The 144,179-nt window shown below is 42.0% G+C and overlaps 4 protein-coding genes and 1 non-coding gene across 7 annotated transcripts in view; 4 read left to right on the plus strand and 1 right to left on the minus strand.

Annotated features, from left to right (window-relative positions):
- Nucleotides 1-25,618, minus strand: part of LOC113017146 (F-box/WD repeat-containing protein 7-like) — a 46,845-nt gene extending 21,227 nt beyond the window's left edge. Inside the window, exons 1-3 of one of the 2 annotated variants that reach the window (XM_080298676.1) lie at nt 25,363-25,618; nt 23,722-23,776; nt 19,802-20,389 (exon numbers count right to left, since the gene is read on the minus strand). In XM_080298676.1, coding sequence (XP_080154802.1) covers nt 19,802-20,341 — 540 coding nt within the window. In that variant the 5' untranslated portion in view covers nt 20,342-20,389; nt 23,722-23,776; nt 25,363-25,618. The remainder of the gene's footprint in view (nt 1-19,801; nt 20,390-23,721; nt 23,777-25,362) is intronic. The other variant, XM_026160303.2, reaches the window with a different exon arrangement.
- A 1,231-nt stretch (nt 25,619-26,849) lies between these two features.
- Nucleotides 26,850-26,921, plus strand: trnap-ugg (transfer RNA proline (anticodon UGG)). Its single transcript has one exon. It is a non-coding gene; the product is annotated as a tRNA-Pro (tRNA).
- A 12,167-nt stretch (nt 26,922-39,088) lies between these two features.
- On the plus strand, nt 39,089-43,478 carry LOC113017182 (tripartite motif-containing protein 16-like). The gene has a single exon (XM_080298677.1). It carries the CDS (start codon nt 41,326-41,328, stop codon nt 43,000-43,002), a length of 1,677 nt encoding a protein of 558 aa, XP_080154803.1. The 5' UTR covers nt 39,089-41,325; the 3' UTR covers nt 43,003-43,478.
- Nucleotides 43,479-48,787: 5,309 nt separating this feature from the next.
- Nucleotides 48,788-120,617, plus strand: LOC113017181 (NLR family CARD domain-containing protein 3-like). 2 transcript variants are annotated; one of them, XM_080298674.1, is made up of 12 exons: nt 48,788-49,547; nt 53,136-53,273; nt 53,358-53,459; nt 53,586-53,627; nt 55,635-55,713; nt 57,474-57,699; nt 57,860-59,663; nt 60,470-60,622; nt 61,773-61,946; nt 62,648-62,821; nt 118,206-118,252; nt 118,423-120,617. In XM_080298674.1, exons 2-12 carry the CDS (start codon nt 53,185-53,187, stop codon nt 118,965-118,967), a joined length of 3,435 nt encoding a protein of 1,144 aa, XP_080154800.1. In that variant the 5' UTR covers nt 48,788-49,547; nt 53,136-53,184; the 3' UTR covers nt 118,968-120,617. The 2 variants fall into 2 exon arrangements, with proteins under 2 accessions (XP_080154800.1, XP_080154801.1); XM_080298675.1 differs by lacking the exons at nt 48,788-49,547; nt 53,136-53,273 and adding an exon at nt 54,338-54,383 and having other exon boundaries at nt 53,443-53,459.
- A 19,961-nt stretch (nt 120,618-140,578) lies between these two features.
- The window catches only part of LOC113017183 (tripartite motif-containing protein 16-like), a 5,365-nt gene continuing 1,764 nt past the window's right edge, over nt 140,579-144,179 (plus strand). Inside the window, exon 1 of the mRNA XM_080298679.1 lies at nt 140,579-144,179. This exon is cut by the window's right edge and continues 1,764 nt beyond it. Within this exon, the coding sequence (XP_080154805.1) occupies nt 141,247-142,920 (1,674 nt within the window). The 5' untranslated portion in view covers nt 140,579-141,246 and the 3' untranslated portion in view covers nt 142,921-144,179.

The following is a 144,179-nucleotide window of genomic DNA, read 5'->3' on the forward strand; positions in this document are numbered from 1 at the left end:
CATAAGCATATTAGCAAATTAGATGTTTAATAGGTCAGGCCAGTAAAATTATTGGCTCATTTAAAATAACACTTGAAATTGTTTCCCTTTCGTCAAGTGTCAAAAAAAGTATCTTGTGAAACTGTTTTTTGAGCCGTCCGTTCATAAAACTGACATCTCGACAAAACCATGAATCGGTTTGTTTCCACGTCTCAAAGCAAAGCAGCTGAAGTAAACCAGTCTAAAAATATATATCTACACGCTTACAGGAAGTAGCACTAAAAAACAAATACCCAGACTTTTTCTCACAATTTAAAACGTTTTTCATTACTTCACAGAACACTTTCAAGCTTCAGCGTTGGTGTTTTTGGCTGCTGCCATTTTGACTTTTTTGGACCAACTACCTGTTTGTGGTAAACAGAGGGTTTAAACAGTAGGTGGGTGGGGCTTCTGAGGCGCCCATATTAGGGACATCCCCTCTCTGCTGCCATGTCCCAATCACCTCATGAAATAAACTACTGTCGCTGTCTTTGTGAGTTGGAAATCCGACTTGAGATGGGGTTCAAGACTCAAATTCTGACTGGGAACTTTGAAATTCTGGCTACAACTTATTCAGGAACGTGTCATAAGACATCATATGGATCCAAAATGTGAAGCGTGAGCTTTCGGCTCACACGGATCCCTGTCACCCATCACTGTAACAGCAAAGCACAAAAGAGAACTGTGTCTGGACCAAAGCTGAAAGCCGACCACTGTAAACATTGTGACGTTACTGTGAAAGAACGGCCACACAGGCAACAGGAATAAATGTGACATGCTTTCACATAAACAAACACACACACCCACATATGGGCACAGCAGGGGGTTGGAGGTTGCAGCTTTCTCACAGCTGATTGACCTGAAGGTCGAGTGACACTCCCACAGGCGCGCACACACACGCAAGCGCACACAAACACACATTAGGCAGCTCTGGGAGTTGGTGGAGGTTAATTTGGGAGGTCAAGCCTTTCACTCACTGCCTGCAGAGACAAAACATCCAACACCTTCCCCCTCGCTTACCTGTAGAGCTTTTTTTTCTTGCCTTATCTTCCCCTTTCTGGATCTCTCTTCCTTTGTTACCCTGCTGGCCTGAGACGCTATGTTTTTTCCCTTCTCGTCTTATCTCGATTACATGCGAGCGCACGGAGGAAGTTGCTGTATAAACTTGGCATCCAGAAAAATGGAAACACCTGTAAATCCAACAAAGCAGCCCTGCAGCCGGTCAAACTGCATCAGTGCTGAGGTGGTTACGTACACTCTGTTCAGTCTCAGAGGAGTTTGTGATGCTGTTGTCTTGGCTGTATCACAGACAGAGAGAGGAAAAGCTGTATATTAAAAACACCTGAATGTATAACCCATACGAGCCTGATTAACACGTGAGGCGGGATACGCTCGGTCTTTTTTAATTGCATTTACAGACCGGATCCAGATATAATGTTGGCGCCTGTTAGTTTGCTCTGAGCTTAATCAAAGACAAACTTTCCAAACAATGCTAAACAGATCATCAGTGCATGCTCAGTATTCCAGCTTGTGGCCCGTCTCCTGCTACTTTAATCTACAAAGGTTGCCACTGCATTCCTGATTGCGTCCAGAGAGACCATTTCTTCTAAAAGTACAGTTTATTTTAAAAAAAGAGGCACTGAGCTGTTTTTACTTGTGATTTTTGGACTAAAAACAGGAGGACTTAATGGGAAACCGGCTGAGTTCTCAGAACTTCTCTCTCAGAACATGTACTGCATTTAGTAACTGATGCTGCTGCTTATAAGCGACGACTGAAACCAAATGCTGTGCCGGCAATTTTGTCCAATAATGACTCTGAAAGCTCCCGGATAGTGAGTGAAAATTGCTTTGAGTAACATGAAAAACGAGCGATACAAGACATCCTTCTGCTGGTCCGTGAACTCTCTGCTCCGAAAGCCAACCAGAGGTCGTGACCTTTGTCAAACAGGAAGCGATAACCTGCCAGGTTTAGTCAGCTCAGCAGTCTGAGTGCCCAGTGTTTCCGACTCACACCGATGCAGACGCAGAGGATGGAGGTGTTCACCAAGCGAGTAATTATGGACCATCTCTGCACGTGAACGAGGGCTAAATGTCATCTCCTAACTCACCCCACGAGAAACCACTCATTTTTCCCACACTACATTTGCAGTATGTCATATCCAGCCATGGAACAGCGCCACCCTGAGACTATAAAAACTTTACAAGTTACAGCACCTTAGAAGTACATGAGGCGGCCGCTTCATTTTTTCCCAGCTTTTTTTGAGCACTTATAACTTCTTAAATACAGGACATTGAAACTTGAAAGTCCGTTTTCAGACCCCCCCCCCCCCCCACACACACACACACACACACACACACACATTTAACCTCTTAAAACTCCAAACAAACCAACTCGCTGTGCTACAATATGACTCTGAAATCTCATTATTGTTGCATGGCCAACTTTGAGCATGACTTTCAATTATGGCAAAATTTTGAAGCACTACTAAAACATTTTAAAAGAACAGCTGAGATGTTGCGTGACATCAACACAAACACTGAAGTTAGTGTTGAATACTGTGAAGGATTGGACTGATTTTATACACACTTTAATACTTTATCCCCAAACAGACTCTTCACACGCTTCTATCACAGCAGCTGTCATTTACCTGACCTGCTCTGACCCCGCCTCCTGGCTACAGCCATCCTGATCACCTTAATCATCAGGACCCCGGATGATCTTTAACCTCTGGACCTGCTAATCTATAAACCTCTCTTTCTCTCTGTCATCACATCACTTATTGGTCAATCCTCCTCCCTTCATCTCTTCTTGCTGCTTTGAAGCCTCTCACTTCATTTCCTTTGTGTCGCAGCACTTCCTTCCTCCCACCTTTTCCTTCCATTATATCTGGGACCAATTCTTCTCTTTCTCCTCCTCCTTGTAGTTTCCATTTTGTCATAAATTTGAATTCAGCATCTCCCGCTGTCTGCTTCTAATTTACGTCTTTTTCATCCCTCCACTGCTCTGTTTTCTCCACAGAAACATGCTCGACATGTGTCACAAATTAATCCTGGAAGTTAAAAGCAAAACAGAAGGAGTGCATGAAGACGTAGGTGGAAAATACAATGTTTGGGTGTTTTAGAAGCATCCCCATGTCAGTGGTAGGGTTTTAAAAGTATTTTCTGAACCGTGCATCAGCTGATTTGCATTTTTTTTGTATCACCTATAATTCAAAATAACTCCATCATCTAGATTTAAGTCTTATTGTTTTTCAAGTTTCTCCTGTGCACATGTTTATTCTGCAGATCCTTTGTAATGAATAGAAAGTTTCCCCATCTCAAATAAAAAACTACAGAAACTAAAATTTGCTCTCTGCTGAGAATTTACAAGAGAAGCCACTTTTGGAAAAGTGACGACTGAGAATATTAGATGCTCTCCTGCTCGATACAAATCTCTGAAAGCAAACCAAAAACACAAACCTGATCTCAGAGAGAGCTGACAATCGTTTTATTTTCCAGTAACTTTGCAACGAATCGATAACTTTACAACAGACGAGACTGCAGCGAGTCTCCAAAACCTGAAACAGTATGTACGGTATTATTTAGAGGCTCTAAGCAAAAGATCACTGGTTTGGTCCGAGGAGGAGACACAAATCCCTCTGGGGGTTTCATCAGGAAAAATTCTGCCACACGAAACACGAGCTACCCACTGTGGTGACATCGTGTGAATAAGTGAACAGCCAGTAGTTTAGGCATTTTCAATACAAGACTTTTTTTGTAACACATTTAAATTTCATGCAGCTTTCATTCATTTTTGAGAGTTTGTTTAGTTTAAGTTTTAGGATGTTAGTGACTAGATGGAGGGTGGTCTGTGGTCTCGTTCCCATTTGCCCATGTGTGTGCTGGATTTTTAGCAGCTACTGAAGTTTCAAAATAAGAGTAGGTTTTCGTAGCCTGGAGCTCAGATTACAGAGGGCTTGAAAGTGTCAGACACTTTTCTGATTGGCGACACCTTTCTGGAGAAGACTGAAGCAAGTCCAGCATGCTTCAAGCAGTGGAAAAAATAGTTATCAAACACAACACTGGCATTGTGATCATAAACAAGGCTTTAAGTGGGGATGATGGTATCATGTTTGTGCCAGTCTGCAATAGTTTTTGGCTACTCTGAGAGAAAGATTTTGGGTACGAACATCAAAGTTTCCAGTTTGCTGTAGTCCTCCAAAATGCACTGACTAAGGCCAAGTGGAGTAGTTCACATTGCTAGTTGTAATTCTACAGCATGTAGATGGTCTGCAAAGTCATGCTGGTCTGTTTACTCCAACAAGCAGTTTCAAACAAAACAAAACACACACAAAAAAATGGACGTATGAAGCCAACTATACTTGGGTGGTCTGAAGTCCTTTGTGTGAGAAACCCTGCATCTACAGCATTCAGATCCCAAGCTGTAAATCTTTAAACATCTGAAAGGACCATCATGAGTGACGAGAGGAAGACAAGTCCTGCAACAGATGGTCTGACCCCCACACAGAGCCCAGATCTTATCATCATGGAGTCGGTCTGTGATTACTTCAACTTAGACAAACAAAACTCTTTCGGATAGTACTGACCAATGTCCAAAAACACAGAGTGTCTTTATACAGGAAAAAGATCACCAGCTTACATCTCTTCTTCGTGTATTTTTCCCTCCACCCTGTTCATCCTTCAAAGCTCAGCCTCCCTCCCTCTCTGGTATGCAGACCCACAGAGTCTCTCGCTCTTATGACCTTGTAAAACCTGAAGCTTGTGTGAGTGTGTAAGTGTGTTCTGCATTAAAGCACACCCTTTCCCACACTCAAGGACTTTGAGTGCATGTAAATTTCCAGAAGCTACTCTCCACTCGGTCGTCCCGCTCGTTATGTAGCAGCAGAGCTTGGGAGACCCTGTTAAGGCTGATATGACGCTCAGCTGATAAAACAATGGATGGCATGTGTTCACAGAGGTGGCAGCAGTCCTTGTTGCAGGGAGAGTGCATGATAACCGCGCTGCTCTGTGGGGACTGGAGTATATCGTGGTATACGAGATAATCTTTGTTCTAGGGCTTAAATTTGGCCAATTTTATGGTCAAGGTTGTCTCGTTGGCGAGCTACAACCTCAGGTTGTTTCTGCTGAATGTTTTCCATCAGGTGCTTTGAGACGTTACAGAAGTTTAAACTGACATCTTGCCCTGACTGAGGGACGAATTGTTGATGCCCACCACTGTGAATGAGTCACATTTCTGACCTTATGTGGCACATTTAGGCTAGGCAATAACACCACCTAGAGTTTAATTATGTTTGCCTTTTGCATCTGCAAAGGGCACGATACAGCAAAAGTGACATCATATGTTGGTGCAAGCCGCACTTTGGTGTCATGTCAGACAGTTGTGCTGCCACTGAAGCCTCCTTGTAAAAGACAACCATATGAGCCTTCCACACCATAGCTGATGTGCGTTGTTCAGGAGAATATTTTAGTGTACACCCACGCCACACTGGTATTAATGGTACAGAGTTATGGTGGCAGGTTTCCGTGCAAAGTGACTAATGTGGTGGGTACAAATAGTTGGAGAATGTGTAGTGTTGAAGACAAAGCTCTTTACAGGAACTTATCCTTTCATACATGCTTGTAAAGGCAGGCACACCTGTGTGAATGGGAGTGAAAACACCTGAATACAAAGATTCAGAGGTGTCGCCCATTATTTTTGACAATGCAGTGTATTTAAAAGTATAAAGCCATTCTTCAGGTTGGTTTGGGACATACGTTGATATTTGCTCTGTGGTAAAATAGATGTGGACATGAAGACGGTTAGAAGTGGTCTTTACTGCAGCAATGCTTAAAGCTCAAAGGGGAACTCAGCCAAAGTTCAAATTCTGTATGGCTTAAGTTTTACAGGAGTTCCAGAATTTGAACCTCACAAATCTTCCTTATAATAAGCATTTGTCCTCCAGCTGTAGTGATGAATAAGTTGCAAAATGAAGAAACTTCATGTAGAGATGTTAATGTAAGGTTTTCATAACATACTGCTGCTGACAGTGATTGATTTTTAAAAAGAAAACGATGTATTCTCTTAAAAACGCATGCATTGTAATATTAGAAAGACTCCAAATCCAGCAGTCAGAATTACAGAGTCACTCTGTAGTTACTTCACCATCTCTGCACACTGGAAAAGTAAACGGTCAACTTCAATGGGCAGTCTAGTGAGGGATTATAATATTATTTTATGCCATGTTAGACCCTTAATTAAAGATTGTGAATTATTATGTAGTTTTAGTTTGCATTATTCTCCTGAATTAGAAGGTGATAACTATTGCATTTGTTAAACTGATTTGCATTACATTAGACTGCTGATTTATTGTGACTGAATGATATTGTTTTATGATGCATTATACTGCTGAGTTATAAGAAATACTGTTCGCAGAAAGTCATCGCCTTATTTGTCTGATTAGAAGAGAACAGAACATACTGGAGTTTTCTGCCCCATCTCAGCAGGAGCAGATAAACATGGAGCCAAGGTCGTAGCTTAGGCGCCGTGTGAGAGAAAGAATGTGAATGTTTAGGCTTTTATGATTAGGTGGGGGCCACTAGAGGCTATAAGAGGTTGATCAGTGCTCCACCATTTTGAGATCTGAGGCTGTCTGCGTACGGTGTCCATCTCCCACGCGTGTGATCATTAAAATCATCGTTTGACTCAACCTGGCCGGACCAGTGTTGTTATTGTGGTTTTTCCTCTTGTATCCATCCCCAGTATTTGAATCCGTAACAGTAGATAGAAAGCACTCTTCTCACACACACTAGGGGAACCTCACTTCCCACTATTAGTTCCTATCTTTTACAAAAGCGCCTGTTTATTTCCTTTGGCTCAATGACTTTGCAATCTAATAAAGCAGATTTTCATTTCTCATTGTGTTTTATGCACCAGCTCATCTCTCTGATAGTCCTACTGCCCACGAGGCCTGTAAGCCCAGATTACCAACTTTTTCCCCCAGCGCTTTGTCCAACATCTGTTTTAACTCTGTTACCTTAAGTTTATATACAGGAAATATTTTATTATAGTTAGGCTTCGATTTAGAGCTCTTTGCGTTCTCTTCTGTTAGCTCTCTCTTTTTATTTTTTAAATTTACCTTTAGGAGGCAATACAAATCAAATACATTTATTTTTTGTGCAAGGTTGATTTTGATTTTATCTGCTGTGACAATTTCTGATCTTAACCCAACTAGGTCAGAATCCACAGAAACTATTTACACACACACTGGTCTCCAAGCAGCTAGGGTTTGGAGCTATAGCTGGGGTCATCAGCAGTGACCTCACAGGGTTAAGCTCACCAAGTCAGTCTGAGTCACTCACACCAGTGAGGTTCGACTGTTATTAATCGGTCGAACCTCACCCAAAGGAAACCCCCCCCCAGAGGTTGCTTTAGGATGTTGTGGCCCAGGACTGGTTCTGGTCCTCGGGCCATGTTTTGCTCTGTGATGGCAGAGTTACACACTCCAGCCTCTGTAACCCTAAATTGGGTAAGAGGGAGGGATGAGTGTCAGGTACTTCCATTAAAAGCAGTAGGAACATATACTGTGAGGCACAAAGAGAGAGTTGGTACCTAATCTTGTTGAGACAGTGTTGGTGATGTGAGGAACAGGATTTTATTTCTCTTTTCCAGCATGAATATAAAGTAATGCAGGGCAACTCTCCAGAGACTCCGCTATCCATATTTAATGAACTGAATGCACAAATATCAGCTGAAATGAAGGTAAAAATTTTATAAAGCAAAAGAATTTGTCTTGTTCTTTTTTACTTTTTTTACACTTCTTCTATTTCTAAAGAAAAATCGTCAAACCAAACACGTTTTTTGTATGTTTGCGATCCTCAGAGCTAACGATTGTCAGACAGTGAGAAACACAGAGAAAACCACTTCAAAGAAACACACAGTCACACTTCAAAAAGGCAAAGGCAGATGTGGACGTACGTGTGTGTGTGCGCGTGCACGCACATGTCTGTTAGCAGGATTACCCTACGAGTGTGTGAGGAATCAATAAGGAGAGAGGGGGGGGAGGGGGGGAGGAGAGAGGATCAGAGGAATGTGTGAAAGATTGATTTTCAGCAGATGATGTTTCATCTCTTTCTCTCCGTAGATGGCTGCGTGTTAGAGTAGAAGAAGACCCTCACGCTCAGAGTTCATTTTAGCATCAATAATGCAGCTTAAACAACCAACAGTGAGCGCTTCAAAGGTCAGGAGGTCACCGGCCATAAAGCATGTGCAAAAATATCATAAATCATTCACCCCTCCAGGCTGCAGAGAGATTAAATGTATTTTAACACCTAACACCAGAGAGGCTGGTTTCCAGCATGATGCAGAGCATCTTCCAGAAATGATTCAGTTTCCATTGCAAACACATGCAGCAGATTGCAGCCAATCCCTGAGCTGCTGGAGGTTTCTTCCTGTGAAAATGAAGCTCCTCCTCTCACCCATCAACAAGTCCTGCTTACACTGAGATTGTCTGACTGTTGGGTTTCTCTCTCTACTATTGCAGTCTTTCCTTTACAATTAAAAAGCACCTTGCAACAAGACGAGTGCTGTTGTGAACCAGCACAGTGTAAATGAAATTAATTACAATTACAGATAGAGATGCAGCACGTGTAAAATTCTGGGCTGATATAGGAAAGTGCAAAATTAATATAATCAAAAACCTTAATATTGCCAGTATCAGTCAGCTTTGTTCAACTGTGATGTTTCCAGGGTGGAAGGATTAAATCTTTAATGACTTTTAAAAGTATTTCAGATTTGATCTAATGCACACAGCGTCAAAAGTATACCTACAGGATTAAATATAAACATACATTCACAGTTTTAAATAAGTGCTGCTGAACATTATCCAGTGTTTTAACTTGACTACACCAAGGCCTGTTTACCTCTCAACAGTGATCATGAATGACTACAACTGGTAGTTTCTCTTTGCTAGCATAAAATTAAATTTGACAGCACTGCATTGACTGCAATATTCCGAAAAATGGGAAACTTGAAGGAAGATCTAAGAAGGAGAATTGTAGACTTAAACAAGCTAGGAAGCTGTCACGGAGCCATTTCTTAATAACTGCTCATTCCAAGATCATCAGTTCAAACAATTGCACATAAGTTATTCGGATGTGTCACCACTTTCCAAAGGTCTTGAAGAAACATATATGTCCAAACTGTCACGTTCATGTTCAGGAACAACCAGCTGAGATGAGACAAAGATTTAGTTGTTTGGCCACAGTGACAATAGGTGTATTTGGAGGACCGTGTACCAACTGTCAAGCATGGTGGTGGTAGTGCAATGCATATTGCACAATGTGGATGGAAATATGAGAGAGAACTACCTTCAAACTCCTCACATGAAATCAATTTAGATTCAAACTTAAACACAGATCTTTGTCCCAACACAGCAATGATCCCAATACACACATCTGGGGTGGCTCTATCTCAAGAGGTACAACAAGTCATCCATTATTTGGAAAGTTGGTTGTTTGATCCCTGGCTGCTCCAGTCTGCATGCCAAAAGTATCTTTGGGGAAGAAACGAAAGGTTCATTAAAGTAAGAATGTGTGTCAGTATTAGATAGAAAGCACTTAGGCATAGAAAAAAAATGTATGAATGGGTGTGAGTGGGTGAAGGAGGTGATTTGTATGAAGTGCTTCGGGTGCTCCAGTAGAGTAGAACAGCGCTATATAAAGGACCAGTGCATTTACATCAGAACTGGTTTTAGAGTGGATAAAGCAGGCTAACACTAAGCATCTGAAAGTCCTCAGAATTTATAGACTATGCTTAAAAGACAGATCCATACCAAGGAAACAAACCAATTTAAATGAACTGTAGCAATTTTAATAGACAAAGATATTTCTTATGCTATCAAATAAACATTTACTAGCTTAAATTTAATAGCGCTCCCGTGTTCTTCACCATAAGCCATTAGCAACTGTTGTTTTCTTTCAACTTGCAGAGATATTTTAAGAGTCAAAAACAAGCTTGTGCAGCCACTGAACATAATGGTTGAGTAAGTTATTACAGCTTCGTCAGCCCTCAATTAAAAATTACTTCAACAATAAAATGCTACTGTAAAAATAGTCAATTACTAGGAACATCTACCGTGAGGAGAAATTGAGCTTAGCGAGCTAACAAGCTGCCGGGTCTGAAGACAGAAGTCATTTCCAGTGGGACACATTACAGAGGTGCAATGCAGCAAACAACAAGTGGTTTATAATGGAAGTAAACAATGCCACTGCACCGTGCAGAGAGTGTGTGCGCGCGCATGTGTGTGTTCATCTATAATGAATGCCGACAGTGTTGGAGGAATGTAAGGGAGTTAGTGCTCATGTATATTTTAATGAGTACCTGTGTGTGTGTGTGTGTGTGTGTGTGTGTGTGTGTGTGTGTGTGTGTGTGTGTGTGTGTGTGTGTGTGTGTGTGTGTCTCTAAGCTGCAATCGTTCCCAGGGGAGAAATAGAGATTCACCAGCACTAGCAATCAGGATAGGAGGATGGAAGGAAAAAAGGCACAAAGGAAAGAAAGAATTAAGATACACACTCAGAGGAAGAATAAAAAGCCCTGTTGATATGCTGGCCTTGTGTGTGATCAAGCATTAGCATGTAAAGAGGGTAATCCTAAAATCTAAGGAATATGCAGAGTTGCAATATTTCTTTAATACAATGATTAATTCTACCTGCTTGGTATGTGGCAACTATCACAGCAATACAAAAATTAAAATAAAAACTATGTTAAAGTTTGATAAAGAGCAAGTCCACTGGCAGGTACTGGATTCTGGTGCTCCTAAACCAGTGTCTACTTCCAGTTGGGCGACCCAAGAGAACCTCAGAGGAGACGAACCTGAGCTGGAAACTTTTGAACATGAAGGAGCATTAAGTTTACTCTGGGTGCAACTATACAGGGGAGTGTGCACAGGAAGAACCCCTGTCAATCAAATTCAGTGACTAGTAGTGATGACAGGGGTAATAATGGTTAGGAACACGAAATGGCCAGGTGCTAACCATTACAGGAAGTTAAGCAACAACAAGCAGTATTTAAAAACCATTGTCTATTTGTCTCAAACCTAAAATTAGGGACTTGGCAAAACAGCAAAAATGTTTCAAAAGGTACAGCTTTTACTTTTTCTGTATGGTGGGGTACCAGTCTGCAGGTCTGTGTGACTGCGCCCTTATTCACTTGACCACGACTGTCGCACATCAAAAATGGTGGATGAGTTAACACTGTATGGTTAATGGTCATTTTTTTTTTTTAAAGAGGCTTGAAACTTTGCAGTCTTTGCCTCAAAGCATTTTTCCCCACCCACTGCAGGTTGTTGCTCTAGCACCACCTTCACCGCTGCAGAGCTCTCCCACAGACTTCAGTGAAGGACTGTCAAACAGAATCCCTCTTCTTTTAGTCATCTGATTGAAGCCTGCAGCTCGATGACATCAGTCAGAAACATCATGTAGGTGTGTCTAAGAATAAGAAGAAATACTAGATGTGTGGGTGAAGACAGGCACTCAGAAAGAAAAACAGACTGGGGTGGGGGCGCGAGAACGACACAAGCCTCGAGGTTTTAGTGGCATTCTTCAGGTGTCACCTTACACACTGTAAAACACAGGGAATGGGAGAGAGAGGAGACAGGACAGCAGAGCACCTGTTCCTCGCTGTGCTCCCTCGCTCACACACACATGAATGAGGGTCAACGGAACACCGGCCCACCAATAAGAATACAGTTCTGTGGGGTTGCCATGGTAATGGTGCAGTTAGAGAAAGACATGAGTGGTTTAAAAAAATAAAATAAAAAAAAGAGGAAAAAAGGAGAAGGTCGATTTATACTTCAGCTACCACGTTTGAATACCTCACAGTTTTTACTGCACATTTTATATTTAGGCAAACGGGTTACAGCTATGTTATTACAGATTGGCACCTTTTATCCACTTAAATGACTAAAAAAAACAAACAAACAAAAAAAAAACATTACCATCACTATTTAAGTTTTATTTGCTCATGATTTACTAGAAGGTTTATTCCTGTGTGGGTACAACCACTTGTTATAAAAAGTTTTGAAGACAGTTTTCATCTAAACCACATGGCTTCAGTCAATCGTAGTGACTACGTAAGATCACGTGAATATAGGCTAAGACACAAGGCCTGGAGACTAGTCTGCAACCTTTGGGCAAAAACTGGTTGTGTGGGAAAAATAAGTATTCCGCATCTAGTTGGGAGCGTTGCGGAGGGTTGATGGCAGTTGCTAAAGGCCAAATCACACAGGTCTACAAATGTGTCAGTGACCTCTGACTTATGGGAACCATCTGTCACTGTGGGGTGGGAGGTGGGGGTGGACTTTTTTTTTTTTACACTACTGCTTGGCTAAATGTTGGCATGTGCTTGCAGACAAATGTGAAAAACTACAGACAACCAGTCATTTTTTTTTAGTTTTTGGTGCAACATCTTCTTTGCAAGCGATTTCATCCAGCCAGAGCCAGAAACCTCCAACAGCCACTGCCAAACAGTCCCTAGTAATCATGTCCAACGTTGACGCCAACTCTTGAGTTAGGTGTCCATAAAGTCACATAAAAACATATCTTACATACAATATAGTTGTGGCTTCCTGGTCTGGAAAATTAGCCAATGAATACCCTGAATGGCCTTGTAATAGCCCCTGTTCAGGGCCGGTGGGGGCAGCATCCCTCCAGTTGACAGTTTGATCAGCACCACACTATGTCCATCTTTTATATACAGTCACTGGAAAAAGGTAGAGTTAATGTTCATTCGAATTAGATCCATTGTTTAATCTCCCTAAAAAACCCACTGGTGAATTCTTACCCTGTTATGACTCCATATCAGCTCTAAATTGTGGTGGTAAGCCATAACCACACAGAAAGGAATTACATTTTGTTTTTTATTTTCTCTGTATGCAAAATTAAAAATGAAGATTACATCAAAACAATCAGCTCCTGCATTGAAACTACTGGCAGAAAATGGCCCTGGTGTACAAACATATTTGCATAAATCCTTGCTAAATTCCCACATCTGACAGCTTTGACAGGCTCACAGGAGAAAGTGTCAGTCTGACTGACTGACAAGAACGTTTGCTCCTCGTTTACACAAGAGAACTTGAAAAATCAGGGGGTTTAAAAACACTTATAGCCAATACAAGGTCTGGCTTCAAACCTAGCACTTTGGATGAACTTTCTCTCTCTGATAATGATTTCTGTCACTACGTACTAGAGCAAGGCGATATGGCCAAAAATATTTATCACGATATACATTTGAAAATGTGTGATAACGATATAACTGACGATATAATTGACGATATAATTGACACGAGACAAAATACTTACAGAATACAACTCCACAACTTTATTAGTGCAAAAAAACCCAAACAAACCCCCCAAAAGAACCAAAACATCAGTGTATTTTCACTTAAACAAGCAGCTGTTTTTTTAAGTGCATTAAAGTTATATAAAAATTTAACAGTGCAAATGCAAATTCCTTGCTGACAGTTTAACCAAAAGGTATTTCCAGTGGAATTGGCCGACATTTCCTCAGTATAACCATGTATAATATCCACAAAGAGGTTATACACACACACAATACGGTGATATTATGTTGAAGCACAGTACGTATCACTCCGCGAGACTCCTGCCTACGATAGCTGTAATGCTCCGACAATCCATCAAGCGGTGCGGGTTCGTAGCTTAGCAAAGTCGTACTGAAACATTTGACAGATTTTCGAGCACCATGTACCACATGAAATCGTTTCGAGGTCAGTAAACACAACCAGAATTCATACATAAGGAGCACCAGATTATAAGGGGCACTGTCGACTTTCAGAAAAATCAAAGGATTGATTTTAACCCTGGAGAACCAATGGGGCCAGAGCCGACCCCATTGGTTTTCTAGGGAAACCATGGGGTCAAATTTGACCCCATGGGTTCTCCAGGGTTAAGTGTGCCATATTTTCTGAAAAACACGGTAATAACGACGGCCCGCTAGCATGTGCTACCAAAAATAGTGCTTTGTTATGTATCTGATGGACGAAAGCCAAACCAGTTCCACACCACTGAAGTTGCAGCATTTTTACAAACCAATTTTGGTTCATCTGTTTCATTCAACGATCCGCTTTCGCGCTTCTTATTCTCCATCACTGCCCAACTTTTTCCACCATGTGCGTATGTAAACAAAGGCACTGCACATGCGCGTTTTACCCGTATTCTATCGCGATATTTCATTTTCTTATTGTTGCCCAACATTATACCTGTATTACCATGAATGGTGTGATATGGCCCAGCCCTACTACGTACTACAGTAAAGAAAAAGCTACAAGAAACAAAAACCATCATGACATCAGAGTTTCAATAAAGAAGATACCAGCTCTATATTAAAAGTTAGGCTGAGCAAAAACTGAGAAAGAAACAAACTGAATCTTTTTTTTTTTCCTCTTCCAAGACACCGGATATGAAAGAACTGAACTACATTTTTCAGTAGCTGTGTCAACGTGCCGCAGGGAGACTTTACTGTAACCGGAAGGTCACAGATTAAAGCCTCCGTCCTGCTGATGAGCAGAAGAGTCCAGGAATGCTGCAGCTCGAGGAATGTGTGTGTATGACACGCCGACTCGGCGTGGCCGGACCTGACTGGCTGGAATGTGACCGCATGCGCACACACACACACACACACACACACACACACACACACACACACACACACACACACACACACACACACAGAGCGTGGGTATGAGGGTGTGTTAAGGTGTGTATGAGCAAAAGGAAGAAAGACTTGGAAGGCAAACAGAAAGACCAACTAACAAATTATATGTTAGATGTTCCGTTTTGTAGGTTTGTGTACCTGTGGTAGAAATGCACCGTATTGAACGAACTAGACCAGATGATGTCATTGATGTTGGTGAAATTAAAATATACCGAGTGCATTTCTTAGGAAGGCACGAGTAGCATCCTCCAGGTCTGAAAAATGAAACCTGGAGATACAAAAAAATGCAGTACCTCTAATGTCCACTTGAGGCCCACTCCAAAAGTAAGCCAACTCTAATAGAGTCCTGTGTTAAAAATGTCCACAGTCTAGTAAAAATGGACTTTAGCCATCATGCCAAAAAGTTACCAGCTTAACATAATGGGCATGGCGTTTTTGATTGGCAGCTGTCCCAGCACTGCTGCTAGCTGTCAGCGAGGCTTCCCCTGCTTTCAAGTGCCTGAACTGGACACGTTTGTGATGTTGGTGCCTGCTGGAGTGAAATGATCTAAAAATAAAAAAAATAATAATAATTTTTTTTTACAATACATATTTTTTTAGTCTACACTGATTAGCAGCTGTCTAACTAACCTGTTGGTGGATAAAGTGCTATTTAACCCTCTTGAACATATGTGTTAATTTCTGGCTAAAAACCCCCTACAGCAACGTTTTGACAACCAAATTTATTCATTTATTTAGTTTTAGTCTGAAACCAATAAGCTGCATTGTATAAAAGAAGCACCCATCTATCATTTATAGACAGAAGAAAGCTGACTCTCTGCCAGTTCTGTGCTTTGAAGTGGCTTCCTTTCTCACTTTGTGATGGACAACACAGACTATTCACTGGAAAGTACGATTATGACGCATTCTCAGATAGGATGAATCATTCAGTCGGCTCAAGGTTGCATCTGAAGCGCTCGGTAGACGTCTCTCCTTGTACCAACAACTATTTTGTTCTGTGACGTCTACATCATGACAGAAAAATGGAAATTTCCTACATTTTGGCCCAGACATTAAAACGCGGCCTCCTCTAACAGTAATACGATTTGGTTCATCCCTCCTGAAACTCACACAAGAGACACCACGTTTCAGACCCTGTACGAGCAAAGGAAAGGAAAAGTGTGTGTTCGCATACCAGACATGCCGTTGCAGATCTAATGTGCCTCCACTCATGCCAGTCATCTGACCCTAGTGAGGTCAGTGTGTCTGTCATGTGTCTTTCACAGACATTTTGAGTGAATAAGAAACAGACCGAGTGTGTGTCAACAAGGTCACACTAAATCGGTTTAAAAACTAAGATAAAACCTCTTCACTGAGAATTAAAGTGTATTAATATAATTCCAGTACGTGTGTGTGTGTGTGTGTGTGTGTGTGTGTGTGTGTGTTTAATCCTGTATACGTGTAGTAGTCTAGAAAAAAAATGCTCTTAGATTACAGATCAGTGCCCTAGTTTTTCTGCCTGCTCCCTTACAAACACAAACATTTGTACATTGTGGGGACCCTCGCTGATATGGCCACTAACCATCACGCCTAAAAGCCTCGACTCAATTTTAAATTCAACCAAACCCACAGCATCTTTTAAGAAGTCAAATAGGCCCTTACAAAGACAGTCATGCATCGCCCATCAGCAAACTTGACTTAAAAGGAGAGAAAAAAAAAGAAAAAAAAAAGAACTGCTTTCACGTGTTTTGAACCGAATAAAAACCTAAATGTGCCCCCTAGAGGCCACAGAGAGAAATGCAAAACCAAACCATCAGTTGATCTTCGGGTGTCCCATCATCACACTAACAACTATACACTGTACTGGTTCTGCACCAGTATGACAGTGCATGTGTGTGTGTGCGTTAAGCCATCAGTTCCCATGGGACCAGACTTCATATCCCATGATCCCGCAGTTGTGAGAAGAATCTGAGGAATGTTGACTGCTGCACATTCCCACCCACACCTCCCTCTCGGTGTGTGCGTGCTGCGTGCCTATCTTTGTGATGACTAATTTAGTTTGAGTCCTTGGGATTGAGGACATCATTATCAGCTACGAGCATGATGGGATATCTGATGTTCTCACTGCTGCTAGACAGCACGTTTTTTCATTTTTGTATTCGAAACTAATTCATGACATGTGAGATTAAAACATGTGACTCAGGACAGGTTGACTTGATCAGCCTGAAGCTTTTGGCTGATGGCATATAAAAGGTGCTTGAAGCTACTGTGAGGTCACAGGCTGGTTTGTGGACTCTTGATTTGAACATTTTGGCAATCGAGATCAATTTTTAAAAATAAACTCATATTCTACTACTTTATAAATCACAAATATAAGCCACAGACTGAGATGCTTTACCATCTGCAGTATCGTCACTATTACAAACATGATCATAATTTACAACTCCGACTCCGACTCTTGACTTGGAGCCGAAACTCATCAGGAAAACATCACCAAGGTTGTGCATCCAAAGCTTCTTTCAACCATTATCTTTAGGGGTCGCCAAAGCAACCCACCTCACCCTATCCCAGCATCCTCCTCTGTCACACCAACCCTCTGCGTGTCATAATTCACTGCATGCATCCATCTTCTCTCTGGTCTTACACTTGGAAGTTCCATCGCGTTTTTGTTGTGTATCCAAATCATAGACCATAGCTAGTCTCGCTACCATCGTGTAAGCCTTCCCTTTCGCTCTCGCTGCGATCTTTCTCTCACAAATCACCCTGAAACCTGTCTCCATCATGCCTGCACTCTCCTCTTCACCTCTCTTTTGCACCAAATGCTATTGGATCGTTGACATCAGCTATTTCCCTGTTGTTCCCACATGTATTCTGTCTTGCTTCTACTCACTCTCCTTACCCTTCACTCCAGAGTTTACCTCGACCTCTAGGCTCAATTCGAAATGTCATCTGCCAACATCATAGTCCACGAAGACTCCTGTCTGATCTCATCTGTCACTCCTGCCGCACACCTCACCCCAGCCCCTGGCACCACACTTTCTCTGCCTGTTCTTCATGCAGCACTACAGTTCATCTGCTCTCTCTGACTCCACAAAGACACAGAAACTCCTTCTGACATTCTCATATATCAGCATGATGCCATAATGCTGCTCACAGATCATTATGGCATCATGCTGAGATTTGATTTAGTACGTACTTAATCTAGTATGTGCAAACAATCCCCGTAAGTCGAAAGCTCCACCTTCACACCGCTCTGAAAAGTTTCAGAAACTGTTTTTCTACTTCTCATTTACATAGTGTAAATAAAATGTGTATATGTGTAAACTTACACACACAAAGGGCATTTCAAACCCTTTGTGTATACACACACACACACACACACACACACACACACACACACACACACACACCTCTGCATCGGTGTTTCACTCACTACACATCTCTATCAGGTGTATTTCATTCACACTGAGGAGATGAAGTGTGCACTGGCGCCACCTGCTGGATAATTGCAGAAGAAGCAGGAACTCATAAGTATAAAAATATATTGGCAGCAGTAGAAGAAACACTTTTATAGTTTAAAAGTATAAATATACCAATCAGTAAATGGACTTCAAGAGAAAATAAAGATCCTACTGATTTATTCTGTTTGAATGAGACTATCCTCCACTGCTGTGGACCTACTGTGAACACAGTGTAATTACACATGATGTAACAGAACAGACAGAGCTCATTAAAGCGCCTCTCACATTTTAGGATATTTCACCATATTGGATTATACAAAAGCTGCAAGGTACAAATCGTAAGCAAATTGGGATATTTATCCATATATGCAAACTGTATGAACACTGACCTTTAGCCAATTACAGCAGCAGAATATGATGGGGCATCAAGGCATCTTCAAAAACACTTTAAATATCTGAATGAGGTTTTATACTGGACGACTGTTAAAATAGTTGAAATTTTTAAAATGTCGTTCTTTATCCCAACGTGTTCATGAATAATCCTTAAAGTGTTGTCTCTTTTTACAAATGTGTCAGGCTTTTCAATCATTTGTCAGAGTTTCTAAATTCTCCAGCTCTTTGTTTCCCCGAAGATCTAAAACTGAGGTGGTGAGTATTAGACTGACCCACAGAGGAGCCACTTTATGGGCAAACCTCCAGTCTCAAATAATGAGAATGATCCTTTAATCCAAATACTGAAAATATACATGATTAAGTTCTTCTTTGTATTCCCTTACCCCTGACTCCTAACCATTCACTGCCTCTCCCTGATCCTGGTTCTGTTGGAGGTTTCTTCCTGTTAAAAGGCAGTTCTTCCTTCCCACTCTCACCATGTGCAGGGGTGACCAAACATTATACTAAGAGCACCACTGGAAAATCACTCAGGGGTCCTTTTTTAAGCATAAGAATTATACTACTATGCTGCCACCATGAGATAAAAACAGAAATTACACACAATAGGGTGAATTACACTTTATTAAGCACGGTGGCACAGTGGTTAGCACTGTTGCCGCACAGCAAGAAGGTCCTGAGTTCAATTCCACCATCAGCCCCTTTTCTGTGTGGAGTTGGTGTGGGTTCTCCCTGGATTCGCCGGCTTCCTCCCACAGTCCAAACACATGCAGTTAGTGGGGATAGTTAATTGATTAATCTAAATTGCCCATAGGTGTGAATGTAAGTGCGAATGGTTGCCCTGCGACCGACTTGCAGCCTGTCCAGGGTGTACCTCGCCGCTCGCCCTATGACAGCTGGGATTGGCTCCAGCGTCCCCCGCGAAGGAGAAGCAGAAGCTGATGGATGGATGGATGGCTAATTATATTTATGGTGGCGAGCAATACACAATATATTTTGAATTAGGAACGACAGGTCATATAAAATCTGACCTAGAGTGATGATTGGCCACCCAGCTGGACTTTGGACAAGCCTGTCAAAGAGGGAATCTGAGTGTTTGGGTCCTCTTGCTAACAGTAGGGCAGGTGTGTCAAAATAAATCCCGCACATCACCTTTCTAGGGCGCATGACACACAAGTGCTTAATCAAACAGAAGCCTGAAAATGATCAAGTTTACTAAGATAAAAAAAAATACTGTGGGTCCTACCTTAAGTTGCAGATGAGCCTCAGGTGACGCCAGCTCCCCTTCCTCCTCTCTCTCCTCAGCATTTGCCGCCTCCTCCTCCTCATTTTCTTCTTCTGCCGCCTCCTCCTCTCCTTCCATCTCTCCATCCTCCTTCCCCTCCCCTCCACTCTCTGCCTGTCCATTATCCTCATTGGTTGGTTCAAACTGGGTGGTGCCAAAGGGCTCTGAAGGACAGGACTCATCCTCAACAGTTAGGATGGCGACTCTGACCTCCTCTTCATCCTCGCCCCCCCTTCCTTGATGAGGGGAGGAGATGAAGGGAAAAGAGGTGAAAGAGGAAGAGGCAGAGATTGGGGTGTGTCCATTAATCAGCTGACTTTGAGCTTCATCTCTGGGAGAAGCCTTCATCAATTCTGTTTCCTTTCCCTCATCTTCCTCCTCCATCTTTATCCCCGATTTAGGTTTAAGAGAACCATCCCTCTGTTCCCCTCTTTCTCTCGCCTGCTCATGTATCGTCTCCTCCTCTCCCTCCTCTCTCCTTTCTCGATGTCGTCCCTCCATCGATCGTCTACTCTTTCTTCTTAACCAGCACAGGAATGTAGAAGCATCCTGAAAAGATAACAGGGATCAAAACATCAACATCATCATCAACAAAAACCGCAGCACAAACCTCCACTGAGGCAGCTCATTGTCTGGGCAGGATTTACTTTGAAGGGAATATTGTCATTATCTATTTATTCATTTAAGTTTTTTTCCTTTTTAAACTATAAGAAGTTTGCACTTGTTCTTACTGCCCCACAAAGTGCAGGCTTTTAAAATCTAGCCTGTTTAAACCCATTTTAATGCACTTTTAGCTGTTTATGGCATTCTTATCGCATTGACTTTCAATCTATTGACCTTAAAGGAAAGATCAGAGGTCAAATGTAACAATACTTTATGTCTTTATATCGCACTTGCTATACATTGACCATACATACCAGACTACATAAGAATATTAGTTTTTAAGTTGTAAGCTTATTCTGTCCATTTTTCCATGAATAAAACATTAATGTAAGGTCACACAGAGTGGGAACGTATTTGGTTCTTTTAAATATCTTCTTAGAACATAAAAAACTGGAATGTGTGTAAAAATTGGATTATAGTTCTGCTTTTGCAGTATTTTTATGCTGCCAAAGTATAAATATCTGAGAACAAATGGGATTCAGTGTGTGCCCAATGGGAAAAAATAAAGCAGGAGGTTTTTATTTCATCAACCTATGCCAATTATTGTGTCTCATAAGCTAAAGACAGAAAGCATTTTAATGAATGACAAACAGCAGGTTTATTTATCTTCAAAACACAAAAGCATAAAAAAAACAAATTTTTTTTTTCAGTGGTTTCATATTGAAATTAGCTCATGGTCACATGTTTAAACAACACTTCAGTTTTGGTTTCCTTTCCTTCAGAATTCAGAACATTTGTCCATGCCTTATGTATTGATCACTTTAATAATAGTAATATCACTTTGTAACTTAGTTATATGAGTGCAGAATAGCATCACAAATTATGCTCTATCACACATACACTTTCCCAAAGGGACCATTGTATGGAGGTCAGAGACATCCAAGCGCTGCATGTCAGGAATTATTATTATTTTCACCATCATCACCATCATCATCATCATCTCGGAAAGAAGGGAGGCAACGGCTAAGTGAAAAACATAGTTGTAATTCTCTCGGAAGGGAAGGTTTTAAGGATGAGCTGAACTGAAGGTTCAGGCTCACATGATGTGTTGTGTTTTTGTCTGTGTATGTGGATAAAAGAGGTCAGAGCGGCGGCCCATCTTTAGAGACCACTTTGGCGTTTGACTAGAGATTTCACCATATTGCAATATGTAATTGAACCCACATCTAAAAGCTGCTAAGCAGGTGTTTGCAGTTTATTTTAAAACTCTCATGACAGATGTTTTTGTGATTGAGCCCCAGTGACCCAATCCTCTTACGTACATCCATGGCCAAAAACACAAATGAAAATAAAACACACGAGTAATCAATCATTAAAAACGTATGAACATCCATTCCTAAATACAGAAAAGTCCATGGAAGCACCAAAGTTCATCTCCTCTCTTTAGATCCTCAAAGAAAGAGAAATTCCTCCAGACCTTCTCTTTGCTTCATGAACACTCGAAGCAAACACTCATTTAATTTTTCCACCAAACAAACTTAAATCATGCCCCTTATATAACATTTGGTTTTAAAATATTTTTTTTCTTCAAACGGAACAAAAAAAAAACCAAACAAACACTTTTTTGACAAATTAAAAGCTCACTATAAGAATCTTTCTATTAAACAGTGAAAGAGTTTTCCTCTGCCATCCTCACCTCGAAATGTTATAAACCGTTCTTTGTTGAAAGCCCGCCACTAACATGAGATCTTGTTTTTCTCTAATCAGTGCCTCTAAAGTATGACGGGTGATCTATGCAGAGAGGAAACACCACAAAAGTGAGCTCTCAGCAGGAATAGAGACCAAAGAAACTAAAAACTAAAATGAACACTTTAACCTGTCCCCAACTTGATGACTTCTTTTTATTTCAATTTGACAAACTCTGCAGTGGCTCCGTAATTAGAAACACAAAGTCCAGCATGGAGCGGCTGAGTGAATGTGGTCTGGACTCTGGAGGAGAGTCACTAAAGCTGCTAACATGGTGTTTTTCTCCAGGACAGGCCTCGGTGTGAAAGTCTTCCTGCACTGAGGGCAGCTGTGGATTCCCTTCCTGTCCTCTTCATCAAAGTGGGTTTTAATACAGTTCCTGCAGTAGCTGTGTCCACAGGGAATAGTCACCGGATCCTTCAGTAGATCCAAACAGATGGAACAGTTTAATTCTTTTCTATACAATCAGAGCAGATTTATAAATGTTGAATTCAGTTTTTGTGTGATAAATTTTCAGTTTCAGTGTTTCGCTTTAGTAAAATTACCATGAGATCGCTTTCTACTTGTTAGAGATGCTGTTTTCTGCACTTTTTCCCTTTTAAGGCATAAACATTTTATCCCTTGTGGCCCATTTGGGTAGTGCTTTACTACATGTGAATGCTCTTAAGGAGTGGTATTAGATTGATGCACCTCCTTAGCAGATTTGTTTTAGAGGAATTTGCAGCCAGCTATTTTACCCTTTAATCTTTATTTATCTTCTAATATATCTCCTGTTCTTGATTGCATAGCCCACACCAAATCACCGTACCACATTCTCCTACACTATGCCATAACTATGTACCATCCATCTAAATGTAAATAAACTCCACTCTTACAATTTATTCCTGGATTTCAGCCTCTCCTTCTGACTGAGGATAACTATTGTAGCAAAATCCAGCACTGAACTGAATAACAGCATTCTGTACAAGAAGAGTTGTGTAAGAGCCAATTAGCACATGTGCAGAGCTACAGAAATCACCTGAAAACCTATGGAGAGAACTAAAGGTCAGAGTTCACAGAAGGGGCCCACAGAACCTTTGAAGTCTGTGTGGAAGGGCCAAAATCACACCAGCTGTATATAGTAACTATTTTTAGAAAATATGCGGACAGAGTGGAACTACAGAGTTTCAGGTAAAAGAGGGAGGAGTTATCAGGGTTTCAATTTTGAGCCATCTTTTAATATAGAAGAGCGCATTTAAAACACCAGTGAACACAATTCTTAGGCTGTAAATGTTAATTTCAAAGTAATGAACAAAATAGAAGTTAAATCACTATACTTACAATATTAAAAGGTCATTATGCAAAAGACAGGTTAAATAAATCAACACAGTAAATAAAGATTCAGTTAAACTCTATAGTGTAGTATGGTGTAATATGGTGTAAGGTAAAGATCGTACAATAATACAGAGAAAATAGAAATCCTCAACAATTAGATGACCTCCTATGAGCAAGCACTTTGACAGCAGTGGGATGGAAAAAAAAATCCCTTTTACCAGGAAGAAACCTCCAGCAGCAGCAGGCTCAGGGAGGGGCGGACATCTGTAGCAACTGGTTGGGGTGAGGGGAGGAAGACAGGGCAAAGACACGCAGTGGAAGAGAGCCAGAGATTAATAACTAATGATTAAATGCAGAGAGGTGTAAAAGACGTGTTAAAACAGGTGATTGAAAAAGAAACAGTGCATCATAGAAGCCCCAGCTTCAGGCCTTCACAACTAAGGGAGGATTCAGGGTTACACAATCCAGCCCTAGCTGTATGCTATGCCATATCTTCCTGCACTGAGGGCAGCTGTGGATTCCCTTCCTGTCCTCTTCATCCCAGAAACTTTTAATACAGTTCCTGCAGTAGCTGTGTCCACAGGCTGTAGTCACCGGATCCTTCAGTAGATCCAAACAGATGGAACAAGAGAAGGTTTCTCGGTCGAGCTGAACTTTCTGTGCCATTTCTCCTCTCAGTGTCAGTGACTGTGTGAGTTTCTCTGGGATCCAATGGAAAATATTTGTAATAGTTGTACAGGCTGGAGCTGCTATGTTTCAAGTAAAAGTGGGAGTTTTGTTAAAGGAGTGGTTTGAAGCATACACTGCATATTTAACCCTTGTTATACAAGAGAGCACCTTTAAAATGCTGGTCAGCACATTATGTACAGTATGAAAATTCTAATGAAATATGAGTGAAATCAGTCACATGTGCTTGTAACAACTGACATTTAATGGCACCAATCACAACAATCGCCCCCACAACAACACCCAAAGCCAAAATACACTGATTACTGTAGCTAAAGAAGATATTTAAAACTTTTAAACAACTTCTGCAACGAATCCAAACACTAAAACTACACCAACACTTGTGACAAAATAATGTCTTACATGAAGCACCTGCTACAAACAACAGCAGCTCCAGCGATCAGACAAACCAACATCAAGCATCAAGTCAATCTGGCTTCTGCAACTAAAATGACCACTACAACTTACAACAGCATCCAAAACATGGCAACCATCCGCAACTAAGAAGAACATCAAAACAATTAAGCAAAGCAAATCTTTAACCTCACAACTTCTGAGCCAATTAGTGAACCTACAGCACCAATTACAAAGCATATGGCACTCTGCAATCTATTTGTGTAATTTCACCAACACCAGCAATCAAATTCAGATCCTACAACAAAATCCCAGAATTATTCAAGACCTTTTCTGCTAAACACCAGAAACAAATTTCTTTCCATGTTGCACAAACACTTATTCGAACATCTATAAGTAAATATAATTTAAGATTTAAAGCATTTAATCCCAAATAAAGTCAAAGATAGAGTGTTGTGATGCACGCTCAATCGTCCAGCTGTCCATCTGGACGTAGCATTTCATCACTCATCCAAGTGACTTCTTCAGTCTCTGCTGACTCCAGGTTTCCGAACATTACCGTTCATACTTGTATAATGAGACTCAAATCCTGCCTGCAACAAGTGTGTGTTTTGATAACTACCCATATGATGTCGTACTTCAAACTGCCCGCAGCTAAAAAATATCGGGTATCTCTATAGTTAACATCGATATCTCCGTCACTTTTACAACCACCCTGTTTAGCCACTAAAAAAAATCAATACGACTATGTTAAAAGCTTTAAACCGAGACGGACTTACGTTTTGAGCTTTCCTCTCGCTCTTCGGACTTTAAAATTTAAAAACCGGCATTTTCTTCTTTGTTTATTCTTCACAGCAGCTTCAGCGTTTCCGCTCCAAACAAACACCTCGGCTCTGAAGATGTCTCCAGAGCGTTGAAATTACACACTTTCCGCTTCTACAAAACCTCAAACCTCAGAAAAACTAAACTTTATCCCGTTCTCCTGTCTCCCTTTTACGCATGAAGCTTTGTTTGGCGCGGTTTGATGACGTCAGGCGCCTGAATTACATAACGCTCCGCCATTGTCCAATCAAACGCCTCACAGCTTCCTCTGTGTGCTGACGTCTCGTTGTGAAAATCTGTTGTTTAGTTTACTGTGGAAAAACTAAATATCTGCAAACCTGCAGCTCTCAACCATTATAATAATGGTGGCATAACTTTTTAAAAATTACATTTAGTTATCTAATAATACACTAATACTAAATACTCTTATACCAAAGCCTGTTTATTTCAACCCACAAATGCATTTTCCTCACAGATGTGGCTCCATTTAAGGTTTCACAGAGGTGTACACAATGGTGTGAGGTTCATTGCCAAGAAGCACTGTTACAAAAAATAAATGACCAAACACAAATGTCCTGATTTTATAATATATATGAGACTGATATCAGGACCAGAGCAGATGGACTAGACGCCAAGCAACTTTGATGGGGTGAAATTAGACTGAGCTCACTTTATTTCATTACAAAAAAATGAAGAAAAACAGAGAGGAAGATTAATGCTTCCACCTTTACAGCCTGCACAACAAATTCAAGCATAAAGAACCTGTCTGAAACCACAACATGAACCTGTAATAACTGTACATGCAAAGTACACTCACTGCAAATTTGTTTTGCATGTCTCAAGTGAGAATTGGGATAACACATTTTTTTGTTTAGTTTTTTAACATACAGATTTAAATATTTGCTCCACGTCTGACAATGTTCATGTAAAGTTTCCTTCAGATTGGCCCACCATAATTGGTTGATTTGAGATTTACCTATTATATACATATATCCAAAGATGAAGGGTAAGGACCTTGTGTAATACAGCTAGCACCCCCATAGCAAATTGTAACATGTATATGGTAGGAAGCGAAGGCTGGGAGACTCTGTGATACAACTTGTACCACTAATCTTAACCTGATTTACAAAGAGGACCTTTCAAGTTAGCATATTTAAGAATATTCTATATTACAGCCTGCAAATCTAAATCTACACTGATGTTCTTCATTCTTGTATGTGACTGCATCTCCCCTCTCTCTCCACTCCACCTCCCAGTAACAACGTCCAGTCAGAATCTCTCCACACAGAACCTGCCAACATAAAGCAGCGGAGGACGGTGATTTCATTATTACTGTGTATGTGAAAGATTAGCTGCCAAACAGAACAACTTACAACAAATGAAAGCTAGTCAGCATAGTGACAAAATCACCGAACATCTGTGAGCTCTACGGGTGACCACGTGTGGCTCGTTGGTCTAGGGGTATGATTCTCGCTTTGGGTGCGAGAGGTCCCGGGTTCAAATCCCGGACGAGCCCGAATTGCTTTCGGATGCTTTATTTATGTCATAGTTATGGATGAAAATGTCTAATTTCAACTGAGGAATCCTTTAACATTTATATCATATTTAAGTTAAGCTTTTGCAAAGTTAACTTGTATAACTCAAACATTAATTAATTAACATAAATGATGTACTCAAAAAAACTCATTCAGTCATTAATTGACTAATAAGACATTCATTGGTGTGTCAGAAAGAAGATAAAGAGGTCATGATACACTTTAACTATACAACAAAAGTTCAAACTGTTCTGATAATGCGAGGACGTTGCTGTGACTTATACAGTGTCTGCTTATTTTTATCTCTTCTCTAAAAAGCATCAATAATATTAGCTTAAACCCCTTGAAATTATTAGCTAACTTTAACCTTCTGATCCACTAGTCTGCTGGTATATCGCGAGTCGCCAGCTGAGAAGCTGATGAACTTTATTATTTTTATTTTATTTTTTTAACGATTTTTGTTCCTATTCTGATCTAATTGGGCTTCAGTGTTTCGGTACAGCTGCAGATCCAGGTGACAGCAAATCAAAATGATGTCACCTGTGAGTGTCCAGCTATTGTTATACACCGATATGGATCAGTTCATGTTGTTTTTTTCCCCCACTGTAACATTTAACAAGGACTGAGAGAGGAGGACAGAGAGGGCGAGAGCAAAGAGAAACAGGTAAGAGTGGACATGTGGTCAAATTCACCTCAAATGATAAAGCTGTAGATTCTGTTAACCCACATTCAGTGATGATGATTTGACATAACTAAGCCGTGTGTTGTCCTGTTAACAATCACAAATCCCAAACTGCTCTTCTAATAATTATTATGAGATTATATTTTTGTCATTTACCAGCAAATACAATTCTAGTTTAGTGAGGAGGATGAAGAGAGAGAGGTTGTACAAGAACAGGAAGAACGAGGAGAAGATAGTGAAGTTAGCTGGAAAACTACAATTATTATTCACAAAGTAATTTTTCATGTTGGCATCTTGTACAGGTTGGTGGAGTGGCAGGGTGATGCTACTTTAAGTGTTTGACGATTTGACGGATATAACGAGACCCAAGGGAAGCGAAACTCAATACATTCACGTAGGACACAGGCCTTCAAAGTAAAACAGGAAATGTAACATAGATGCAGACTTGACAAGGGGAGACAGAGCAACTAAGAAACACAGAACAATAACAAGGAGACACAGAGGGCGGCTACTAAAAAATACTGAAGAGAATACAAGAAAGCCGAACTAAGACACTAGACTACTGGGGCAACAAAGAGAACTAAGATCGTAATACAAAAACTCAGAGACACAAGGAACTCAAAACACTGGGTCACCGACCCAGGACCGTGACACCGCCCGCCTCTGTCATCTTATCCTTTTTGACACAACGTGAGAAGGGTTGACTACATTTGCAAACAGTATTGTAAATAACCCTAAATACTTTTATTTAGTTCCTTGCACTTCATTTTGGCACTTATCGCTGTTTCCTATCACCAGCTTTGTGTTTGAGTTTAGAAGCTTTTATTTTGCAGGGACGATTTCCCGTGAAACACTGTCGGCGTAGTTTTAGCATCAGTCCCTTGGAGATTTCTTTTGTCATTAGCAGCCCCCTTGATAGAGGCACATGGTAGTTTCATGACGTAGATAAGGACATGTTTATATGTTTTGTGTGACAGAGGCTACATTTGTTAAATTTTATGTTGAATCCTATTTTATGATGTAAGGTTTATGATTGTTAAGAGTGTAGATTTTTAACTTACACGCTGTTTCTGTGTATAAATCCCCAGCTCCTATGGTGAGGTTAATGGTTTACTGCCATTAAGCCTTCAAAACCTAATGAGTAAAGTGTCATCCTTCATTTGGTGGTTCGCTACAAGTATATTCCATATTAACTACGCCCCCTGCCCCCCGGAAGCTGATCAGCTTCCGTTAGTTTGCTCCGTTTCGAGTAGTGATGGTAAATTTGATTCTTTTTACTGAATCGGATTTTAATGAGTCACTCACCAAAGTGAATCGGAAATTTTGAGTCATTTGATTCACTGAGTCAGTTGACCAGAGAGTGCAAAAAATTTACATTTTCACTGAAACTTAACTTGTTTCTCTTTTCATGTATATCCTACTGCTAAGATGAATGATAAAAAAACAAAACAACTATTTTATAGAGCAAAAAAAGAGCTAAAAAATTTCTAAAATTAAGCAATTTCCTATCAAAACTGCTTAATAAACATTTTGTTTATTTTTATTTTATTAGTATTTTCCTTAAATGTGTTAAATATATATTTTCTCAACTAAATGTCCACTGAGCTGTGAGCCAGGGGGCGGTAATGCGCCTTAACATTGGTTGCCAACCAAGCAGAAGAAGAAGCTGTGAGCCAGGAGGGAGGGGGTGATGAGTGAGTGATTCGTTCACATGATTCAGCACAGGAAGGAAGGGGGTGAGTAGTGTTACACCCCGGCCTAGGCAACCGGAGTGCAACACGGAAAAAAAAAAAGAAAAAAAAAAAAAAAAAAAAAAAAAACCACACACACACCACACACAAAAAACCCCACTAAAGCTCACCACCAAAATCCCGAAACGAAAGTATCGACAAATCTATTTACAAACTATTTATTTACAACAAAACACCAAACTATTTACAACACGGGGGAGATCGCGACCATGACACACTGAAACACAGGGTTTAAATACATAGAAGGAGCAATCAGGGAATGGACCACAGGAGGGAAACACAGCTGGGGCAAATTAGAACTGACGAGACAGGGAAAATGTAAACTGAACACACTAAGATAACACAGACTTTCAAAGTAAAGCAGGAAATACATAAGTCATGCAAAAACAAAACACTGACACACCGAAACGTAACATTTCCCCCTACCCAAAAATCAAACATGTAACCCCAAGTGAAAAGTTTGATTCAGACAAACGAAGGCTGAAACGAAGGCAGACGAAGCTGATGGAGGCTGGAGCGGTCCCACTGACCCTCCAGCAGACGACGAAGGCTGGAGCGGTCCCTCGGACCCTCCAGCGAAGGCGGATGAAGGCTGGAGCGGTCCCACGGACCCTCCAGCGACGACAAAGGCTGGGGCGGTCCCACGGACCCTCCCCCCAGCGAAGGCGGATGAAGGCAGACGAAGCTGATGGAGGCTGGAGCGGTCCCACGGACCCTCCAGCAGACGACGAAGGCTGGTGCGGTCCCCCGGACCCTCCAGCAGAGGCGGATGAAGGCTGGAGCGGTCCCTCGGACGCTCCAGCGAAGGCGGATGAGCAGCCCACCAGCTGCACACACGGACACGCAGCCCACCAGCTGCACACACGGACACGCAGCCCACCAGCTGCAGAAGGCTGGAGCGGTCCCTCGGATCCTCCAGCGAAGGCGGATGAAGGCTGGAGCGGTCCCCGGGCCCTCCAGCGAAGACAGACGGAGGCTGAAGCGGTCCTCGGACCCTCCAGCGAAGACAGACGGCTGAAGCGGTCCCTCCCTCGGACCCTCCAGCGACGGCGGACGGCTGAAGCGGTCCTCGGACCCCTCAGCGATTGGACGAGCCCCCATATGTTACACCCCGGCCTAGGCAACCGGCGTGCAACTCAGGAAAAATAGGAAAAAGGGAAAAAAAGGGCCCCCAAGCTCACTGCTCTTAGGGAGGGCGAACTCATAAAAAAAAAAAAACTAATACGAGCTACCACAAAAATAATCCCAAAACGAAAGTATCGACCACTATTGTCTTTAAAGCAAAATATGATATTTATTTACATCACAACACAAGGCGCCAAACTATTTAGAGAGGGGGGGGGGGGGGGGGGGAAATCGCGACCATGACATACAGAAACACCGGGCTTAAATACATAGAGGGAGCAATTAGGGAATGGACCACAGGAGGGAAACACAGCTGGGGCAAATTAGACCTGACGAGACAAGGAAACGTAAACTGAACACACCAAGATAACACAGACTTTCAAAGTAAAACAGGAAACACATAACAGTCACGCCAAACCAAAACGCCTAAAACAATACACTGCCAACGCCGAACCATAACATACCCCCCCACCCAAAAAAACAATCATTTAAAACATACAACCCCAACGAAAAATGTTCGTTCCATGTCCAGCCCATATGGCACCGGCCGCCGTCCCGCCGGCGACGCTGATGGCTGGACGGGTCCTCCAGTGGAAACGGAAAACTGGAGCGGGCCCTCGGATCCTCCAGCGAAGACAGACGAAAGTCTGGAGCGGTCCCACGGGTCCTCCAGCGAAGACAGACGAAAGTCTGGAGCGGTCCCACGGGTCCTCCAGCGAAGACAGACCAGCTGGACGAGCCCCCATATGTTACACCCCGGCCTAGGCAACCGGAGTGTAGTGATGGGACGTTCTGTATCGAGGCTTCGGAGCGTGTGTCGAGTAATGGAGGGGGCGTTTCCGCGAAGCGCGTATCGAGGCTTGCTTCATTTATGGGAGGAGCTGAAAATGATGACGTCCGAAGCCTCGCTGCCCGGCTGTACCACGTGACTGGTTCATGAAGTGGTTCGAACTTTGCCGCGAGATATGACAGCGATATAAACCCCTCAGACTTCATTCAAAATGTGGGTGTTTGATGGAGAGTTGTTAGTGAGAGTTTGGAGACCGTTTGGAGGTTTATGAGAGTGAGGAGAGAAAGTCAGGAGAGAATGGAGCCAGCTAAGAAGAGGAGGATGTCCTCCCCTGTGTGGGAACATTTTGATCTTATTCCTCCCAACAAGGTATGTAAATTTCTACAGAAGATGTATTTTCATAATACTGATGGTGCAATACAATTTATGTTAAGCGGCTTTACTTTTGTACAAGGTGAAGTGTTTGCTATGTGCCAGGGAGCTGGGATATAACAACAACACCTCATCCATGCTTAGGCACTGCAGAGCTTTGCATGAGAATAAGGGGAACAGCGATTGTGGAGCAAGACCAGGTGAGCCATCAAATGCAATGATAATATAGGATGCAGTAATGTTACTAAATGATATAACAATATTATACAACTGTTATAAGTTACGTGTGTGATATTTATATTTGTGCTTTATCTTTATTGTCTTTCCTCAGGAGAACAATCTCAAATAGATGAAGACCTGGTCAGCATGGTGATTGAGGACTCCCAGCCATTTAGCATTGTGGAGGACAAAGGATTCAAAAGATTTGTTAAATCATTAAATCCTAGCTATGTTCTCCCCACTAAAAAGGTCATAAAAGCAGTGAAAATTTAGTTTTTACAGAATAAAATGTGAACAGGCAGGACTGAGGCTCAAAGCCTCAGTGTGTAGCTGTCCATACCTCAACGTTACAAAAGCACAACTACTGTCCACACCCCAACCACACCTCACCTCACAGTAAATGATCATTTCCATTTCAAGCATTTCCAAATAATCATTTCCCATACTGCCACTATAAATATACACAGTATACTGCCATCACTACAATATACATGTTTTACACACTCCTTTTGTTGTTGACATTTACAGGCTGTGTGCAAAATGCCACACTCTTCAAATTCATGCCAGCTATTATTTTTACGTCCAGTAGGTGTCCTACTAGAGCAAATGAAGCTTCATGAAGCTTCGCGTTGGGGTGAACCAATTGGATGAAAAGCTTCAGTGCTTCATGGGGCTTCATCTGCCCATCACTAATGTATCTAGCTTATAATTAAAATTGTGGAGAAAAACACAACATCCAGTATCGTAACAAAAAATTTCTGCTCTGAACTGGAAGAAAAAAACCCTGAGTAGAAGCTCACATCAAGAAAATAGCTCCTCGGTTCACAGTAGCATCGCTCTGCTAACATGCTAACAGCACATTTAAGCTACTGTTACGTTTCGGTGTGTCAGTGTTTTGTTTTTGCATGACTTATGTATTTCCTGCTTTACTTTGAAAGTCTGTGTTATCTTAGTGTGTTCAGTTTACATTTTCCCTGTCTCGTCAGTTCTAATTTGCCCCAGCTGTGTTTCCCTCCTGTGGTCCATTCCCTAATTGCTCCTTCTATGTATTTAAACCCTGTGTTTCAGTGTGTCATGGTCGCGATCTCCCCCGTGTTGTAAATAGTTTGGTGTTTTGTTGTAAATAAATAGTTTGTTGTAAATAGATTTGTCGATACTTTCGTTTCGGGATTTTGGTGGTGAGCTTTAGTGGGGTTTTTTGTGTGTGTTTTTTTTTCTTTATTTTTACTTTTTTCGTGTTGCACTCCGGTAGTGATGGGCAGATGAAGCCCCATGAAGCACTGAAGCTTTTCATCCAATTGGTTCACCCCAACGCGAAGCTTCATGAAGCTTCATTTGCTCTAGCAGGACACCTACTGGACGTAAAAATAATAGCTGGCATGAATTTGAAGAGTGTGGCATTTTGCACACAGCCTGTAAATGTCAACAACAAAAGGAGTGTGTAAAACATGTATATTGTAGTGATGGCAGTATACTGTGTATATTTATAGTGGCAGTATGGGAAATGATTATTTGGAAATGCTTGAAATGGAAATGATCATTTACTGTGAGGTGAGGTGTGGTTGGGGTGTGGACAGTAGTTGTGCTTTTGTAACGTTGAGGTATGGACAGCTACACACTGAGGCTTTGAGCCTCAGTCCTGCCTGTTCACATTTTATTCTGTAAAAACTAAATTTTCACTGCTTTTATGACCTTTTTAGTGGGGAGAACATAGCTAGGATTTAATGATTTAACAAATCTTTTGAATCCTTTGTCCTCCACAATGCTAAATGGCTGGGAGTCCTCAATCACCATGCTGACCAGGTCTTCATCTATTTGAGATTGTTCTCCTGAGGAAAGACAATAAAGATAAAGCACAAATATAAATATCACACACGTAACTTATAACAGTTGTATAATATTGTTATATCATTTAGTAACATTACTGCATCCTATATTATCATGGCATTTGATGGCTCACCTGGTTCTTGCTCCACAATCGCTGTTCCCCTTATTCTCATGCAAAGCTCTGTAGTGCCTAAGCATGGATGAGGTGTTGTTGTTATATCCCAGCTCCCTGGCACATAGCAAACACTTCACCTTGTACAAAAGTAAAGCCGCTTAACATAAATTGTATTGCACCATCAGTATTATGAAAATACATCTTCTGTAGAAATTTACATACCTTGTTGGGAGGAATAAGATCAAAATGTTCCCACACAGGGGAGGACATCCTCCTCTTCTTAGCTGGCTCCATTCTCTCCTGACTTTCTCTCCTCACTCTCATAAACCTCCAAACGGTCTCCAAACTCTCACTAACCGCAACTCTCCATCAAACACCCACATTTTTGAATGAAGTCTGAGGGGTTTATATCGCTGTCATATCTCGCGGCAAAGTTCGAACCACTTCATGAACCAGTCACGTGGTACAGCCGGGCAGCGAGGCTTCGGACGTCATCATTTTCAGCTCCTCCCATAAATGAAGCAAGCCTCGATACGCGCTTCGCGGAAACGCCCCCTCCATTACTCGACACACGCTCCGAAGCCTCGATACAGAACGTCCCATCACTAAGATACATTGCTGCTAATAGCAACAGGGATGAGTCAGTGGGGCTTGTGAATCATGATTCATGAGTCAGTAAAGTGATTCTGGAGTATTGAACGATTCGTTCATGATTCGTGCAGCCTGTTGGTAAGTTGTGGAGGAGAAGTCCTCGCTCTTCTTTTTCTTTTGAACCTATAAAATTATAAAAGCATTTTAAAAAAAATAACTGACCTGTTTGTGATGTGTTCCTTGGCGTGTGCTAAAGAGATTGTTGTGCATGTTCACATTGTTTTTTGTTTGTTTTTTTACTGACGTGTAAGTTTAATCTGTTCAAACAAATCGTTGCGAAAGTAACCAGTGCAGCTCTTCAGAGACTTCAGCACTTCTAGCGTACAGGGGACGACAAGTAAGGACAGACATGGTGACAGTTCATATGTACCTAACATGTATGTAAGGTACATATGAACTGTCACCGTTATTAGGAAATCTCCTTGGGAAATCATAACATTTGATCAGAAATAAATAAAGAAGGAAAAAGGTGTTGGGAATGGTTTTCAGGGTGACGTGCAACCCTGTGCTCTCATGTAGTAGTATTATTTTTAAAAGAATAATTTAATGATTGTTTTGTCAAAGTGGTGAAAAAAGTGAGCAAATCCTTAAAAACTGACATTGTCCAAACATTTTAGGACCAAAGTACTAAAATTGAAAGCACTGAAGAAAAATCATACACAACATAGTACTTGTATATTGAATTTTATATCACCCTGATGCTGCATCAGATTTTATTTCCTTAATGCTGAGTGAATTTATAAGAAACGCTGTGATTTTAAAAGTGTGACCTTAGAGCCATCTGGTGGACCTTGAATGTACTGCAGATGGGATCTACAAGAAGTCACAAGATAAATTTAAAAATATATTTTAAGTGTTAGTTTAGTTTAAATTGACATTAAATATTACTCTACTACTACTACTACTAATTATAATAATAATATAAAATTAACTAGAATAAAATAAATAAGTTCCATGTTTCCAACCAATATGATTCTTATCTTGATGCATGCTCAATCCAGGTAAGTAAATCGCAAAAAGTTGATTCTGTTCATCTGGACGTGGCGTTTTCAGAGCTACAAAATTCTTGTTAAACACTTTTTTTTTTGCATAAACAAACAGGTCTTAGGGTCCAGAAGTTCTAATCATTGTCATTTGCATGTCTAGCTTAGTTTGCAATGTAGCGTTGTGGTACCTTGCTCATTCATAATGTTCAATAAAAACTTGATGTTGACCTACTGTTGTTTGTGCTCCCTTGTTTGGATATACAGGTTAAAGATGTGTGAAACCAACATGTGGTCATGTTTCTGAGCTGATGGGCATCATTCACTACAGAAATGCATGTTTAGACCAGAGATCAAACTAGTTTCACCAAAACAAAAGAAACTCACACAGTCACTGACACTGACAGGAAAAATGGCACATAAAACAGTTCAGCTGGACCAAGAAACCTTCTCTTGTTCCATCTGTTTGGATCTACTGAAGGATCCGGTGACTACAGCCTGTGGACACAGCTACTGCAAGAACTCAAGAAATAAAATGTTGCATTTACTCCACCCAGTTATGTCAACCGGTTCCACATAACTGGGTTAGTGAAATATAAAATGTATGATACACTTAATTTGAACAACAAATTTTAAGTACATCTGTCAAGTTTTGGCTAATTAAATGAAAATCACAAGAATGGTGTTGTATTAACTAAATATCATAATGTTGATCTAACTAACATGTTGACTTAAATTGACAACACTAAATAAAATCTACTCAACCAAAACAAGCCCTACCTACTCTATAAAATAAGATGTTGCATTTACTCCACCCAGTTATGTCAACCGGTTCCACACAACTGGGTTAGTGAAATCTAAAATGTATGACGCATTTAATTTGAACAACAAATTTTAAGTACATCTGATAAATTGACTAACCCTAAACGAGCTCTAATGAAACTATAGGATTAAATTACTTACTCTATTTAAAGTAAATTGAATAAATCAAACACAATTTTATTCAGTTAACCCAACTTTAATAACACTTGGTGTAAAATGTGCTGAAGCAAACTTTGAGCTGTTCAAAATTCTAGATCAATGCCTTTTTCCTAAACAAAAATATCTTCACATATATGCAAGTGCATATTAAGTTCAGGAAGACATAATACAGAATGTAAAAATCAAGTTATTAAAACTGGAAAGTGTTGTGATTCCAACATTTTTAACATGACTTAATTTAAACTTGCTTTGGGTACAATGGAAAACTCACAATTCAGTCCTATAAACAACAAGTAGAAATGATTTTTAGTGGCATTTTTGTCCATATTTAAAAAAACTTTCAGTTTTTCAAAACTTAAAATGAAGTCCAAACTTAGGAGCAGTCTTGTTCAATGTAGCTGGATGGTGGTAAAAGTTCAACATGAACAAAGCATGCCAAAAGGTAAGAGGCCTTGCAGAAGTTCTTGCGGAATTCAAACTGAACCGTTTATAAAGTGCAAGGAGATGGGTTTGAGAATCTTGTAACCAGTTCAGTGTCCTCTATAGTTCAGTGCAGGCGGCTTCACTCAAGCAGTTTGTTTTTCAGAACTTGCACCTTCATGGATAGGTTGTTCCCATCCAACTCCATCAGCACCTTCTGAAGAAATTCAAATATGTATTTCATGTGCTTTGGGTACCTCAGATTTAGACTGTAGATTAGTCCAAGCAGGAGGGCACACCCCTTTGCCACATCACTAAGAGCTTTCAGCACAGTGTATCCTTCTATGATGACACCAATGTCCTCAGGTGTATCTGCAGAGTCTGCTCCTTCATGTCTGACAACACAGACTCCTAAAGTCAGCTGCTCCGTTTCTCTTCTTGCACTAAGATCCACATCCTTAAAATGAAAACAAGGTGGGGGGGAAAAGCTAATTGCATATAGATACATATGAACAAATGAGCCCACCTTCAATTTACTATCCCAAATTAAAAAAAAAACAAACAAACAAACAAACTGATCTTTCCCCTTTTCTAACTTACCAAGAATTCCTTGAACAGGGGCCCGTTCTTCGTACCTCGCTAAGTAGGTTAGCCGGATTAGATTGTTGACGATTTCGCGTGATCCTGGATCAGTCGGTTCCCCGAAGCTCATCCGGGACTTGCTGTCATAGCAACAGAGCCGTAAGCGTAAACCTGCTCGGGAGCAGGTTTACTTTATGTAAACAGGATTAGATCGCGGCCACGCAGGTATGTCCGCTTCATTTATACGAAAGCAACAGCGATAAATAAATAACATCAATGTAACTGAAGATAATGCAGCACTTGATCCTTTTATTGATTTCACACAGATACATACAGGTCATTTCCTAAAAAAGGGAAATGTACTATTAACATCCTATTACATGTATTTGATTATTTCAGATGTAATTCATATTTCAGAGTAGTAATTGTAAATTACTTCGTGTAATCAAGATGAGAGACCACGGCTATAAAAGCCAAGGTGGATTTGGGAAGTCTGTCGCAGCCATGTCCTGTCCGTATACGCGAGCCACCCATTGCGGAAGGTGCAAGATTGATGAGGAGAGTCCTCAGAATCCAGCGTATATTGCGGGACAGACAGGATCCTTTAGCTCAGCGCGACAGTGTGCTCATAGAGAGATATCGATATTCCCGTGAGGGTATTATTTACTTAACCAACTTGTTGACGAGGGGGTGCAGGACCACCACCTGTCTTTTTTTGCTTTGCCCTTTTCTTGGTTGCTGTTATAAACAAACAAACAGATTATTTCAGGGTCTCTTTCCAAAAGACGAAAAGCAATATAAGTGATAAATATTACCATTCTATAGAATATTCTTATATTTCACTTTTACTTGTTCCCATGTTCTAGTGGGTCCTGTTGTGGCTCTAATGTGAAAGAGGATATAATATAACAATATAATATAATGTAATAAAATATTGGATAATATAGTGTGATATGATAAATCTACCCTACCGCCTACTGGTGTTGGCCAGAGGGGCCGATGGCGCGATATGGCAGCCTCGCTTCTGTCAGTCTGCCCCAGGGCAGCTGTGGCTACAACCGTAGCTGCCTCCACCAGTGTGTGAATGTGAGAGTGAATGAATAGTGGCATTTTAAAGCGCTTTGGGTGCCTTGAAAAGCGCTATATAAATCCAATATATTATTATTATTATTATTAAATTACTTACGAGTTTAATTTGTCAGCAACTTTCTGCCAGCCCTCTCTCCTTGCTTTTGCAGCCTTTGCAGTGTTCCCTTGCGTTCTGATTAAACTCTGAAACTCCTGAAATCCCTCACTCAGGAGTTCTTGCTCTGCTGCCGAAAAATACCGAGCCGAGCGCGCTCCTTCGACATTTTCGCCGACCAATCAGAGGGTTGCCGATCAATGTTTCTACTATCGATGCGTAGCCCCTTTTACGACACCCAGTGATGTCACATTACTGCGTCCAGCTGTAGTAATCGTCAACAGCAGGTGTGTTCGGGGAACCGGATTAGCGAGCTCACGGTTAGCGCGATGGTTTGGTCTTGGATGTGTCATTTGATCTTGGATGTAGTAAGCGACGTACGAAGAACGGGCCCCTGGTCATCTGGCTTTTTATTTAAGTAGACACAGATAGTTTTTAGAACGCATTCCCGTCGAGCATCAATGCTGATATTCTGGTGGGGATAAGAACTCAATGTGAGACAAGATTTTGGTTCTTTTCCACCTCTTCCCAAACCAAAGTCAAAAATATTAACAGATGACTGATTAGCGATGAGTAATTAAACAATGTTTGACAACTCACATTAGTGACATTCAGTGAGGTTAATGATTGGTTAGGCACTGACTCTTCTGAGTCAGATCAACAAATATATGAACACAAAACTAGAAGCTTTTCAATTTTGACAATACATGAAAGCTTTCACTTTTGCTTTAATCAATTCTAGACTGTTCAACAATATAATTATTAATTGTACCCCTAAAAATGTTAAAATGAAATAGAAGATTAGAACTCGGCAATATGGATTCAAAATCCTATCACAATATTTTCTGGTATTTATTACGATAACAAGAGTTACAATTAAAGATAACAGTAACCACAATCACATCTGAGCCACTTTTGTTGCATCTACTGACAGACAGAACTAGCTGACCAACTTAAAATGAAGGGGGGAACACACAAATTGTCACTTTGATAATCAATGGAACTGATACAAGGAGTTAAATGCATTACATATAGCTGTATTACACATAATGCTGCATTTTAATGACACAAGATAAATGCATGTCTTACACTTTAATCACTGATATTAACACTAAACCAGATATCAACACGGGGTAGAATTCCTTCAAACAATGTAGCAACTTATTTGATGCATGTTTCTAAAATACACTATACATATATTTCATTCTTCAAACGGATAGGATCGCTGGCGCTCCTGGTGGTCATTACTGACACCAGGGAGCATGCGCGGTAGATTTTGGGAGTAATTTTAAAGCTGCAGTTCTTAGTAGGCAAGTTGCAGCTTAACATGAATCGTAAAACATTTTGGGAAATTACACCGAAGTGGGCCCAATAATATTTGTTAAATGCCTGACTACTAACACCTGTGAGAGGCATACAAGCTAGAATGCTAAAAAAAAAATTACCAGACATCATTTGTTTTAAAATAAAACATACAGAAGTACTCCCGAAAATGTCGGATGTTTATCATTTAGTACACATTAACCAAATTTGTCATCCTTAAATGGTTGTACTTACCAAATAATCCTCAAATGGCAATGGATTTTATCCATGCTGATTGCATCAACATGATGCAAGTTTCGGTTGAAAATGGCGGTTGTTCAAACTTCCACACTGCACATGTGCAAACTGAGAAGTACGGAGAGCCTGTTAGGACAATCCTCTTCAAATTAAAGTGCTGTTCATTTTAAATGAACTTTTTACATTGGATTTAATGTACTGCATTTTGTTGTATTAAAATATTGTGTTATTAATTAAAATCAAAACAATATCCTTGTGTTTAGAGTTAAAAATCAATTGGTGACATTAATTTTAACATAAAACGTTTACATAATGCTAGCAACATCAGTGTATCATTTCTTAGAGTGTACAAGTCAAACACAACAAGGATTTAAATTCAAGACTGGAATGACAACACAATCAAAACAGGAATCAGAAATCTATCTGAACAATAATCAGAAACTAAAAACACTGTGACAAAAGAAACTGAAATTCAGCAACTCAGTTTAAAACCAGGGATCATGACAAAGTGTCCAATAAGGTGATGTTTTTGTTTCTCTGTTTCACTGCCTCACTCATTATCAGTAATATAATAAAAAATTTATTTTCATTGCTTTTTTCATAAAGCAAATCTCTGTATTGATTTTTATGTCTTACTTATATGTTTATTGATGTTTGAATCCTTTGATCATTTGATAGACTGTTAACTCCATTTTTTGACTTTGAAAAAAAAATTTCAGAAGAAAAATGTCCAAAAATCATTTGAAACACAGCTGATTACAAAACAAAACAAAAAAAATGTAAAAATGAAAAAGGAGTTGTTTCAAAAGAGAGACTCCAAGAAAAATTGACCCCCCCCCCCCACACACACACACAAAAACTCTGTTAATTATGCTCTGTACAGAAAAGGGTATAAAACACAGTGTCTACTTTAAAGGGCTCCTATTCCTGGAATCACTCACAACCTGACCACTCCTTCCTCTTCTAAACATAGAAACTACTCTTTGTGCATGCATTTCCTCATTCTCTCCTCTTACGTATATAGATATATATCTAAGGGCTGACAGGCTCCATTCACTGCAGACACACATTAAGTTCAGACCTCAGGCTAGTTTCATTTCTACAAAACAGAAACTGAAACCGTCACTGTTACTGGCACAGAGAAATGGCAGAAAAAGGAGTTCAGCTGGATCGAGAAACCTTTTGTTGTTCGATCTGTTTGGATCTACTGAAGGATCCGGTGACTACAACCTGTGGACACAGCTACTGCAGGAACTGTATTAAATCTCACTTTGATGAAGAGGACAGGAAGGGAATCCACAGCTGCCCTCAGTGCAGGAAGACTTTCACACCGAGGCCTGTCCTAGAAAAAAGCACCATGTTAGCAGCTTTAGTGGAGCAGCTGAAGAAGACTGGACTACAAGCTGCTCCAGCTGATCTCTGCTATGCTGGACCTGAAGATGTGGCCTGTGATGTCTGCACTGGGAGGAAGCTGAAAGCCATCAAGTCCTGTTTATCTTGTCCAGCCTCTTACTGTGAGAAACACCTCCAACCTCACTATGATGCAGCTCCATTAAAGAAACACAAGCTGGTGGCCCCCTCCAAGAAGCTCCAGGAGAACATCTGCTCTCGTCGTGATGAGGTGATGAAGATTTTCTGTCGTACTGATCAGCAGAGTATCAGTTATCTCTGCACAATGGATGAACATAAAGGCCATGAAACAGTCCCAGCTGCAGCAGAAAGGACTGAGAAGCAGAAGGAGCTCGAGGTGAGACGACTAAACATCCAGCAGAGAATCCAGGAGCGAGAGAAAGATGTGAAGCTGCTTCAACAGGAGGTGGAGGCCATCAATGGCTCTGCTGATAAAGCAGTGGAGGACAGTGAGAAGATGTTCACTGAGCTGATCCGTCTCCTCCAGAAAAGAAGCTCTGATGTGAAGCAGCAGGTCAGATCCCAGCAGGAAACTGAAGTGAGTCGAGTCAAAGAGCTTCAGGAGAAGCTGGAGCAGGAGATCGCTGAGCTGAAGAGGAAAGACGGCGAGCTGGAGCAGCTCTCACACACAGAGGATCACAACCAGTTTCTACACAACTACCCCTCACTGTCAGCACTCAGTGAGTCTACACACTCATCCAGCATCAATATTCGTCCTCTGAGCTACTTTGAGGATGTGACAGCAGCTGTGTCAGAGACCAGAGATAAACTACAGGACATTCTGAGAGAGGAATGGACAAACATCTCACTGACAGTCACTGAAGTGGATGTTTTACTGTCACCACCAGAGCCAAAGACCAGAGCTGGATTCTTAAAATATTCACAAGAAATCACACTGGATCCAAACACAGCAAACAGACAGCTTTTATTATCTGAGGGGAACAGAAAAGCTATGTATACCAAAGAAGAACAATCCTATTCTGATCATCCAGACAGATTTACTGGATGGCTTCAGATCCTGAGTAAAGAGAGTCTGACTGGACGTTATTACTGGGAGGTGGAGTGGAGAGGAAAAGGAGTTGAAGTAGCAGTCACATACAAGAATATCCGAAGAGTAGGAAAATCAGACTTGTGTTTTTTTGGATTCAATCAAAAATCGTGGTCACTGAAGTGTTATATCAACAAATATGAATTTTGGTACAACAAAATCCAAACTGTCCTCTCAGGTCCTCGGTCCTCCAGAGTAGGAGTGTACCTGGATCACAGAGCAGGTATTCTGTCTTTCTACAGCGTCTCTGAAACCATGACTCTCCTCCACAGAGTCCAGACCACATTCACTCAGCCGCTCTATGCTGGACTTTGGCTTTGTGAATCTGATGGCGTCTCTGCCGAGTTCATTAAACTTAAATAGACAGAAGTCATTGACAGAAAACTGGATAAATGTGTGTTTTAGTCTACAGTTTTTTTTCTCTGTAATCATTGTTACTGATCTTGCAGTTGCGCTTTTCTTCTTTGCATACCATACCATCACCTGTTAGTTAAACTTTTGTTGTCTAGTTAATGACTGACTTTATTTGGGTGGGACTTCATCTTGTGTTTGTTTAGCCATGTAAGGAAAACAAGGCTCCCATGTTTTATTCCGTCAGTGTATTCTTCCACTGCAAATGGTAAGTAATGTAAAAACACTGCTGCCACTTTTTTGGTTTCTTTGATGATTGATTAGACTTTTTCTTTAGTGCTGATATTACTGTGTTATTTGCAGCTTTAGGTGGTTTTAATCGTTAGCATAAGTTTGGCAGACATTCTTGCTTTCACCAATGTTCAAGAGTAACAGTCGCGAATTAATTGTCAGTATTATTGCTATGGAGAATAAAACATTAGAGCCTGTCTCTGGTTTACCTGATGATATTCTCATGAATGGGGCAGAGTATTAAGTATCACCTTAAAGCACTTGTTGCAGGCTGCTGAGCTTGCATCAGCATAGAGTATGCAACCAGAAGGCCTTCTCGGTCTTCGAAGGAGCCGGCCCACGCAGACCATGAAGGCCGGGTCTTCCAAAATGTGCGGCCTATGAATTGGGACATAGCTTTTGTGTGTGTGAGTTTGCATGTGTAAGAGAGATACTGAGAATTTAAAATATTATCTGTTAATGATGTAGTTGACATGATGTTGCATACTCTATGCTATTAATTTTAAAACTGAAGTGCTGCTAATTGAACAGTATGTGCTGTAATGCATTAATACAATGTACCAGAATAGAACAGAATGGAATAATACAGTGAACAGGAGCAATGAGAAGTATGCAATGTAATGATGAGCACTCCTAAAGATCTGCAGAAAGGTTCACAGAATCATTTTCCCGCTACAATCTGATATGTTTACATCTTTTGCTGTGAAGTACAGCCAGACTTTTGACCGCTTTGCCTTGGGCATTTTTAATCTGTAGCTCTGCTCTAAAAGAACTTACGTACCTGGGCCTGCTTACTACGCTTGCAAAGGTAAACTGATTGGCTAGAATCCAAAGTGTATGACATCTCAGGGAAAAAAAGCACCGAAATAAAGCACTGAAATGTGCGCTGCTTTTCGGTCTGGTTACTACCGTTTATGTCAGAACCGGTGCCATCATGGCACCGGATACCGGTACCCATCCGTACTCTTGACCTACTGATCTCCAAGGGCCTGAGCATTTGAAAGGTTACTGTGTCTGATGTGGGCGTGTCTGATCATTACTGTGTTTTCTTTGAAAGTAAAATTTCAGCCCACACAAATATATCAACAGCAGTGATCACAAAACGGTGTATAACTGAAAACGGTAGTGAGATTTTTAACCAGGTCTTCCCATTAACCTCTGACCTGTCCAGAGGGTCAGTCAATGAGCTCGTCAATAGCTTCAATGCTAACATGTTAAATGTAATGGACACTATTGCTCCCATTAAGGTGAAGGTTATCTCTGGAAGGAAAAAGTCTCCATGGAGAAACTCCACACTGGTGAAAAATGAAAAAAGAGAGTGTAGGAAAGCTGAGCGCAGATGGAGAAAAACAAACCTCCAGGTTCATTATGACATTTATAAAGAGAAACTTCACAATTATAATTTACAACTGAGGAGTGCAAGGAGGTCCTACTTCTCTGACATCATCACTAAAAACAGCCATAATGCTCGGGTCTTATTTTCTACAGTTGACAGGCTAACAAACCCTCCTGTGTCAGTGGCAGCTGAACTTCATTCAACCATGGCCTGCAATGACTTTGCCAAATTCTTCACAGACAAAATCAAAAAGATTAGACAAACAATTGGTACATCAACAGCAGATCCAGAATATGTACTGTGTCCACCAAAAAACTGTTTAAACACCATCAAATAGTTTCACCCTATTAACAGCAAAGACCTGGAGGAGATCTTTGGTAAACTGAACTCCTCCTCTTGCTGTTTAGATGTCCTGCCAACAAGTTTTTTCCAAAAAGGTCTCAAAGACTTTGGAATCAGACCTGTTACAGATCGTCAACATTTCTTTAATGTCAGGTGTGTTTTTAGAACAACTAAAAACTGTAATTAAACCTATACTGAAAAAGGACAATCTTGACATGACACAAATGAACAACTACAGGCCGATCTCAAATCTCCCAAAACAGTTCACACAATACACATCACAGCAAAAGCACCTCCCACCCAAATGGTTCTAAGACAAGGCACTATGAGTGTGTATGTGTAAACATGTGTATGCATGTGAGAATGTGTGTGTGTGTGTGTGTGTGTGAGTGTGTGAGAATGTGTGTCTCTTTGTGTGCGTGACTTCCAACTGTTTCTAACAACATCCTTAGTCATAAAATGGTAATCTCCCCCCACACCCAATATTCATTCAGAACTCTGCTGCTCGAGTCCAAAAAAGTGGACCACATCAGTCCAGCTCTGAGGTCTTTACACTGGCTGCCTGTCCGTCAGAGGATAGACTTTAAAGTTCTGAAATTTCCCCTTGTGGGACTAATAAAGGTATCTTATCTTATAAAGCTCTGAATGGTTTAGGATCAAAATACATCAGTGACCTCCTGACCCAGTATGAACCTTCCAGATCCCTCAGGTCATCTGGATCCGGTTTTTTAATCAGTTCCCAGAGTCAAAACCAGACATGGAGAAGCTGCATTCAGCTTTTATGCTCCATATATCTGGAACAAACTCCCAGAAAGCCTCAGATCAGCTAAAACACTCAGTTTATTTAAATCCAGGTTGAAGACTCACCTGTTCTCAGATGCATTTGAATAAAGGACACATTTGTCAGCTGCATTTGGAGGAGTCTACAGTTTTGGACAGCCTTCGTCACCTGGCTGTGATGTAATCGGCCTACAAATGCATCTTCAGGAAGATGCAGCCCATGGTTTTGGACATCCCCGTTATCTCTTGTTGATACTCATTCAGCACAATCTCCAGCAGGTGGAGGGTTGCGAGTTTAATGTTGATTACTGTTTCCTCTGACAGGTCTGATCCAGTTGGGTCTGCAGTGCAGCCTTGTGGAGTGGGGGAAGGAGTCGGCAGGGTCTGGATTAGCAGACCCTCTGCGAGGTCCCACAGTTGCGCTGCATCCTCTATAGGAATATTAGAAAACACCTTGTTTTTGACACTAAATTGTCAAAAACAAGGCGTTTTCTAATACCCTCGTATGCAGTGTTGTGTCTGTCCCTCTTGATGGCGTCATCAACCTGGCTAAACAGACAGTGCAAACCACTCCAGTTGCTCCCCTGTATAAAAAGGGGAGTCCTTAAACCATGTCGTGCGCTCTTCGAAGTTTTGGAGGGTAAGGATTTAACCTCCTGTTTTCAACCCCTCTGGTAGCTATAAGACTTTCCCTGTCATTACATACACTGAGAAAAATAAACGATCAGCCTAAACCCTGTAAAGCTCGGGGGCTGAGGAGCATATAGCATCTCTACAATACAATAGTGCAAAAGAGCTGGTGGGTGGTGGTGGCGGGGGGGTGATAAAAGCACATACATATTACTACTCATGTATGAGTACAAGGTAGGAAGGGGAGGCCGGGAGACTCTGTGATACAACCTATACCACTAATCTTAACCTTACGAAGAGGAACTTTCAAGTTAGAATCTATATTACATCCTGAATTGCCCGTGTGTAATAAATGATTATTACACCACGGTGTGTTTCACCTCTAGCATTCATTTCAAATCTACACTGATGTTCTTCATTCTCGTATGTGACTGCAACTTTAACCCCTCTCCCTCTCGACTCCACTTCCCAGTAACAACGTCTAGTCAGACTCTCTCTACTTAGAACCTGCCAACATAAAGCAGTGGAGGACGGTGATTTCATTATTACGGTGTATGTGAAAGATTAGCTTTCTGATATAAAGCCTGTTGGATTTTGTGCTAAATATCACCGTTTCCAACAAATCAAAGACAGTTAGTCAGCATAGTGACAAAGTAACCAAACATCTGCGAGCTCTTTGGGTGTAGGCAGGCCCAGGTTCAAATCCCGGACGAGTCCAGAGTGTTTCCGACACGACATTTTGATATGTTAGCAACAGCTTACACCATATCTCATTGTTATGAGATAAAAATACCTGATTTAAATTTAACATGGAACGTTTACCTACTTCAACTGTAGGTAAACGTTACATGTCATATGGTGATCTAGGAATCCTTTAACATAGATATTATATTTAAGTTAAATATTTGTAGAATAACTTGTACAACTCAAACATTATTTTTAATAGAAAAGATGTAGTCAAAAACAATCATTCAGTCATTGATTGACTAATAAGACTTTAGTTGTTACGGCAGAAAGAAGATTAGTGACACCAATTTAAAACACACTTTAACTGAAATTTAGCAAAAGTTCAAACTGTTCTGATAATGCGGGGACTTATAAAGTGTCTGCTTATTTGTATTTGTTCTCTAAATCATGTATAAAACTAGTAGATGGTGTATTTTAAAACCACTAGAAATGAATAGCTAACTTGAACCTATTGATCCACTAGTCTGCTGGTATATTGCGAGTCGCCAGCTGAGGAGATGATGCAATTTATTATTTTAGTTTGTTAAAGATTTCTCTTCCTATTCTGATGGAATTGGGCTTCAGTGTTTTTTTCCGGTATAGCTGCAGATCAAGGTGACAGCAAGTCAAAATGATGTTACCTGTGAGTGTCCAGCTGCAGACTGGGTTTGAATATTGTTATAAACAGATGTGGATCAGTTCATGTCTTTTATTCACTGTAAGATTTAACAAGGATTGAGAGAGGAGGACAAAGAGGAAGAGGTAAGAGTGGACGTGTGGAAAAATTCATCTCAAATGATAAAGCTGTAGATGCTGTTTTACCACATTCATTGATGATGATTTGACGTAACCGAGCAGTGTATTTTCCTGTTATCAATTATGCATCCCAACCTGCTCTTGTAATAATTATTATGAGATTATATTTCTGTCACTTTCCAGCAAATACAATTCTAGTTTAGTGAGCAGTTCAGTGAGAAAGACGGTTTTTCAAAACAGGAAGAACAAGGGATAAAACAGTGATGTTAGCGGAGCAAAGTGCGCCGACTTTGTTCAACATTACTTGGCAACAGGGAACGTGAGGCAAGTTGCACTGGTGCATTTGTGACAGCTTCACTTGAAATGCCTTCGCCGCATCATACATGCCATGTCCATGAACAGACAGATTTCCTTGCTGAGCTCAAAACCTCTGTTGAGAACTTTTCCCCAACTCAGCCAGCGGACGTCTGTATGATAAGGAATGTCGGCAAACTCTGAATCTATTTCCCACATAAAAGACTGAAATTGACGGTGATTTAAACTTTTAGCTCAGATAAAATGTACAGCCTGCGTCACGGTGATCATTACATGCTCCATTTTTAGGACTTTACCACACAGCGTCTCTTGGTGTGTGACGCAGTGATATGCTGTTAACTCACCGGTACAGTTCTCCTCCTGCATCTTTACTAGATCCTACATCCTGCACAACACCAGCGCTCCATCTGTTGTCCCAGGGGAGTTTCATGTCGGTTACACTTTGACATACGTTTTAAAAAATGTCTTTGCATTTGCAATGCAGACTACTTTGGGCCCAGAAGCAGAATTTGAAACGTCATCACTTAAAGACCGAATAGGCAGAATGCTACAGGTATAGCTCTAAAGAATGTAGCATCATGGACAGTGTAGTCTGTGCTGCATTGAGAATGGACTGCCATACCCGTTATGTGTCTGTGAGCAAGAGGAGGGAGAAAAAGGACGGTGGAAAAGTACGAGTTGTCATCGAGCAAAAATAAGAGCTGGAAGCATGTAAATATAATAATAACCACTGCAGCCAAGAAGAGAGCCTGACGAGCCCAGTTGTAAGTAAGCTATTAAGACTCGACTGTACACCGTGTTCGTGTTTTCCTCCGAAACAATAAGTTCCGTTGGAGCAGTCTTTCAACGCCTCTCTCTGTCTCTCGCAAGCAAAGTTGACCCACACAACAAAGTAAAGCTATTTTTTGGCTACGAGCCGACAGGGACCCCGCCGTATTAGTCAGAGGTCCCTTTACTATACAGGACCTTCAGTAACAGTAATAAATCACACAGCAATAGTACATTCGTGTAGTTGTAAAAAGCATGATAATATATTAAGTAATCCAGAGAAACATGCTGAACATTTGAAGCTTTTATATTCCAAGCAAAGTAAACAGTGTTTTAGAGACGATCTGTGATTAGTGTGTTCACACCTGCAGCTTCAACAAGGTTTCGTGTACTCACACGTCAGCATGCGAACTTTACTCTGACTAGATTTAGTCTGAGCAGTCAGACAACATATTTTTAAATGTTACAGCATCAACACACACAGAGTTTAGCCCCTCCCACCTGTCCTGCTTCAGGTGGAGTCCCACCTCCTTCCTGTAAGCAGCTCACCTGTGTGTCCCTGTTTAATGTCCAGGTGTGGAGCTTGTTGTTCGTGTCTCTGTGTGAAGAAACTGTAAGTTTTTTTTGTCTCCTCCTTTAACAGTTTGACTGTTTGTTTCTGCTCTGTGATGTTTGAACCAGATGTTCAGCTCTTACTTCAGGACAAACTTTGATCACTCTTTTTTTAAGACACTGGTTATCAGTAACTCTACACTGAAACATTTGTTACTGTGAACAACAGTTTAAATGGATCTGTATGAAACTTCAGATCCATTAGACAAATTAGTTTGTTGCTGAGAAGTGGACGTTCAGGTTTTACTGAATTTGTACTGGTTTTATTGTTGAAACAAGATGAAGTAAAGAAGCAGAATGTTTCAGTAAAAACATGAACAACAGAAGAAAATTCAAGAGGGATGTGACTTACATCATGCATGATGTGCAGAAAAGTATTTGGCAACTTTTCCATGTCTTTGTGTCGCTGTCGAGTTTACTTTGTACTTTCTCTTTTTGGATGAATCAGTGGATTTGAGTCTGAGTTTTCTTGTTTAGCATTTTAAGCTTTTAATCAATGATAGTTGGACAAGGTGTGGTCTCTTGCCTTTCTCTCCATTTTGACGTCCCACGTCAGATTTTTTGTAAAATGCTTTTACATTTCTTCCTTTTGAACAGTTTTCAAAGGCTCACTTGATGTTATTTGAGTCAGTTGAGTCCTTTATGTAAAGGTTAAGATCTATGTTGCATTCAATCACAATAGGAAATGCAATCAGAAGCACAAATAAACAAAAAATAAAAACTAATCAGTACTGATTATTAGTCTTTACACTGCATTCCAAATTATTATGCAAATGGTATTTTTCTCTGATTTTCCTAAATAGTGATTCAAATGACAGTCAACATAATTTTCGAATAGAATAGCCTCCCAGAGCTGCTGTTTGGATGTGAACTGCCTCCCACCTGTTTTGCTTGCTTGAATGCTCCAAAGGTTCTCAATAGAATTGAGGTTAGGGGAGAATGGGGGCCACACCATGAGTTTCTCTCCTTTTGTGCCGATAGCAGCCAATGATGCAGAGGTATTCCTTGCAGCTTGAGATGGTGCATCGTTTTGCATGAAGATGATTTTGTTGCGGACAGCACTGTTTTTCTTTTTGTACCATTGAAGAAAGTGGTCAGTCATACTTTGCAGAGGTCATTTTCACACTTTCAGGGACCCTAAAGGGGCCGATCAGCACTTTTCCCGTGATTCCGGCCCAAAGCATGACTCCACCATCTCCCTGCTGACGACGCAGCCTTGTTGGGACATCATGGCCGTCCACCAACCATCCACCACTGCATCCACCACTGCATCCATCTGGACCATCCAGGGTTGCACGGCACTCATCAGTGAAGAGGACTGTTTTGAAAATTAGTCTTCATGTAGTTCAGAACTACAACCATTTCTGCTTGTGAGCATTGGTTAGGGGTGGCCGAATAGAAGGTTTATGCACAACTGCAAGTCTCTGGAGGATCCTACAGCTTGACGTTTGCGGGGCTGCAGAGGCACCTGCAACTTAAAATATGTGTTTGCTGCTTTTTAATGGCCTTTTAGCAGCTGCTCTCTTAATCTGATGTATTTGCCCGGCAGAAACCTTCATCATTGTGATTTGATTTCAGTGATCCAAAGATCACCACCACCACAGTGTGTATGCATGTGAGAATGTGTGTGTGTGTGTGTGTGTGTGTGTGTGTGTGTGTGTGTGTGTGTGTGTGTGTGGCCACAGAATGTGTGTCTCTTTGTGTGCGTGACTTCCAACTGTTTCTAACACCACAATTCCATCCTTGAGTTTAATTGAAAAACAACTTATTTAATCTTTATGAAACTTAAATAAACACAATTTGTATAATAATTTGGGATCCGGTGTATGTATAAAAAACTCAGCGAAATGTTCAGGTGTGAAGATCTGAACCACTTTAACAAGGACTCCTATTTGTTGATGAAAAACAGAAGCACGTATTTAAAAACAGAAAGAACAGAGAAGAATAAAGTTGTAATAACCAAGTTAATGTTCACACTCAGACCCACATGTAGCGTGACACACTCAGGCATGAGGAAGTGTACAGTTAAAAACATTCCTCTGCTAACAGCTGATAATTTTGGCGTCACAGAAACTAATGGAGCTGAACTGACCTGACTGCATTTATAGAGCACTGTAATATTTCATAACTTTAAGGTTTTTAAAAAAGAACATTTCATTCTGATTGTAGCTCTGGATTTATTAAATTCTATAATTGTGATGTCTGCATGTGAATTATGTTCTATAACTAAAGGCTAAACTAATAATTTTGATGGTATCATTAAATCCTCTTGGACTATCTGTCTGTCAGCTCTCTGTTGGTGTAGCTGATGTGGAAATAGTTTTGTGATGGAAGATTTCTTTATTCTATGTAGTAATATGTATTTTACATTGGTAATAATAGTATCACTTTGTCACATAGTTATATGCATGTAGGATGTTATCTCAAGTGGGCCTTATGTTTATCACACCTTCACAGTGGGGTCATTGTATGTGGGTTACAGGCATATAGGCACCGCATAAGGGAGGTGCCGGTTGGTCGTAATTCTCCTTTGGGGGGAAGGGTTCGAGGATGAGCTGAACTGGGAGGTATAGAGCTACGTGATGTGCTGAGGAGTTTCCTTTGTCCATGAGTTTGGCCGGGTCATATGTAAGGCAGCGCCCATCTTTAGAGACCATTCTGGTTTGTGACCAGAGCCCTCTCTCCACATGCAGTGTGTATAATAAACTCTGCTTCAAAAAGATGCTTACCGGGTGTTTGCAGTTTATTTAAAATTTCCTCAACAGTTACCTTTTGTAGTTTGTGATCACAGTGATAAATGCGAGCAATGTAAAACAAATTGTAAAGAATTTGTTTGCTGTCGGTTCCAGATGTGTCCAAAATGTGATCACAGAGGTTCTCTGATGAGTTAGGAATGAGACTGTGTTGGCAGATCATCTCTAATCTTCTGTGCAATAAAAAATGATTTAACATCATCGTAGCCCAGATAGCTGACTCATCTGTTAAAGCTGTTCTTGTGTTTTTGGGTTCTTGATAAACAGCTTCCTTTCTGTTTTTAGTCATTCTATATCTATTATAGTGCTGGACCGAATCATTGAGTAATTTGATTACTGTGTGCCCATGTGTTAAATGATGTAAACGTGAGCATTTCACACACATTTGCAAGTAAAACAGAGCTACAATAAAAGTGTATTTAGGAGCAACCAATTAAAAAGTCTGACCACATTAAGGCTACACTATGGGGCGCCGTTTGTAAAGGGAAACGTGCTGAAATTAACATCAACATCTTTCCACATTTAGCTCAAAACCTTACAAAAACATGTTTTTTCGAGTCATTTTTTACAACATTTAGTAAAATATTTGTAACTTTTTATGTTACATTTATATTTATGTTACTTACTACTGTACAGTGCATCACTTCAGTAGTTTAGAGGACCAAGGCACGGCAAGACCAACATCAGGAACATCGGCAACTAAAAGAAATGTTACATCTCTTGTGTTTTGTGAAAATGAGAAAAGACAAGAAAAAACAAGTCACGCTAAACTTATACAATAGCATTAATAGTATTTCAGTTGATGTGCACATGAATGATTGGTGTTTCCTCTGCAGGTGAAGGTAGAAGGTTTGTGTGAGCTGACGTGGATGTGAATTCGGCAGCATGGATCCGTGTGAGGACAGAGAGGAGGGAGTCCCTCCCTCTAAAACCACTCTGTGTGGGGAACATGACAGCCAGACCAAAGCTCAGAGGTGAGATGACCATCTCTAACTGTCCATGACTCTTCTCCATGTCACAGCTCAGCACTCACATCACTGCTTCATCATTATTCACAGGAACCAGCCTGAACCTCCACCCAGCTGTGTGTCCTTAAAGACTGACGACTCTAATGAACGTTTCATTAATTTTAAAGTCCAGCAGGCATCTGCTGCAGAGAGGTGAGCTGTTAGTAACATGAAGTCTTTGAGAGCTGATTTAACTGCTTGATGTTGTTGGATATATGTTGTTGGCAAACAAGACTTTTATCTGAAATGACTTTTTTTTTTCTCTTTTAATCTCATCAGGACTGGATTTTATATTCCTGACGGAAACTTGGCTTCGACCCAGTGAGTTTTCTTCCTTCTCGGAACTTCCCGGATCACTGGTAGAGATGGAGGGCTAGCTTTGGTGTTTAAAAACAAATTTCGCTGTCGGCAACTGCCACCTTTTTTCTACCCCAGCTTTGAGGTGCAGTTTTTGGAACTGAACTCCACTCCCTCAGTCCTCTGAGCTGTGGTGTATCATCCACCAAAATGCATTAAGGATTTTAATCTTGATGTTGCAGACTTACTAGGGAATCTTATGCTAGGATATGACCGTGTTTTAATTGTTGTTGAGTTTAACATCCATGTACGCTGTGAGACTAGACCACTAGTAAAGGACTTCCTTCCCCTTATGGACACTTTAATCTTACTCAGTGGGTGTGATCCAACTCATGAAATGCCACACACTTGTTCAGGTGCTGTCAAACAGTCTGGATGTTTGTATTACAGAAATCAAGGACTGTGGGATATCAGATCATTTCCCAGTGATGTTTAATATCGCAGTGTGTAATGTGGAGTTGAACAGTGAGGGACCTGTGCGTCAGTTATGCATGATAAAGTCATTGACCGCTGCTCACTATTCTCTGCTTTTACTATCTGTATGATGTATGATGCCAACTGTAAATATCAACACTTCACTGAGTTCTTTTGGTTCCTCAGAGGCATCCGATGGAAGACAAAACACTGCTCAGTAGACCATTTAACCCTTTATTTCTCTTTCACATTACTTCTAGAATGGAGATGCGTCCTGCATGACACGTTGCCACGGATCTCAAAATGGTGCTGTGCCCCTAACAGTTTTATTCCAGACGCTCTCTCATTCTAGTCTAAACAACGGTGTCTCAGTAACCTTCCACTAGAGATGGTCCCCTCTTATCTACATTTTCCCACGCAAGTGTGAGCAAGAGTCTGCAGCTTTCTACTCTTGCAGCACACATGGTTTCATGCCTTTATTTTTCAGGGCTGTGTCCACTTAATACTGTACTTTATAACTTTATAACACTTATTATTAATAAAAAGCATAGTATTTTTGAGGCACTGCAAATTATTTAATCCCAACACAACTTTAGTTTGGAACTAGTGGTTGAAGAGCTAGCTAACTTTTTTTATTCAACATGTTCTGGCATGTTTGATTTTCTGTTGTTCTAGTCCAGCTGAACATAACATTCTTTTATCGAGACTTCAACACATTGTTGGTCTTAAAGGAGCCGTATTAAACAGGGTTTAAATTATAACTATCAGAGAGGTCCTTTTCTGTTGCTACTGAAGAATACTCCTCTTCCTCCGCCCCTATTTGTTGCGGTGTGCCACATGGGTCTGTTTTGGGCCCAACTCCCTTCTCCTTATACATCCTGCCTTTGGGATCTATTTTCAAGAAATACAACATTGCCTTTCACTGTTATATTGATGACATCCAAATTTACTTCCCCTTGATACTGGATGTCTCTGTCCCACTGCCACCTTTCCTTAACTGTCTACATGATGTTAAAGACTGAATTTTCTCACCCTAAACGAAAATAAGACCGAAGTTATTGTTTTATGAAGTCATGCCCCTTTGGATAAGTTAATGGATACTCTTGGGCCTCTTGCTTGTTATCACTCCCACACTGTAAGAAATCTCTGAGTGTTTTTAGATAGCTCTTTTAAATTAGAGAAGCAAGCGTCCACAGTTGTGAAAAACAGTTTTTTTGTCAGTTACATGAAATTGCCAAAGCGAAGCCTTATCTTCCTCCTAAAAATCTAAAAGAAAATTATTCATGCCTTCATCACCTCTAGACTGGACTGCTGCAATTCTCTCTGTTTAGGTATTCAACACTCCATCGCTTGCATTTAGTTCAAAATACTCATGCTGTATGTCTTCTAACAGGTTTAAGAATGTATGAAAGGTTTTCTCTGAAAAGGAGAAAAACGAACTAATCTGATTGTGAGCGCATGCTGCTCATAAACCCGTATTTAGCATTAATGGTGCAATCAAAGATGTGGTGGATCGGCATCCTGTACTTGGACTAATTCTTCATGATTTTTCCACAGAGTGGGCCAGAACAGCTCAGAGTTTCCCTGTGGTCAGTCTGCCCAGCAGCATGAAACACACCTGGACTCCATATTTATGGTCTGCACATGTTCAACAACTACTTTACTACTAAACAAAACATCTACATAATAATAATAATACTTATTATTATTATTATTATTGTTGTTGTTGTTATTATTATTATTATTATTATTGATGCAAATACAATGAATGAAAGTATAATGTATTGTCGAGAATGACACCCAGACTCTTAAAACGTGAGGAGGGGGAGACAGAGGAACAGTCACTGACTAAGGAAAAATTGTTTTGGATCGTGTTGATTTTATACTAATGAGGAGAACCTTAGTTTTGTCGCTATTTATTTTGAATAAATCTGAAGACAACCAGGATTTTGTTTTCGATATATAGTCAGTGAGTGAGGAGGGAGGCAAGGTAGATTTGTTGTTAAGCCGGATGTCATTTGTGTGTCAGTGGAAATTGTTGTTGTATTTATGAAAGATAGTACATGGAGAAGAAATGAATGATAAAATACCTCCAGTACTCCAGCTTCCTCCCACCGTCCAAAGACATGCAGATTGTCATTATGCAAATGTACTATTTATAAGATTGGGGAAACCTGCAGTCAGCTGAGACTGAAGAAGTCACTTGGATGAGTGACAAAATGTTTCTCCCACAAAACGCTACGTCCAGATGAACAGAATCAACTTTTGGAGACTGGATGATGTTGTTAAGCAATGAAAAGAGTGACTTGGTGTTACCTTCATTAGAAGAGATAATATGACAATAGTAACTGGGAAAGTTTGAGCGATGCTGTCATTATAATGTCGTTTATGATTTTTATACAAGTCCAGTTCTTTTGTAGAGCCTCTAAAGTTTGTGACAGTAATAGTCAAAGTTCAGGTGTAAACTCAGGGGGTAGAGGAAGAGGAGAAAACAGATCCTTTTTTTTTTCATGGAGTTCAGTGTTGTAGAGTGAAATCAGTTCTTCAATGGTGAATAAACTCTGAATGTCTATGAAAGAGTCAATGCTACTGGAGAGAGAATTATTAATAGAGAATTGTTAATAAAGAGAGTTTCATAGGTAAGCGGGGTTACACCAGAGCAGCAAATCAGGTTTCAAATGTTTCCTTTAGACTGAGTAGCAACACCAATATGCTGCTGAAATCCAAACTCTCAAGGTAAGATACAAAATCTCTGATGAGAGAGTTATTAATACTGTGATAGATGTGAGGCAGGCAGCAAAATCATTTGGGAACTGATTGTTGAGTTTAGGGAAATGGTAGACAGTTGAAATAATGCTAGGAGTAGGAACAGACATTTAACACACAGTAGATTCAAAAGAACTGACACAGGAGCAGAGACTAGTATGACTTTTCACCTCTCATGATAGATGAGCCAGTACTAGTCCCCGGCCAGTACTACAGGATTGAAAGATGTTAACAAACCCAGGAGGAGTGGATTAATTCAACTGAGGCAAGTCATTGGGCATTGCTAAGTCTCAGTTGACCAGAGAAAGTCTAGCTTACAGTTGGTAAAGAGATCATAGAAGATATGTCCCTTGCTCTTAAGTGAGTGGGTGTTAGGTAGATGGAAGTTGAGAGTGATGGTATCATATTTAGCAGCAAAAAAAAGAGGTGCATCATCCTACTGAGAACAACTGAACAGTCAATTAAGACGTGACACAAATGTATAAAGTTACCAATGAGAAAGTCCAGTCATCTGTTCACAGTCATCTCCATGCTGCTCTTTGTTCGACCAGTGGATTGTCCAACATGGATCTGATGTTTGGCTGCATGATTTCAGTCTGACTGGGTCATTCATAAAGTATTCTGTTCCAGCTGCTGGAGGACAATATCATCCTTTTTGTAAAGAATGAGCTGAAGAAGATCCAGAAGGTTCTGAGTCCAGATTACCCAGAATGCGTAGAGAATAAGATTGTGAATGAGGAGGTTTTGAAGGGTGAGGATGATGAGCAGCAGAGCAGCAGAGAAGCATTTGTGAAGATCACATTGCACTTCCTAAGGAAACTGAAGCAGGAGGAGCTGGCTGACCGTCTGCAGAGCAGTAAGACAATTTCTCTAGATATTTAAGCTGCTGGATGAATGGAATTAGTAATGTCTCATTAATGTTAACAAAAATATTAAACATGCATATTTTAGGGGGCACAAATAGTCATATGCATTTCATTTCATTGTTTTCTGTTTTTTTTTTTTATTGTTTTCAGGACATGTTGCAGCAATTTGTAAGTGTAAACTTAAAACGAAGTTGAAGAAGAAGTTCCAGTGTGTGTTTGAGGGGATCGCTAAAGAAGGAAACCCAACCCTTCTGAATCAGATCTACACAGAGCTCTACATCACAGAGGGAGGAACTGCAGAGGTCAATGATGAACATGAGGTCAGAAAGACTGAAACAGCATCCTGGAAACCAGATAGACCAGAAACAACAATCAGACAAGAAGACATCTTTAAAGCCCAACCTGGAAGAGATGAACCAATCAGAACAGTGCTGACAAAGGGAGTGGCTGGCATTGGGAAAACAGTCTTAACAAAGAAATACACCCTCGACTGGGCTGAAGACAAAGCCGACCAGGACATCCAGTTCATATTTCCATTCCCTTTCAGGGAAATGAATATACTAAAAGAGAAAAAGTTCAGCCTGGTGGAACTTGTTCATCACTTCTTTACTGAAACCAAAGAAGCAGGAATCTGCAGCTTTGAAGACTTCCAGGTTGTGTTCATTTTTGATGGTCTAGATGAGTGTCAACTTCCTCTGGACTTCCACAAAACTGAAATCCTAACTGACCCTAGAAAGTCCACCTCAGTGGATGTGCTACTGACCAACCTCATCAGGGGGAAACTGCTTCCCTCTGCTCATCTCTGGATAACCACACGGCCTGCAGCAGCCAGTCAGATCCCTCCTGACTGTGTTGACATGGTGACAGAGGTCAGAGGGTTCACTGACCCACAGAAGGAGGAGTACTTCATGAAGAGATTCAGAGATAAGGAGCAGGCCAGCAGGATCATCTCCCACATCAAGACTTCACGAAGCCTCCACATCATGTGCCACATCCCAGTCTTCTGCTGGATCACAGCTACAGTTCTGGAGGATGTGCTGAAAACCAGAGAGGGAGGACAGCTACCCAAGACCCTGACTGAGATGTACATCCACTTCCTGGTGGTTCAGGCCAAAGTGACGAAGGTCAAGTATGATGGAGGAGCTGAGAGAGATCCACACTGGAGTCCAGAGAGCAGGAAGATGATTAAGTCTCTGGGAAAACTGTCTTTTGATCAGCTGCAGAAAGGAAACCTGATCTTCTATGAATCAGACCTGACAGAGTGTGACATCGATATCAGAGCAGCCTCAGTGTACTCAGGAGTGTTCACACAGATCTTTAAAGAGAAGAGAGGACTGTACCAGGACAAGGTGTTCTGCTTCATCCATCTGAGTGTTCAGGAGTTTCTGGCTGCTCTTCATGTCCATCTGACCTTCATCAACTCTGGAGTCAATCTGCTGGAAAAACAACAACCAACCTCCCAGAAGTCTTTCTTTTTTAAAAAGAAAAGTAGTATAAAGTATCTCCACCAGAGTGCTGTGAACAAGGCCTTACAGAGCCCAAATGGACACCTGGACTTGTTCCTCCGTTTCCTTCTGGGTCTTTCATTGCAGACCAATCAGGCTCTCCTACGAGGTCTGCTGACACAGACAGGAAGTATCTCACAGACCAGTCACGAAACAGTCGAGTACATCAAGAAGAAGCTCAGTGAGAATCTGTCTGCAGAGAAAAGCATCAATCTGTTCCACTGTCTGAATGAACTGAACGATTATTCGCTAGTGAAGGAGATCCAACAGTTCCTGAGTTCAGGAAGTCTCTCCACAGATAAACTGTCTCCTGCTCAGTGGTCAGCTATGGTCTTCATCTTACTGTCATCAGAAAAAGATCTGGATGTGTTTGACCTGACGAAATACTCTGTTTCAGAGGAGGCTTTTCTGAGGCTGCTGCCAGTGGTCAAAACTTCCAACAAAGCTCTGTAAGTGAATATATACTCATCACTATATTTAAAAATGGTTGATTTCACAAATGATTGAAAATAGAACAGTCATATATTAAATGATTTCCTGTTTGCTTCCCTCATAGATCAGGTCAACCGATATCTCTAAATTACTTTTTTAAAATTGAAAGAAACTCCTAGGTTTTTTTGTAGTTCTGTGATTTTGTAATAATCCAAAGTTTTCAAGACTGTATGCATTTCTGTTAATGTATAATGTAAAATTACGTTTTATTCTGACACAGTATTGTTAGATTATATCTTAACATTGAGATAGCACAAATTTTTACGACAACCCACATTTAGCACCCCCCCCCCCCCCCCAAAAAAACCCCCCCAAAAACAAAACAAAAGAAAGATGAACATGGGACCCTTTTCTGAATTACAATTAATCCAATTTCTGCCCCACCGTCCTACCTAAAAATATAAACAACATTTCCAAAATGTACAGAAGCCAGTTACAATGCAAGTGGATGATTTATTTTGTTTTTTTGTTGGTTTGTTTAAATTGTGTGTGTTTGTGTGTGTTTGTGTGTGTGTAAGAGAGAGAGAGAGAGAGATTTTTACTTTTTGAACATAGACATAAGATAATTGTTGTTGAGTCCTTAGCGGTCAGGGAGCATTGAACTGTTTGATGCCTCAAAGAAGAAAAGAAATTAAGAAAAAATTACAAAAATAATTTTGACATTGTTGATCAAGACTGCTTAAAAAATTGCTAAATCTAATAATACTTCAGTGTACTGTCATTGCACTACAACAGTGTTTTCAGTTTATCTTTTATTTTTCAGACTGAGTGGCTGTAACCTCTCAAAGAAAAGCTGTGAAGCTCTTTCCTCAATTCTCAACTCCCAGTCCTCTAGTCTGAAAGAGTTGGACCTAAGTAACAACGACCTGCAGGATTCAAGAGTGAAGTTTCCATACTCTAAACTGACAACTCTCCGGTCAGATCAATATATATTCTGTTTTCTTATCAGTTAACCCTCCTATTCTCCTCAAATATTACTATCACGTTTTACCATGGGGGTTATTTACCTCTACAAAATGGTTTACATACAATTGTTGACCAATTGTTTGCGTCAGGCACTTTGTTTATTTATTGAATACATTAGTATTCTCTTGATAATAAAATTCTAGTGCCACCATCAAGCCATGAAGTCAAACTTTTAATTTAGAATAAATGTATCTTGAAAAGTTTGAATTGAGAACTTTTCAAAATTACTGCCAACATTAATAACCACAAGTAGATGAACCCTGTTGGTCTTTGGTGATGACATGACCTTTTCTCTAGCACCACCATCAGGTCAAATGTTTAATTCTAGATCTGTTTCTTTCTCGTGGTGTTTACATCCATGCCCTTTAGAATGAATCTTGTTAATTTTTGCTCTAGCACCATGACATCACTTTCAATCACCCCTCCTCTTTTCTTATACAGGCCTGGGACTGGCAATGGTAGAGTTGAAGGGTTTTTTTTATTAATTTGTTATGTTTTGTTTGTTTTTGCTGTTTGTTTGGAGGGGGTGGTACATATTTCATGTGAAATTCAACCAGAAAACAGAAAATAATACGAACATAGTCAGAACATGGAACAGTTCTTGTCCAACAGCCAAATTTTTTCTCTGCACTACTGTACACAGGATGTGAAGAGAGTGTGTGCATGCTCCTTGCAGACATATTTCTTGCATTGTGCCCAGGTCATGCTAGTCTTAGAATCATTCCTGGTGGGACAGCCCTGGCACCTGCCATGTTTCCTGCCCGTGGTTTGTAGTATTCAAAAGTAGAATGGGAGGGAGAGCCTTCAGTTTTGAATCCCCTCTTCTATGGAACCAGCTTCTATTTTGGATTTGGGAGACAGACACTATCTCTACTTTTGAAATTAGGCTTCAAACTTTCCTTTTTGCTAAATCATATAGTTAGGGCTAGATCAGGTGACCCTGAATTTTTTATCTTGTCTTTCTTATCTCAGGGGGGTCATATGATTGTTGGGTTTTTCTCTGTATGTATTATTGTAGGGTCTACCTTACAACATAAAGCACCTTGAGGTGACTGTGACTTATATCAGTGTTCTTTGTGTTCTTGTGTATAAATCTGCAGACTGAGTCACTGTAACCTTGCAGAGACAGCCTGTGAAGCTCTGTCCTCAGTTCTTAGCATGCGGTTCTCTAGTTTGAGAGAGCTGGACCTGAGTAACAACAACGTGAAGGATTTGGGATTGAAGCTTCTGTCTGATGGTCTGGAGAGTCCATACTGCAAACTTGAAACTCTCAGGTCAGATCAAGATGTGCTCTGCTCTTTTTTTTTCTTTTGCATTTTGTTTGTATAACTTAATAAAAATAACAAGATTTTTTGCCCTAGTTTTATAATCGTGAAAATTTTAATTTAGTTTTATTTACACAGTCCCAAACAATATTTAATCCTTAAATGATCCTGGATGCATTTTGTTCCATTTAATGTTTTTTTGTTTGTTTAATTTATTATGCTATTTTACCTGTGCTCAGTGAATATAGCTCACATTTCTTTCCACTGCCCAACTCGGTTGACATTGGTAGCGCCCCATATACGTTATGGACTATGTGAGGAGAGCCCTGCTTTTCCCGCCTGAGTTACCTGAATCTTTTTACTGAACCTTATCAGTCAGTCTTATCTAATCTGACACAGGACTCATGGGCTGTTTGTCCTCACTCGCACCAACATCACCTACATGTTAAAGCAGATGGTTAAACCTCCCTGAGCAAGATTTTGTTGGCGGTCTCTTCCTAGTTGTAAAACGTTTTTCCTCCTTCCTGTGACCAATTGCTGCTGACAGGGGACCATCTGAGAGTTGTGGTTCTTTCTCTTATATTGTAGTGTTATCTCTGCTATAAAAAGTTAAGACATTTTTATAAATGTAGGTAAATTAAATTGAAGGGATGGAGCTCACTTTCTCTGGGAAGAAAATAAAACACTTCTTTTTTGGTATGTACCTGCAGTCTGTCAGGCTGTTTGATCACAGTGGACGGATGTGCTTCTCTGGAATCTGCCCTGAGTTCTTCCCACTCCCACTTGAGAAAGTTGGACCTGAGCTACAATCATCCAGGAGACTTGGGAATGAAGCTGTTGGTGCCTGAACAGAAGAATCCATCCTGGAAACTGGAAACTCTCAGGTATGGAGAAAAGGTCTGGTACTGGAGGAAGACATTAAAACCATTGTTTTTCTTGTGGCATTACTGTAAAGTGTAGAAGTAAATTTAAATCTAATTTGATATACAAAGAGGTGTTTACAAAGGTTATAAAGCTAGTTATGTAGCTATTTGGTGGTTACGTGTTTTGATATTTACATGTTTACATGTTTGAATGTTTAGACATGCATGTTCAAACCAGTAATAAGTATGTGTTATATCTACCTGGTTGTTTTCCCTGTTTTGATCTGAGTATAAGATTTCCTGGCTTCTGAGAGGCCAGTGAAGCATTCATGAGGGCGGCACACAGGAAGTGTGGGTTGTTGTTGCGGTGTGCTGAGAGTAAAGTGGCTGCTAAAAAGTTATCCGTCTCCATCTTGCTGTTCCTAATTATTCAGAGAGATTCCAAACCATCTAGTGAACCCTCACGTTACATTACCAATAAGTTTGATGTGTCACATGACCCTCTTCCTATTGAAAAAACAAAAGTTGCATCCAAGATGGCCGACTTCTAAATGGCCACCATGGTCACCACCCACTTGAGAAGTTTGCCCCCTCACAGATAATAATGTACCACAAACAGGACTTTAATATCACCAACCATTCCCATGTTAATACGGTGTATCCATATAAATGGCCCACCCTGTACAATTCACGACTACGTTAAGTCATTCACTAGTGTCTTTGCAGTTGTTTTGGGATCTTTGGACATATCTATAACTATATGTCTTCCCACAGTCTTTACATTTTTCACTTTGTTCCCCTGCCTGGCTTGTTCCATATAATAATAATAATAATAATAATAATAATAATAATAATAATAATAATAATAATTAAAGCTGCAAGCAGCGTTATGAGGGCCCTCGCACCCCCGGCGCGTCGAGCCACGCCCAACACCTAAAACCAGCACGTCCGATCTGATGTCACATTGATGGAATTCATGCATTTAACCACCAGCTAACATTTCAACTCATTCATTCATGATTAGTTAGTCGTTCCACTAGGTGGCGCTCTAACCATTATGTACAAATGGCATAACAAACACTTCCAAGCTCGAGTCTCATCACACCTGAGACGTTTGGGAGAGATTGGACATTGTGTTTTTGAGTGACAGCAGATTACTGCTTTTTGGCGAGTGATTCAAACTCTAAGTGCCGCCATAACCACCCCGTTTCCCTGGACGTAAAAAGCTTCGCAATTTAACAACACAAAGGTCTTTGGATTCCACACACTGAAGAATAGTGCAATATGATGAAATCCCTTGGAGGAGTTCGTCAAAGAACGATGCCTGGAAAGAAGGGAAAATGTTGCCAAAATTGCACATTAATTTTAAAATGGCTGACTTCCTGTTGGATTTGGGATATTGCACCAAGAGACTTTTTTGTACATCTTGATATCTCCTATAAGCTTACCAGGTTTCAGACTCATACATAAAACACAGAGCAGGGGCTGTGATTTTGAAATTTTGTAGGGGGCGCTGTGGAGCCATTTTGGGATATTCAATGAAAATGATCACATAACAACAAAGCCTTAACCACATTGGAGGTGTGCGCCAAATTTCAAGACTTTTTAAACTTTCCAAGCCCCTCAAAAGCCACTTCATCTTTCATGGTGAACCGCGTTGCCACCAGGGTGCGCCGTTCAGTTTAAAGTCACAATTTTTGCACTGAAGCATCACAAGGGACTGATGGTGATATTCACCGCTTTTGAGGTGGCCACGATGAACCTGTGAAAATCAGTACAACAAAATTAAAGCCATGACATTTCCTGTTCCCACTAGGTGGCGCTGTCCGTATTCCCGACAATGGGCACATCAATCTGTTCAGGGCGGGTCTGACATCATGCCTGTAAAGTCTGGTACTGATCAGACTGGATTTCATTGAGTTATACTAATTTGTTTCTTCATGGCGTGACATCAAAGTTCGCCATGCCACTGGGGTCACACCCTTTTGCGAAAAGTCACAGTTTTCACTGTAACCCAAGACCAACTCCTTAAGGCTTTCCTGGAGAAATTTGAGGCTGCAGATGTCACCCATCACAATACTGTACCCCAAAGTGTAAAACATGACATTTCCTGTTCCCACTAGGTGGCGCTGTCCCTGGTGTCAAATATGGCAGTTGAAATATGTTCAGGGGTGGAGCCTTATCATATGTGTTCACTTTGGTCAAGGTCAGAAAATGTATGACAAAATGAGAGGCAATAAGATTTTCATCGCGAGTCATCGAAATTCGCCATGGCGCCACGGCCTCATGGTATTGTGAAAACTCAAAAGCTCCGCAATTTAACATGGCCCAGGTGTGTAGTTGAAACTGACCAAAGATGAAGCTTATACGACCAAATCCCAAGGAGGAGTTCGCAAAAGTTCGAGGCATGGAAATGGCAAAATTAGAGCCAAAATGTCACCTTCTCTTCCAAATGGCGGACTTCCTGTTGGGTTTGCGTCAATGGGCCCACAGACTTTTTTGTTCGTCTTGGCATGATACACATGTGTGCCAAATTTCATACATGTAGCTCAAACGATGTGGTCGTAGGGCTGCATTTAACAAGGCATAGGTGGCGCTCTAGAGCCATTTCCCAGTGCTCATATGTACAACCATTAAAATACAAAATTTTTCACCAGACCTGGCATGTGTGCAAAATTTCATGAGTTTTTGAGCATGTTTAGGCCCTCAAAAAGGCCCTTGTTTCGCCTGAATAATAATAATAATAATTAAAGCTGCAAGCAGCGTTACGAGGGCCCTCGCACCCCCGGCGCGTCGAGCCAAGCCCAACACCTAAAACCAGCACCTCCGATCTGATGTCACATTGATGGAATTCATGCATTTAACCACCAGCTAACATTTCAACTCATTCATTCATGATTAGTTAGTCGTTCCACTAGGTGGCGCTCTAACCATTATGTACAAATGGCATAACAATCACTTCCGAGCTCGAGTCTCATCACACCTGAGACGTTTGGGAGAGATTGGACATTGTGTTTTTGAGTGACAGCAGATTACTGCTTTTTGGCGAGTGATTCAAACTCTAAGTGCCACCATAACCACCCCGTTTCACTGAACGTAAAAAGCTTCGCAATTTAACATCACAAAGGTCTTTAGATTCCACACACTGGAGATTGGTTCAATATGATGAAATCCCTTGGAGGAGTTCGTCAAAGAACGGTGCCTGGAAAGAGGGGAAAATGTTGCCAAAATTACACATTAATTTTAAAATGGCTGACTTCCTGTTGGATTTGGGATATTGCACCAAGAGACTTTTTTGTACATCTTGATATCTCCTATAAGCTTACCAGGTTTCAGAATCATACATAGAACACAGAGCAGGGGCTGTGGTTTTGAAATTTTGTAGGGGGCGCTGTGGAGCCACTTCGCGCTATTCAATGAAAATGATCACATGCCAACAAAGCGTTCATCCATTTGGAGGTGTGTGCCAAATTTCAAGCCTCTATAAACTTGCCAAGACCCTCAAAAGCCACTTCATCTTTCATGTTGAACAGCGTTGCCACCAGGGTGCGCCGTTCAGTTTAAACTCACAATTTTTGCACTGAAGCATCACGAGGGACTGATGGTGATATTCACCGCTTTTGAGGTGGCCAAGATGAACCTGTGAAAATCAGTACAACAAAATGAAAGCCATGACATTTCCTGTTGCCACTAGGTGGCGCTGTCCGTATTTCCGACAATGGGCACATCAATCTGTTCAGGGCGGGTCTGACATCATGCCTGTAAAGTCTGGTACTGATCAGACTGGATTTCATTGAGTTATACTAATTTGTTTCTTCATGGCGTGACATCAAAGTTCGCCACGCCGCTGGGGTCACACCCTTTCACGAAAAGTCACAGTTTTCACTGTAACCCAAGACCAACTCCTTAAGGCTTTCCTGGAGAAATTTGAGGCTGCAGATGTCACCCATCACTATACTGTACCCCAAAGTGTAAAACATGACATTTCCTGTTCCCACTAGGTGGCGCTGTCCTTGATGTCAAATATGGCAGTTGAAATATGTTCAGGGGTGGAGCCTTATCATATGTGTGCTCTTCGGTCCAGATCGGAACATGTATGACAGAATGAGAGGCAATAAGATTTTCATGGCGAGTCATCGAAATTCGCCATGGCGCCACGGCCTCATAGTATTGTGAAAACTCAAAAGCTCCGCAATTTAACATGGCACAAGGGTGTAGTTGACACTGTCCAAATTTGAAGTTTATAGGTCCAAATCCCAAGGAGGAGTTCGTTAAAGTACAAGGCATGGAAACGGTAAAATCAGACCCAAAATGTCACCTTCAATCCAAAATGGCGGACTTCCTGTTGGGTTTAGGACATTGCCATAATAGACTTTTTTGTTCGACTCTGAACGTTATATAGGTGTACCGACTTTCAAACGTGTAGGTCATACCCATACCGGGGGCTCGCGTTTTTCATTTTTCTAGGTGGCGCTACTGAGCTAATTTTCCCTGGCCATGTCTGGGAACATTAAAATACGTAAATTTTCACCAGACCTGACGCGTGTGCAAAATTTCATGAGTTTTCGAGCATGTTTAGGCCCTCAAACGGCCAATTCATTTGCCGGAATAATAATAATAATAATAATAATTAAAGCTGCAAGCAGCGTTATGAGGGCCCTCGCACCCCCGGCGCGTCGAGCCACGCCCAACACCTAAAACCAGCACCTCCGATCTGATGTCACATTGATGGAATTCATGCATTTAACCACCAGCTAACATTTCATCTCATTGAACCATCATTAGCTAGTCGTTCCACTAGGTGGCGCTCTAACCATTACCGACAAATGGCATAACAAACATTTCCGAGCTCGAGTCTCATCACACCTGCGACGTTTGGGAGAGATTGGATATTGTGTTTTTGAGTGACAGCAGATTACTGCTTTTTGGCGAGTGATTGAAACTCTAAGTGCCGCCATGACCACCCCGTTTCCCTGAACGTAAAAAGCTTCGCAATTTAACATCACAAAGGTCTTTAGATTCCACAAACTTCAGATCGGTCCAATCTGATGAAATCCCTTGGAGGAGTTCGTCAAAGTATGAAGCCTGAAAAGAGGGGAAAATGTCGCCAAAATTACACATTAACTTTAAAATGACTGACTTCCTGTTGGATTTGGGATATTGCTCCAAGAGACTTTTTTGTACATCTTGATATCTCCTATAAGCCTACCAGGTTTCAGATTCATACATAAAACACAGAGCTGGGGCTGTGGTTTTGAAATTTTGTAGGGGGCGCTGTGGAGCCATTTTGGGATATTCAATGAAAATGATCACATGACAACAAAGCCTTCGTCACATTGGAGGTGTGTGCCAAATTTCAAGCCTCTATACACTTGCCAAGACCCTCAAAAGCCACTTCATCTTTCATGGTGAACAGCGTTGCCACCAGGGTGCGCCGTTCAGTTTAAAGTCACAATTTTTGCACTGAAGCATCACGAGGGACTGATGGTGATATTCACCGCTTTTCAGGTGGCCACGATGAACCTGTGAAAATCAGTACAACAAAATGAAAGCCATGACATTTCCTGTTCCCACTAGGTGGCGCTGTCCGTATTTCCGACAATGGGCACATCAATCTGTTCAGGGCGGGTCTGACATCATGCCTGTAAAGTCTGGTACTGATCAGACTGGATTTCATTGAGTTATACTAATTTGTTTCTTCATGGCGTGACATCAAAGTTCGCCATGCTGCTGGGGTCACACCCTTTCGCGAAAACTCACAGTTTTCACTGTAACCCAAGACCAACTCCTTAAGGCTTTCCTGGAGAAATTTGAGGCTGCAGATGTCACCCATCACTATACTGTACCCCAAAGTGTAAAACATGACATTTCCTGTTCCCACTAGGTGGCGCTGTCCTTGATGTCAAATATGGCAGTTGAAATATGTTCAGGGGTGGAGCCTTATCATATGTGTTCACTTTGGTCAAGGTCAGAAAATGTATGACAAAATGAGAGGCAATAAGATTTTCATGGCGAGTCATCGAAATTCGCCATGGCGCCACGGCCTCATAGTATTGTGAAAACTCAAAAGCTCCGCAATTTAACATGGCACAAGGGTGTAGTTGACACTGTCCAAATTTGAAGCTTATGAAATGAAACCCCAAGGAGGAGTTCGCAAAAGTTCGAGGCATGGAAATGGCAAAATTAGAGCCAAAATGTCACCTTCTCTTCCAAATGGCGGACTTCCTGTTGGGTTTGCGTCAATGGGCCCACTGACTTTTTTGTTCGTCTTTGCATGATACACATGTGTGCCAAATTTCATACATGTAGCTGAAACGATGTGGTCGTAGGGCTGCATTTAACAAGGCATAGGTGGCGCTGTAGAGCCATTTCCCAGTGCTCATATGTAAAACCATTAAAATACAAAATTTTTCACCAGACCTGGCATGTGTGCAAAATTTCATGAGTTTTTGAGCATGTTTAGGCCCTCAAAAAGGCCCTTGTTTGGGGTGAATAATAATAATAATAATAATAATAATAATAATAATAATAATAATAATAAGAAACGGAGCAGATACAATAGGGCCTTCGCACTCTCAGTGCTCGGGCCCTAATAAACAGAGCAATTACAATAGGGCCTTCGCACTGTCAGTGCTCGGGCCCTAATTAAAGCTGCAAGCAGCGTTATGAGGGCCCTCGCACCCCCGGCGCGTCGAGCCACGCCCAACACCTAAAACCAGCACGTCCGATCGATGTCACATTGATGGAATTCATGCATTTAACCACCAGCTAACATTTCAACTCATTCATTCATGATTAGCTAGTCGTTCCACTAGGTGGCACTCTAACCATTATGTACAAATGGCATAACAAACATTTCCGAACTCGAGTCTCATTATGCCTGCGACCTTTGGGTGAGATTGGACATTGTGTTTTTGAGTAACAGCAGATTACTGCGTTTTGGCGAGTGATTGAGAGTCTACGTGCCGCCATAACCACCCCGTTTCCCTGAACGTAAAAAGCTTCGCAATTTAACAACACAAAGGTCTTTGGATTCCACACACTGAAGAATAGTGCAATATGATGAAATCCCTTGGAGGAGTTCGTCAAAGAACGATGCCTGAAAAGAGGGGAAAATGTTGCCAAAATTGCACATTAATTTTAAAATGGCTGACTTCCTGTTGGATTTGGGATATTGCTCCAAGAGACTTTTTTGTACATCTTGATATCTCCTATAAGCTTACCAGGTTTCAGACTCATACATAAAACACAGAGCAGGGGCTGTGATTTTGAAATTTTGTAGGGGGCGCTGTGGAGCCATTTTGGGATATTCAATGAAAATGATCACATAACAACAAAGCCTTAACCACATTGGAGGTGTGCGCCAAATTTCAAGACTTTTTAAACTTTCCAAGCCCCTCAAAAGCCACTTCATCTTTCATGGTGAACTGCGTTGCCACCAGGGTGCGGCGTTCAGTTTAAAGTCACAATTTTTGCACTGAAGCATCACAAGGGACTGATGGTGATATTCACCGCTTTTGAGGTGGCCACGATGAACCTGTGAAAATCAGTACAACAAAATTAAAGCCATGACATTTCCTGTTCCCACTAGGTGGCGCTGTCCGTATTCCCGACAATGGGCACATCAATCTGTTCAGGGCGGGTCTGACTTCATGCCTGTAAAGTCTGGTACTGATCAGACTGGATTTCATGGAGTTATACTAATTTGTTTCTTCATGGCGCGACATCAAAGTTCGCCATGCTGCTGGGGTCACACCCTTTTGCGAAAAGTCACAGTTTTCACTGTAACCCAAGACCAACTCCTTAAGGGTTTTCTGGAGAAATTTGAGGCTGCAGATGTCACCCATCACTATACTGTACCCCAAAGTGTAAAACATGACATTTCCTGTTCCCACTAGGTGGCGCTGTCCTTCATGTCAAATATGGCAGTTGAAATATGTTTAGGGGTGGAGCCTTATCATATGTGTTCACTTTGGTCAAGGTCAGAAAATGTATGACAAAATGAGAGGCAATAAGATTTTCATGGCGAGTCATCGAAATTCGCCATGGCGCCACGGCCTCATAGTATTGTGAAAACTCAAAAGCTCCGCAATTTAACATGGCACAAGGGTGTAGTTGACACTGTCCAAATTTGAAGGTTATGAAATGAAACCCCAAGGAGGAGTTCGTTAAAGTTCGAGGCATGGAAATGGCAAAATTAGAGCCAAAATGTCACCTTCTCTTCCAAATGGCGGACTTCCTGTTGGGTTTGCGTCAATGGGCCCACAGACTTTTTTGTTCGTCTTGGCATGATACACATGTGTGCCAAATTTCATACATGTAGCTCAAACGATGTGGTCGTAGGGCTGCATTTAACAAGGCATAGGTGGCGCTGTAGAGCCATTTCCCAGTGCTCATATGTAAAACCATTAAAATACAAAATTTTTCACCAGACCTGGCATGTGTGCAAAATTTCATGAGTTTTTGAGCATGTTTAGGCCCTCAAAAAGGCCCTTGTTTGGGGTGAATAATAATAATAATAATAATTAAAGCTGCAAGCAGCGTTATGAGGGCCCTCGCACCCCCGGCACGTCGAGCCACTGCCAACACCTCAAACCGGCACGTCCGATATGATGTCACATTGATGGATTTCATGCTTTTAATCACCAGCTAACATTTCATTTTATTCAACCAGGATTATAGTCATGCCACTAGGTGGCGCTCTAACCATTATTGACAAATAGCATAACAAACATTTCCAAGCTCGAGTCTCATCACACCTGCGACCTTTGGGAGAGATTGGACATTGTTTTTTTTAGTGACAGCAGATTACTGCTTTTTGCGAGTGATTGAAACTCTACGTGCCGCCATGACCACCCCGTTTCCCTGAACGGAAAAAGCTTCGCAATTTAACATCACAAAGGTCTTTAGATTCTACACACTGAAGAATGCTTCAATATGATGAAATCCCTTGGAGGAGTTCGTCAAAGTATGAGGCCTGAAAAGGGGGGAAAATGTCATCAAAATTACACATTAATTTTAAAATGGCTGACTTCCTGTTGGATTTGGGATATTGCTCCAAGAGACTTTTTTGTACATCTTGATATCTTACACAAGCTTACCAAGTGTCAGACTCATAGATGAAACACAGAGCAGGGGCTGATGTTTTGAAATATTGTAGGGGGCGCTGTGGAGCCATTTCGCGCTATTCAATGAAAATGATCACATGCCAACAAAGCGTTCATCCATTTGGAGGTGTGTGCCAAATTTCAAGCCTCTATAAACTTTCCAAGCCCCTCAAAAGCCACTTCATCTTTCATGGTGAACCGCGTTACCACCAGGGTGCGCCGTTCAGTTTAAAGTCACAATTTTTGCACTGAAGCATCACGAGGGACTGATGTTGATATTCACCGCTTTTGAGGTGGCCACGATGAACCTGTGAAAATCAGTACAACAAAATTAAAGCCATGACATTTCCTGTTGCCACTAGGTGGCGCTGTCCGTATTTCCGACAATGGGCACATCAATCTGTTCAGGGCGGGTCTGACATCATGCCTGTAAAGTCTGGTACTGATCAGACTGGATTTCATTGAGTTATACTAATTTGTTTCTTCATGGCGTGACATCAAAGTTCGCCATGCTGCTGGGGTCACACCCTTTCGTGAAAAGTCACAGTTTTCACTGTAACCCAAGACCAACTCCTTAAGGCTTTCCTGGAGAAATTTGAGGCTGCAGATGTCACCCATCACTATACTGTACCCCAAAGTGTAAAACATGACATTTCCTGTTCCCACTAGGTGGCGCTGTCCCTGGTGTCAAATATGGCAGTTGAAATATGTTCAGGGGTGGAGCCTTATCATATGTGTTCACTTTGGTCAAGGTCAGAAAATGTATGACAAAATGAGAGGCAATAAGATTTTGATGGCGAGTCATCGAAATTCGCCATGGCGCCACGGCCTCATAGTATTGTGAAAACTCAAAAGCTCCGCAATTTAACATGGCACAAGGGTGTAGTTGACACTGACCAAATATGAAGGTTATGAAATCAAACCCCAAGGAGGAGTTCGCAAAAGTTCGAGGCATGGAAATGGCAAAATTTGAGCCAAAATGTCACCTTCTCTTCCAAATGGCGGACTTCCTGTTGGGTTTGCGTCAATGGGCCCACAGACTTTTTTGTTCGTCTTGGCATGATACATATGTGTGCCAAATTTCATACATGTAGCTCAAACGATGTGGTCGTAGGGCTGCATTTAACAAGGCATAGGTGGCGCTCTAGAGCCATTTCCCAGTGCTCATATGTAAAACCATTAAAATACAAAATTTTTCACCAGACCTGGCATGTGTGCAAAATTTCATGAGTTTTTGAGCATGTTTAGGCCCTCAAAAAGGCCCTTGTTTCGCCTGAATAATAATAATAATAATAATAATAATAATAATAATAATAATAAGAAACGGAGCAGATACAATAGGGCCTTCGCACTCTCGGTGCTCGGGCCCTAATAATTAAAGCTGCAAGCAGCGTTATGAGGGCCCTCGCACCCCCGGCGCGTCGAGCCACGCCCAACACCTAAAACCAGCACCTCCGATCTAATGTCACATTGATGGAATTCATGCATTTAACCACCAGCTAAAAATTCATCTCATTCAATCATGATTATAGTTGTCCCACTAGGTGGAGCTCTAACCATTACTGACAAATGGCATAACAAACATTTCCTAGCTCGAGTCTCATCACGCCTGTGACCTTTGGGAGAGATTGAACATTGTGTTTTTGAGTGACAGCAGATTACTGCTTTTTGGCGAGTGATTCAAACTCTAAGTGCCACCATAACCACCCCGTTTCACTGAACGTAAAAAGCTTCGCAATTTAACATCACAAAGGTCTTTAGATTCCACACACTGGAGATTGGTTCAATATGATGAAATCCCTTGGAGGAGTTCGTCAAAGAACGGTGCCTGGAAAGAGGGGAAAATGTTGCCAAAATTACACATTAATATTAAAATGGCTGACTTCCTGTTGGATTTGGGATATTGCACCAAGAGACTTTTTTGTACATCTTGATATCTCCTATAAGCTTACCAGGTTTCAGAATCATACATAGAACACAGAGCAGGGGCTGTGGTTTTGAAATTTTGTAGGGGGCGCTGTGGAGCAATTTCGCACTATTCAATGAAAATGATCACATGCCAACAAAGCCTTCATCCATTTGGAGGTGTGTGCCAAATTTCAAGCCTCTATAAACTTGCCAAGACCCTCAAAAGCCACTTCATCTTTCATGTTGAACAGCGTTGCCACCAGGGTGCGCCGTTCAGTTTAAACTCACAATTTTTGCACTGAAGCATCACGAGGGACTGATGGTGATATTCACCGCTTTTGAGGTGGCCAAGATGAACCTGTGAAAATCAGTACAACAAAATTAAAGCCATGACATTTCCTGTTGCCACTAGGTGGCGCTGTCCGTATTTCCGACAATGGGCACATCAATCTGTTCAGGGCGGGTCTGACATCATGCCTGTAAAGTCTGGTACTGATCAGACTGGATTTCATTGAGTTATACTAATTTGTTTCTTCATGGCGTGACATCAAAGTTCGCCATGCTGCTGGGGTCACACCCTTTCGCGAAAACTCACAGTTTTCACTGTAACCCAAGACCAACTCCTTAAGGCTTTCCTGGAGAAATTTGAGGCTGCAGATGTCACCCTTCACTATACTGTACCCCAAAGTGTAAAACATGACATTTCCTGTTCCCACTAGGTGGCGCTGTCCTTGATGTCAAATATGGCAGTTGAAATATGTTCAGGGGTGGAGCCTTATCATATGTGTGCTCTTTGGTCCAGATCAGAACATGTATGACAGAATGAGAGGCAATAAGATTTTCATGGCGAGTCATCGAAATTCGCCGTGGCGCCACGGCCTCATGGTATTGTGAAAACTCAAAAGCTCCGCAATTTAACATGTCATAAGGGTGTAGTTGGCACTGACCAAATATGAAGGTTATGAAATCAAACCCCAAGGAGGAGTTCGTTAAAGTTCGAGGCATGGAAACGGTAAAATCAGAGCCAAAATGTCACCTTCAATCCAAAATGGCGGACTTCCTGTTGGGTTTAGGACATTGCCATAATAGACTTTTTTGTTCGACTCTGAACGTTATATAGGTGTACCGACTTTCAAACGTGTAGGTCATACCCATATCGGGGGCTCGCATTTTTCATTTTTCTAGGTGGCGCTACTGAGCTAATTTTCCCTGGCCATGTCTGAGAACATTAAAATACGTAAATTTTCACCAGACCTGACGCGTGTGCAAAATTTCATGAGTTTTCGAGCATGTTTAGGCCCTCAAACGGCCAATTCATTTGCCGAAATAATAATAATAATAATAATAATAATAATTAAAGCTGCAAGCAGCGTTATGAGGGCCCTCGCACCCCCGGCGCGTCGAGCCACGCCCAACACCTACAACCAGCACCTCCGATCTGATGTCACATTGATGAAATTCATGCATTTAACCACCAGCTAACATTTCAACTCATTCATTCATGATTAGCTAGTCGTTCCACTAGGTGGCACTCTAACCATTATGTACAAATGGCATAACAAACATTTCCGAACTCGAGTCTCATTATGCCTGCGACCTTTGGGTGAGATTGGACATTGTGTTTTTGAGTAACAGCAGATTACTGCTTTTTGGCGAGTGACTCACACTCTAAGTGCCGCCATAACCACCCCGTTTCCCTGGACGTAAAAAGCTTCGCAATTTAACATCACAAAGGTCTTTAGATTCCACACACTGGAGATCGGTCCAATCTGATGAAATCCCTTGGAGGAGTTCGTCAAAGTACGGTGCCTGAAAAGAGGGGAAAATGTCGCCAAAATTACACATTAACTTTAAAATGGCTGACTTCCTGTTGGATTTGGGATATTGCTCCAAGAGACTTTTTTGTACATCTTGATATCTCCTATAAGCTTACCAAGTTTCAGACTCATAGATAAAACACAGAGCAGGGGCTGATATTTTGGAATTTTGTAGGGGGCGCTGTGGAGCCATTTTGCGCTATTCAAGGAAAATGGTTACATAACAACAAAGCCTTCATCACATTGGAGGCGTGGGCCAAGTTTAAAGCCTCTATAAACTTTCCAAGCCCCTCAAAAGTAACTTCATCTTTCATGTTGAACAGCATTGCCACCAGGGTGCGCCATTCAGTTTAAAGTCACATTTTTTGCACTGAAGCATCACGAGGGACTGATGGTGATATTCACCGCTTTTGAGGTGGCCACGATGAACCTGTGAAAATCAGTACAACAAAATTAAAGCCATGACATTTCCTGTTGCCACTAGGTGGCGCTGTCCGTATTTCCGACAATGGGCACATCAATCTGTTCAGGGCGGGTCTGACATCATGCCTGTAAAGTCTGGTACTGATCAGACTGGATTTCATTGAGTTATACTAATTTCTTTCTTCATGGCGTGACATCAAAGTTCGCCATGCTGCTGGGGTCACACCCTTTCACGAAAACTCACAGTTTTCACTGTAACCCAAGACAAACTCCTTAAGGCTTTCCTGGAGAAATTTGAGGCTGCAGATGTCACCCATCACTATACTGTACCCCAAAGTGTAAAACATAACATTTCCTGTTCCCACTAGGTGGCGCTGTCCCTGGTGTCAAATATGGCAGTTGAAATATGTTCAGGGCTGGAGCCTTATCATATGTCTTCACTTTGGTCAAGGTCAGAAAATGTATGACAGAATGAGAGGCAATAAGATTTTCATGGCGAGTCATCGAAATTCGCCGTGGCGCCACGGCCTCATAGTATTGTGAAAACTCAAAAGCTCCGCAATTTAACATGGCACAAGGGTGTAGTTGGCACTGACCAAATATGAAGGTTATGAAATCAAACCCCAAGGAGGAGTTCGTTAAAGTTCGAGGCATGGAAACGGTAAAATCAGAGCCAAAATGTCACCTTCAATCCAAAATGGCGGACTTCCTGTTGGGTTTAGGACATTGCCATAATAGACTTTTTTGTTCGACTCTGAACGTTATATAGGTGTACCGACTTTCAAACATGTAGGTCATACCCATATCGGGGGCTCGCGTTTTTCATTTTTCTAGGTGGCGCTACTGAGCTAATTTTCCCTGGCCATGTCTGAGAACATTAAAATACGTAAATTTTCACCAGACCTGACGCGTGTGCAAAATTTCATGAGTTTTCGAGCATGTTTAGGCCCTCAAACGGCCAATTCATTTGCCGAAATAATAATAATAATAATAATTAAAGCTGCAAGCAGCGTTATGAGGGCCCTCGCACCCCCGGCGCGTCGAGCCACGCCCAACACCTAAAACCAGCACGTCCGATGTGATGTCACATTGATGGAATTCATGCATTTAACCACCAGCTAACATTTCAACTCATTCATTTATGATTATTTAGTCGTTCCACTAGGTGGCGCTCTAACTATTACCGACAAATGGCATAACAAACATTTCCGAGCTCCAGTCTCATCACACCTGAGACGTTTGGGAGAGATTGGACATTGTGTTTTTGAGTGACAGCAGATTACTGCTTTGTGGCGAGTTATTCAAACTCTAAGTGCCGCCATTCCCACCCCGTTTCGCTGAACGTAAAAAGCTTCGCAATTTAACAACACAAAGGTCTTTGGATTCCACACACTGAAGAATAGTGCAATATGATGAAATCCCTTGGAGGAGTTCGTCAAAGTATGAGGCCTGAAAAGATGGGAAAATGTTGCCAAAATTACACATTAATTTTAAAATGGCTGACTTCCTGTTGGATTTGGGATATTGCTCTAAGAGACTTTTTTGTACTTCTTGATATCTCCTATAAGCTTACCAGGTTTCAGACTCATACATAAAACACAGAGCAGGGGCTGTGGTTTTGAATGTTTGTAGGGGGCGCTGTGGAGCCATTTCGCACTATTCAATGAAAATGATCACATGCCAACAAAGCCTTCATCCATTTGGAGGTGTGTGCCAAATTTCAAGCCTCTATAAACTTGCCAAGACCCTCAAAAGCCACTTCATCTTTCATGTTGAACAGCGTTGCCACCAGGGTGCGCCGTTCAGTTTAAAGTCACAATTTTTGCACTGAAGCATCACGAGGGACTGATGGGGATATTCACCGCTTTTGAGGTGGCCACGATGAACCTGTGAAAATCAGTACAACAAAATTAAAGCCATGACATTTCCTGTTGCCACTAGGTGGCGCTGTCCGTATTTCCGACAATGGGCACATCAATCTGTTCAGGGCGGGTCTGACATCATGCCTGTAAAGTCTGGTACTGATCAGACTGGATTTCATTGAGTTATACTAATTTGTTTCTTCATGGCGTGACATCAAAGTTCGCCATGCTGCTGGGGTCACACCCTTTCGCGAAAACTCACAGTTTTCACTGTACCCCAAGACCAACTCCTTAAGGCTTTCCTGGAGAAATTTGAGGCTGCAGATGTCACCCATCACTATACTGTACCCCAAAGTGTAAAACATGACATTTCCTGTTCCCACTAGGTGGCGCTGTCCTTCATGTCAAATATGGCAGTTGAAATATGTTCAGGGGTGGAGCCTTATCATATGTGTTCACTTTGGTCAAGGTCAGAAAATGTATGACAAAATGAGAGGCAATAAGATTTTCATGGCGAGTCATCGAAATTCGCCGTGGCGCCACGGCCTCATGGTATTGTGAAAACTCAAAAGCTCCGCAATTTAACATGGCCCAGGGGTGTAGTTGGCACTGACCAAATATGAAGGTTATGAAATCAAACCCCAAGGAGGAGTTCGTTAAAGTTCGAGGCATGGAAACGGTAAAATCAGAGCCAAAATGTCACCTTCAATCCAAAATGGCGGACTTCCTGTTGGGTTTAGGACATTGCCATAATAGACTTTTTTGTTCGACTCTGAACGTTATATAGGTGTACCGACTTTCAAACTTGTAGGCCATACCCATACCGGGGGCTCGCGTTTTTCATTTTTCTAGGTGGCGCTACTGAGCTAATTTTCCCTGGCCATGTCTGAGAACATTAAAATACGTAAATTTTCACCAGACCTGACGCGTGTGCAAAATTTCATGAGTTTTCGAGCATGGTTAGGCCCTCAAACGGCCAATTCATTTGCCGAAATAATAATAATAATAATAATTAAAGCTGCAAGCAGCGTTATGAGGGCCCTCGCACCCCCGGCGCGTCGAGCCACGCCCAACACCTAAAACCAGCACCTCCGATCTGATGTCACATTGATGGAATTCATGCATTTAACCACCAGCTAACATTTCAACTCATTCATTCATGATTAGTTAGTCGTTCCACTAGGTGGCGCTCTAACCATTATGTACAAATGGCATAACAAACACTTCCAAGCTCGAGTCTCATCACACCTGAGACGTTTGGGAGAGATTGGACATTGTGTTTTTGAGTGACAGCAGATTACTGCTTTTTGGCGAGTGATTCAAACTCTAAGTGCCGCCATAACCACCCCGTTTCCCTGGACGTAAAAAGCTTCGCAATTTAACAACACAAAGGTCTTTGGATTCCACACACTGAAGAATAGTGCAATATGATGAAATCCCTTGGAGGAGTTCGTCAAAGAACGATGCCTGGAAAGAGGGGAAAATGTTGCCAAAATTGCACATTAATTTTAAAATGGCTGACTTCCTGTTGGATTTGGGATATTGCACCAAGAGACTTTTTTGTACATCTTGATATCTCCTATAAGCTTACCAGGTTTCAGACTCATACATAAAACACAGAGCAGGGGCTGTGATTTTGAAATTTTGTAGGGGGCGCTGTGGAGCCATTTTGGGATATTCAATGAAAATGATCACATAACAACAAAGCCTTAACCACATTGGAGGTGTGCGCCAAATTTCAAGACTTTTTAAACTTTCCAAGCCCCTCAAAAGCCACTTCATCTTTCATGGTGAACCGCGTTGCCACCAGGGTGCGGCGTTCAGTTTAAAGTCACAATTTTTGCACTGAAGCATCACAAGGGACTGATGGTGATATTCACCGCTTTTGAGGTGGCCACGATGAACCTGTGAAAATCAGTACAACAAAATTAAAGCCATGACATTTCCTGTTGCCACTAGGTGGCGCTGTCCGTATTTCTGACAATGGGCACATCAATCTGTTCAGGGCGAGTCTGACATCATGCCTGTAAAGTCTGGTACTGATCAGACTGGATTTCATTGAGTTATACTAATTTCTTTCTTCATGGCGTGACATCAAAGTTCGCCATGCTGCTGGGGTCACACCCTTTTGCGAAAAGTCACAGTTTTCACTGTAACCCAAGACCAACTCCTTAAGGCTTTCCTGGAGAAATTTGAGGCTGCAGATGTCACCCATCACAATACTGTACCCCAAAGTGTAAAACATAACATTTCCTGTTCCCACTAGGTGGCGCTGTCCCTGATGTAAAATATGGCAGTTGTAATATGTTCAGGGGTGGAGCCTTATCATATGTGTTCACTTTGGTCAAGGTCAGAAAATCTATGACAGAATGAGAGGCAATAAGATTTTCATGGCGAGTCATCGAAATTCGCCGTGGCGCCACGGCCTCATGGTATTGTGAAAACTCAAAAGCTCCGCAATTTAACATGGCATAAGGGTGTAGTTGGCACTGACCAAATATGAAGGTTATGAAATCAAACCCCAAGGAGGAGTTCGTTAAAGTTCGAGGCATGGAAACGGTAAAATCAGAGCCAAAATGTCACATTCAATCCAAAATGGCGGACTTCCTGTTGGGTTTAGGACATTGCCATAATAGACTTTTTTGTTCGACTCTGAACGTTATATAGGTGTACCGACTTTCAAACATGTAGGTGATACCCATACCGGGGGCTCGCATTTTTCATTTTTCTAGGTGGCGCTACTGAGCTAATTTTCCCTGGCCATGTCTGAGAACATTAAAATACGTAAATTTTCACCAGACCTGACGCGTGTGCAAAATTTCATGAGTTTTCGAGCATGTTTAGGTCCTCAAAAGGCCGATTCATTTGCCGAAATAATAATAATAATAATAATAATAATAAACGGAGCAATTACAATAGGGCCTTCGCACTGTCAGTGCTCGGGCCCTAATTAAAGCTGCAAGCAGCGTTATGAGGGCCCTCGCACCCCCGGCACGTCGAGCCACTGCCAACACCTCAAACCGGCACGTCCGATGTGATGTCACATTGATGTATTTCATGCTTTTAATCACCAGCTAACATTTCATCTTATTCAACCAGGATTATAGTCATGCCACTAGGTGGCGCTCTAACCATTATTGACAAATAGCATAACAAACATTTCCAAGCTCGAGTCTCATCACACCTGCGACCTTTGGGAGAGATTGGACATTGTGTTTTTTAGTGACAGCAGATTACTGCTTTTTGCGAGTAATTGAAACTCTAAGTGCCGCCATGACCACCCCGTTTCCCTGAACGGAAAAAGCTTCGCAATTTAACATCACAAAGGTCTTTAGATTCTACACACTGAAGAATGCTTCAATATGATGAAATCCCTTGGAGGAGTTCGTCAAAGTATGAGGCCTGAAAAGGGGGGAAAATGTCATCAAAATTACACATTAATTTTAAAATCGCTGACTTCCTGTTGGATTTGGGATATTGCTCCAAGAGACTTTTTTGTACATCTTGATATCTTACACAAGCTTACCAAGTGTCAGACTCATAGATGAAACACAGAGCAGGGGCTGATGTTTTGAAATATTGTAGGGGGCGCTGTGGAGCCATTTTGCGCTATTCAAGGAAAATGGTTACATAACAACAATGCCTTCATCCATTTGGAGGTGTGTGCCAAATTTCAAGCCTCTATAAACTTTCCAAGCCCCTCAAAAGCCACTTCATCTTTCATGATGAACCGCGTTGCCACCAGGGTGCGCCGTTCAGTTTAAAGTCACAATTTTTGTACTGAAGCATCACGAGGGACTGATGGTGATATTCACCGCTTTTGAGGTGGCCACGATCAACCTGTGAAAATCAGTACAACAAAGTTAAAGCCATGACATTTCCTGTTGCCACTAGGTGGCGCTGTCCGTATTCCCGACAATGGGCACATCAATCTGTTCAGGGCGGGTCTGACATCATGCCTCTAAAGTCTGGTACTGATCAGACTGGATTTCATTGAGTTATACTAATTTGTTTCTTCATGGCGTGACATCAAAGTTCGCCATGCTGCTGGGGTCACACCCTTTCGTGAAAAGTCACAGTTTTCACTGTAACCCAAGACCAACTCCTTAAGGCTTTCCTGGAGAAATTTGAGGCTGCAGATGTCACCCATCACAATACTGTACCCCAAAGTGTAAAACATGACATTTCCTGTTCCCACTAGGTGGCGCTGTCCTTGATGTCAAATATGGCAGTTGAAATATGTTCAGGGGTGGAGCCTTATCATATGTGTGCTCTTTGGTCCAGATCGGAACATGTATGACAGAATGAGAGGCAATAAGATTTTCATGGCGAGTCATCAAAATTCGCCATGGCGCCACGGCCTCATACTATTGTGAAAACTCAAAAGCTCCGCAATTTAACATGGCACAAGGGTGTAGTTGACACTGTCCAAATTTGAAGCTTATAGGACCAAATCCCAAGGAGGAGTTCGTTAAAGTTCGAGGCATGGAAATGGCAAAATTAGAGCCAAAATGTCACCTTCTCTTCCAAATGGCGGACTTCCTGTTGGGTTTGCGTCAATGGGCCCACAGACTTTTTTGTTCGTCTTGGCATGATACACATGTGTGCCAAATTTCATACATGTAGCTCAAACGATGTGGTCGTAGGGCTGCATTTAACAAGGCATAGGTGGCGCTGTAGAGCCATTTCCCAGTGCTCATATGTAAAACCATTAAAATACAAAATTTTTCACCAAACCTGGCATGTGTGCAAAATTTCATGAGTTTTTGAGCATGTTTAGGCCCTCAAAAAGGCCCTTGTTTGGGGTGAATAATAATAATAATAATAAGAAACGGAGCAGATACAATAGGGCCTTCGCACTCTCAGTGCTCGGGCCCTAATAAACAGAGCAATTACAATAGGGCCTTCGCACTGTCAGTGCTCGGGCCCTAATAATTAAAGCTGCAAGCAGCGTTATGAGGGCCCTCGCACCCCCGGCGCGTCGAGCCACGCCCAACACCTAAAACCAGCACGTCCGATCTCATGTCACATTGATGGAATTCATGCATTTAACCACCAGCTAACATTTCAACTCATTCATTCATGATTTGTTAGTCGTTCCACTAGGTGGCGCTCTAACCCTTATGCACAAATGGCATAACAAACATTTCCGAGCTCGAGTCTCATCACGCCTATGAGCTTTGGGAGAGATTGGACATTGTGTCTTTGAGTGACAGCAGATTACTGCTTTTTGGCGAGTGATTGAAACTCCACGTGCCGCCATGACCACCCCGTTTCCCTGAATGTAAAAAGCTTCGCAATTTAACATCACAAAGGTCTTTAGATTCCACACACAGGAGATCGCATCAATCTGATGAAATCCCTTGGAGGAGTTCGTCAAAGAACGATGCCTGAAAAGAGGGGAAAATGTTGCCAAAATTGCACATTAATTTTAAAATGGCTGACTTCCTGTTGGATTTGGGATATTGCTCCAAGAGACTTTTTTGTACATCTTGATATCTCCTATAAGCTTACCAGGTTTCAGAATCATACATAAAACACAGAGCAGGGGCTGTGATTTTGAAATTTTGTAGGGGGCGCTGAGGAGCCATTTTGGGATATTCAATGAAAATGATCACATAACAACAAAGCCTTAACCACATTGGAGGTGTGCGCCAAATTTCAAGACTTTTTAAACTTTCCAAGCCCCTCAAAAGCCACTTCATCTTTCATGGTGAACTGCGTTGCCACCAGGGTGCGGCGTTCAGTTTAAAGTCACAATTTTTGCACTGAAGCATCACAAGGGACTGACGGTGATATTCACCGCTTTTGAGGTGGCCACGATGAACCTGTGAAAATCAGTACAACAAAATTAAAGCCATGACATTTCCTGTTCCCACTAGGTGGCGCTGTCCGTATTCCCGACAATGGGCACATCAATCTGTTCAGGGCGGGTCTGACTTCATGCCTGTAAAGTCTGGTACTGATCAGACTGGATTTCATGGAGTTATACTAATTTGTTTCTTCATGGCGTGACATCAAAGTTCGCCATGCTGCTGGGGTCACACCCTTTTGCGAAAAGTCACAGTTTTCACTGTAACCCAAGACCAACTCCTTAAGGGTTTTCTGGAGAAATTTGAGGCTGCAGATGTCACCCATCACTATACTGTACCCCAAAGTGTAAAACATGACATTTCCTGTTCCCACTAGGTGGCGCTGTCCCTGGTGTCAAATATGGCAGTTGAAATATGTTTAGGGGTGGAGCCTTATCATATGTGTTCACTTTGGTCAAGGTCAGAAAATGTATGACAAAATGAGAGGCAATAAGATTTTCATGGCGAGTCATCGAAATTCGCCATGGCGCCACGGCCTCATAGTATTGTGAAAACTCAAAAGCTCCGCAATTTAACATGGCACAAGGGTGTAGTTGACACTGTCCAAATTTGAAGGTTATGAAATGAAACCCCAAGGAGGAGTTCGCAAAAGTTCGAGGCATGGAAATGGCAAAATTAGAGCCAAAATGTCACCTTCTCTTCCAAATGGCGGACTTCCTGTTGGGTTTGCGTCAATGGGCCCACAGACTTTTTTGTTCGTCTTGGCATGATACACATGTGTGCCAAATTTCATACATGTAGCTCAAACCATGTGGTCGTAGGGCTGCATTTAACAAGGCATAGGTGGCGCTGTAGAGCCATTTCCCAGTGCTCATATGTAAAACCATTAAAATACAAAATTTTTCACCAGACCTGGCATGTGTGCAAAATTTCATGAGTTTTTGAGCATGTTTAGGCCCTCAAAAAGGCCCTTGTTTGGGGTGAATAATAATAATAATAATTAAAGCTGCAAGCAGCGTTATGAGGGCCCTCGCACCCCCGGCACGTCGAGCCACGCCCAACACCTAAAACCAGCACCTCCGATCTGATGTCACATTGATGGAATTCATGCATTTAACCACCAGCTAACATTTCAACTCATTCATTCATGATTAGTTAGTCGTTCCACTAGGTGGCGCTCTAACCATTATGTACAAATGGCATAACAAACATTTCCGAGCTCGAGTCTCATCACGCCTGCGACCTTTGGGAGAGATTGGATATTGTGTTTTTGAGTGACAGCAGATTACTGCTTTTTGGCGAGTGATTCAAACTCTAAGTGCCGCCATAACCACCCCGTTTCCCTGGACGTAAAAAGCTTCGCAATTTAAAATCACAAAGGTCTTTAGATTCCACACACTGGAGAATGGTTCAATATGATGAAATCCCTGGGAGGAGTTCGTCAAAGTATGAAGCCTGAAAAGAGGAGAAAATGTCGCCAAAATTGCACATTAATTTTAAAATGGCTGACTTCCTGTTGGATTTGGGATATTGCTCCAAGAGACTTTTTTGTACATCTTGATATCTCCTATAAGCCTACCAGGTTTCAGATTCATACATAAAACACAGAGCTGGGGCTGTGGTTTTGAAATTTTGTAGGGGGCGCTGTGGAGCCATTTTGGGATATTCAATGAAAATGATCACATAACAACAAAGCCTTCGTCACATTGGAGGTGTGTGCCAAATTTCAAGCCTCTATAAACTTGCCAAGACCCTCAAAAGCCACTTCATCTTTCATCGTGAACAGCGTTGCCACCAGGGTGCGCCGTTCAGTTTAAAGTCACAATTTTTGCACTGAAGCATCACGAGGGACTGATGGTGATATTCTCCGCTTTTGAGGTGGCCACGATGAACCTGTGAAAATCAGTACAACAAAATTAAAGCCATGACATTTCCTGTTGCCACTAGGTGGCGCTGTCCGTATTTCCGACAATGGGCACATCAATCTGTTCAGGGCGCGTCTGACATCATGCCTGTAAAGTCTGGTACTGATCAGACTGGATTTCATTGAGTTATACTAATTTGTTTCTTCATGGCGTGACATCAAAGTTCGCCATGCTGCTGGGGTCACACCCTTTCGCGAAAACTCACAGTTTTCACTGTAACCCAAGACCAACTCCTTAAGGCTTTCCTGGAGAAATTTGAGGCTGCAGATGTCACCCATCACTATACTGTACCCCAAAGTGTAAAACATGACATTTCCTGTTCCCACTAGGTGGCGCTGTCCTTGATGTCAAATATGGCAGTTGAAATATGTTCAGGGGTGGAGCCTTATCATATGTGTTCACTTTGGTCAAGGTCAGAAAATGTATGACAAAATGAGAGGCAATAAGATTTTCATGGCGAGTCATCGAAATTCGCCATGGCGCCACGGCCTCATAGTATTGTGAAAACTCAAAAGCTCCGCAATTTAACATGGCACAAGGGTGTAGTTGACACTGTCCAAATTTGAAGGTTAAGAAATGAAACCCCAAGGAGGAGTTCGCAAAAGTTCGAGGCATGGAAATGGCAAAATTAGAGCCAAAATGTCACCTTCTCTTCCAAATGGCGGACTTCCTGTTGGGTTTGCGTCAATGGGCCCACAGACTTTTTTGTTCGTCTTGGCATGATACACATGTGTGCCAAATTTCATACATGTAGCTGAAACGATGTGGTCGTAGGGCTGCATTTAACAAGGCATAGGTGGCGCTGTAGAGCCATTTCCCAGTGCTCATATGTAAAACCATTAAAATACAAAATTTTTCACCAGACCTGGCATGTGTGCAAAATTTCATGAGTTTTTGAGCATGTTTAGGCCCTCAAAAAGGCCCTTGTTTGGGGTGAATAATAATAATAATAATAATAATAATAAGAAGAAACGGAGCAGATACAATAGGGCCTTCGCACTCTCGGTGCTCGGGCCCTAATAATAATAATAATAAGAAACGGAGCAGATACAATAGGGCCTTCGCACTCTCGGTGCTCGGGCCCTAATAATAAGAAACGGAGCAGATACAATAGGGCCTTCGCACTCTCAGTGCTCGGGCCCTAATTAAAGCTGCAAGCAGCGTTATGAGGGCCCTCGCACCCCCGGCACGTCGAGCCACTGCCAACACCTCAAACCGGCACGTCCGATGTGATGTCACATTGATGGATTTCATGCTTTTAATCACCAGCTAACATTTCATCTTATTCAACCAGGATTATAGTCATGCCACTAGGTGGCGCTCTAACCATTATTGACAAATAGCATAACAAACATTTCCAAGCTCGAGTCTCATCACACCTGCGACCTTTGGGAGAGATTGGACATTGTGTTTTTTAGTGACAGCAGATTACTGCTTTTTGCGAGTGATTGAAACTCTACGTGCCGCCATGACCACCCCGTTTCCCTGAACGTAAAAACCTTCGCAATTTAACATCACAAAGGTGTTTAGATTCCACACACTGGAGATTGGTTCAATATGATGAAATCCCTTGGAGGAGTTCGTCAAAGAACGGTGCCTGGAAAGAGGGGAAAATGTCACAAAAATTACACATTAATTTTAAAATGGCTGACTTCCTGTTGGATTTGGGATATTGCTCCAAGAGACTGTTTTGTACATCTTGATATCTTACACAAGCTTACCAAGTGTCAGACTCATAGATGAAACACAGAGCAGGGGCTGATGTTTTGAAATATTGTAGGGGGCGCTGTGGAGCCATTTTGCGCTATTCAAGGAAAATGGTTACATAACAACAATGCCTTCATCCATTTGGAGGTGTGTGCCAAATTTCAAGCCTCTATAAACTTTCCAAGCCCCTCAAAAGCCACTTCATCTTTCATGATGAACCGCGTTGCCACCAGGGTGCGCCGTTCAGTTTAAAGTCACAATTTTTGCACTGAAGCATCACGAGGGACTGATGGTGATATTCACCGCTTTTGAGGTGGCCACGATCAACCTGTGAAAATCAGTACAACAAAGTTAAAGCCATGACATTTCCTGTTGCCACTAGGTGGCGCTGTCCGTATTTCCGACAATGGGCACATCAATCTGTTCAGGGCGGGTCTGACATCATGCCTGTAAAGTCTGGTACTGAACAGACTGGATTTCATTGAGTTATACTAATTTGTTTCTTCATGGCGTGACATCAAAGTTCGCCATGCTGCTGGGGTCACACCCTTTTGCGAAAACTCACAGTTTTCACTGTAACCCAAGACCAACTCCTTAAGGCTTTCCTGGAGAAATTTGAGGCTGCAGGTGTCACCCATCACTATACTGTACCCCAAAGTGTAAAACATGACATTTCCTGTTCCCACTAGGTGGCGCTGTCCCTGGTGTCAAATATGGCAGTTGAAATATGTTCAGGGGTGGAGCCTTATCATATGTGTTCACTTTGGTCAAGGTCAGAAAATGTATGACAAAATGAGAGGCAATAAGATTTTCATGGCGAGTCATCGAAATTCGCCATGGCGCCACGGCCTCATAGTATTGTGAAAACTCAAAAGCTCCGCAATTTAACATGGCCCAGGTGTGTAGTTGACACTGACCAAAGATGAAGCTTATACAACCAAATCCCAAGGAGGAGTTCGCAAAAGTTCAAGGCATGGAAATGGCAAAATTAGAGCCAAAATGTCACCTTCTCTTCCAAATGGCGGACTTCCTGTTGGGTTTGCATCAATGGGCCCACAGACTTTTTTGTTCGACTCGGCATGATACACATGTGTGCCAAATTTCATACATGTAGCTGAAACGATGTGGTCGTAGGGCTGCATTTAACAAGGCATAGGTGGCGCTGTAGAGCCATTTCCCAGTGCTCATATGTAAAACCATTAAAATACAAAATTTTTCACCAGACCTGGCATGTGTGCAAAATTTCATGAGTTTTTGAGCATGTTTAGGCCCTCAAAAAGGCCCTTGTTTTGCCTGAATAATAATAATAATAATAATAATAATAATAATAATTAAAGCTGCAAGCAGCGTTACGAGGGCCCTCGCACCCCCGGCGCGTCGAGCCAAGCCCAACACCTAAAACCAGCACCTCCGATCTGATGTCACATTGATGGAATTCATGCATTTAACCACCAGCTAACATTTCAACTCATTCATTCATGATTAGTTAGTCGTTCCACTAGGTGGCGCTCTAACCATTATGTACAAATGGCATAACAATCACTTCCGAGCTCGAGTCTCATCACACCTGAGACGTTTGGGAGAGATTGGACATTGTGTTTTTGAGTGACAGCAGATTACTGCTTTTTGGCGAGTGATTCAAACTCTAAGTGCCACCATAACCACCCCGTTTCACTGAACGTAAAAAGCTTCGCAATTTAACATCACAAAGGTCTTTAGATTCCACACACTGGAGATTGGTTCAATATGATGAAATCCCTTGGAGGAGTTCGTCAAAGAACGGTGCCTGGAAAGAGGGGAAAATGTTGCCAAAATTACACATTAATTTTAAAATGGCTGACTTCCTGTTGGATTTGGGATATTGCACCAAGAGACTTTTTTGTACATCTTGATATCTCCTATAAGCTTACCAGGTTTCAGAATCATACATAGAACACAGAGCAGGGGCTGTGGTTTTGAAATTTTGTAGGGGGCGCTGTGGAGCCACTTCGCGCTATTCAATGAAAATGATCACATGCCAACAAAGCGTTCATCCATTTGGAGGTGTGTGCCAAATTTCAAGCCTCTATAAACTTGCCAAGACCCTCAAAAGCCACTTCATCTTTCATGTTGAACAGCGTTGCCACCAGGGTGCGCCGTTCAGTTTAAACTCACAATTTTTGCACTGAAGCATCACGAGGGACTGATGGTGATATTCACCGCTTTTGAGGTGGCCAAGATGAACCTGTGAAAATCAGTACAACAAAATGAAAGCCATGACATTTCCTGTTGCCACTAGGTGGCGCTGTCCGTATTTCCGACAATGGGCACATCAATCTGTTCAGGGCGGGTCTGACATCATGCCTGTAAAGTCTGGTACTGATCAGACTGGATTTCATTGAGTTATACTAATTTGTTTCTTCATGGCGTGACATCAAAGTTCGCCACGCCGCTGGGGTCACACCCTTTCACGAAAAGTCACAGTTTTCACTGTAACCCAAGACCAACTCCTTAAGGCTTTCCTGGAGAAATTTGAGGCTGCAGATGTCACCCATCACTATACTGTACCCCAAAGTGTAAAACATGACATTTCCTGTTCCCACTAGGTGGCGCTGTCCTTGATGTCAAATATGGCAGTTGAAATATGTTCAGGGGTGGAGCCTTATCATATGTGTGCTCTTTGGTCCAGATCGGAACATGTATGACAGAATGAGAGGCAATAAGATTTTCATGGCGAGTCATCGAAATTCGCCATGGCGCCACGGCCTCATAGTATTGTGAAAACTCAAAAGCTCCGCAATTTAACATGGCACAAGGGTGTAGTTGACACTGTCCAAATTTGAAGTTTATAGGACCAAATCCCAAGGAGGAGTTCGTTAAAGTACAAGGCATGGAAACGGTAAAATCAGACCCAAAATGTCACCTTCAATCCAAAATGGCGGACTTCCTGTTGGGTTTAGGACATTGCCATAATAGACTTTTTTGTTCGACTCTGAACGTTATATAGGTGTACCGACTTTCAAACATGTAGGTCATACCCATACCGGGGGCTCGCGTTTTTCATTTTTCTAGGTGGCGCTACTGAGCTAATTTTCCCTGGCCATGTCTGGGAACATTAAAATACGTAAATTTTCACCAGACCTGACGCGTGTGCAAAATTTCATGAGTTTTCGAGCATGTTTAGGCCCTCAAACGGCCAATTCATTTGCCGGAATAATAATAATAATAATAATTAAAGCTGCAAGCAGCGTTATGAGGGCCCTCGCACCCCCGGCACGTCGAGCCACTGCCAACACCTCAAACCGGCACGTCCGATGTGATGTCACATTGATGGATTTCATGCTTTTAATCACCAGCTAACATTTTATCTTATTCAACCAGGATTATAGTCATGCCACTAGGTGGCGCTCTAACCATTATTGACAAATAGCATAACAAACATTTCCAAGCTCGAGTCTCATCACACCTGCGACCTTTGGGAGAGATTGGACATTGTGTTTTTTAGTGACAGCAGATTACTGCTTTTTGCGAGTGATTGAAACTCTACGTGCCGCCATGACCACCCCGTTTCCCTGAACGGAAAAAGCTTCGCAATTTAACATCACAAAGGTCTTTAGATTCTACACACTGAAGAATGCTTCAATATGATGAAATCCCTTGGAGGAGTTCGTCAAAGTATGAGGCCTGAAAAGGGGGGAAAATGTCATCAAAATTACACATTAATTTTAAAATGGCTGACTTCCTGTTGGATTTGGGATATTGCTCCAAGAGACTTTTTTGTACATCGTGATATCTTACACAAGCTTACCAAGTGTCAGACTCATAGATGAAACACAGAGCAGGGGCTGATGTTTTGAAATATTGTAGGGGGCGCTGTGGAGCCATTTTGCGCTATTCAAGGGAAATGGTTACATAACAACAATGCCTTCATCCATTTGGAGGTGTGTGCCAAATTTCAAGCCTCTATAAACTTTCCAAGCCCCTCAAAAGCCACTTCATCTTTCATGATGAACCGCGTTGCCACCAGGGTGCGCCGTTCAGTTTAAAGTCACAATTTTTGCACTGAAGCATCACGAGGGACTGATGGTGATATTCACCGCTTTTGAGGTGGCCACGATGAACCTGTGAAAATCAGTACAACAAAGTTAAAGCCATGACATTTCCTGTTGCCACTAGGTGGCGCTGTCCGTATTTCCGACAATGGGCACATCAATCTGTTCAGGGCGGGTCTGACATCATGCCTGTAAAGTCTGGTACTGATCAGACTGGATTTCATTGAGTTATACTAATTTGTTTCTTCATGGCGTGACATCAAAGTTCGCCATGCTGCTGGGGTCACACCCTTTCGCGAAAACTCACAGTTTTCACTGTAACCCAAGACCAACTCCTTAAGGCTTTCCTGGAGAAATTTGAGGCTGCAGATGTCACCCATCACTATACTGTACCCCAAAGTGTAAAACATGACATTTCCTGTTCCCACTAGGTGGCGCTGTCCTTCATGTCAAATATGGCAGTTGAAATATGTTCAGGGGTGGAGCCTTATCATATGTGTTCACTTTGGTCAAGGTCAGAAAATGTATGACAAAATGAGAGGCAATAAGATTTTCATGGCGAGTCATCGAAATTCGCCATGGCGCCACGGCCTCATAGTATTGTGAAAACTCAAAAGCTCCGCAATTTAACATGGCACAAGGGTGTAGTTGACACTGTCCAAATTTGAAGGTTATGAAATGAAACCCCAAGGAGGAGTTCGCAAAAGTTCGAGGCATGGAAATGGCAAAATTACAGCCAAAATGTCACCTTCTCTTCCAAATGGCGGACTTCCTGTTGGGTTTAGGACATTGCCATAATAGACTTTTTTGTTCGACTCTGAACATTATATAGGTGTACCGACTTTCAAACATGTAGGTCATACCCATACCGGGGGCTCGCGTTTTTCATTTTTCTAGGTGGCGCTACTGAGCTAATTTTCCCTGGCCATGTCTGAGAACATTAAAATACGTAAATTTTCACCAGACCTGACGCGTGTGCAAAATTTCATGAGTTTTCGAGCATGTTTAGGCCCTCAAACGGCCAATTCATTTGCCGAAATAATAATAATAATAATAATAATAATAATAATAATAATAAACAGAGCAATTACAATAGGGCCTTCGCACTGTCAGTGCTCGGGCCCTAATAATTAAAGCTGCAAGCAGCGTTATGAGGGCCCTCGCACCCCGGCGTGTCGAGCCACGCCCAACACCTAAAACCAGCACGTCCGATGTGATGTCACATTGATGGAATTCATGCATTTAACCACCAGCTAACATTTCAACTCATTCATTCATGATTAGCTAGTCGTTCCACTAGGTGGCACTCTAACCATTATGTACAAATGGCATAACAAACATTTCCAAACTCGAGTCTCATTATGCCTGCGACCTTTGGGTGAGATTGGACATTGTGTTTTTGAGTAACAGCAGATTACTGCGTTTTGGCGAGTGATTGAGAGTCTACGTGCCGCCATAACCACCCCGTTTCCCTGAACGTAAAATCTTCGCAATTTAACAACATAAAGGTCTTTGGATTCCACACACTGAAGAATAGTGCAATCTGATGAAATCCCTTGGAGGAGTTCGTCAAAGAACGATGCCTGAAAAGAAGGGAAAATGTTGCCAAAATTGCACATTAATTTTAAAATGGCTGACTTCCTGTTGGATTTTGGATATTGCTCCAAGAGACTTTTTTGTACATCTTGATATCTCCTATAAGCTTACCAGGTTTCAGACTCATACATAAAACACAGAGCAGGGGCTGTGATTTTGAAATTTTGTAGGGGGCGCTGTGGAGCCATTTTGGGATATTCAATGAAAATGATGACATAACAAAAAAGCGTTAACCACATTGGAGGTGTGCGCCAAATTTCAAGCCTCTATAAACTTTCCAAGCCCCTCAAAAGCCACTTCATCTTTCATGGTGGACCGCGTTGCCACCAGGGTGCGCCGTTCAGTTTAAAGTCACAATTTCTGCACTGAAGCATCATGAGGTGATATTCACCGCTTTTGAGGTGGCCACGATGAACCTGTGAAAATCAGTACAACAAAATTAAAGCCATGACATTTCCTGTTCCCACTAGGTGGCGCTGTCCGTATTTCCGACAATGGGCACATCAATCTGTTCAGGGCGGGTCTGACATCATGCCTGTAAAGTCTGGTACTGATCAGACTGGATTTCATTGAGTTATACTAATTTGTTTCTTCATGGCGTGACATCAAAGTTCGCCACGCCACTGGGGTCACACCCTTTGGCGAAAAGTCACAGTTTTCACTGTAACCCAAGACCAACTCCTTAAGGCTTTCCTGGAGAAATTTGAGGCTGCAGATGTCACCCTTCACTATACTGTACCCCAAAGTGTAAAACATGACATTTCCTGTTCCCACTAGGTGGCGCTGTCCTTGATGTCAAATATGGCAGTTGAAATATGTTCAGGGGTGGAGCCTTATCATATGTGTGCTCTTTGGTCCAGATCGGAACATGTATGACAGAATGAGAGGCAATAAGATTTTCATGGCGAGTCATCGAAATTCGCCATGGCGCCACGGCCTCATAGTATTGTGAAAACTCAAAAGCTCCGCAATTTAACATGGCACAAGGGTGTAGTTGACACTGTCCAAATTTGAAGCTTATACGACCAAATCCCAAGGAGGAGTTCGTTAAAGTACAAGGCATGGAAACGGTAAAATCAGACCCAAAATGTCACCTTCAATCCAAAATGGCGGACTTCCTGTTGGGTTTAGGACATTGCCATAATAGACTTTTTTGTTCGACTCTGAACGTTATATAGGTGTACCGACTTTCAAACATGTAGGTCATACCCATACCGGGGGCTCGCGTTTTTCATTTTTCTAGGTGGCGCTACTGAGCTAATTTTCCCTGGCCATGTCTGAGAACATTAAAATACGTAAATTTTCACCAGACCTGACGCGTGTGCAAAATTTCATGAGTTTTCGAGCATGTTTAGGCCCTCAAAAGGCCGATTCATTTGCCGGAATAATAATAATAATAATAATTAAAGCTGCAAGCAGCGTTACGAGGGCCCTCGCACCCCCGGCGCGTCGAGCCACGCCCAACACCTAAAACCAGCACCTCCGATCTGATGTCACATTGATGGAATTCATGCATTTAACCACCAGCTAACATTTCAACTCATTCATTCATGATTAGTTAGTCGTTCCACTAGGTGGCGCTCTAACCATTATGTACAAATGGCATAACAAACACTTCCAAGCTCGAGTCTCATCACACCTGCGACGTTTGGGAGAGATTGGACATTGTGTTTTTGAGTGACAGCAGATTACTGCTTTTTGGCGAGTGATTGAAACTCTAAGTGCCGCCATAACCACCCCGTTTCCCTGAACGTAAAAAGCTTCGCAATTTAACATCACAAAGGTCTTTAGATTCCACAAACTTCAGATCGGTCCAATCTAATGAAATCCCTTGGAGGAGTTCGTCAAAGTATGAAGCCTGAAAAGAGGGGAAAATGTCGCCAAAATTACACATTAATTTTAAAATGGCTGACTTCCTGTTGGATTTGGGATATTGCTCCAAGAGACTTTTTTGTACATCTTGATATCTCCTATAAGCTTACCAGGTTTCAGACTCATACATAAAACACAGAGCAGGGGCTGTGGTTTTGAAAGATTGTAGGGGGCGCTGTGGAGCCACTTCGCACTATTTAATGAAAATGATCACATGACAACAAAGCCTTCATCCATTTGGAGGTGTGTGCTAAATTTAAGGCCTCTATATTCTTTCCAAGCCCCTCAAAAGCCACTTCATCTTTCATGTTGAACAGCGTTGCCACCAGGGTGCGCCGTTCAGTTTAAAGTCACAATTTTTGCACTGAAGCATCACGAGGGACTGATGGTGATATTCACCGCTTTTGAGGTGGCCACGATCAACCTGTGAAAATCAGTACAACAAAATTAAAGCCATGACATTTCCTGTTGCCACTAGGTGGCGCTGTCCGTATTTCCGACAATGGGCACATCAATCTGTTCAGGGCGCGTCTGACATCATGCCTGTAAAGTCTGGTACTGATCAGACTGGATTTCATTGAGTTATACTAATTTGTTTCTTCATGGCGTGACATCAAAGTTCGCCATGCTGCTGGGGTCACACCCTTTTGCGAAAAGTCACAGTTTTCACTGTAACCCAAGACCAACTCCTTAAGGCTTTCCTGGAGAAATTTGAGGCTGCAGATGTCACCCATCACTATACTGTACCCCAAAGTGTAAAACATGACATTTCCTGTTCCCACTAGGTGGCGCTGTCCTTGATGTCAAATATGGCAGTTGAAATATGTTCAGGGGTGGAGCCTTATCATATGTGTGCTCTTTGGTCCAGATCGGAACATGTATGACAGAATGAGAGGCAATAAGATTTTCATGGCGAGTCATCAAAATTCGCCATGGCGCCACGGCCTCATACTATTGTGAAAACTCAAAAGCTCCGCAATTTAACATGGCACAAGGGTGTAGTTGACACTGTCCAAATTTGAAGGTTATGAAATCAAACCCCAAGGAGGAGTTCGTTAAAGTTCGAGGCATGGAAACGGTAAAATCAGAGCCAAAATGTCACCTTCAATCCAAAATGGCGGACTTCCTGTTGGGTTTAGGACATTGCCATAATAGACTTTTTTGTTCGACTCTGAACATTTTATAGGTGTACCGACTTTCAAACATGTAGGTCATACCCATATCGGGGGCTCGCGTTTTTCATTTTTCTAGGTGGCGCTACTGAGCTAATTTTCCCTGGCCATGTCTGAGAACATTAAAATACGTAAATTTTCACCAGACCTGACGCGTGTGCAAAATTTCATGAGTTTTCGAGCATGTTTAGGCCCTCAAAAGGCCGATTCATTTGCCGGAATAATAATAATAATAATAATTAAAGCTGCAAGCAGCGTTACGAGGGCCCTCGCACCCCCGGCGCGTCGAGCCAAGCCCAACACCTAAAACCAGCACCTCCGATCTGATGTCACATTGATGGAATTCATGCATTTAACCACCAGCTAACATTTCAAGTCATTCATTCATGATTAGTTAGTCGTTCCACTAGGTGGCGCTCTAACCATTATGTACAAATGGCATAACAATCACTTCCGAGCTCGAGTCTCATCACACCTGAGACGTTTGGGAGAGATTGGACATTGTGTTTTTGAGTGACAGCAGATTACTGCTTTTTGGCGAGTGATACAAACTCTAAGTGCCACCATAACCACCCCGTTTCACTGAACGTAAAAAGCTTCGCAATTTAACATCACAAAGGTCTTTAGATTCCACACACTGGAGATTGGTTCAATATGATGAAATCCCTTGGAGGAGTTCGTCAAAGAACGGTGCATGGAAAGAGGGGAAAATGTCGCCAAAATTACACATTAATTTTAAAATGGCTGACTTCCTGTTGGATTTGGGATATTGCACCAAGAGACTTTTTTGTACATCTTGATATCTCCTATAAGCTTACCAGGTTTCAGAATCATACATAGAACACAGAGCAGGGGCTGTGGTTTTGAAATTTTGTAGGGGGCGCTGTGGAGCCACTTCGCGCTATTCAATGAAAATGATCACATGCCAACAAAGCGTTCATCCATTTGGAGGTGTGTGCCAAATTTCAAGCCTCTATAAACTTGCCAAGACCCTCAAAAGCCACTTCATCTTTCATGTTGAACAGCGTTGCCACCAGGGTGCGCCGTTCAGTTTAAACTCACAATTTTTGCACTGAAGCATCACGAGGGACTGATGGTGATATTCACCGCTTTTGAGGTGGCCAAGATGAACCTGTGAAAATCAGTACAACAAAATTAAAGCCATGACATTTCCTGTTGCCACTAGGTGGCGCTGTCCGTATTTCCGACAATGGGCACATCAATCTGTTCAGGGCGGGTCTGACATCATGCCTGTAAAGTCTGGTACTGATCAGACTGGATTTCATTGAGTTATACTAATTTGTTTCTTCATGGCGTGACATCAAAGTTCGCCATGCTGCTGGGGTCACACCCTTTCACGAAAAGTCACAGTTTTCACTGTAACCCAAGACCAACTCCTTAAGGCTTTCCTGGAGAAATTTGAGGCTGCAGATGTCACCCATCACTATACTGTACCCCAAAGTGTAAAACATGACATTTCCTGTTCCCACTAGGTGGCGCTGGCCCTTATGTCAAATATGGCAGTTGAAATATGTTCAGGGGTGGAGCCTTATCATATGTGTGCTCTTTGGTCCAGATCGGAACATGTATGACAGAATGAGAGGCAATAAGATTTTCATGGCGAGTCATCAAAATTCGCCATGGCGCCACGGCCTCATAGTATTGTGAAAACTCAAAAGCTCCGCAATTTAACATGGCACAAGGGTGTAGTTGACACTGTCCAAATTTGAAGTTTATAGGACCAAATCCCAAGGAGGAGTTCGTTAAAGTACAAGGCATGGAAACGGTAAAATCAGACCCAAAATGTCACCTTCAATCCAAAATGGCGGACTTCCTGTTGGGTTTAGGACATTGCCATAATAGACTTTTTTGTTCGACTCTGAACGTTATATAGGTGTACCGACTTTCAAACATGTAGGTCATACCCATACCGGGGGCTCGCGTTTTTCATTTTTCTAGGTGGCGCTACTGAGCTAATTTTCCCTGGCCATGTCTGGGAACATTAAAATACGTAAATTTTCACCAGACCTGACGCGTGTGCAAAATTTCATGAGTTTTCGAGCATGTTTAGGCCCTCAAACGGCCAATTCATTTGCCGGAATAATAATAATAATAATAATAATAATAATAATAATAATAATAATAATAATAATAATAATAATAATAATAAACAGAGCAATTACAATAGGGCCTTCGCACTGTCAGTGCTCGGGCCCTAATTAAAGCTGCAAGCAGCGTTACGAGGGCCCTCGCACCCCCGGCGCGTCGAGCCAAGCCCAACACCTAAAACCAGCACCTCCGATCTGATGTCACATTGATGGAATTCATGCATTTAACCACCAGCTAACATTTCAACTCATTCATTCATGATTAGTTAGTCGTTCCACTAGGTGGCGCTCTAACCATTATGTACAAATGGCATAACAAACATTTCCGAGCTCGAGTCTCATCACGCCTATGAGCTTTGGGAGAGATTGGACATTGTGTTTTTGAGTGACAGCAGATTACTGCTTTTTGGCGAGTGATTCAAACTCTAAGTGCCACCATAACCACCCCGTTTCACTGAACGTAAAAAGCTTCGCAATTTAACATCACAAAGGTCTTTAGATTCCACACACTGGAGATTGGTTCAATATGATGAAATCCCATGGAGGAGTTCGTCAAAGAACGGTGCCTGGAAAGAGGGGAAAATGTTGCCAAAATTACACATTAATTTTAAAATGGCTGACTTCCTGTTGGATTTGGGATATTGCACCAAGAGACTTTTTTGTACATCTTGATATCTCCTATAAGCTTACCAGGTTTCAGAATCATACATAAAACACAGAGCTGGGGCTGTGGTTTTGAAATTTTGTAGGGGGCGCTGTGGAGCCATTTTGGGATATTCAATGAAAATGATCACATAACAACAAAGCCTTCGTCACATTGGAGGTGTGTGCCAAATTTCAGGCCTCTATAAACTTTCCAAGCCCCTCAAAAGCCACTTCATCTTTCATCGTGAACAGCGTTGCCACCAGGGTGCGCCATTCAGTTTAAAGTCACAATTTTTGCACTGAAGCATCACGAGGGACTGATGGTGATATTCACCGCTTTTGAGGTGGCCACGATGAACCTGTGAAAATCAGTACAACAAAATTAAAGCCATGACATTTCCTGTTGCCACTAGGTGGCGCTGTCCGTATTTCCGACAATGGGCACATCAATCTGTTCAGGGCGGGTCTGACATCATGCCTGTAAAGTCTGGTACTGATCAGACTGGATTTCATTGAGTTATACTAATTTGTTTCTTCATGGCGTGACATCAAAGTTCGCCATGCTGCTGGGGTCACACCCTTTGGCGAAAACTCACAATTTTCACTGTAACCCAAGACCAACTCCTTAAGGCTTTCCTGGAGAAATTTGAGGCTGCAGATGTCACCCATCACAATACTGTACCCCAAAGTGTAAAACATGACATTTCCTGTTCCCACTAGGTGGCGCTGTCCTTGATGTCAAATATGGCAGTTGAAATATGTTCAGGGGTGGAGCCTTATCATATGTGTGCTCTTTGGTCCAGATCGGAACATGTATGACAGAATGAGAGGCAATAAGATTTTCATGGCGAGTCATCGAAATTCGCCATGGCGCCACGGCCTCATAGTATTGTGAAAACTCAAAAGCTCCGCAATTTAACATGGCACAAGGGTGTAGTTGACACTGTCCAAATTTGAAGTTTATAGGACCAAATCCCAAGGAGGAGTTCGTTAAAGTACAAGGCATGGAAACGGTAAAATCAGACCCAAAATGTCACCTTCAATCCAAAATGGCGGACTTCCTGTTGGGTTTAGGACATTGCCATAATAGACTTTTTTGTTCGACTCTCAACGTTATATAGGTGTACCGACGTTCAAACGTGTAGGTCATACCCATACCGGGGGCTCGCGTTTTTAATTTTTCTAGGTGGCGCTACTGAGCTAATTTTCCCTGGCCATGTCTGGGAACATTAAAATACGTAAATTTTCACCAGACCTGACGCGTGTGCAAAATTTCATGAGTTTTCGAGCATGTTTAGGCCCTCAAACGGCCAATTCATTTGCCGGAATAATAATAATAATAATAATAATAATAATAATAATAATAATAAACAGAGCAATTACAATAGGGCCTTCGCACTATCAGTGCTCGGGCCCTAATAATAAACAGAGCAATTACAATAGGGCCTTCGCACTGTCAGTGCTCGGGCCCTAATAATAATAATAATAATAATAATAATAATAATAATAAACAGAGCAATTACAATAGGGCCTTCGCACTGTCAGTGCTCGGGCCCTAATAATAATAAGAAACGGAGCAGATACAATAGGGCCTTCGCACTCTCAGTGCTCGGGCCCTAATTAAAGCTGCAAGCAGCGTTATGAGGGCCCTCGCACCCCGGCGCGTCGAGCCACGCCCAACACCTAAAACCAGCACGTCCGATCTGATGTCACATTGATGGAATTCATGCATGTAACCACCAGCTAACATTTCAACTCATTCATTCATGATTAGTTAGTCATTCCACTAGGTGGCGCTCTAACCATTATGTACAAATGGCATAACAAACACTTCCGAGCTGGAGTCTCATCACGCCTATGAGCTTTGGAAGAGATTGGACATTGTTTTTTTTAGTGACAGCAGATTACTGCTTTTTGCGAGTGATTGAAACTCTACGTGCCGCCATGACCACCCCGTTTCCCTGAACGGAAAAAGCTTCGCAATTTAACATCACAAAGGTCTTTAGATTCTACACACTGAAGAATGCTTCAATATGATGAAATCCCTTGGAGGAGTTCGTCAAAGTATGAGACCTGAAAAGGGGGGAAAATGTCGTCAAAATTACACATTAATTTTAAAATGGCTGACTTCCTGTTGGATTTGGGATATTGCTCCAAGAGACTTTTTTGTACATCTTGATATCTTACATACGCTTACCAGGTTTCAGACTCATAGATGAAACACAGAGCAGGGGCTGATGTTTTGAAATATTGTAGGGGGCGCTGTGGAGCCAGTTTGCGCTATTGAAGGAAAATGGTTACATAACCACAATGCATTCATCCATTTGGAGGTGTGTGCCAAATTTCAAGCCTCTATAAACTTTCCAAGCCCCTCAAAAGCCACTTCATCTTTCATGATGAACCTCGTTGCCACCAGGGTGCGCCGTTCAGTTTAAAGTCACAATTTTTGCACTGAAGCATCATGAAGGACTGATGGTGATATTCACCGCTTTTGAGGTGGCCACAATGAACCTGTGAAAATCAGTACAACAAAGTGTAAGACATGACATTTCCTGTTGCCACTAGGTGGCGCTGTCCGTATTTCCGACAATGGGCACATCAATCTGTTCAGGGCGGGTCTGACATCATGCCTGTAAAGTCTGGTACTGAACAGACTGGATTTCATTGAGTTATACTAATTTGTTTCTTCATGGCGTGACATCAAAGTTCGCCATGCCGCTGGGGTCACACCCTTTTGCGAAAAGTCACAGTTTTCACTGTAACCCAAGACCAACTCCTTAAGGCTTTCCTGGAGAAATTTGAGGCTGCAGATGTCACCCATCACTATGCTGTACCCCAAAGTGTAAAACATGACATTTCCTGTTCCCACTAGGTGGCGCTGTCCTTGATGTCAAATATGGCAGTTGAAATATGTTCAGGGGTGGAGCCTTATCATATGTGTTCACTTTGGTCAAGGTCAGAAAATGTATGACAAAATGAGAGGCAATAAGATTTTCATGGCGAGTCATCGAAATTCGCCATGGCGCCACGGCCTCATAGTATTGTGAAAACTCAAAAGCTCCGCAATTTAACATGGCACAAGGGTGTAGTTGACACTGTCCAAATTTGAAGGTTATGAAATGAAACCCCAAGGAGGAGTTCGCAAAAGTTCGAGGCATGGAAATGGCAAAATTAGAGCCAAATTGTCACCTTCTCTTCCAAATGGCGGACTTCCTGTTGGGTTTGCGTCAATGGGCCCACAGACTTTTTTGTTCGTCTTGGCATGATACACATGTGTGCCAAATTTCATACATGTAGCTCAAACGATGTGGTCGTAGGGCTGCATTTAACAAGGCATAGGTGGCGCTCTAGAGCCATTTCCCAGTGCTCATATGTAAAACCATTAAAATACAAAATTTTTCACCAGACCTGGCATGTGTGCAAAATTTCATGAGTTTTTGAGCATGTTTAGGCCCTCAAAAAGGCCCTTGTTTGGGGTGAATAATAATAATAATAATAATAATAATAATAATAATTAAAGCTGCAAGCAGCGTTATGAGGGCCCTCGCACCCCCGGCGCGTCGAGCCACGCCCAACACCTAAAACCAGCACGTCCGATCGATGTCACATTGATGGAATTCATGCATTTAACCACCAGCTAACATTTCAACTCATTCATTCATGATTAGCTAGTCGTTCCACTAGGTGGCACTCTAACCATTATGTACAAATGGCATAACAAACATTTCCGAACTCGAGTCTCATTATGCCTGCGACCTTTGGGTGAGATTGGACATTGTGTTTTTGAGTGACAGCAGATTACTTCTTTTTGGCGCGTGATTGAAACTCCACATGCCGCCATGACCACCCCGTTTCCCTGAACGTAAAAAGCTTCGCAATTTAACAACACAAAGGTCTTTGGATTCCACACACTGAAGAATAGTGCAATATGATGAAATCCCTTGGAGGAGTTCGTCAAAGAACGATGCCTGAAAAGAGGGGAAAATGTTGCCAAAATTGCACATTAATTTTAAAATGGCTGACTTCCTGTTGGATTTGGGATATTGCTCCAAGAGACTTTTTTGTACATCTTGATATCTCCTATAAGCTTACCAGGTTTCAGACTCATACATAAAACACAGAGCAGGGGCTGTGATTTTGAAATTTTGTAGGGGGCGCTGTGGAGCCATTTTGGGATATTCAATGAAAATGATCACATAACAACAAAGCCTTAACCACATTGGAGGTGTGCGCCAAATTTCAAGACTTTTTAAACTTTCCAAGCCCCTCAAAAGCCACTTCATCTTTCATGGTGAACTGCGTTGCCACCAGGGTGCGCCGTTCAGTTTAAAGTCACAATTTTTGCACTGAAGCATCACAAGGGACTGATGGTGATATTCACCGCTTTTGAGGTGGCCACGATGAACCTGTGAAAATCAGTACAACAAAATTAAAGCCATGACATTTCCTGTTCCCACTAGGTGGCGCTGTCCGTATTCCCGACAATGGGCACATCAATCTGTTCAGGGCGGGTCTGACTTCATGCCTGTAAAGTCTGGTACTGATCAGACTGGATTTCATGGAGTTATACTAATTTGTTTCTTCATGGCGTGACATCAAAGTTCGCCATGCTGCTGGGGTCACACCCTTTTGCGAAAAGTCACAGTTTTCACTGTAACCCAAGACCAACTCCTTAAGGGTTTTCTGGAGAAATTTGAGGCTGCAGATGTCACCCATCACTATACTGTACCCCAAAGTGTAAAACATGACATTTCCTGTTCCCACTAGGTGGCGCTGTCCTTCATGTCAAATATGGCAGTTGAAATATGTTTAGGGGTGGAGCCTTATCATATGTGTTCACTTTGGTCAAGGTCAGAAAATGTATGACAAAATGAGAGGCAATAAGATTTTCATGGCGAGTCATCGAAATTCGCCATGGCGCCACGGCCTCATAGTATTGTGAAAACTCAAAAGCTCCGCAATTTAACATGGCACAAGGGTGTAGTTGACACTGTCCAAATTTGAAGGTTATGAAATGAAACCCCAAGGAGGAGTTCGCAAAAGTTCGAGGCATGGAAATGGCAAAATTAGAGCCAAAATGTCACCTTCTCTTCCAAATGGCGGACTTCCTGTTGGGTTTGCGTCAATGGGCCCACAGACTTTTTTGTTCGTCTTGGCATGATACACATGTGTGCCAAATTTCATACATGTAGCTCAAACCATGTGGTCGTAGGGCTGCATTTAACAAGGCATAGGTGGCGCTCTAGAGCCATTTCCCAGTGCTCATATGTAAAACCATTAAAATACAAAATTTTTCACCAGACCTGGCATGTGTGCAAAATTTCATGAGTTTTTGAGCATGTTTAGGCCCTCAAAAAGGCCCTTGTTTGGGGTGAATAATAATAATAATAATAATAATAATAATAATAATAATAATAATAAGAAACGGAGCAGATACAATAGGGCCTTCGCACTCTCGGTGCTCGGGCCCTAATAATAATAAGAAACGGAGCAGATACAATAGGGCCTTCGCACTCTCGGTGCTCGGGCCCTAATTAAAGCTGCAAGCAGCGTTATGAGGGCCCTCGCACCCCCGGCACGTCGAGCCACTGCCAACACCTCAAACCGGCACGTCCGATGTGATGTCACATTGATGGATTTCATGCTTTTAATCACCAGCTAACATTTCATCTTATTCAACCAGGATTATAGTCATGCCACTAGGTGGCGCTCTAACCATTATTGACAAATAGCATAACAAACATTTCCAAGCTCGAGTCTCATCACACCTGCGACCTTTGGGAGAGATTGGACATTGTGTTTTTTAGTGACAGCAGATTACTGCTTTTTGCGAGTGATTGAAACTCTACGTGCCGCCATGACCACCCCGTTTCCCTGAACGGAAAAAGCTTTGCAATTTAACATCACAAAGGTCTTTAGATTCTACACACTCAAGAATGCTTCAATATGATGAAATCCCTTGGAGGAGTTCGTCAAAGTATGAAGCCTGAAAAGAGGGGAAAATGTCATCAAAATTACACATTAATTTTAAAATGGCTGACTTCCTGTTGGATTTGGGATATTGCTCCAAGAGACTTTTTTGTACATCTTGATATCTTACACAAGCTTACCAAGTGTCAGACTCATAGATGAAACACAGAGCAGGGGCTGATGTTTTGAAATATTGTAGGGGGCGCTGTGGAGCCATTTTGCGCTATTCAAGGAAAATGGTTACATAACAACAATGCATTCATCCATTTGGAGGTGTGTGCCAAATTTCAAGCCTCTATAAACTTTCCAAGCCCCTCAAAAGCCACTTCATCTTTCATGATGAACCGCGTTGCCACCAGGGTGCGCCGTTCAGTTTAAAGTCACAATTTTTGCACTGAAGCATCACGAGGGACTGATGGTGATATTCACCGCTTTTGAGGTGGCCACGATCAACCTGTGAAAATCAGTACAACAAAGTTAAAGCCATGACATTTCCTGTTGCCACTAGGTGGCGCTGTCCGTATTTCCGACAATGGGCACATCAATCTGTTCAGGGCGGGTCTGACATCATGCCTGTAAAGTCTGGTACTGATCAGCCTGGATTTCATTGAGTTATACTAATTTGTTTCTTCATGGCGAGATATCAAAGTTCGCCATGCTGCTGAGGTCACACCCTTTCGTGAAAAGTCACAGTTTTCACTGCACCCCAAGACCAACTCCTTAAGGCTTTCCTGGAGAAATTTGAGGCTGCAGATGTCACCCATCACTATACTGTACCCCAAAGTGTAAAACATGACATTTCCTGTTCCCACTAGGTGGCGCTGTCGCTGATGTCAAATATGGCAGTTGAAATATGTTCAGGGGTGGAGCCTTATCATATGTGTTCACTTTGGTCAAGGTCAGAAAATGTATGACAAAATGAGAGGCAATAAGATTTTCATGGCGAGTCATCGAAATTCGCCATGGCGCCACGGCCTCATAGTATTGTGAAAACTCAAAAGCTCCGCAATTTAACATGGCACAAGGGTGTAGTTGGCACTGACCAAATATGAAGGTTATGAAATCAAACCCCAAGGAGGAGTTCGTTAAAGTTCGAGGCATGGAAATGGTAAAATCAGAGCCAAAATGTCACCTTCAATCCAAAATGGCGGACTTCCTGTTGGGTTTAGGACATTGCCATAATAGACTTTTTTGTTCGACTCTGAACGTTATATAGGTGTACCGACTTTCAAACATGTAGGTCATACCCATACCGGGGGCTCGCGTTTTTCATTTTTCTAGGTGGCGCTACTGAGCTAATTTTCCCTGGCCATGTCTGAGAATATTAAAATACGTAAATTTTCACCAGACCTGACGCGTGTGCAAAATTTCATGAGTTTTCGAGAATGTTTAGGCCCTCAAACGGCCAATTCATTTGCCGAAATAATAATAATAATAATAATTAAAGCTGCAAGCAGCGTTATGAGGGCCCTCGCACCCCATCGCGTCGAGCCACGCCCAACACCTACAACCAGCACCTCCGATCTGATGTCACATTGATGGAATTCATGCATTTAACCACCAGCTAACATTTCATCTCATTCAATCATCATTATAGTCCTCCCACTAGGTGGCGCTCTAACCATTACTGACAAATGGCATAACAAACACTTCCAAGCTCGAGTCTCATCACACCCGAGACGTTTGGGAGAGATTGGACATTGTGTTTTTGAGTGACAGCAGATTACTGCTTTTTGGCGAGTGATTCAAACTCTAAGTGCCGCCATAACCACCCCGTTTCCCTGGACGTAAAAAGCTTCGCAATTTAACATCACAAAGGTCTTTAGATTCCACACACTGGAGAATGGTTCAATATGATGAAATCCCTTGGAGGAGTTCGTCAAAGTATGAAGCCTGAAAAGAGGAGAAAATGTCGCCAAAATTGCACATTAATTTTAAAATGGCTGACTTCCTGTTGGATTTGGGATATTGCTCCAAGAGACTTTTTTGTACATCTTGATATCTCCTATAAGCCTACCAGGTTTCAGATTCATACATAAAACACAGAGCTGGGGCTGTGGTTTTGAAATATTGTAGGGGGCGCTGTGGAGCCATTTTGGGATATTCAATGAAAATGATCACATAACAACAAAGCCTTCGTCACATTGGAGGTGTGTGCCAAATTTCAAGCCTCTATAAACTTGCCAAGACCCTCAAAAGCCACTTCATCTTTCATGTTGAACAGCGTTGCCACCAGGGTGCGCCGTTCAGTTTAAACTCACAATTTTTGCACTGAAGCATCACGAGGGACTGATGGTGATATTCACCGCTTTTGAGGTGGCCAAGATGAACCTGTGAAAATCAGTACAACAAAATGAAAGCCATGACATTTCCTGTTGCCACTAGGTGGCGCTGTCCGTATTTCCGACAATGGGCACATCAATCTGTTCAGGGCGGGTCTGACATCATGCCTGTAAAGTCTGGTACTGATCAGACTGGATTTCATTGAGTTATACTAATTTGTTTCTTCATGGCGTGACATCAAAGTTCGCCACGCCGCTGGGGTCACACCCTTTCACGAAAAGTCACAGTTTTCACTGTAACCCAAGACCAACTCCTTAAGGCTTTCCTGGAGAAATTTGAGGCTGCAGATGTCACCCATCACTATACTGTACCCCAAAGTGTAAAACATGACATTTCCTGTTCCCACTAGGTGGCGCTGTCCTTGATGTCAAATATGGCAGTTGAAATATGTTCAGGGGTGGAGCCTTATCATATGTGTGCTCTTTGGTCCAGATCGGAACATGTATGACAGAATGAGAGGCAATAAGATTTTCATGGCGAGTCATCGAAATTCGCCATGGCGCCACGGCCTCATAGTATTGTGAAAACTCAAAAGCTCCGCAATTTAACATGGCACAAGGGTGTAGTTGACACTGTCCAAATTTGAAGTTTATAGGACCAAATCCCAAGGAGGAGTTCGTTAAAGTACAAGGCATGGAAACGGTAAAATCAGACCCAAAATGTCACCTTCAATCCAAAATGGCGGACTTCCTGTTGGGTTTAGGACATTGCCATAATAGACTTTTTTGTTCGACTCTGAACGTTATATAGGTGTACCGACTTTCAAACATGTAGGTCATACCCATACCGGGGGCTCGCGTTTTTCATTTTTCTAGGTGGCGCTACTGAGCTAATTTTCCCTGGCCATGTCTGGGAACATTAAAATACGTAAATTTTCACCAGACCTGACGCGTGTGCAAAATTTCATGAGTTTTCGAGCATGTTTAGGCCCTCAAACGGCCAATTCATTTGCCGGAATAATAATAATAATAATAATAATTAAAGCTGCAAGCAGCGTTATGAGGGCCCTCGCACCCCGGCGTGTCGAGCCACGCCCAACACCTAAAACCAGCACGTCCGATGTGATGTCACATTGATGGAATTCATGCATTTAACCACCAGCTAACATTTCAACTCATTCATTCATGATTAGCTAGTCGTTCCACTAGGTGGCACTCTAACCATTATGTACAAATGGCATAACAAACATTTCCAAACTCGAGTCTCATTATGCCTGCGACCTTTGGGTGAGATTGGACATTGTGTTTTTGAGTAACAGCAGATTACTGCGTTTTGGCGAGTGATTGAGAGTCTACGTGCCGCCATAACCACCCCGTTTCCCTGAACGTAAAATCTTCGCAATTTAACAACATAAAGGTCTTTGGATTCCACACACTGAAGAATAGTGCAATCTGATGAAATCCCTTGGAGGAGTTCGTCAAAGAACGATGCCTGAAAAGAAGGGAAAATGTTGCCAAAATTGCACATTAATTTTAAAATGGCTGACTTCCTGTTGGATTTTGGATATTGCTCCAAGAGACTTTTTTGTACATCTTGATATCTCCTATAAGCTTACCAGGTTTCAGACTCATACATAAAACACAGAGCAGGGGCTGTGATTTTGAAATTTTGTAGGGGGCGCTGTGGAGCCATTTTGGGATATTCAATGAAAATGATGACATAACAAAAAAGCGTTAACCACATTGGAGGTGTGCGCCAAATTTCAAGCCTCTATAAACTTTCCAAGCCCCTCAAAAGCCACTTCATCTTTCATGGTGGACCGCGTTGCCACCAGGGTGCGCCGTTCAGTTTAAAGTCACAATTTCTGCACTGAAGCATCATGAGGTGATATTCACCGCTTTTGAGGTGGCCACGATGAACCTGTGAAAATCAGTACAACAAAATTAAAGCCATGACATTTCCTGTTCCCACTAGGTGGCGCTGTCCGTATTTCCGACAATGGGCACATCAATCTGTTCAGGGCGGGTCTGACATCATGCCTGTAAAGTCTGGTACTGATCAGACTGGATTTCATTGAGTTATACTAATTTGTTTCTTCATGGCGTGACATCAAAGTTCGCCACGCCACTGGGGTCACACCCTTTGGCGAAAAGTCACAGTTTTCACTGTAACCCAAGACCAACTCCTTAAGGCTTTCCTGGAGAAATTTGAGGCTGCAGATGTCACCCTTCACTATACTGTACCCCAAAGTGTAAAACATGACATTTCCTGTTCCCACTAGGTGGCGCTGTCCTTGATGTCAAATATGGCAGTTGAAATATGTTCAGGGGTGGAGCCTTATCATATGTGTGCTCTTTGGTCCAGATCGGAACATGTATGACAGAATGAGAGGCAATAAGATTTTCATGGCGAGTCATCGAAATTCGCCATGGCGCCACGGCCTCATAGTATTGTGAAAACTCAAAAGCTCCGCAATTTAACATGGCACAAGGGTGTAGTTGACACTGTCCAAATTTGAAGCTTATACGACCAAATCCCAAGGAGGAGTTCGTTAAAGTACAAGGCATGGAAACGGTAAAATCAGACCCAAAATGTCACCTTCAATCCAAAATGGCGGACTTCCTGTTGGGTTTAGGACATTGCCATAATAGACTTTTTTGTTCGACTCTGAACGTTATATAGGTGTACCGACTTTCAAACATGTAGGTCATACCCATACCGGGGGCTCGCGTTTTTCATTTTTCTAGGTGGCGCTACTGAGCTAATTTTCCCTGGCCATGTCTGAGAACATTAAAATACGTAAATTTTCACCAGACCTGACGCGTGTGCAAAATTTCATGAGTTTTCGAGCATGTTTAGGCCCTCAAAAGGCCGATTCATTTGCCGGAATAATAATAATAATAATAATTAAAGCTGCAAGCAGCGTTACGAGGGCCCTCGCACCCCCGGCGCGTCGAGCCACGCCCAACACCTAAAACCAGCACCTCCGATCTGATGTCACATTGATGGAATTCATGCATTTAACCACCAGCTAACATTTCAACTCATTCATTCATGATTAGTTAGTCGTTCCACTAGGTGGCGCTCTAACCATTATGTACAAATGGCATAACAAACACTTCCAAGCTCGAGTCTCATCACACCTGCGACGTTTGGGAGAGATTGGACATTGTGTTTTTGAGTGACAGCAGATTACTGCTTTTTGGCGAGTGATTGAAACTCTAAGTGCCGCCATAACCACCCCGTTTCCCTGAACGTAAAAAGCTTCGCAATTTAACATCACAAAGGTCTTTAGATTCCACAAACTTCAGATCGGTCCAATCTAATGAAATCCCTTGGAGGAGTTCGTCAAAGTATGAAGCCTGAAAAGAGGGGAAAATGTCGCCAAAATTACACATTAATTTTAAAATGGCTGACTTCCTGTTGGATTTGGGATATTGCTCCAAGAGACTTTTTTGTACATCTTGATATCTCCTATAAGCTTACCAGGTTTCAGACTCATACATAAAACACAGAGCAGGGGCTGTGGTTTTGAAAGATTGTAGGGGGCGCTGTGGAGCCACTTCGCACTATTTAATGAAAATGATCACATGACAACAAAGCCTTCATCCATTTGGAGGTGTGTGCTAAATTTAAGGCCTCTATATTCTTTCCAAGCCCCTCAAAAGCCACTTCATCTTTCATGTTGAACAGCGTTGCCACCAGGGTGCGCCGTTCAGTTTAAAGTCACAATTTTTGCACTGAAGCATCACGAGGGACTGATGGTGATATTCACCGCTTTTGAGGTGGCCACGATCAACCTGTGAAAATCAGTACAACAAAATTAAAGCCATGACATTTCCTGTTGCCACTAGGTGGCGCTGTCCGTATTTCCGACAATGGGCACATCAATCTGTTCAGGGCGCGTCTGACATCATGCCTGTAAAGTCTGGTACTGATCAGACTGGATTTCATTGAGTTATACTAATTTGTTTCTTCATGGCGTGACATCAAAGTTCGCCATGCTGCTGGGGTCACACCCTTTTGCGAAAAGTCACAGTTTTCACTGTAACCCAAGACCAACTCCTTAAGGCTTTCCTGGAGAAATTTGAGGCTGCAGATGTCACCCATCACTATACTGTACCCCAAAGTGTAAAACATGACATTTCCTGTTCCCACTAGGTGGCGCTGTCCTTGAGGTCAAATATGGCAGTTGAAATATGTTCAGGGGTGGAGCCTTATCATATGTGTTCACTTTGGTCAAGGTCAGAAAATGTATGACAAAATGAGAGGCAATAAGATTTTCATGGCGAGTCATCGAAATTCGCCATGGCGCCACGGCCTCATAGTATTGTGAAAACTCAAAAGCTCCGCAATTTAACATGGCACAAGGGTGTAGTTGACACTGTCCAAATTTGAAGGTTAAGAAATGAAACCCCAAGGAGGAGTTCGCAAAAGTTCGAGGCATGGAAATGGCAAAATTAGAGCCAAAATGTCACCTTCTCTTCCAAATGGCGGACTTCCTGTTGGGTTTGCGTCAATGGGCCCACAGACTTTTTTGTTCGTCTTGGCATGATACACATGTGTGCCAAATTTCATACATGTAGCTCAAACGATGTGGTCGTAGGGCTGCATTTAACAAGGCATAGGTGGCGCTGTAGAGCCATTTCCCAGTGCTCATATGTAAAACCATTAAAATACAAAATTTTTCACCAGACCTGGCATGTGTGCAAAATTTCATGAGTTTTTGAGCATGTTTAGGCCCTCAAAAAGGCCCTTGTTTGGGGTGAATAATAATAATAATAATAATAATAATAATAAGAAACGGAGCAGATACAATAGGGCCTTCGCACTCTCAGTGCTCGGGCCCTAATTAAAGCTGCAAGCAGCGTTATGAGGGCCCTCGCACCCCCGGCGCGTCGAGCCACGCCCAACACCTAAAACCAGCACGTCCGATCTCATGTCACATTGATGGAATTCATGCATTTAACCACCAGCTAACATTTCAACTCATTCATTCATGATTTGTTAGTCGTTCCACTAGGTGGCGCTCTAACCCTTATGCACAAATGGCATAACAAACACTTCCGAGCTCGAGTCTAATCACACCTGAGACGTTTGGGAGAGATTGGACTTTGTGTTTTTGAGTGACAGCAGATTACTGCTTTTTGGCGAGTGATTCAAACTCTAAGTGCCGCCATAACCACCCCGTTTCCCTGGACGTAAAAAGCTTCGCAATTTAACATCACAAAGGTCTTTAGATTCCACACACTGGAGATTGGTTCAATATGATGAAATCCCTTGGAGGAGTTCGTCAAAGTATGAAGCCTGAAAAGAGGGGAAAATGTCGCCAAAATTGCACATTAATTTTAAAATGGCTGACTTCCTGTTGGATTTGGGATATTGCTCCAAGAGACTTTTTTGTACATCTTGATATCTCCTATAAGCCTACCAAGTTTCAGACTCATAGATAAAACACAGAGCAGGGGCTGATATTTTGAAACTTTGTAGGGGGCGCTGTGGAGCAATTTCGCGCTATTCAATGAAAATGATCACATGACAACAAAGCCTTCATCCATTTGGGGGTGTGTGCCAAATTTCAAGCCTCTATAAACTTTCCAAGCCCCTCAAAAGCCACTTCATCTTTCATGTTGAACTGCCTTGCCACCAGGGTGCGCCGTTCAGTGTAAAGTCACAATTTTTGCACTGAAGCATCACGAGGGACTGATGGTGATATTCACTGCTTTTGAGGTGGCCACAATGAACCTGTGAAAATCAGTACAACAAAATTAAAGCCATGACATTTCCTGTTGCCACTAGGTGGCGCTGTCCGTATTTCCGACAATGGGCACGTCAATCTGTTCAGGGCGGGTCTGACATCATGCCTGTAAAGTCTGGTACTGATCAGACTGGATTTCATTGAGTTATACTAATTTGTTTCTTCATGGCGTGACATCAAAGTTCGCCATGCTGCTGGGGTCACACCCTTTTGCGAAAAGTCACAGTTTTCTCTGTAACCCAAGACCAACTCCTTAAGGCTTTCCTGGAGAAATTTGAGGCTGCAGGTGTCACCCATCACTATATTGTACCCCAAAGTGTAAAACATGACATTTCCTGTTCCCACTAGGTGGCGCTGTCCCTGGTGTCAAATATGGCAGTTGAAATATGTTCAGGGGTGGAGCCTTATCATATGTGTTCACTTTGGTCAAGGTCAGAAAATGTATGACAAAATGAGAGGCAATAAGATTTTCATGGCGAGTCATCGAAATTCGCCATGGCGCCACGGCCTCATAGTATTGTGAAAACTCAAAAGCTCCGCAATTTAACATGGCCCAGGTGTGTAGTTGACACTGACCAAAGATGAAGCTTATACAACCAAATCCCAAGGAGGAGTTCGCAAAAGTTCGAGGCATGGAAATGGAAAAATTAGAGCCAAAATGTCACCTTCTCTTCCAAATGGCAGACTTCCTGTTGGGTTTGCATCAATGGGCCCACAGACTTTTTTGTTCGACTCGGCATGATACACATGTGTGCCAAATTTCATACATGTAGCTCAAACGATGTGGTCGTAGGGCTGCATTTAACAAGGCATAGGTGGCGCTGTAGAGCCATTTCTCAGTGCTCATATGTAAAACCATTAAAATACAAAATTTTTCACCAGACCTGGCATGTGTGCAAAATTTCATGAGTTTTTGAGCATGTTTAGGCCCTCAAAAAGGCCCTTGTTTTGCCTGAATAATAATAATAATAATTAAAGCTGCAAGCAGCGTTATGAGGGCCCTCGCACCCCCGGCACGTCGAGCCACTGCCAACACCTCAAACCGGCACGTCCGATGTGATGTCACATTGATGGATTTCATGCTTTTAATCACCAGCTAACATTTCATCTTATTCAACCAGGATTATAGTCATGCCACTAGGTGGCGCTCTAACCATTATTGACAAATAGCATAACAAACATTTCCAAGCTCGAGTCTCATCACACCTGCGACCTTTGGGAGAGATTGGACATTGTGTTTTTTAGTGACAGCAGATTACTGCTTTTTGCGAGTGATTGAAACTCTACGTGCCGCCATGACCACCCCGTTTCCCTGAACGGAAAAAGCTTCGCAATTTAACATCACAAAGGTCTTTAGATTCTACACACTGAAGAATGCTTCAATATGATGAAATCCCTTGGAGGAGTTCGTCAAAGTATGAGGCCTGAAAAGGGGGGAAAATGTCATCAAAATTACACATTAATTTTAAAATGGCTGACTTCCTGTTGGATTTGGGATATTGCTCCAAGAGACTTTTTTGTACATCTTGATATCTTACACAAGCTTACCAAGTGTCAGACTCATAGATGAAACACAGAGCAGGGGCTGATGTTTTGAAATATTGTAGGGGGCGCTGTGGAGCCATTTTGCGCTATTCAAGGAAAATGATCACATGACAACAAAGCCTTCATCCATTTGGAGGTGTGTGCCAAATTTCAAGCCTCTATAAACTTGCCAAGACCCTCAAAAGCCACTTCATCTTTCATGTTGAACAGCGTTGCCACCAGGGTGCGCCGTTCAGTTTAAAGTCACAATTTTTGCACTGAAGCATCACGAGGGACTGATGGGGATATTCACCGCTTTTGAGGTGGCCACGATGAACCTGTGAAAATCAGTACAACAAAATTAAAGCCATGACATTTCCTGTTGCCACTAGGTGGCGCTGTCCGTATTTCCGACAATGGGCACATCAATCTGTTCAGGGCGGGTCTGACATCATGCCTGTAAAGTCTGGTACTGATCAGACTGGATTTCATTGAGTTATACTAATTTGTTTCTTCATGGCGTGACATCAAAGTTCGCCATGCTGCTGGGGTCACACCCTTTTGCGAAAAGTCACAGTTTTCACTGTAACCCAAGACCAACTCCTTAAGGCTTTCCTGGAGAAATTTGAGGCTGCAGATGTCACCCTTCACTATACTGTACCCCAAAGTGTAAAACATGACATTTCCTGTTCCCACTAGGTGGCGCTGTCCTTGATGTCAAATATGGCAGTTGAAATATGTTCAGGGGTGGAGCCTTATCATATGTGTTCACTTTGGTCCAGATCGGAACATGTATGACAGAATGAGAGGCAATAAGATTTTCATGGCGAGTCATCGAAATTCGCCATGGCCCCACGGCCTCATAGTATTGTGAAAACTCAAAAGCTCCGCAATTTAACATGGCACAAGGGTGTAGTTGACACTGTCCAAATTTGAAGCTTATACGACCAAATCCCAAGGAGGAGTTCGTTAAAGTACAAGGCATGGAAACGGTAAAATCAGAGCCAAAATGTCACCTTCAATCCAAAATGGCGGACTTCCTGTTAGGTTTGCGTCAATGGGCCCACAGACTTTTTTGTTCGTCTTGGCATGATACACATGTGTGCCAAATTTCATACATGTAGCTCAAACCATGTGGTCGTAGGGCTGCATTTAATAAGGCATAGGTGGCGCTGTAGAGCCATTTCCCAGTGCTCATATGTAAAACCATTAAAATACGTAAATTTTCACCAGACCTGACGCGTGCGCAAAATTTCAAGAGTTTTCGAGCATGTTTAGGCCCTCAAAAGGCCGATTCATTTGCCGGAATAATAATAATAATAATAATAAACAGAGCAATTACAATAGGGCCTTCGCACTGTCAGTGCTCGGGCCCTAATAATAATAATAATAAGAAACGGAGCAGATACAATAGGGCCTTCGCACTCTCGGTGCTCGGGCCCTAATAATAATTAAAGCTGCAAGCAGCGTTATGAGGGCCCTCGCACCCCCGGCGCGTCGAGCCACGCCCAACACCTAAAACCAGCACGTCCGATCGATATCACATTGATGGAATTCATGCATTTAACCACCAGCTAACATTTCAACTCATTCATTCATGATTAGCTAGTCGTTCCACTAGGTGGCACTCTAACCATTATGTACAAATGGCATAACAAATATTTCCGAACTCGAGTCTCATTATGCCTGCGACCTTTGGGTGAGATTGGACATTGTGTTTTTGAGTGACAGCAGATTACTTCTTTTTGGCGAGTGATTGAAACTCCACATGCCGCCATGACCACCCCGTTTCCCTGAACGTAAAAAGCTTCGCAATTTAACAACACAAAGGTCTTTGGATTCCACACACTGAAGAATAGTTCAATCTGATGAAATCCCTTGGAGGAGTTCGTCAAAGAACGATGCCTGAAAAGAGGGGAAAATGTTGCCAAAATTGCACATTAATTTTAAAATGGCTGACTTCCTGTTGGATTTAGGATATTGCTCCAAGAGACTTTTTTGTACATCTTGATATCTCCTATAAGTCTACCAGGTTTCAGATTCATACATAAAACACAGAGCTGGGGCTGTGGTTTTGAAATTTTGTAGGGGGCGCTGTGGAGCCATTTTGGGATATTCAATAAAAATGATCACATGACAACAAAGCCTTTGTAACATTGGAGGTGTGTGCCAATTTTCAAGCCTCTATAAACTTGCCAAGACCCTCAAAAGCCACTTCATCTTTCATGGTGAACAGCGTTGCCACCAGGGTGCGCCGTTCAGTTTAAAGTCACAATTTTTGCACTGAAGCATCACGAGGGACTGATGGTGATATTCACCGCTTTTGAGGTGGCCACGATGAACCTGTGAAAATCAGTACAACAAAATTAAAGCCATGACATTTCCTGTGGCCACTAGGTGGCGCTGTCCGTATTTCCGACAATGGGCACGTCAATCTGTTCAGGACGGGTCTGACATCATGCCTGTAAAGTCTGGTACTGATCAGACTGGATTTCATTGAGTTATACTAATTTGTTTCTTCATGGCGTGACATCAAAGTTCGCCATGCTGCTGGGGTCACACCCTTTTGCGAAAAGTCACAGTTTTCACTGTAACCCAAGACCAACTCCTTAAGGCTTTCCTGGAGAAATTTGAGGCTGCAGATGTCACCCATCACTATACTGTACCCCAAAGTGTAAAACATGACATTTCCTGTTCCCACTAGGTGGCGCTGTCCTTGATGTCAAATATGGCAGTTGAAATATGTTCAGGGGTGGAGCCTTATCATATGTGTGCTGTTTGGTCCAGATCGGAACATGTATGACAGAATGAGAGGCAATAAGATTTTCATGGCGAGTCATCGAAATTCGCCATGGCGCCACGGCCTCATAGTATTGTGAAAACTCAAAAGCTCCGCAATTTAACATGGCACAAGGGTGTAGTTGACACTGTCCAAATTTGAAGGTTATGAAATGAAACCCCAAGGAGGAGTTCGCAAAAGTTCGAGGCATGGAAACGGCAAAATTAGAGCCAAAATGTCACTTTCACGTCCAAATGGCGGACTTCCTGTTGGGTTTGCGTCAATGGGCCCCAAGACTTTTTTGTTCGTCTTGGCATGATACACATGTGTGCCAAATTTCATACATGTAGCCCAAACGATGTGGTCGTAGGGCTGCATTTTACAAGGCATAGGTGGCGCTGTAGAGCCATTTCCCAGTGCTCATATGTAAAACCATTAAAATACAAAATTTTTCACCAGACCTGGCATGTGTGCAAAATTTCATGAGTTTTTGAGCATGTTTAGGCCCTCAAAAAGGCCCTTGTTTTGCCTGAATAATAATAATAATAAGAAACAGAGCAGATACAATAGGGCCTTCGCACAGTCAGTGCTCGGGCCCTAATAATAAACAGAGCAATTACAATAGGGCCTTCGCACTGTCAGTGCTCGGGCCCTAATAATAAGAAACGGAGCAGATACAATAGGGCCTTCGCACTCTCGGTGCTCGGGCCCTAATAATAATGGATTAGATTTATATAGCACTTTTCAAGGCACCCAAAGCTCTTTACAATGCCACTATTCATTCACTCACTGGTGGAGGCTCTCTTTAAATATGCCCCGTATGCTCTCTTTAAATTTCTTAATACTTATGCTTGGGACTTGGAAACACTGGTGATTGTGTATATGGACCTTCTGCTTGGTGAGAATCAACAACTCTCTTTGTTTTGTTTTGTTTGGGGGAGGGGAGTGGCATTTGAAAGATACTGGTTCACAGATAGCCACATATTTCTGAAAATGTTGGACTGTTCCTTTATCACTGTCTAGCAGTATCAGTGTATGATGATGTAATGTCCTCGTGTGCATGCTGAAAGAGACTGTGCTGGTCTGATCCCCCTCCTCCTTTCAGGGTGGAGCCTGCTGGTGTCCGATGGTTGAGACCAGGTCTGAGGAAGTGTAAGTGCGTTTTTAATGTGATTCATGAAAACAAAGCAGCACACATTCAACCATCTTCAAACTGTCACATCACTCATTCACCTCTCTGATGTCAGAAGTCATCATAGTGTCAATCAATCAACAGATGATAACAATAACTGCAACTGGATTGTGTTTGTTCTCTCCATCAGATTCCTGTCAACTCACAATAGATACAAACACAGTACACACAAACCTCAAACTGTCTGACAACAAAAGAAAGGTGACACATGTGGAGGAGGTTCATTTATATCCTGATCATCCAGACAGATTTGATGTTCATCCTCAGCTGCTGTGTAGAAATGGCCTGACTGGCCGCTGTTACTGGGAGGTTGAGTGGAAAGGAGATGTTGACATATCAGTGACTTATAGAAAAATCCGAAGGAAAAGTGGCAGTGATAACTGTTCATTTGGGTGGAATGATCAATCCTGGAGTCTCAGCTGCTCCGATGATGGTTACTCTGTCTGTCACAATAACAGAGAAACCTCCATATCATCCTCCTCCTTCTCCTCCTCCTCAGTCTCTAACAGAGTAGCAGTGTATGTGGACTGTCCTGCTGGCACTCTGTCCTTCTACAGAGTCTCCTCTGACACCCTGATCCACCTCCATACCTTCAACACCACATTCACAGAACCTCTTTGTCCTGGATTTAGAGTGTGGTTTCCTGGTTCCTCAGTGTTTGTTTGCAGAGAATAATCTAAAGAGTGTACTCGTGCCTCTTTAGAGAAACACTTTGACTGTTGAACAGATAGTCTGTACATGTCTGTCTGTTTCACTCAGAAACACGTTTTCAGATTCATGGATAAAGATGGAAGCTTTGATTATTCCAGGATCCACATGTTTTTCTGTTGTTTTTCTTTTTCCACTCAAAGCTTCACACTGAATATCAGTATGTTGTGTTTCTCTGAAGCTCAGTTCACAACCAGCTCCTCTGCATTTTCAACAAACATGAACTCATTAAAAATAATCTGCTGTGATATCAAAAATGAATTCAGTTTAAGGTAGAATGTTATTTTATATTTCTTAGATATTAAATATGAAATGGTAACTCACGTGAGCCACCTTAAAATCACTATAGTCTGTGATAGGAACTGATGTCATTAGCAAACAGGATGTTAGCCAGTGAATTTGAGGAGACGGGCTGTGCTCAGCTAGTTAAATCCAGCAACATCCACTTACATCTTATGCCTTTTGTGGCTGCTGTCATCAGCGGTTATGCAGTTTTAAGGTAATTTCATGGTTTTAAGTTATAATAAATACATTAAGAATACTTTATTTTTAATAAATCAGATTGTAATGTACAGTGGTCCTTCGTTTATTGTGGGTGTTATGTTCTAAAAATAACCCGCAATAGTTGAAGTCTGCAAAGTAGTTATTATATTATTATAGATGTTTTAAGGCTGTAAAACCCATCACTACACACTTTATTCACTTTTCTCACACAGGCACGAACATTTTCACTTTTCTCTCTTGTTTAGACACTCTCAAAGTTCAAACCTTTGTAGAAAAATAAGTCCAGTATTATAAAATAAAACCAAAAATCAAACCCTCTTTTCTGGTCCAGAACATGGGAATAGAGCACCTGCGAGAGAATTCAACATCAATTAATCATTAATAAATCAATGAATCAGAAGTTCAAGATTTTGTGCGATAGCTATCTTCCTCTGCCTTGTGGGTGCTACTGCAGGTGCCTTTGATGGTGCAAAACGTGTTGGGGAGAAAAGTACAGAAATTTAGACATACACTGCAAGCTATCAATGTAGCGATTCTGTACTGTACAGGAGAGACGGCATGGAGGAGATTGACAATGGTCTACAGCTGATCAGGACACAGAACACAATGCGTTGTAAAAAACAAACAAACATTTTACGCTAGGTGACAAATCGTCAACATATTATGTTTTCGGGCACCCAACACGTTCCTACATGATGACATTGGAAACTGAGGGCATATGAGAACCGTTTGGAGTCAATCTACACATGCGTCAGGATGTTACGCCTCAGGAGTGAGAATGGGCTCAAAATTGCACACAAAAAAATCCGCAAAACAGCAAGGCCGCAGAAGTTGAACCACGTTATAGCAAGGGACCACTGTATACATTGTTGGGTTTACATTTAAAGGATGTTTCCAGGGTGAAACCAATGTTCAGTCTGTTGTTTGGGGTTGACAATATTTTCAGTTACACGCCACTCTCAGTATATTTTAGGAGGATATGCTGACTTGTAATAAAAAGTAGTTAATATATTTTCATCGTTTTATCTGTACATGGTGAATATGTAAAAGTGATTATGCCTTGTACTGTATGGTGCAGTTTCACCTTCCCCTGTGTCAATAAACCTGTGAACATTTGGAATCGTGTCATCAGTCTTAATGTAAGGAAGGAGTTTAGCTGACTGCCAAATCATAGCAGAGCCAGTAGAGAATCCAAATGTTTGATTTCTCTTTCTTGTGATTTTTTTTTTTTTTTACCAACCTCTCCAAGTATGCTCATTGGTTCTGAAATAGGAAAAGACAGAAGCTCTTAAAATGAGAGCAAATGCAGATTTGCATGGTTTTTTCTTTTATTTTCTCTCTAACCCCTTAAAACAGAATGCCTTATTAAGTCATGGAGCATCTACACTAAAATCTCCTAGAACTGTTCATTGATGGTGATTTGTGGCCCTCTGCGGATGAGAAGATGAACTGCATGATGTCAGTTTAAAGGCATCTGTATCAGCCATTTTAGTCTTTTTTTTTTGTTTCTAGAAAATATTCAGGGATTTTAAGAGACAAGGACAAAGAAAGAAAAACGATATAAATCAAAACATCAATTAGAAAGAAGCTCCAGCCTTTGATTTTTTTTTAAAGTGAGAGGGGTAACAGACTTCAGAGGGGACCTTGACATTGTCATGGGAACTGTCTTTTTTCCCCACCACATTTGCACAGGTTACTCAGAGACAGCCACCTGCTGGTTGTTGGAATTTGCCCCAGGATTCTGCAAACTGTGTAATAGTAAAAAAATATATAGGAGGGGTCATATATGGTGCATATAAGGATCCGAGCCCAGAGTGTACCTTGAGAGATGGTTTTTGGCACAAACCTGAGATTTGTAATAGGGTGGTGGGAAAGTTCCTGATTTAAATCCTGGCTGAGGCCTTTCTGTGTGGAGTTACGATGTTTCTTCCATGTTAATCAGTCCAAAGACATGCATGTTAGGTGTATGTGAGGCAAATTAATACTTGAAGTGTATAGAATAAAGTGCTGAATACATTTTTAAGATAATAAGATTATAAAAACAACTGAGTTGCCATTTCACTGAGTGTGGGAAATGCATACCACAGATTTAAGGTTTCTTACCACTGCTTTGAATACACAGACTAGTTTGTAACAGTTTTAATATTTTTTTTGCTCCGTTAATTCATATTTAATTAAACCTGATCATTATAGATGAGGAGAATCTTTTAATACAGCAGTGAGAACAGTGTTTATAAGTTGTGCTTTCAGTGAAATGTATTCAAATGATTAAGACTGTTATGTTTTCATGTCTAAGTTAAACACAATGTTGTGTGATAGTAGATGTTTTTCTGCTCCCTGCTCTGAAGCATTAACTAAAATTTCATCTGTGGTGGAATTTTCTGTTAATAAAATCTGCAACACAATCAGCTGTGGCCAAGCTACTGAAATTACTGCATGCAGGAGAGCAAACACAGACATCAAACAGTTATACAATCAGGAGAGCTCTAAAACAGAAGTGGAGCTTCCACTCCTTTATGCATTCCAAAGAAGAGGGAAGGAAGTCATAAGCTGATCATAACACACGTCACGCGGCTCGCTATGAAACCTAATGGAACAATGGGTATGCTGTTTCATGCCTTTGGCGTTATCAGCAGCTGCAGAGGGAGTTGTTTTCTTCAACTACTGAGGCTTAAATAAGTTCATCTAGTTTTGGAAACTTCCACTGAACAGTCTATTACAGTGTTTCAGTGTTTTATTTGCATAAGTATTTAACACCTTAAACAAGAAAAATGGAAATTTTCCATTACAGATCACTGGTTTAGTAATGAGATGAAGCTGAAAGCCATCAAATTCTGTTTATCTTGTCCAGCCTCTTACTGTGAGAAACACCTCCAACCTCACTATGATGCAGCTCCGTTAAAGAAACACAAGCTGGTGGCCCCCTCCAAGAAGCTCCAGGAGAACATCTGCTCTCGTCATGATGAGGTGATGAAGATTTTCTGTCGTACTGATCAGCAGAGTATCTGTTATCTCTGCACAATGGATGAACATAAAGGCCATGAAACAGTCCCAGCTGCAGCAGAAAGGACTGAGAAGCAGAAGGAGCTCGAGGTGAGACGACTAAACATCCAGCAGAGAATCCAGGAGCGAGAGAAAGATGTGAAGCTGCTTCAACAGGAGGTGGAGGCCATCAATGGCTCTGCTGATAAAGCAGTGGAGGACAGTGAGAAGATGTTCACTGAGCTGATCCGTCTCCTCCAGAAAAGAAGCTCTGATGTGAAGCAGCAGGTCAGATCCCAGCAGGAAACTGAAGTGAGTCAAAGAGCTTCAGGAGAAGCTGGAGCAGGAGATCGCTGAGCTGAAGAGGAAAGACGGCGAGCTGGAGCAGCTCTCACACACAGAGGATCACAACCAGTTTCTACACAACTACTGTCACCACCAGAGCCAAAGACCAGAGTTGGATTCTTAAAAATCACACTGGATCCAAACACAGCATACAGACAGCTTTAATTATCTTAAGGAAATCGAGAAGCTATGGTATATTACGATCAAGAGTCTTACACTAGTAATCCGGACAGTGTTTAGACAGGTCCTGAGTAGAGAGAGTCTGACTGGACGTTGTTACTTGGAAGTGAAGTGGTGTGGGATAGGAATTCCTGTAGTAGTCGCATACAAGAATATCAGCAGAGTCGGGAGGTCAGATGAATGTGGCTTTGGATGGAATGATAAATCTTGGGCATTACGTTGTGACATGAAAGTTGCTTTCGAGTCAACGTGTTATACATTTTGGCACAAGAAAATCAAAACCTCTCCAATGGGAGATTGAGAGACCAGTGTCGGAGTGTTAAAGAACAGCTTTGAAATTCTCATGAGTTTTTCACTGTCTTTCTACAGAGTCTCTGAAACCATGACTCTCCTCCACAAAGTCCAGACCACATTCACTCAGCGGCTCTATGCTGGACTTGGGTTTTTTTTATTATGACAATGACACTGCAGAGTTCATTAAACTAAAATAGACAGAAGTCATTAAGGGACACCTGTTAACAAGTGTGTTTTAGTTTCCAGTTTTCTTTGGTCTTCATCACTGCTGTCCTTTTTCTTCTCTGCACAGAGATCACCTTTGTGACTACACGTTATTTCTTGATTTGTATTTTCTGAACTTGTGTTTTGTTAACTTAATCATGTAAGAATTATTTGAATTTGTTTAGAAAGTATATTCTCTCTTGCTTTCTTGTTTCTGGAGGAAAAAAAACATTATATCACATTTGAAGCAGGGGGTGATTACAATGACTGTTAAAACAACCACTACTCACAGAAAACTGGCCACATGTTTACATTTACAAAGCTTTCAGATTCTAAGAATTGCTCTTAGTCACCAACTTATAAGAAAACTTGAGTGTTCTAAGAATTACCCTTCAAAGGAAGAAAATATAGGTTATTCAGAACAAATTGTAAAGTGTAAAATGACTGAAGAGTTTCTTAAAGAATTTAGAAAGAAAGAGAAGGAAAAGTGTAGTACAAAAAGACATCAGAAATGCCTGTTTTGGCACGTTGGCCTGAAAAGTCATACCCAATGTTTCTATTTACTCTATATTTAATACTATTAAATAATCAGATTTCTCAACTGTGCCTTATTGTCCACATTCTGGAAATGTGGACTGGAAACTCCCCTGCCTCCCCTCCAGAGATCTGCACCTATTAACAGACTCTTAACTTTCACATTCACAGATCAAAATGACGCTCTTTAATCATTTTAGAGCAGTTTGTCATTTCAATCAAATACATGGAAAATGAATAGCTACACGGAGTCTTCTTTGAAATCTAAAAAACAATGCATGACAGTGGTTAAATAAAGTCTGGAAGCAAGGGCGTAGATTTGGTTTTGGCGTTGGTGGGGACCGAACTCTGCCCTGTTTCCTTTTTTTTCCCTTTTTGTCTTTGCTGCTTGATAAAAGGAGAAAAATACTTGCCTACATATGCTATTCTACATGTTTCTAAACCATTTAAAATTACAATTCATAGTTTTATATGTGAATTATATAATGTTAAATTACTATTAAACAAATGACTGACTAAGTATTTTAGGCTTTAGTTTACTTCAGTCATATTCCATATAAAAATAGAGTAATGACAATAAAAGAATATGACTTTAAAGATTTAACAACATTACTTCAGATATAGTACACCAACATCTGTTATATTTTGGCACTAAGGGAACACTGAATGACCTGGTGGTTTTTGTCCATAAAACTACTCACCTAAGATTACCACAAAGTAAAATATCTCTCAGCAAAATTATGCAACATTTTAGGCACTATTGCCCCGATCAGATCAGTGAGCTGGGATTTTTTTATTCTCAACATGAACTACTGTTACAGCAACAGACATGGACTACTGGTGACCCACACAACAACTCAATGTCCACTATGTGAAGCAGCCAAACACATGCCTTCTCCTCTCGTTAACTGAGATAAACTGCTGGCATGTTTGTTTTACATCTATACTGTCCAGTGTCTCCTGGTGGACCTTAGCCATGTTTTTAGTCTTGTGAGAGCACTGAAGCTTCCTTCAGCCTCAGTACCTGCGTTTTATCCTCAGATTACAATTATTATTATGTGCTTGATGTGCCTCACCTTTGGCCCTGGCTCTTCCCCTCTGACTGCACTAGGACATTTTGCCACCTGATAAAATAACACATGGATTCGTGCCATATAAAAAGTGAGACATGTCAATTCAGATTCTTTGTCAAATATACACTAATGAAACAATTTACATCAGCAGCCTAACAATTGTCATGATAATAAATACTAGTTAATCTATAGCACCAAATCATCATCACCTCTGTCCGAGCTACAACATGGCAGAGCTGCCTCTGTCACCTGATGAATAACAGTGAGCCATTCCACATACATGCAGTCACACATGTGCTTCAAATACAGTCATGAACCACCAAGTCATCATCCAATTTCACCTGTGATCTTGTGTCACCATTACTCTCTGAGGTTTGTGTTGGTTCTTCTGTCACCTGACAAATAGGACGTACATGACAATAAGAATAAAATGTGGAGCTGCTTCAGTGTTTCTGTCACTTTGTGCAGATCTTGACTCATCAGTAATGTTTGTAGTGTGAGTGCATTTTTAAAACAATTTGTGCAAACTGCACTCCAAGGTGGAATATTTGTAAAATCATGACTACCTACCTTAACCCTATGAATATGTCAGTACCATTAGGATGAAATTATTGTGTCACCAACATTTTAACGTTAGACATATCATTTTAACAGCCTCTGTAATATCCTGGCTTGCTCGAGGCTGCCGTTTTCTCTGACAGTTTTAATCAAAATTAGAAATGCTGCTCTGAGACTGAGAGAACTAATAGTGCTGCCTGTTGTGCAGTTAGTTTCCAAAACACGTTATTAATGGGTACATACAGTTTTAGACTGATGTGGGCCAAAGCCTAGCATAGCCTGTAACGTTATTATGACGGACACATTTTATGAGTGAACTTGAGTTTAAGTGACTTACAGGTTTCTTTGAAAAACACTTTCTTATATCCAAGTTCTTCCTCTTTGCTGCCGTCCTCCTCTCCTCCTCGCAGCGCAGGCTTGCCGCTGCTAAAACTAAACAGAGCTCCCTGAAAGGCACAGCCAATCACATTGTCCATATTTGTCACATGACGTAGGACTCCAGTAGAGAACGTAATTGAACTCTTTCTGCTCCGCTGGGTGAATGAGACGTTGACACATCGTTTTTTCTTTCTATCGGGTTTGTTTTTCTTTACTCGAATAGATCAAATTATTGGTGGGGACACGTCCCTTCCGTCCATGCCAAATCTACGCCCTTGTCTGGAAGGAATAAAACCCGCTGCTGCACGCCTACTGTTTATTCTCCCCGAGCTTCCTCCCTCACTCTGCTGCGTCACTGCTGTCGGTAAGTTGTGATGTGCTCTTTGTTTATGAGTAGTTTTTTTTTGCTGGATAATCCATTGAAGTTGTAGCTTTTAGTGCATACTATCTACCGCTAATGTAATTGTGCCACCTTGCAGTTCCATGTCGGTGTTTTTTGTGTGCATAGGGCGATTTTTTTCACGTACACACCCGGCTTGGAGCGAATCTCCATCCACTTTATCCAATCAATGACCTGCAGCCGGAGGCGATCAGTGTTGCCAACTTAGCGACTTTGTCGCTATATTTAGCGAGTTTTCAGACCCCCTTAGCGACTTTTTTTTTCTAAAAAGCGACTAGCGACAAATCTGGCGACTTTTTCTGCTATTATTGGAGACTTATTTATGACGAATTTTTAACGTGAAAATGCGTATCGCTCTTACTCTCAACAAGCAGCGGTGCTGCCTCACCCGTGCCAAATGCTCACAGGTGGAGGATAGTCCTCCCCCAGCTGCTATCAGGGCAGGAGACGTTCACACCTGTGCGTCCAAACGGCAAATGAATCGCGCATGGGCGAAGCCGCTGCTCCCGCACTGACTGTAACGCAGTCAGTTCTTCCTTTACTGTTATGCTGTTTTGTGGATCACAAGGTTTAAAACTACTTATAAACACACACTCTCACACACAAAGTAACTCCACCAGAGTGCCAGTTTCGGGTCACTTTTGCCGGTCCAGGCCCGGATAAACGAGCAGGGTTGGAATTGTGACATTACAAAAAACAATAATTGCTAAAATAAATTTAATTTGTAGTTCTAAATAAATTCTAACTGCATTTAGGACGTTTTTACTCACTTTATGTCTCTTCCACGATGTTATTTTTCTCTGTGTTTTTAAATCTGTTTATGACTGCCATCAGATTTCTTTTTCCTCTTATTCCAGCTTTGAACTACAGCTTTTTAAACTAAACTCATCCACTCCGTTACTGATTGCAGTGGTATATCGTCCTCCCAAATTTAACAAGGACTTTATCAGTGAGTTTGGGGAATTCCTTTCAGGACTTTCAGTAGATGTTGATCATTTTCTTATTGTTGGTGACCTGAATATTCATGTGTGCTGTCCATCTAAACCCCTGGTTAGAGACTTTGTTTCACTGTTGGATTCCTTCAACCTTACTCAGTGTGTGTCTGGCTCCACACATGAGAAGGGTCACACTTTGGACCTTGTCATGTCTCACGGCTTGGGTATCCACATCTCTGAAATTTGTGAGAGTGCGTGTATCTCCGATCATTTTCCTGTTCTATTTTCTGCCACTACACATTGTTCTGATGCTGCAGTTAAACCTCCTTCACGCCGTCACCGGATCATCAATACCCATGTACCATCTCAGTTTTCTGCTGCTTTTAGCAACTCTGAGCTCTCCACGGCGGACTGGATTGGTTCCTTGTGTGCAGAAGATTTAACTGCTCTTTTTAACTCAACATGTACTTCTATTTTGGACCTCATCGCTCCCTTAAAAACACTCCGTCCCAAAGCTCATGCTGAACCCTGGATTACAGACTCTGTTCGTGCTCTCAGGCGCACCTGTAGGTGTGCTGAGAGAAAATGGAAAAAGGACAAGCTGCACATTTCTTTTAATATCCTCAGAGACTCTCTTTCAACCTATCAGAAAGCCGTTAAAGAGGCCAAGTCCTCCTACATATCAAACCTGGTTAGCAGTAGTGTCTATAAACCTCAGACTCTGTTTCGTGTTTTAAATTCCATTGTAAATCCTTACACATCCACCAGCCTCACACCTTCTGCCACCCTCTGTAATGACTTTCTAAAGTTCTTTGTAAACAAGATTTCCTCCCTGCAGTCTGTCATTCCATCTTCACCTTCCAATCCCTGTGTTTTGTCTTTGTGCCATTCTGCCTTTAATCAGTTCGAACCAATCTCTCTCTCTCAGCTGCATGAAATAGTCTGCAAGGTTAAGACTACCAACTGTTCCACCGATGCTATCCCCTCTCGGCTTCTGAAGCAGGTTCTGGACTCAGTCGGACCTTTCCTTCTGGTCCTGATCAATGCCTGCCTCAGTTCTGGTTGTTTTCCAACACCCTTCAAGCACGCTGTTGTTCAACCTCTCCTTAAAAAGTCTAATCTAGATCCATCCCTACTCTCTAACTATAGGCCCATTTCCAACCTCCCTTTTCTGTCTAAAGTACTGGAACGAGCCGCCCTTACGCAGCTCCAGCTATTTCTCGACAATAACAATCTCTATGAGAAGTTCCAGTCTGGTTTTAGAGCTCGGCATAGCACAGAAACCGCCCTACTGAGAGTTTTTAATGATTTGCTTTTAACTGTTGACTCTGGTTGTGCTGCTGTCTTAGTAACCCTGGACCTGACAGCAGCCTTCGACACTGTTGATCACAACATACTGCTATCCCGCCTTCAACATTGTGTCGGTTTAAAGGGCACTGTCTTAAAGTTTTTCCAGTCCTATTTGAATAATAGGAGTTTTTCTGTTCACCTTGGTGAACTGTCATCTCCCAGAGCTCCTTTAACCTGTGGCGTACCTCAGGGGTCCATACTAGGCCCCCTGTTGTTTATTCTGTACTTGCTCCCTCTGGGCGATGTGCTCCGTAAACATAATGTGTCCTTCCACATCTTTGCCGATGATATTCAGATCTACCTCCCTCTGAGGTTGAACTGCAATGTTTCTTTGCAGCCGCTACTCTCCTGCTTGTCTGACATTAAGACTTGGATGACTCTTAACTTCTTACACCTTAATGAAAGCAAAACTGAAGTCATTGTGTTTGGGCTTCCTAAAGATCCCAACTTCTCTCTTGACTTTTTGGGACCCCTAACCTCCGATTGCACTTCTTCCATTAAGAGTCTTGGTGTTATTTTTGACAATGCTTTTAAACTTGATAAACAAATCAGCTCTGTAGTTAAGGGATCTTTTTATCATTTGCGGATTTTAGCCAAAGTCAAGTCTTACCTTTGCAGGAACGATCTAGAAAGAGTGGTCCATGCTTTTATTACTTCACGGCTAGACTACTGCAATTCCCTCTATGCTGGCCTAGATCGTTCCTGTCTACATCGCCTTCAACTGGTGCAGAACGCTGCCGCTCGCCTGTTGACCGGTTCAAAAAAAAGAGACCACATCACTCCGGTTCTCTGCTCTCTCCACTGGCTCCCAGTTGCCTTTAGGATTGATTTTAAAATCTTACTGCTGGCTTTTAAGGTTTTAAATGGCACTGCACCTTCTTACCTGTCAGAACTCCTTAGTACTTATCGCCCCAGGAGATCTTTGAGGTCAGCTGACCTGATGCTTTTAGATGTTCCCAGGTATAAATTAAAGACAAAGGGAGAGAGGGCGTTTGCTGTGGCTGCACCCAGACTGTGGAACAGCTTACCTCCTCACGTCAGACTCTCCAAAAGCCTAGAAACTTTTAAAACCGCTCTTAAAACTCACCTCTTTTCATTGGCTTTTAGAAAGGTTTAATTTATTTGTTTTATTTTTATTTTATTTTTTTTCAGCGAGGTGTTACTACGAAATTGTGTTCTATTGTATTTTTATCTGTATTTACTGTACAGCACTTTGGTCAGCCTTGGTTGTTTTTAAATGTGCTCTATAAATAAACTTGACTTGACTCCAACAACGTAAGTTACAATTACATTAGCATGACCAATTATGCAAATTAGGCGATGACGTCATTTGGCGACTTCTAGCGACTTTTCGGATAGCCAATAGCGATTTTCCTTACTGAGAAGTTGGCAACACTGGAGGCGATGCGTAGTATGAGATATGGGCAGACCGTTAAAATCCACAAGGTAATTGTAGCATTTTAAAATGACTTCATAGGGACACAAATATAAGTCTTTCCGATCACATAAGTCTGGCTTCAATCCACATGAGTACAGACTGAGTCATTCTTAACTTTATTAACCCTTGCTTTCAGAGGGAGGAAAATCATGAGAAAAGTAATGTTTTGGTAATGGCTTTCTTAACGCCTCTGTTAGCTTTAAAACATGCTGGTTGCAACGCTGTTTTACGTTCCTTATTGAAATATACTTCCTTATTGAAATTTATAGTATGTGTAAATAAATATGTGCATTGACAGCCTGGATTTGTTCTCGCTCCTCCCATTCTATTGAGCGTGCATTGGTGGTGACTTGTGTGGACTTTGTGCAGCCAAATATCCCAGAATACATCGCAGAGGAGAGCTGCTAAAACTGTGAATAAAGTTTGAAATATGACCGTTTTTGTGACACAGACTAGTTTAAAATAATCTCTAATAAACCTGAGGAATCTAAGAAACCTTAATTGTGTACTTTTACAACCAATTCATAATATGACTTGTTACTGACAGAGGAAAGGGGAGTGACAGATTCATTTCAGTAATATATTTGATACAGGGGTTAAAAAAAATATATATGGAAGCTTGTTTCTGCCTTTTTTAATGCATACACACACACACACTCTCAATCTATCAATCAATCTCGGGTCCTCTACCAGAGGCCTGGGAGCTTGAGGGTTCTGCGCAGTATCTTAGCTGTTCCCAGGACTGCGCTCATCTGGACAGAGATCTCCGATGTTATTCCCGGGATCTGCTGGAGCCACTCGCCTAGCTTGGGAGTCACCGCACCTAGTGCTCCGATTACCACGGGGACCACCGTTACCTTCACCCTCCACATCCTCTCGAGCTCTTCTCTGAGCCCTTGGTATTTCTCCAGCTTCTCGTGTTCCTTCTTCCTGATATTGCTGTCATTCGGAACCGCTACATCGATCACTACGGCCGTCTTCTTCTCTTTGTCTACCACCACTATGTCCGGTTGGTTAGCCATCACCATTTTGTCCGTCTGTATCTGGAAGTCCCACAGGATCTTAGCTCGGTCATTCTCCACCACCCTTGGGGGCATCTCCCATTTTGACCTCGGGACTTCCAGGTTGTACTCAGCACAGATGTTCCTGTACACTATGCCAGCCACTTGGTTATGGCGTTCCATGTATGCATTGCCTGCTAGCATCTTGCACCCTGCTGTTATGTGCTGGATTGTCTCTGGGGCATCTTTACACAGCCTGCACCTGGGGTCTTGCCTGGTGTGATAGACCCCAGCCTCTATGGATCTTGTACTCAGAGCTTGTTCTTGTGCTGCCATGATTAGTGCCTCTGTGCTGTCTTTCAGTCCAGCTTTGTCCAGCCACTGGTAGGATTTCTGGATATCAGCCACCTCCTCTATCTGCCGGTGGTACATACCGTGCAGGGGCCTGTCCTTCCATGATGGTTCCTCGTCTCCCTCCTCTTTCTTGGGTTTCTGCTGCCTGAGGTATTCACTGAGCACTCGGTCAGTTGGGGCCATCTTCCCAATGTATTCTTGGATGTTCATTGTCTCATCCTGGACTGTGGTGCTGACACTCACCAGTCCCCGGCCCCCTTCCTTCCGCTTAGCGTACAGCCTCAGGGTGCTGGACTTGGGGTGAAACCCTCCATGCATGGTAAGGAGCTTTCTTGTCTTTATGTCAGTGGCTTCTATCTCCTCCTTTGGCCAGCCTATTACCCCAGCAGGGTACCTGATCACGGGCAGGGCGTACGTGTTGATGGCCCGGATCTTGTTCTTACCATTCAGCTGACTCCTCAGGACTTGCCTGACCCTCTGCAGGTACTTGGTGGTTGCAGCCTTTCTAGCGGCCTCTTCATGGTTCCCATTTGCCTGCGGGATCCCCAGGTACTTGTAACTGTCCTCTATGTCTGCAATGTTGCCTTCTGGTAGTTCAATCCCCTCAGTTCTGACTACCTTCCCTCTCTTTGTTACCATCCGACTACACTTCTCCAGTCCGAACGACATTCCAATGTCATTGCTGTATAGCCTGGTAGTGTGGATCAGTGAATCGATGTCTCGTTCACTCTTGGCATACAGCTTGATGTCATCCATGTACAGGAGGTGGCTGACAACTGCTCCGTTCCGTAGTCGGTATCCGTAACCAGTCTTGTTAATGATCTCACTGAGGGGGTTCAGGCCTATGCAGAACAGCAGTGGGGACAGAGCATCTCCTTGGTAGATCCCGCACTTGATGGTGACTTGTGCTATGGGCTTGGAGTTGGCCTCTAGTGTTGTACGCCACATCCCCATTGAGTTCCTGATGAAGGCTCTTAGGGTCCCATTGATCTTGTACAATTCTAGGCATTCCAGTATCCAGCTGTGGGGCATTGAGTCATAGGCCTTCTTGTAATCAATCCAGGCAGTGCACAGGTTGGTCAGTCTGGTCTTGCAGTCTCGGCTGACTGTTCTGTCTACCAGTAGCTGGTGTTTTGCACCTCTGGTATTCTTGCCAATTCCTTTCTGTGTCCCACTCATGTATTGACCCATGTGCCTGTTCATCTTAGCCGATATGATGCCTGACAGGAGCTTCCATGTAGTACTGAGGCAGGTTATTGGTCGGTAGTTGGAGGGGACCGATAAACTCAAATATACAGTTTTTACATTTAATCTTTCTGAACCAACAAAATAATAAAAAATTTGTCCCCTGTATCTCTAAACTCTGCTTTCTCTAAGGAAGAGATGCCAGTGTGTGCAGGGTTAGATTTGGTGGATGTTGGTTCATATATGGTGTCTGTGAACGCAGCATGAACATTCACCCCTCCCTTAGCTGTTAATCAGAGGTTGGTTATAAGGAGCAGCTGTGGTCCACTCTTGAGCTCTGGCAACTTGCACTCGTTCCTGTTCAAGGTGGCAAAGATCACATGTTGTTAAGTATTGCAGACCAAATTTCTATGAGAATGGGGGGAAAAACAGGACAATTACTGGCTAGACAACTTAGATGGCTAGAAAATCAAAGTGTGATCATGGCAATTAAAAAAACATGATAAATTGATGACATCATCTTGGGATATTAATGCCGTTTTCAAATTGTTTTATGAGGATCTCTATACTTCTGAGATCACGGCTAGTATAGAAGAATTGGAATCCTCTTTTGATAAATTAACAATACCAAAAGTTCTTCTGGAAGAAAAGGGCTGATTGGAGGCACCTATAAGAGAGGCAGAAGTTAAAAAAGCCATTAATGCAATGAAAACTGGGAAGTCACCAGGTGTAGATGGCTTTACAGCCGAATATTATCAAAAGTTTACAGATATACTTGCCCCATTTTTAACTAAAGTATTCCAGGAAGCTTTCCAATATGGCACACTTCCTGAAAGTTTCAATCAAGCTATTCTAAAACTCTTGTCAAAAGATGATAAGGATTTAACTGACCCAACCAATTTTAGACCTATTAGTTTAATAAATGTGGATTATAAAATACTGTCAAAGATCTTGGCAGCAAGACTGGAGACAGTGTTGCCACAGATTGTTCACAAAGACCAAGTGGGGTTTATTAAGCATCAATCATCAGCTGATAACATGAGGAGATTATTACATCTTATGTGGGCTAATAAAAATAACCCAAAACCGGTAGTAATAATTTTGCTTGACGCACAGAAAGCTTTTGACAGGGTTGAATGGAGTTTTTTTTTTTTTTTTTTTATTCACCGCATTGTCAAAATTTGGAATTGGTGATAATTTTTGTAGATGGGTTAAGACACTCTATTCAGGGCCGAAAGCCTCTGTTCTCACCAATGGACTGATGTCCCCTTTTTTTTTTTTTTTTAAATATTTCCAGGTCTACCTGTCAGGGTTGTAGTCTTAGTCTCTTGTTCACTATCCTTTTGGAACCCCTGGCTATTAAAATTAGGGAAGTATTGTGGGTGTGAACAGAGGGGGGAGAAAACATAAATTATTTCTATATGCAGACGATATTTTGGTGGTGTGTCAGGACCCTACTAATTCTATAACAAAATTGCTAAATGTTATTGGTGAATTCTCTAAGATATCAGGCTACAAAATGAACTGGCATAAGTTGGAGGCAATGCCAACATCTCAAACATGTATTGCTAATTCCTTGTTAGCTTTCAATTTCAATGTGTTAGAAAAAGGGATAAAATACTTAGGAATAACACTTAATCCGAATGTCGATGAGATTATGAATGAAAATGTAGGAAAACTACTAACTAGGATTAAAACTAATTTGGAGAAATGGGGTAAGCTGCACTTGACATTGTGGGGCAAAGTAAATACGATAAAGATGGCAGTAGCTCCTCTGATCAATTATTTCATTCGAATGATACCAATTCGTATTTCACCTCAAATTTTCTCAAGATATGATAATATGATAAAACACTTTGTTTGGGATGGTGGTAGACCGCAGATTAATCTTGGTAGACTGTACCAACTGAGAAAAGAAGGAGGTTTATCCCTACCCAACATAAAACAGTACAGCATCTCATTTGAGATGTTCAAGCTGTGTAAACACTGGGCAGCAATACATTCGGACCTAGACTGGGTTCTAATGGAACGTGAACTGGTCTTTCCATTCACTCCCATTGAGGTGTTGGCTCAAAAACCGGACAATAAAGGGAATAGAGTACATAACCCTATTTTAAAGTTTTCAAAAATGGTGTGGCAAGAGGTTCACAAGAGCTGTAATCTCTCCTCATACTTTCAAAAATATGCACCCCTGTGGCACAACCCAAAAATAAAAATAGGTAAACAAACAATTTATGGGCCACAGTGGCACAAAAAAGGCATAAGATTAATAAGTGATTTATATGACGATAACATGTTTATGTCCTTCAATGATTTGACAGTAAAGTTTAATTTGGAAGGACCTGGCCATTTTTGGCGATATTTACAAATGAGAGACTGTCTGAAAGATAAAATAAAATTGTCTCAGGAGAAAAATGTCATAGAGAACTTTTGTTGTACTTCCACCCTTTACTGCAAAGGCATTAAAATGGTATCGTTTATGTCATTGGGTTAAAAACAACAGATGTAAAAGTCTTAAAAGGGTTTGGGAAAAAGATCTGGATTGTTCCTTCGATGAGGGAACATGGGATTCAGTTATTTCTGAAAATGGGTTCTACAATAGGGAAGCTAGAGGCAAATGTATTCAATATAAAATTCTCAATAGGTACTATTATACACCAACGAGGTGCCAAAGTTAGACAAAGCAGGCTTTAGAGTGTAAAACACTGGGATTGTGACGTGTGTTCGTCTCATTTTAACACTTTGGAAAGACCCTCGGACTCCAACCCTAAAAGAGTGGAAGGAGAAAATGACTGAAAATGCCGCATGTGAGAAAATTCTGGGAAGGACAGAGGACAGAGACTCTAACAGAATAATGGGACAAGTTTTTTTTTTTTTGTTTATATGGGCCTACAACATGAAGAAAATGTGAGATACAGTATGAATTAAGAATAACTGTGTGTGCAACAGTTTATCTATTTATTTAATTATTTATTTATTTTATTTTAGTTATATATTTATTTATTTTTCTTCACTGAGTGTGGTTTTTTTTTGTTGTTTTGGGTTGTTATGTTATGGTTTTCTTAATTGTTCAAAATAATAAAGAACTTTAATTAAAAAAAAAAAAAAAAAAGTATTGCAGACCGGATTCATTTCCCCAGGCTGAATGGGGATAATTGTTAAAAGGTGATAAATAGGATCCTCATGCATTATTTACAATTTGGTGTATAGTAGGGTGGACCCTGGATGACTGTTTTCCCTCTTTTGTTACAGGCCTACACACTTCTGCTGTCTTGTTGTAGCCTTGTTGTTGCTTTGCGGTCCTTGATTGAGGAGATCCTCACTGTATTCCTTCTATGGTCTGACTATATCCTCAGTTGAGGTCAGCAGCACACCAGCTGCACTATGTACTGTGTGTGTTGAATGCTGCTTCCCTTTCAAATTCAAATTCAAATTCAAATTTTATTTGTCACACACACACAACCATACACAGTATGACATGGGGGTGAAATGCTTGTAGCTGTACAATGCCCGACCATTAAATGACAGAAGAAAAGTTCTACAATATTTACAATTTACTACAAAAATTTACAAATTAACTTAGGAATTTACAGTAAAGAATGTGCAAATAGCAGAAGAGATTATAAAGATAAGGATTATAAATTATAGGAATTATAGGATTATAGGAAATGTGTGGTGGTGCGTGTGGTGACGTGTGTGAGAGTCCAGTCTTATAGTGACGTGTTTGGGAGAGTCCAGTCCTACACCTGGTTCAGGCCCCGAATAGCCTGGGGGAAGAAGCTCCTCTTCATTCTCTCTGTTTTGGCCTTAAGGGAGCGGAAGCGCTTCCCAGACCTCAACAGTGAGAAGAGTCCATTGTTGGGATGGGAGAGGTTTCCTGAGTATACTAACCATAATCAAAGCCAAAATCACTTTGAGGCTCACCAAAAGACTTTGTTTCACGACCTTGCCAAATTCTTTCCACACCTAGGTTTTTGCTTCAGCTACTGCCAGGGCCACTCTCCACTTGTCCTGCAAGTCTTTCTTAGCTGCCTCTGGAGTCCCACAAGCTAACTAAGCTTGTGGGACTCATTCAACTTGATGACTCCCTTCAGCACTTCTCCATTACTTGGTTTGGAGAAAACTGCCACAACAGACACTTAACACCTGCGCTGAGATTCGTTTATCTTTTACCCAGAGATCTATAAGGCGTAGAAGTCCAAGAACAGAACAGCACTTAATTCTAGGGCAGCACGATTAATTGTTAGAAAATCGCGATCTCGATTCATACTTATGTGCGATCTCATTTCCAAATGACAACGATTTAAAAAAAAAAAAAAAAAAAAGACAACGACGATTGTACCACATTTTGATCCGGGATGTACTCTGCATGAAAACAAGCGCTCACTCTTCCTGCTCAACAAATGACAAGGGCGGAGCCTTATACCACGTGATACAGAAGCTGTGCCGTGTGATGCTAAAATTAGCAGGGAAAAAACAACGGAGAACACGTCAGGGATGACGAGAAAGTGACAGGAGAAAATCCGTCCCGGTCAACCACCCAAACATCAATAACGGGAACCTTATACAGCGCTTCCCTATACACGTCGAACTCCCGCAGGCACAAAGAAATTACGGAGGCTATCACTTATCACCTGACCAAAGATATGGCTGCCATCAACACTGTGCAAAACGAGGGATTTAGGAAAATGATCAACACCCTAGACAAACGCTACACAGTGCCGTCCCGCAACTATTTTTCTATTGTTGCACTACCTGCTCTATACACGCAGTGTCGAGCAACGGTGGAGACGGAATTTCAAGCAGTACAACATTTTGCGGCAACAACAAAACGTGAGACATTTGTTGTTTTATGTTTATTTATTGTTTTTATGTTCAGTCTCAACTGTTACGAAGTTGATGTGCAGTTAATAAGTGCAATAAATATTTATACTGGAAAAGAAAATCGTGAGGGAATCGTGATCTCAATTCTAAGCCAAAAAAATCGTGATTCTCATTTTATGCAAAATCGTGCAGCCCTACTTAATTCCACACTGGGCATTCTGGTTCTTCTAGCTATTGCCCCCAGGTTTTACCATCATTGCCCATGGGAGTGTTGTGGTCCCCAAGCAGAACACTGAAGTCCTCAGATGGGATACTATGGCGTGAATAAGGCACAGCAGGACCAGCTCTCTGCTGGCAGCCGCACATACATCACACCACAATCCTTTACCAACCCCTGACTCCCCGTGTTTTAACAGACTGGTGTGATTGCGGATGCCATGCAGGTGCGTCCGCACGGCACCACTGACCATGCCTCACCACAGACACTTTCCAGCACCCCACCCATTGACTTCCAGAGGGTGATGAACTCTGTGTATTTGTGCAGAAAGACAATTCAAACAAGTCAAGATCTATTTCCTGACACACAGAGAAGCAGGGAAGCAACCCCCTCCTCTATTTGCAGGCTTCAAACTTACTTGATACCAAGAATGGACCCACCAGGGCATTCACCTCTAAATGCTATCTGATCCACATTGCACCACACTTCTACAGCACCTCCGAGGTAGGGATGGGTATCGTTTAGGTTTTATCCGATACCAGTACCAAACCGGTACATTTGAAATGGTGCCGGTGCTTAAACTGTGCTCGAACCGGTGCTTAAAGAATGGAGAACACAGACTTTGTCCAAAAACCTCTCATGTTCAGCTGGTTTTTTTTGTAAAAAGATAACAATGTTAGCCTGCTGTTTTTGTTTGTTTTTTTTGTTTTGTTTTTTTTTGTAAAAAGATAAAAAACATTGTAAAAAGATAACAATGTTATGTAACAAGGGAGCATCTGCCATCAAACAAGAAGACAGCCTCATGTAACTACGCCGGTGTTTGCTAGTTCACCTTGCATGCATTAATGTAACAATGTGGTTAGCCTACTCAACGTAAATTACACACGGACAACATTAAGCTACTCGCCCAGAGAAGAACGGCTGCTGCTGCCATCATCATCCGTCATCACTTCTGCTACACTGGCAGGGCTAGGGGCCAGGACTCTCCTCTTCGGGTTTTTGGGGGATGTTGCAAACTCTGGGTCCGATAACAGGTAACAGAAAATGTGAAGAGAAAATTATTAGAAGGCAAAGAAACTCAAACTCAGGATATCTTTTTCATGCACACATGGACGATCCCCCCCCCTCATCGCCTGATCCATCCTGCAGCAATGTGTGCAGGACAGATGTGACACAGAGGAAAGACTGCCCAGGGCTTTCAGAGCTTTCTTTATTTATAAAACATTTCCATAAAAGGAGAGACTGTTCGCTTGTCAGCTGAAACAGGAGATAACTTGGTATGTATAGAAATTCAGACATTCCCATATATGAGAGAGAGAGAGAGAGAGAGAGAGAGAGAGAGAGAGAGAGAGAGAGAGAGAGAGATAACACAAACTAAAAAATCTTATATCACACCTGCAGTAGATGTGCTCGGTGTGAGGTCTTGCAGCAAGCTATCAAATATGGCGCATTTCTCGGCTTTTAACAAAATGCTATACGTTGCCAGGTGTTTCATCAGATTCGAGGAGTTGCCTCCTTTGCACAGTATCACCTTAAAGCACTTGTTGCAGGCTGCTGAGTTTGCATCTTTTGCTGTGAAGTACAGCCAGACTTTAACCGCTTCCCCTTGGGCATTTTTAATCTGTAGCTCTGCTCTAAAAGAACGTACGTACCTGGGCCCGCCTACTACGCTTGCAAAGGTAAAATGATTGGCTAGAATCCAAAGTGTATGACATCTCAGGGAAAAAAAAGCACCGAAATAAAGCACAGAAATGTGGTCTGGTTACTACCGTTTATGTCAGAACGATACCGGTACCCATCCCTACTCCTGGGTCCACAATAGGGCTGGCAAATGTGGCTTGTTTTGTTTTAGTCTCAAGTCTTAAAGCATGTCTTCAGGTTTTTGCAGATGATCCCTTCTCCCGGCTCCAGGGCATGCCCCTTTCAACCAGATTTGGGGAAAAGTAGTATTATCAATTTAAATAAACTAATGACCAATTTTCTAAAGGGTTTTCAGACAAGTATGGCTGCTATGACTCAAAAGTCGCAACATAAAAAAAGGAGACAAATACCAGAGTCTTAGTAATAAGAGGTTTTATCTTAAAATGGCATAGTAGGTTGGCTAAAACTGCTGAGCCACCAAAGCAAAGACTAGTGAGCCTTCTGGAAAGCCTGTCTCAGGTATGCTTTTATCAACACCTGACTAGGTGGGGCCAGTTAGCACCAGCTGAACACACTGAGGAGATTAGGGTTGCAGATGGGTGTTACACCACCTCCCTCAAAAAGGTTCTTCTAGGACCCCTAAAATAAATTAAAACCCACTCTGAAGCTTTCTGGTCATTGATCCCCAAACCTGAAAGAAAAGTAAAAGCTAGCAGAAGCTCAGCGTTCACATTACTATAGTTCGCATCTTTAAGCATGGATGCCCCTGCATGAGGATTTGAAGTTGCCACACTGAACGTACAAAAACTAATATGACCCAACACAAAGGAGGACAACAGTCAAACCCAAAATGATTACTTGACCTGCTACAACACAAAACAAAAGTATCAGCTGTTAAATATAAACACTTCACTGCATTCTTCTGATTCCTCATCCAATGGAAGACAACACACACACACTGCTCAGTAGACCATTTCACACTATTCTCTTACACAATCACTTCTAGAAGGGAGATGCGTCCTGCATAACACGTTGCTGCAGATCTCAAAATGGCGATGGAAACTTGACAGTATTAATACCGGGCACCCCATTCTAGTCTAAACAACAGCATTTCACCAAGTTTCCACTAGAAGATAGTTCCCTGTTATCTACTGTTCTGCAGGCAAACGTGGGCGGGAGTCTACAACTGAAGGACATGTATTCTAATGCCTTTATTGTTCTGGGCTGTGTCCACTTAGTACTACAATATATGATTATATGGCATTTTGATTAATATGAGATTAATATAAGGCACAGTATTAAAGCACTTCAGGTAATATCAGTCTAACACAAAAGATAATAACCACAACCAAGTGATCTGTTGTCTCCACCACACAGGTGGTCACATACCACAACAAGTTACTTTAATCTCCAAAGTTCAGTAAAGCAAGCATGCTAGTGACCAACCACAAATGGAGAGCTATGGCCACACAATGATCACAACAAGGCTGAATCACCACCCCACATTGTTATTGCCATCACCTGGCCAACAACACTCACAAGTGTTCCAACTAAAGTAGCCAAATTCTCCACAACACTAAAGGTCACAGCACAAAACACTCACCTCCTCATTTGGCATCCATCAACACTGATATATTAGATACAAACACAACATAGTGATAGAATGACCCACGTTTCTCTTTCTCTCACTGTCCTTTAGATCTGCAGTTTGAAGATGACTGAAACCAACGTGGTGATACACAAAACTTCACAAGCTTCATTCACCACTGAAACACTTCACCTATGAACTCAAACTAGGTTACCATCTACAAAATAAATGCTCACACACCTACTGTCACTGAGAGGATAAATGGCACAGCAAGGAGTTCAAGTGGATCGAGAAACCATCACTTGTTCCATCTGTTTGGATCTACTGAAGGATCCGGTGGCTATTCCCTGTGGACACAGCTACTGCATGAACTGTATTAAATCTCACTTTGATGAAGAGGACAGGAAGGGAACCCACAGCTGCCCTCAGTGCAGGAAGATTTTCATACCAAGGCCTGTCCTGGTTAAAAACATTGTGTTAGCAGATTTAGTGGAGCAGCTGAAGAAGACTGGACTCCAAGCTGCTCCAGCTGATCACTGCTATGCTGGACCTGAAGATGTGGCCTGTGATGTCTGCACTGGGAGAAAGCTGAAAGCCATCAAGTCCTGTTTAGTCTGTCTGGCCTCTTACTGTGAGAAACATCTCCAACCTCACTATGATGCAGCTCCATTAAAGAAACACAAGCTGGTGGCCCCCTCCAAGAAGCTCCAGGAGAACATCTGCTCTCGTCATGATGAGGTGATGAAGATTTTCTGTCGTACTGATCAGCAGAGTATCTGTTATCTCTGCACAGTGGATGAACATAAAGGCCATGAAACAGTCCCAGCAGCAGCAGAAAGGACTGAGAAGCAGAAGGAGCTCGAGGTGAGACGACTAAACATCCAGCAGAGAATCCAGGAGCGAGAGAAAGATGTGAAGCTGCTTCAACAGGAGGTGGAGGCCATCAATGGCTCTGCTGATAAAGCAGTGGAGGACAGTGAGAAGATGTTCACTGAGCTGATCCGTCTCCTCCAGAAAAGAAGCTCTGATGTGAAGCAGCAGGTCAGATCCCAGCAGGAAACTGAAGTGAGTCGAGTCAAAGAGCTTCAGGAGAAGCTGGAGCAGGAGATCGCTGAGCTGAAGAGGAAAGACAGCGAGCTGGAGCAGTTCGCATACACAGAGGATCACAACCATTTTATACACAACTACCCCTCACTGTCAGCACTCAGTGAGTCTACACACTCATCCAGCATCAATATTCGTCCTCTGAGCTACTTTGAGGATGTGACAGCAGCTGTGTCAGAGACCAGAGATAAACTACAGGACATTCTGAGAGAGGAATGGACAAACATCTCACTGACAGTCACTGAAGTGGATGTTTTACTGTCACTACCAGCGCCAAAGACCAGACCTGAATTCTTAAAATATTCATGTGACATCACACTGGATCCAAACACAGCAAACAGATATCTGTTATTGTCTGAAGGAAACAGAAAAGTAACAGTAACAAAACAACCATTACATTCTGAACATTCAGATAGATTCACCTTTTGGTATCAGGTCCTGAGTAGAGAGAGTTTGACTGGACGTTGTTACTATGAGGTGGAGTGGAGTGGGAAAGCGGGAATTTATGTAGCAGTTGCTTACAAAAATATCAGTAGAGTAGGGCGCTCAGATGAAAGTGGATTTGGATGGAATGACAAATCCTGGGCTTTAAGTTGTAAAACAGAGCGTTATCAGTTTTTGTACAACAAAAACAAAACTCGCCTCTCAGGTCCTCGGTCCTCCAGAGTAGGAGTGTACCTGGATCACAGTGCAGGTATTCTGTCTTTCTACAGCGTCTCTGAAACCATGACTCTCCTCCACAAAGTTCGGGCCACATTCACTCAGCCGCTCTATGCCGGACTTTTTCTTTTTGACTGTGGTGTTACTGGCGAGTTTAGTAAACTTAAATAGAAGGCTTTTTTGGTTTTAACCTTGTTAATCATGTTATGTCTACATGAAGACTGCATGCTGTTTTGGGACCAAATATAATGTTGAAGCAAATGCTTTGAGTTCTTCTGAAATGATGTGATGGTATAGTTTATCTGGTATAGTGTGCTACAGCTGCACTCTTTACAACACTGTCAGCATTTACTGCAAGCATGTGTGTCAATATATGCATTACAACTAAGTAGACAGTAGTAAAGTGACTTCATAATACTCAACAAACCATCGTTCTCTCCTCAACTCCAACATCTTCGTAAGGCCGAGGAGGATGCCTACACAAGTGGTGACAGGGCCCTGTACAAGCAGGCCAGGAACACACTGACCGGGGTGAAAGCAGCTGAAAGGATCTACTCCCAGAAGCTGAAAGAACAGCTCTCAGCCAACAACCCTGCGTCAGTGTAGAGGGGCCTGCTGGAAATCACCAAATACAGACGTCCCCCACCCCCTGTTGAAGCAAACAAAGACCTGGCCAATGAGTTGAATACATTCTAATGCAGGTTTGAGATGGACAGACTCCCACACCTCACCCTCCCCTCCCCAGAGACATTTTTTCAGACATTGACCCCCAACACCTTCCCCCCTCCCACCTCACATTCCCCAATGCAGAATCAACGTCCACCACCACCCTCCCCAATGCAGAATCAACGACCACCACCACCCTCCCCAATCCAGATGCAACGACCACCACCACCCTCCCCAATCCAGACTCAACGACCACGACCACCCTCCCCAACCCAGACTCAACAACTACCATCACCCTCCCCAATCCTGTCTCAACGACCTTCATCACTGCTCTCACCCCCCTTTCCTTCTCCCTGAAACTCAGAATACACACTCAGGATGTGAGCTGACTGTTTCAGAAACAGAAGTCCAGGAAAGCCCCCGGACCAGACGGTGTTTCACCCTCCTGCCTCAAAACCTGTGCTGAACAGCTGGCTCCCATCTTTACTCGCATCTTCAAAAGATCCCTGGAGTTGTGTGAAATTCCCTCCTCCTTCAAACACTCCACCATCATCCCGGTCCCCCAAGAAACCCACCATTACAGGACTGAATGACTACAGACCTGTCGCTTTGACGTCTGTGGTCATGAAATCCTTCAAACGACTGGTGTTAGCCCATCTGAAGGACATTACAGGCCACCAGTTGGACCCTCTGCAGTTTGCCTACCTGGCAAACAGGTCGGTAGATGATGCAGTGAACATGGGGCTGCATTACATCCTGCAACA

Source organism: Astatotilapia calliptera, chromosome 3 (genome assembly GCF_964374335.1).
Source record: "Astatotilapia calliptera chromosome 3, fAstCal68.1, whole genome shotgun sequence".
Taxonomy (NCBI): Eukaryota; Metazoa; Chordata; class Actinopteri; order Cichliformes; family Cichlidae; genus Astatotilapia; species Astatotilapia calliptera.

Coding starts and splice junctions, on each gene's coding strand:
- LOC113017182 (XM_080298677.1), top strand. CDS start 41,326: ATGGCAGAAAAAGGAGTTCAGCTGGATCGAGAAACCTTTTGTTGTTCG.
- LOC113017181 (XM_080298674.1), top strand. CDS start 53,185: ATGGATCCGTGTGAGGACAGAGAGGAGGGAGTCCCTCCCTCTAAAACC. Junction 53,274..53,357: donor AGCCAGACCAAAGCTCAGAG/GTGAGATGACCA, acceptor CATTATTCACAG/GAACCAGCCTGAACCTCCAC. Junction 55,714..57,473: donor ACCTGGACTCCATATTTATG/GTCTGCACATGT, acceptor ATTCTGTTCCAG/CTGCTGGAGGACAATATCAT.